Source organism: Plecotus auritus (genome assembly GCF_963455305.1).
Source record: "Plecotus auritus genome assembly, chromosome: 9".
Taxonomy (NCBI): Eukaryota; Metazoa; Chordata; class Mammalia; order Chiroptera; family Vespertilionidae; genus Plecotus; species Plecotus auritus.
The window spans coordinates 44,385,907-44,512,882 of NC_137783.1; the positions used below are offsets into that span (position 1 = coordinate 44,385,907).

General features: G+C 46.3%; 2 protein-coding genes and 1 pseudogene across 9 annotated transcripts; all 3 read right to left on the reverse strand.

The window, feature by feature from the left end:
• Window positions 1–1,580: 1,580 nt before the first annotated feature.
• On the reverse strand, window positions 1,581–35,114 carry PPA1 (inorganic pyrophosphatase 1). 2 transcript variants are annotated; one of them, XM_080642518.1, is made up of 11 exons: window positions 34,781–35,070; window positions 32,485–32,543; window positions 16,932–16,985; window positions 15,962–16,081; window positions 13,611–13,697; window positions 12,003–12,129; window positions 7,874–8,001; window positions 7,517–7,602; window positions 4,182–4,251; window positions 2,934–2,976; window positions 1,581–2,349 (listed from the first exon to the last, which is right to left on the reverse strand). In XM_080642518.1, the coding sequence occupies exons 1-11, from the start codon at window positions 34,842–34,844 to the stop codon at window positions 2,318–2,320; spliced, it is 870 nt and encodes a 289-aa protein (XP_080498644.1). In that variant the 5' UTR covers window positions 34,845–35,070; the 3' UTR covers window positions 1,581–2,317. The 2 variants fall into 2 exon arrangements, with proteins under 2 accessions (XP_080498644.1, XP_080498645.1); XM_080642519.1 differs by lacking the exon at window positions 16,932–16,985 and having other exon boundaries at window positions 34,781–35,114.
• A 25,479-nt stretch (window positions 35,115–60,593) lies between these two features.
• Window positions 60,594–112,402, reverse strand: LRRC20 (leucine rich repeat containing 20). 6 transcript variants are annotated; one of them, XM_080688659.1, is made up of 7 exons: window positions 112,313–112,402; window positions 106,524–106,668; window positions 87,123–87,272; window positions 70,323–70,490; window positions 65,554–65,630; window positions 61,950–62,043; window positions 60,594–61,137 (listed from the first exon to the last, which is right to left on the reverse strand). In XM_080688659.1, exons 2-7 carry the CDS (start codon window positions 106,603–106,605, stop codon window positions 61,088–61,090), a joined length of 621 nt encoding a protein of 206 aa, XP_080544785.1. In that variant the 5' UTR covers window positions 106,606–106,668; window positions 112,313–112,402; the 3' UTR covers window positions 60,594–61,087. The 6 variants fall into 6 exon arrangements, with proteins under 6 accessions (XP_080544785.1, XP_080544786.1, XP_080544787.1 ...); XM_080688660.1 differs by lacking the exon at window positions 112,313–112,402 and adding an exon at window positions 111,241–111,294 and having other exon boundaries at window positions 60,598–61,137; XM_080688661.1 differs by lacking the exons at window positions 60,594–61,137; window positions 61,950–62,043 and adding an exon at window positions 63,257–63,423.
• Window positions 78,779–80,796, reverse strand: LOC308257717 (coiled-coil domain-containing protein 22-like; annotated as a pseudogene). Its single transcript has one exon. The product of its transcript is annotated as a coiled-coil domain-containing protein 22-like (transcript).
• Window positions 112,403–126,976: the final 14,574 nt, after the last annotated feature.

Here is a 126,976-nt window from a genome sequence, read left to right on the forward strand (position 1 = left end):
ATGATTCTCTCTCATCATTATTGTTTCTATCTCTCCTCTCTCTCTCCCTTCCTCTCTGAAATCAATCAATACATATATATATTTTTAAATTAGCCCTAGCTGGTTTGGCTCAGTGGATAGCATGTTGGCCTACGGACTGAAGGGTCCCTGGTTCAATTCAGGTCAAGAGCACATAACTTGGTTGGAGGGTCCTCCCCACCTGGGCCCTGGTCAGGGTGCGTACAGGAGGCAACCAATCAATGAGTTTCTCTCTGTCTTCCCCTCTCTCTTCCACTCTAAAAATCAATGGAAAAATATCCTTGAGTGAGGATAATAAATAAATCTACACTAATAAAAGAGTAAGATGCAAATTGACTGTACCTTTGCGATGCCCACCAGACCATGAGGACTGAGTATGCAAATTAACCCAACAAAGATGGGGGTTAATTTGCATACGCAGGTGCCGAGCGGCCGGGGGCGGGGTGGGGTGCATTCCACATCACCCCAGCCACTCCAGGCCTCTGGGCAGCGTGGGAAGGCGGAAAGGTGCTACGGGCCGGAGTGAAGGCGGTGCCGGCAGCCAGGGGAAGGAAGGCCCATTCTTGCATGAATCTTAGTGCATCGGGCCTCTAGTAAATAAATAAATAGAGAAGACAGAAAAAAATTTTAAATGAGAAGGCACATTTAAATAACTAGTTAAACAATTCTTGATAGAGACTAAAGTGGGAGGAAGTACTCTATGTGGTAGTAAGGCTTGCCATGTAGCTACAGAAGTCCAGACAGTGTGGTGCTGACAGAGGGACAAATATACAGATCAGTGGAACAGAGGACCTAAAAATAGACCCATGCATCTGATATTTACCAGAAGCACAAAACCAATTTAATGAAGAATAACCTTGCAACAAATGGTACTGAAGCAACTGAATGTCCATAGGGGGAAAAAAAAAGAACTTTGACTTAAACCTTAACACCTTATATAACAACAAACTAAAAATGGACATAGACTTAAATGTAACACTATAACACTTTTAGAGAAAAACATAGGAATGAACCAGTATCTTGTAGGATGCAAGAACTTACATAGGTGATTAACTTGCATAGAACAATATATCATTCAAATGAGGATAAAACTGGGAAATCCTAATAAGATCGATGGATTGTATAAAGGCCAATGTCCTGGCTGTGACATACTATAGTTTTACAAAATCTTACCTTTGGAGGAATCTAGGCAAGGTATAGAGAGAATCTCTCTATTAATTCTTACAGCTGCCTGTGACACAATGATCTCATTAAAAATTTCAAAGTGTTTGAATGCTTAATACATAATGTGAATAACATCTATTCACTTAAAAAATATATTTTTATTGATTTCAGAGAGGAAGGGAGAGGGAGAGATAGGTAAAAACATCAAAGAAGAGAGAATCATTGATTTGCTGCCACCTGCATGCCCCACACTGGGGATCGAGCCCACAACGTGGGCATATGCCCAAACTGGGAATTGAACCGTGACCTCCTGGTTCATAGGTCCATGCTCAACCACTGAGCCACACCAGCCAGGCTCATCTCTTCACTTTTACAAATGAAGGAACGGAAGTTGGGTGGAATTAACCTAAGATTACAGAATTAATAAGCAGTTGGGCTAGGATTAAAAATTCAGGTCTGTATAGGTCCACAGCCCACGAACTTAATCACAAAGCTATTCTGGCTGATAACTCAGAGAATAATGAAAATAACTTAAGAGTTCAATTAGTTGCCTAGAGAAGTAAAGAAGGTAACTCTATCATTTCAAAAGGTGAGCAAGGTTGTGTTTTCTGCTAATATGATATAAATTTAAAAGCTTTTGCTTTACAGTGGGATGCTAGGAATTAGGCACAGTATCAAGACTACTGTAAAAATAAGGAATTTCATTCTGATTCCTAAAAGTAAAATCAGTTTTAGTCTAAAAATTATTAAACAACAAATAGCACCCATGCCTGCTTGGTAATGTCTGGCTTCAGATTAAAATGAAAATATAAGACAAATTTCAGCAAAATAATTTTATTTCCTAACACATAGTAAACATATACATCCAATATCTCGCACATTTATTCACAAATGACTTCCAAATTCCAATAACTGCTTTGATATTTAAGCATGTATTAAAGTTATCTTAGCTGAGATGAAAAATGCTTTCATATGGATAACATACTAAATATATTGGATTGGTCACAGCAGAATTTTCTTTGTTAGTTAGATTAGTTCTATAAATTTAAAGCTTAGAAAAGCCACTACTTTTGCATCTAATACTTCCAGATGAATATGATGCAGTAATATCAGCTTGTATTCCAGAGAAATTTCCTTAGTTTTTCTGGTGATGGAACCATTTATCCACTATATTCAGAGAAAAGAAAAACAAATTAGAACCCTCATTAAGAATCAAAATATACCCAACATATAACAAAGAAGAATATACTTGCTTTAATGTATCCTATTATTGATTACCTTAAACAAACTTTCATACTTGCAAGTTTCACTATGGCAAAAACAGGTAATTTACCAGTGTTTTCTTTTAGGCTTCCTTACTCTTGATACTAATCATATAAACATGTGCTTCTCATGAGAGGAACCTGAGAGCGAATTCTAAATCTATAGGGGGAGAGAACTCAGTTCTGGGTGAAGCAGCCTATGGCCAGATGGGGACCCAGAGCCCAGCCTGCTCCAGTGCCCATGAAGCATGTACCCAGAACCCAGAGAGTGGGTCATGGTGTGGAAACGGCTGTGATTAGGACTGGCACCAAAGGTGGTGCATACAACCATCTTTCTTTCTACATACATTATGAAACTCTACAAATGTTTCTTCTCCCCTTCCTTCTCTTTCTTTGTATGGATGTGGTATGTAAGATTTATCTATAGATATAATTTTCCCACACATTCTCATAAGGTTTAATGTAATTTTACTAGAATATTGTTCTTACCATCTGCAGGTATTGAGCAGGCAGATTCACATGGTGGTGGTAACTAAAATAAAATATTAAAATATATTAGTCTAATCCTTTAAAAAAAACTAAAAAAGTATACTGACAAAAATGAAAATGAATCTGAACAGAAGACAACTATCCTAATTTTTAGGTTCAAAAAATAATAATTTATAGGAATAATGCGAGGTTTGCTCTCCTGCTAAAAAATATTAACAAACTCAAGCCCCTTTTAATGACACACATGAGAATAATAAAAATAAATGTATTTTGAAATAAAGAATAAAAACTGATTTACACACATAGCGATTTAATATATATTATATATATAAAATGTAGGTAGAGTGTTCTCATTGAAACGTTATGATTGCCAACCAATATCTTTTCCTATCCAAATTTTCTTATTCGTTTCAACTTTGTCAGGATTCATACATAAAGATAAATATACATAATTGGCTTTATTACTAAATTATTTTTCCTTTTACTCAATTAAAAAGCAGTACAAAATCAGACCTAATTTTCTTGTTTTCCTTATTTAATATTGTAAATGAGAATAAATTAAGATGATCTAGTTAAATATATTGGTTAATCTGAATCAGATAAAAAATAGTACAGAAACAAAATTACTTCTTTGATAGAGTTTACTGCCTTAGCCCGGCCGGTGTGGCTCAGTGGTTGAGCATCAACCTATGAACCAGGAGGTCACGGTTTGATTCCAGGTCAGGGCACGTGCCTGTGTTGTGGGCTCGATCCATAGTGGGGGGCATGCAGAAGGCAGCCGATCAAGATCAATGATTCTCTCTCATCATTGATGTGTCTACCTCTCTCTCTCCCTTCCTCTCTGAAATCGATAAATATATACTAAAAAAATTTTACTGCCTTGCATGAAAGTCTTTTCTAGGATTATGAACCACCCCTGCAACAGTACCTAAAATGTGATAACTTTAACTGACCTTGACAAGTAAGTTCCCATTGATGCTTTTGTGAAAAATGGCCTATAATAGGTACACAGGCACTTGGGTAGTACTACAAATACTACTTTGCTACCTGCCCAATTGAGGGTGGACTAGGACATTACTCAGCTTTTACATGCAGTCAAATGTCTGCTTACGTATGTTCATGTTTTGTAAGTTCAAGACCTCACAGAGTAATATGCATACAGGAGGTACTCAAGTACTTGGTGAAAGCAGTACTTTCCCTCCCCGTTTAGCACCATATTTGTTCTTTTGCAAGGAAGCATTTACGTACAGCATCCACAATGGCTTTGGCAGCATCGGGATCACACTTGAAGGGGCTCTCAGACACTGTGGTATTCATGCTATTAAATAAAACAAAGGTAGTCATGAGTTGCAGTAACAAAAACTTCTCTCAAGAGTTAAAAAACTAGTTGAAGATGGTAGGCCACAGGAGATTCAAGTTCAATTTACTTGAACATCAGGTTTACTCAAGTTGCAGGATACAAAATTAGTATACATAAACGGTTGCACTTCTATACATTAATAACAAACTATCACAGAGAGAAATTAGGAAAATAATCCCATTGCCCCAGCCAGGTGGCTCAGTTGGTATGTCCCACATACCGAAAAGCTACATGAAAAGATGTTCAACATCAATAATCATCAGGGAAATGCAAATCAAAACTAAAATGAGAAAATCTCACATCTGTTAAAATTACTGTCATCAAAAACACAAGCGACAATAAGTGTCAGCAATGATGTGGAGAAAAGGGAATCCTTGTGCAGTTGGTGGGAAATGTACACAGCCACTATGGAAAACAGTGTAGGGAGGGATTCCTCAAAAAAAACTGAAACTAGAACTAACATATGATCTAAAATTTTACTTCTGGGTATTTACCTGATGAAAATGAAAATACTAATTCAAAAACATATATGTACTGCCATGTTCATTGAAGCATCTATATATATTAAACCCTAATATGCAAATAGACTGAATGGCAGAACAACCAAACAATTGGTCGCTATGACATGTGCTGACCACCAGGAGGTGCACGCAGAACATGGCGGGCGTTGGCCGCAGCAGGATGGTGGAGCAGGTAAGCAGGGGCACCAGACCAAGGCGGGGCACCAGTTGCTGTCATCGGGGCGAGCTTCTGGTGGTTACTGAAAATTCTTTTGCTCCATGGTCCCACCCAGCACTTGCACCTGCTGCTGGAGCCGGCCCCGCTTCCACCGGCTGCTGACGCCTGGTGCCAGCCCCGATCACTTAGCACTGTCAGAGGGTGCGAGCGGCGGCTGCCAGCCCTGATCGCCCCTGAAGGCTTCTCCACCTCCCCCTGCTCCTGAGGGGCGATCGTGGCAGCAGCCGCTGCTCACGCTTGCTGATGGTGCTGGCCCCAATTGCTGCTCTGCGCCGTCAGTGGGTGCGAGTGGGGCTGGCGCCATCAGCGCATGGGAGCAGCGGTGACGGGGGGCCGTGGCAGGAGGGGCTGGGTGGGGGCACAGAGGATGGGATGAGACCTGCCCCTGTGCCCACTGCGGCCTCACGGCCCCACAGTTACTTTCAAGGTGCACGAATTTGTGCACTTGGCCCCTAGTTATTTATAATAGCCAAGACATGGAACAACCTAAATGTCCACTGATGAATGAATGGGTAAAGAAAACGTCATATTGTTCAGCTATAAAAATGGAATATTATTCAGCTATTTAAAAAAAGAATGAAATCTTGCTATTTACAACAACATAGATGGACCTTGAAGACATTAAGTTAAATAAGTCAGACAGAAAAAGATAAATACCGTATGATCTCACTTATACAGTTGAACCTGGAACAACACGGGGCTTAGGGGCACCAACCCCACCCCCATAAAGTAAAAAATCCACATATAAGTTTCGCTGTTGTTAATCCTCACCCAAGGATATTTTTTGATTGATTTTTAGGGAGAGTGGAAGAAAGAGGGAAAGACAGAGAGAAACATTGATGTAAGAGAAACACATTGATTGGTTGCCTCCTGCACAAGTCCCGACCAGGGCTGGGGCCAGGGAGGAGCCTGCAACAAAATCTGCAGGTCGGCCGAAACCGGTTTAGCTCAGTGGATAGAGCGTCGGCCTGCGGACTGAGGGGTCCCGGGTTCGATTCCGGTCAAGGGCATGTACCTTGGTTGCGGGCACATCCCCAGTGGGGGGTGTGCAGGAGGCAGCTGATCGATGTTTCTCTCTCATCGATGTTTCTAGCTCTCTGTCTCTCTCCCTTTCTCTCTGTAAAATATCAATAAAATATATTAAAAAAAAAAAATCTGCAGGTCGATGTTCTATCCACTGAGCCAAACTGGCTAGGGCCGTGGTCGGCAAACTGTGGCTCGCGAGCCACATGTGGCTCTTTGGCCCCTTGAGTGTGGCTCTTCCACAAAATACCACGGCCTGGGTGAGTCTATTTTGAAGAAGTGGCGTTAGAAGAAGTTTAAGTTTAAAAAATTTGGCTCTCAAAAGAAATTTCAATTGTACTGTTGATATTTGGCTCTGTTGACTAATGAGTTTGCCGACCACTGGGCTAGGGCCACATATAACTTCTGACTCCACCAAAACTTAACTAATGTTTACCGGAAGCTTTACTTATAACATAAAGTTTATTAACACATACTTTGTATGTTATATGTATTCTTACAATAAAGTAAGCTTAGAGAAAAGAAAACGTTATTAAGAAAATCATAAGGAAGAGAAAATAACATTTACAGTACTGTATGAATTTATTGAAAAAAAATCCACATGTAAGTGGACCCAAGCAATTCAAACCCATATTGTTCAAGGGTCAACTGTACATACATACTCATTCTGTAATTCTGTAATTACTGAATTCTTTATTTTTTCTAGTGTTTTCTGGGCACACAATCATATCATCTGCCACAATATGCTTCCCCTTTTCAATGTTCCTACATCAAAACACAGGATTTCTTCATTGGCTACTATTTCCAGATCATTAGTTAAGAGATGATAGTGGACATTCTCTTACAAGTCTTTAAAGACCTCAGAAGAAGTATACTGCCCTGAACATCGAGGGCCAGATAGACTTGAGTACGAGTCCTAACTCTGAAAACACTTTGGGATGATTCTGATTAAGTTTAATCTGCTTATTCTCTGTTACATGCTTTGCAAACATTTACTGCTCAATAAATATTACCTACTATTAGTGGCAGTAAAGGTTGTGTGCATGGTAGATACTGGTTATTTGTGATGCACCTTACACATTGACATCAGAGGATACTTACCCTAGCACTCAGCCTTATTTGACCCATTCCATTCTGACTCCTTAATGCCTTTCCCAATTACTTACCCTCAGAATGTTCTGATCTCACTGTCCCCCTTACAGTGTTAGTTTGTCCTTTCTCAGGTATCTTATGGGCACTTTTCAGGCGTTTATCTACCTTCCCACTCACTTGAGCACTGAATACAAAGAAGATACAAGTGCTAAAAATATCAACTAGGAAAAATATTTTTGGAAGGAGGAATACATTCAACAACAGAAGCTCTTTTCTAAGTGGAAGTGATGACACTGTGTTATGGTTGTTAAAACCTTTGGAGCAAGCTGGTCTGGTTTGTGTGATAAACATGGAAAGAGTGAGTACTTACCAACTGATTCCTTTTCCATCGATTTTCTTTGTCACTAATGCTCTCCAATAGTCATGAGTGCTTTTAATAATGTCAGTTGCAAAATCCTATAATTTGAAGAGATCTACATTACGATGTTAGAAAAGTATTCTTTTCTTAGTATCATCATTTTCCCAAAGCCTGATAACTTTGTCTCTTTTGAATCATTTCCTTGGGTCAAAAATGGAAGGAAACATTCAAATGAATAAATCAACATCAAGTCATGTCTTTAGATATTTTTTAATGGTCATATAGTCTTTAACTGGTAACAGTAGGTTAAATTATAAGCCTCAATACAAACAGACTTAAAGCCATAGTTCTGAATGACACATTCATTACCTTATCTTTAAATTCCGCATTGAAAGAAAACTGGTTCTCTGGTTTTCCATCAGGAACCTTGTACCTTCTAAACCAGTCCACAGTAGCTTCCAGGTAGCCAGGTTTCAGCCGCTTGACATCATTAATACCTTAGAAGAGAATAAGCAGATTCTTGCAAGGTGCATACGTAATAATTTATGTGATAAAATATCAAGTTCATCTTTACTTTGAAAGAACTATGGGATGGTTATGAAAAAAGTTCAAGATCATATTAGAGCTAACCACCTTGTTGAGAAGGGAACACATATACACATTAAAAGGAAATAAATTTGTCTTAGAATACCTCTGACACTAAGTGGTAAGAGAACAACCAGTACAATGGTAACTTCTGTTAGATAAGAAAAAGGAGAAATGATTGGAGCTACATAATGAAAGAACAGTTTGGCAAACGTTTGGGTAACTTCTATGAGATGGACAGACGATACTAAAAAAGACAGGTCGAGGCTCTATTCACAGAGCCTCAATTCACCACAATTACATACTAAAGACAAGAAAAATGGATGACACGGATAACCACTGATGCATTACATATTAAATGTGACTAGACTATTCTAACTATAGTGCAGTGTTGGCATTCTATATCATAATGCTTTTGTTCTGGCCAACAACAAAGTGTTTAAAAAAACTTTTAAAAGTTTCTGTACATCCATCAACTTTAAATGATCAAGCTGCCCCTCAATGCAAGCAAACAGAAGATACAAGTGCTAAAAATATCAATTAGAAAAAGTGTTTTTGGAAGGAGGAATATATTTAACAACAAAAGCTTACTGGTATTTGTATAAAATAACTTTAAGTCCAATTTATATCACACACAGTTAAACAAATATCGTGCATTTTGTTTCATAGTACTACTAAAAGTATGAAAAGTTTACAAAGTGAACTGGGAACTGTTTAAACACTGATCAATGTCAAGGAACTTATAATAATTCACATAAAATGTGTCACCTAATACAGAACTAATCTGAAAATACAAAAATCCCAAGTATGGGGTATTTCCCAAAAAATTTTCTGACCAATTCTCCTATTCTTCAGGCACCAATGAGTGTCCAACAATTCAATTTAATAATGACAGTACTGGAATTAGCGTCTGATCCTACAAATTAAAGGGCTCAGTCTCAAAAGACTTACCCCATTGTACATACATCTTTGCATATATTTATGAGGAATTCCATGGAACAGACACTCAGAAGCGGGTCAAAGTGATATTGGTCATAATGCCAATTTTCTATAAATGCTCTAAAAAACAATTTTATTTGGGATATTTAAAAGATATTTCTCATGTAGAAGGTGAAAGTTTATCCTCCTTTCAGACGGTGCTTTTTATTTCACAAACCCTGTTTACCTACAGTCTCTCATTTGATCTCTCCACAAAATGGTATTTACAGATAATTATGAACGTTACCAGGTTAATATACAGCTAATAAGTCAAAGAATCCACATCTCAGCACCTGATCCAATGCTCTTTGCAATAAGAAGAGAAGTCTTTCTTATTAATCTTAGCAAGACAAATCTTAACAAGATAAAAAACCTTTCTTGGCACTACCTGGTAATGACAGAACAATAGTGCTGTGAGATCTCCTAGCTTACACAATTGTGATTGAGAAATGTCAAATATCCACAACACGAAAATTTATAGAGACAAAAAGCATATTAGTGGTTGTTAGGGACTGGGAGAAGGAAAAAATAGGAAGTGATTGCGTAAAGGTACAAAGTTTCCTTCTGGAGTGATGAAAATGTTTTGGAACTAGATAATGGTGACGGTTGCACAACAATGTGAATATACTAAATGCCACCTAATTGTATACTTCAAAATAGTTAAAATAATAAGTTTTGTGTAATGTTAGTTATACTGCCAAAAAAGGGGGATGAAGTACTGAACATGTTACAATATAGATGAACCCTGAAAACGTTATGCTAAGTGAAAGAAGCCAGACATATCATCATATGAACTCATTTATGTGAAATGTTCAGAACAGGAAAATCCATAGAGACAAGACAATAGGTAAGTGCCTGCCAGGGACTGAGGGAAGTGAGAATAGAGTGTGACTGCTAATGGATATGGGGTTTCCTGCTGGAGTGGAGAAATGTCCTGGAATTAATAGTGTTGAAGGAAAAGAGAGAGCAAGGGATTGAGGACCTATTTGAAGAAATAATGACTGAAAACTTCCCTAACCTGGTGAAGAAAAAAGACACACAAGTCCAGGAAGCAAAAAAAGTCCTAAACAAGATGAACCCAAAGAAGCCCACACCAACACACATCACAAATAAAATGCCAAAAGTTAAAGACAAAGAGAAAAGTTAGTTACCTACAAGGGAGCTCCCATAAGACTGTCAGCTTATTACTCAACAGAAACTTTTCAGGCCAGAGGAACTGGCATGAAATATTCAAAGGGATGAAAGCAAGTACCCATAATCAAGATTACTCTACCTAGCAAAAGCTATCATTTGGAATTGAAGGACAGATAAAGAGCTTCTCAGACAAGAAAAAGCTAAAGGAGTTCATCACCTCTGAATCAGTATTACAAGAAATGCTAAAGGGCTAATAAAGAGAAGAAGAAAGAAGGAGAAGGAGGGGGGGAAAAGGAGGAAAAGGAAGAAAAATATGAATAATAAAAATGGCAATAACTACATATCTATCAACAATTACTTTAAATGCAAATGGATTAAATACTCTAATCAAAAGACACACGGTAGCTGAATGGATAGTGAAACAAGACCCTTACATATACTGTCTACAAGAGACTCATTTCAGATAGAAAGACAAAGACTGAAAGTAAAGAGATGGAAAAACATATTTTGGAAACAAACAAAAGCTGGGACAGCAATACTTATACCAGACAAACTGACTTTAAAAGAAAGGCTATATAAGAGATAAAGAAGGAACCAGTAATTCCACTTCTGGGTATGTATCCAAAGAAATACAAAAACACTAATTCAAAAAGACATATGCACCCATATGTTTATTGCAGCAATAAATGAATGGATAAAGAAGTAGTGTAGATATACAATGGACTATGACTCAGCCATAAAAAAGAATGAATTCTTGCCATCAGCAACATGAATGGACCTAGAGAGCATTGTGCTAAGGGAAGTAAATCAGAGAAAGACAAATGCCATATGATTTCACGTATATGTAGAATCCAAAAAACAAAATAAACAAACAAGCAAAATAGAAACTCATAAATACAGAAAACATTTTGATGGTTGCCAGGTGGGAAGGGGTTAAGTGAATGGATGAAAAAGGTACAGTGATTAAGAAGTACAAATTGGTAGTTACAAATAGTAATGGGGATGTAAGAAGTAGAGTACAGCCCTAGTCGCTGTGGCTCAGTGGATAGAGTGTCGGCCTGCAGACTGAAGGGTCCTGGGTTCAATTCCGTCAAGGGCACATGCCCAGGTTGCGGGCTCAATCCCCGGTAGGGGGTGTGCTGGAGGCAGCTGATCAATGATTCTCTCCTCATTGATGTTTCTCTCTCTCTCCCTCTCCCTTCCTCTCTGAAATCAATAAAAATATATTTTAAAAAATACAGTACAGTCAATAATATTTTAATAATTATGTATGGTGTCAGATGGGTACTAGTTTTACTGGGGTGATCACTCTGTAAGTTATATAAATGTCTAATCCCTGGGCTGTATACCTGAAATTATAATATTGTACGTCAACTGTAATAGAAATACAAAAAACGTTTTTTTTAAAAGAAATCCTTAGGGATTCTTCCGTGCTGTCCATAAACCTTTCTGTGATGATATAAACATTTAAAAAAATGACTTCTAATGGTATGTAAATTACATTTCAATGAAAACAAAATTTTAAAAATAAATAGACCTACTGAGGGCAAGTATGTGAGGAAGGAAAGGAGAAAATAGTAAACACAAACTAGGAGATTTTTGTCTTTCCTGGAATGAAGGAGAAAGTTTACTCAGTTAATTACAGAAGTTCCGCATTAGAAATAACAATGCTTTGTCAAATGTTTTGCTTCTCCTCCATTCTTTAAGAATTTGAAGACATGAGCTTACAATTCTGTCGTTAGAGGTTAAGTGGTGCATCAGATGTAAGCACAAATACTTCAGACTCTTTAAACTTTCTTACCATTATAATTGGCTGCATCAGGATCATCCACATTGATGGCAATCACTTTCCAGTCAGTTTCCCCTTCATCAATCATAGCCAATATGCCCAGAACTTTCACCCTGATTATTTCACCTCTTGCACAGACCTGAGAGTCAATAACCACAGTCAGGACAATACCACAGAATGAAACTTTGGAAGAAAAACTTTCCTTGGTGGATAGCAGGAAATAAGGAAGACACCAAGTTTCTGCAAACTTCCCTTAAGCTTGTTCCTTTAAGCAGTTTTTTAAAAGCTAAACAAGTAAATGCCCATCAGTCTTATAAAAGTTGAAAATGTACCCTTACTACTTATAGGTCCTAAGAAAATCAGTAACATGGTTCAGGGTAATTAATCTTTCTTTCAATTGTCACTGATTGTGCCAAAGAATAACCCCCATAATTTTGTTTCATATATATATGAAATATATTTTATTGATTTTTTTACAGAGAGGAAAGGGAGAGGGATAGAGAGTTAGAAACATCAATGAGAGAGAAACATCGATCAGCTGCCTCCTATACACTCCCCACTGGGGATATGCCCACAACCAAGGTACATGCCCTTGACCGGAATCGAACCTGGGACCCTTCAGTCCGCAGGCCGACGCTCTATCCACTGAGCCAAACCGTTTAGGGCTCAAATATATATTTTAATGTGCTTTCTCTACCTTTTATTTTATAGAAGCCACTAAGTTAGACATCATACAATATGACTGAACTTGATGACTTAAGAAACTCAATGACAACTTTTTTTCAGTTGCTTACTATTTTCCCAAGCCTGAGAAAGTTCATAAAGATATATAACTACAGTTAGAATCTTAAAGCAACCCTTCTTGATAGAGGAGTCCCTACCATAAATCTCCAACTCGTGAGGTTACTGGGCTTGGGTCAATTGCAAGGTTTGTCTTGTGTTGAGATAACATTTGCTTCTTAGTACCCTTCATCTAATGACCAGTCATCTGCCTTCTAAAGCAGAACATGTCTACTTCTTCCACATATATAGGGTGTCCCCCCAAAATGTATACACACTTTTGCCCTAGACGATTTGGCTCAGTGGATGGAGAGCTAGCCTGCGGACTGAAGGGTCCCGGGTTTGATTCCGGTCAAGGGCATACGCCCGGGTTGCAGGCTCGATCCCCAGTAGGGGGTGTGCAGGAGGCAGTCGATCAATGATTCCTTCTCCTCATTGATGTTTCTATCTCTCTCTCCTTCTCTCTTCCTCTCTGAAATCAATAAAAAAATATATTTTTAAAAAATGTATACACACTTTAACAGCTGATAACTCACTTAATTTTCACTCATTTTTAGTAATAATAAACACTGACTTTATAATCATTCAAAATGTGTATAATTTTGGGGGATACCCTGTATGTATAGCCATATATACTTATATGTACATTTTTTTCTAGGCTAGTTTTAAATATATAAATTATAATTATACAAATTATAATATACAAATGCTTTAAATGAAATGGAAGCTTCTAATTATCTCAAGTGACATCATTATTCATAATATTTTTTAAAGTACGAACTTTATATACTTAATTAATATCATCTTAGCACTAAAGAAAAACATTTCAGATTACATTACCTTGCTTCCAATTTCACAGACATCAATTGGGTCATTGTCGCCACAACAACCAGTGTGTTTGTCATTGTGTCCAGGGTCTTCCCAAGTCTAGGGGGGAAAAATGCTTAGAGCATATCATTCCTATACATGCTACTGACAGAATGGATCATGTTGACATTAAAACATCACATGAGTTTCTGCAAAAATATTAATCTTCAGCTATTTTTTCTCATTTAGAAAAACTTTTATTCACATTTAAGAATCTTTACACATCATAATTTTAATTAAATGCCAGGGTTCCTATTATGCATAGAATGCTAAACTACATTTAAGCTTTAAAACAGGCAATGATCACCCAGCCAGTGTGGCTGAGTGGCTGAGTGTCAACCCAGGAACCAAGAGGTCACCAGTCAATTTCAGTTAGGGTACATGCCCAGGTTATGGGCTCGATCCCCAGTGGGGACATGCAAGAAGCAGTTGATTGATATTGATGTTTCTCTCTCATCGATATTTGTATCTCTCTATCTCTCTCACTTCCTCTCTCTCTAAATATCAATTAAAAATATTTAAAAAATAATAAAACAGGCAGTGATCCTATTTAAAACAAACGAAAATCAACCACCTGCCCTGGTTGGGTGGCTCAGTTGGTTAGAGCATTGTCCTGCACACCAAAAGGTTATGGGTTCAATTCCCGGACAGGGTCAGGGCACATATCTAGGTTTCGGATTCAATCCCCAGTCAGGGCACAAACAGGAGGCAATCAATCAATGTTTCTCTGTCTCTCTCTTTCCCTTCCTCTCTCTAAAATAATCAATTAAAAACAAACATATCCTCAGGTGAGGGTTAGAGAGAAAAAACACACACCTAATAACTGAGACAAATGCAAACACAGATACAGGCCCAAATATTTACTTTAAAAATATCTGAAAAGAAAACTGCTTTGAGGAACTCTTGGTACTTAGTATCTTCTACTAACTAGATTTTCTTTTAAAATAAATTTCCAAAGCAGAAGTAGGTAGGCAGTAATACTAAAACAGAAACTGTGTTCTGATGGTAAAAGTGCCATCACTGACAGGAGCTAAGATTAAAAAGTTTAATCAGAATTTTCTGAAGCTTTAAATTACTGGCTTTCTTTCCTGCTAAATTGCAAGAGAGAGTCCTTACAAAGAATCCCATAAAAAGAACAGATGACCTATGTTTACCAAAAAATCAAGTTTAAAACGTAGCTGCTGTTTTGGTTTTCTCTCCTGATCCAGAACACTTTCTTGGATTTGTTTGTCTACTCAGCTGGAGTAAAGTCAAAACGGTAAAAATGAAGGGTGATAGAGAACACCGGACCCAGCAAAGCCAAATCCAGCCTACAGAAGAATAAGAATTTCAGCAATGTTTTCCCAGAGGGAAGGTATTTCAAGGCTAAATATTAAATAAGTTGAAGTACAAGGCAAAATGATATAATTAAGGCAAGCTAGATATGTTTGATCTATGTTTGGTTAAGTTATAGATTGTTTCACAATAGGTTCCACTTAATAGACTTAATGGTTAATAAAAACAAACTATTTATCAAAAGGGAAAAAATAAATTGAATATTCTGTGTAAAAATACTAAGTGCCACAGCATTAGCCTAACCAAACTAGAATTTAATCTGTTGATTACTCATAATAGACATGATTTTAGTGATTCTTCACTCAAATGTTACATAAGGATCTACTACATAACACTGACATTGCACTGGGGATAAATTTGTAAACAATGCAGATATCTCTTGTCTTCAAAGGGTTGACTGTTCAGGAAAATACTATTCTTGCTTTACCACAGAGAGCTTGACTTAAAGAGGGAATCAGGACTCTAAACATAAAGGTCAGCAGCTATGTGAACTAAGTGCTTTATTCCTCACAATAGCCATATGAGCTAAGTGCTATTAATATCTCAGGGGGAGATATTCATGTCTCAGGGAGGAAGAAATAGAGACAAATTAGGTAACTTAGGGAGGGGCAGCCTTGGGATTTGAATCTAGTCTTTTTGGTGCAAAAAATCAGTGCTTTTATCACCATTAGCCTACACTGTCTCTCTTAATATAGATTTGCCACTCATTCTGTAAAGAAAGAATTTATATAATTTATAACTAGTCCATATAGAAAGATAAATATTTCAAAAAAAAACAAACTTTCAAATGTGAAATTAAACATTGTAAATATTTACCTTTTAGTTTATCTTGAAAAGTTATTCAAGGAAGTATTAAAATTAATTACCCCTTATGTTTTTAAAATCTATTATAGCAAAAACTTTCTGAAGATGTTTAAATATTTTTTTTACTAACAGCAGTAAGTTAATTTTTGTTGTAAGCTAAAAAGTACATTTGCACAGAGACATACCTGAGGGATGGCACCATAGTTCCAGATATATCCTTTATAAGGGAACACATTTGCAACATAACGAAGTTTCCCTTTTTTCACATCTTGTTTAATTGGGTTTAAAGGGTCCTTTGTAGCAATCTGAAATAAAAATTTTCAAATCATTGCATATTTGGATGTGAAATACTATTCAAACAAGGATTTGAGGAAATTATGGAATGCACACCCACTAGTTCCACTGTAATGACATATTTTATCTGTAACATTTTTATAATTTGAAATAAAAGTTTCTCCATAGTCAGCCTTTAAGTGGAAAACATTTGAGGTATACAGGAACTATCAAGAAGGGGAAAAGAACATTTAGTAATTCCAGAAAAGAAAATTAAACTTACCTGGAATAAATCCTAACATTTGAGAAATAAAAGATTTTTATTAAAAGGGCAAAATAAATATTACCAAATTCAGCTTTCCTTCAGAGCATTTAAAATTATTGAAGCATTTAAGTATCTATTACATGCTAAGTGTGGTTACATTTAAAAAGCTTAATTAAGTGACATATAACACATGATAAATATCCTTAACAAAAAGCCAAATATCTTATGTGTCATCAGAAGGAAATTAACGAAATGCAACAGAAATTCCAATAAGATCATTTGTGGCTGGGGGGACCAAGGAAAGCCTGTTGACTCTGTGAAGTCAATAATGGACTTAAAAAGAACAAGACAGAGGAGAAAAAGATAATTCCAGGCTTTGGGAACTCCAGAAGCAAAGATGTAAGGGAAGGAAAGTCTGTAGCATATTTGTAAATTGTAAATAGATGAGTTTAGTTAGAACACAGAGGAATGACTGGCAGACAATGGGAAATACAACTGGAAAATAGATTGGGACTAGAAAGAGGTAATCTTGGGCTTTAGCTGTTTAACCCTTGAGCAAATCAGTAGGGCTAGATCAAAACTAATATCCTACATCTGACTATCAAAGGCAAACATACCTCCATTTTTGCATTAGACCAGCGTGGTACTTCAACTACCATATTGAACACATCCTGAAAAACAGAAGGTCAGATGGTCACAGGAGCTAATTTATTCTCTTCAATAAGTAGGCCCTGGTTCCTCCAAAGGGAAACTGTTCATTGTATCTGATCTTCGAAGTCAATGGACTGTCAATAAAATGCATCAAAAAATAAGACAGACTGATGAAGAGACAAAGCAAAATATTATTGTTGCAAGATATTATTCTTGCAAAATACTATTCTGCTAAACTATTACTAAATCAAGGTGGTGGGTATATGGTTGTCCACTGTATAATTTTTCAAACTTTATTGGATGTTGTATATTTTTCATAATAAAATAGTTGGGGTGTGTGTGGAAAGAATGTTTCTATAAAGAAGGGAAGTAGTTTCTAAACATAACAGAACTTGTATCACTGAGGAAGTACATCTTCAAAGCAATCATCTCCAATGCCTAGTCATTTCCATTGTGACTCTGAAATTACTCAAAATGTTTTGGATCACCTATTCCAGAGGTAGTTTGTAAGACAAATCCCAGATCACTTTAATTACTTTGTCATCATTTAGTTTTAGCCTCAAACAAAATTAATCAGCTCAATTACCCACATTATTCTCCCAACTTGGCTGTTTTTAAAAATCAGCACTCCTCAAAAGGACACTGAAATAAAATAATATGTTCCAAAAATATTTTTACCAAAAGCATTTCTAAGTGTAATTAGTTTTCAGCCTTAATATTGATTACTTTAAAATGAATGATACATTTAAAAAATTCCCAAGTGCTTATTATTTAGAAACACAATAAAAGAAAATCAGTCATCTCATTTTGCACACCTAAGTCACATACCAACTTGACATAGGATCTCTAATTAAAAATGAGCTTTGAGGAGTCAGAAAATTACTTTTACTAAGGAACAAAACTTTAAATTCAGTTTTTAGTTGATAGTCTCAATAAAAAGCACACATGAAGCCAAGTAGTCAATTACTCTATTATAAAATGTATTTTTAAAGTTGATTTAAAATAAAAATAATTTAGTCACACAATTTCTTAGAATTACATCTTTGCTACTTTGCATAAAAAAAGGGACTTATAGAATTATACACCTGAAGCCCATATAATTTTATTAACCAATGTCACCCCCATAAATTAAATTAAAAACATACAAACAAACAAAAAACAGGGACTGATGAGCTACAAGAGAATAAATCAAAGGTTTCAAGCCAATAATTACCTTGCTGCTACTTTTTTTTTTTTTAATATATTTTATTGATTTTTACAGAGAGGAAGAGAGAGGGACACAGAGCCAGAAACATCGATGAGAGAGAGACATCGATCAGCTGCCTCCTGCACGCCCCCAACTGGGGATGTGCCCGCAACCCATGTACATGCCCTTGACCGGAATCGAACCTGGGACCCCTCAGTCCGCAGGCCGACGCTCTATCCACTGAGCCAAACCGGTCAGGCACCTTGCTGCTACTTTTAACGAAGCAGAAAAGCTACACAGATTTATATTCAAGAGTGTAAATCTTGGTCAAACCAGGGGCGATAAAAACATTCCTTGGGTTTTGTTCTAGACATCCTGATGCCTACTTGCTAACAACATAAAAACTACAGAGAATGGAGATAGGTAGTTTTCAAGATCTATCTAGTACCACTACTCTGGTATCTTAAAATGTAGGATCTGTAAATCTATGATACTAAAACAAAGGGCTTTTAAAGTTTTCACTGCAATAGCCTAAATGCTCACAAGATGGAGCTGTTACTCTGAGATGAGAAAACCTAGGAGATCAGTTAATTTTTTTTTTTTTTTTTTAAGAAAATATACAGAATGAATATATTGCCTCGAGAAAACAAACTAGCAATAGAGCTGAAATCACTAATTCAAAGTTTGGAAACTACATCAAACACTTTGATGGAATTAAATGACAAATACATATAGATTTCAAAACCACATTACCTACTATTACAAACCTGCGTAACTAATAGAAACAAAAACAAACAAAACCACATTAGCTGGGCTAAAAATAGCGAGGAGTATCCTGCAAGGAACCACATACCCAATTGATTCATTTTTTAACAAACATTTACTGAGCACCACCATTAAGTGACATTTTTCTAGGCGCTGAAAACTACCAGTGAACAGAGTAAGTTTTTAACTCCCTAAGAGTTGGATCTCCAAACCAGGTCCTTCTGGCTCGGAGGCTTCAAGCTAGAGCTTGGGGTCCACAAACCGAGATGAGAGACTATCCTGTTAGATGAATGTTTAGCACATGTTCAAGCGTATGTAGATGCTGCAATGATTGCCGTATTTTTTTTTAAAAAAAGCAAAGCAATGAATGTGTAGTTTTTATTATCATTAAGGAAAAGTGTTCAACCGGTTATTCCATTGCTAGAAAAAGTTTATTGTTAAAACATGCATTCTCATTGGAACTCTTGTGCACTGTTGGTAGGAAAGTAAAATGGCACAGCCTCTGGTGGAAAACAGTGGCGGTACCTCAAAAAATTAAAAATAGAATGCTATATTGTGCACTGTGAACAGAGCTGACTCTGTCTTGAAGCTAATCTGACATATCGACTTCTGTCCCCCAACCCCATTTGGGAATGTACACAAAAACTCTGTAGTGAGACACCCATGACCTTATCTGTCTCTTAACCAGCTCTGACACCAAGACATCTGGGCACCTGGAGGTCCCCCTTCCCTTACATTAAACACACATTTCTTTCTCTCTTTCTTTCTTTCTTTCTTTCTTTCTTTCTTTCTTTCTTTCTTTCTTTCTTTCTTTCTTTCTTTCTCTTTCTTTCTTTCTTTCTTTTCTTTCTTTCTTTCTTTCTTGGCACATGTAGTGATATTTCTTTTTTTTTTAAGTCTTTTTTTTATTGTTTAAAGTATTACACATATCTCCTTTTTACCCCCCATTTACTTTCCCCCAGTCTCCCCTACCCCCCCCCCCCGTCACATGCCCTCATCCCACCCCCACAGTGTCTTGTGTCCATTGGTTGTGCTTATATGCATACATACAAGTCCTTCAGTTGATCTCTTTCCCCCACCTCCCCAGCCTTCCCGCTGTAATTCGACCGTCTCTTCGATGCTTTACTGCCTCTCTTTTGGTTCATCTGGTTATAGTGTTCTTTATTTTCCATAAATGAGTGAGATCATGTGGTATTTTTCTTTCATTGCCTGGCTTATTTCACTTAGCATAATGCTCTCCAGTTCCATCCATGCTGCTGCAAATGGTAAGAATTGCTTCTTTTTTATAGCAGTGTAGTATTCCATTGTGTAGATGTACCATAGTTTTCTAATCCACTCATCTGCTGATGGGCATTTAGGCTGTTTCCAAATCTTGGCTATGGTGAATTGAAACACACATTTCTTTCCCAGCACCTAGACTCAGTGCTTCTACACTAATAAAAGAGAAATATGCAAATTGACCATCACTTCATGACACCCACACCAATCAGGAGTATGCAAATTAGCCCTACAAAGATGGTGGCAGCCCCGCCCCCCCCAGCCGCTCAGGGCCTCTGGGCAACACGCATGCAGGCGTGGAGCGGCCAGGCAAGGCGGGACGCCTGCTACGAGGGGGAGGGTGGGGGGGGGGGAAGGGAACTACAGGAGTGCTGCTCCGGCTGGAGGGAAGACTGAAGGCTCCAGCCGGAGCGAAGACAGAAGGTGGCAGCCAGAGCGAAGGCCTGGTTCCTGGGTGCCAGAGGAAAACTGGTGCCGGCAGCCAGGGGAAGGAAGGCCTATTGCTTGAATCTTCGTGCAACGGGCCTCTAGTTTAACTATAAAACACAGACTCTGGGGGATGGAAGGTGCAGTGGATATCCAAGTCACCTCACCACCTCCCAAGATGCACCTTGTATCTTAGGTGCCTTAATAAATGTAATGACAGGGTTGTCAGCCTCATGCTCTAGTCTCTCAGCCCTGGGAAATTTTAAGTAACAAGTGGTGAGCCAGACAGGAGACCTAAGAAATGGACCTTTAGGAAAAAAGCATCCATGGGGAAACCCTGGTTGACCAACTACTTCCATGTGGAGAAGGGTGGCCCATATACTAGATTCCTGTGGACTGCCATGTGAGTACAAGGACACCCCCAAAACACTGGCTATTCTTATGCCTTTGTTTGAAGAAGTACACATTACACACTGTGGCCAGGAAGGAAAGTACATGGCCACAGCTTTGGGCTGGCCCCTCTTAGGGGTGGTTCAGATAGCCACAGACACCCAGCTAGAGGCAGGAGCCAGGATTAGAAAATTAGAACTGAAACTAGAAAAAGATATCTACAACTTTGCTAGCATGAGTACTGGCTGATAGAGGCGGTGGGGAGTAAAGATCCTTTGAATAGATCCTACTTCTTTTATGCTAGTCATGAAGTCTGTTTGCATGTTTGTATGTTCATGTGTCTATATGTTTGTAGATGTGTAGCATTTTCTACCTCCAGATGGTATTATTTGCTTAAAAAACAACAACTATGTGATTGGTTTAAAAAACAAGCACTTATAAGGGTGGGGTATTCTAAAATTCTCAAAAATACAAGAATAGAAATGTTTTTCAAGTTCAGGTGATCTAAGATTAATCTTTAGTAGAACTAAAAAATAAATTTGGATCTGTTAATAAATACTTCTTACGCTTTGTTGAGGAAGCCTATGTTTCAAAAAATTATGAAATACATTTGCCAGTAAAAACCCATGTTTCTATGTCTGGCCTGCATGGCTCAGTGGTTGGGCATCGACCTATGAACCAGGAGGTGATGGTTCGATTCCCAGTCAGGGCACATGCCCATGTTGTAGGCTCAATCCCCAGTGGAGGGCATGCAGGAGGCAGCAGATCAATGATTTTCTCTCATCATTGATGTTTCTCTCTTTCCCTGTCCTTTCTTCTCTGAAATATATATATATAATAAAAACCTATGTTTCTAGGTTATGAAAGAAAAATAATGTTTTCAGTAATAAAAAGTATAAGGTATAAATATGTATTTTTAAGAGGGGGAAAAAAGTAATTTTGTCCTAAAGTGAGGCTGGTTGTTTCAAAATCGGAAAGAAAAACAACAAAATCTATTGTAAAAAAAAAAAGTTGTTGAAGGTTTATGAAAATGTTATCTTGAGAATGGAAATTTTGTGTGGTCAAGCTGAATAAGACTGGAATAAATTTAATTAAGTACATAAATTTAAATATAAAAAATAAGCTGATGCAAAATTTAAGTCTTTTTCTTGATTTGGAAATGGCTTTGGGGATGTTCCTAAGGACCCCTGGAGTACCTTAAAAGATTTGCTTTTTCTCTTTTAACAGAGAAATATTAAACTAATTGCGCTTATTTGATTTGTTAAAATTACATGGGAAACATTGTCAAATAAATAACATTGAGCCTTCTTTATGTTGTATTTGTATATATCATAGATGTTCCTGAAATTCCTGGAAATCTGAGATGTCCTGGCATAAGATGTCTGTCATCGAAACTGTGTACCAGTACAATGGACAAAAATCAATACCAAAGGGCACTAAGATAAGCCACTTATCATGCTCTTTTGCTACCGTGCTCACATTACAAACACACACTCCTTTTCCAGCACCTAGACTCAGTGCTTTTAGCTATAATAGAGTATGGGGGGCAGGAGGGAAAGGGGTAAAGGATACCCATATCATCTTGCCACCACCCAAGATGCACCTCGTATGTGAGTTCTCTTAAACTCTTAATGTAATGATGGAGTTGTCAGCTTCTTTTCCAGTTGCTTGGTTCTGGGAAATTTTATGTAACATATATGATCTAGCAATTACACTTTTGGGTCTACGCCCAAAAGAACTGAAAATAGGGTCTTGAAGCGATATTTGTACACCTATGTTCACAGCAGCACTATTCACAATAGCTAAAACATGAAAGCAACCCAAGTGTCCCTGGAAAAGCAAAATGTGGTATATTATTCAGCCTTAAAGGGAAGGAAATGCTGACACATGCTACAACATGAATGAACCTTGAAGACATTATGCAAAATGAAGTAAGACAGACAGAATGAAATAAGATTCCACTTACATGAAATAATTCAAGAGATAGGGGCTGGACAGGGAGAATGGGAAGTTATTGTTTAATGGGTATAGTGTTTCAGTTTTACCAGAGCTCTGGAGATGAAGGGTGGTGGTGGTTGCACAACAATATATATTTTTTTATTGCTTTCAGAAAATAAGAGAGAGAGATAAACATCGATGATGAGAGTGAGAATCATTGATTGGCTGCCTCCTGCAAGCCCCTCACTGGGGATGAAGCCCGCAACCCGGGCATGTACTCTGACCAAGAATTGAATCGTGACCTCCTGGTTCATAGATGGACACTCAACCACTGAGCAACACTGACCAGGTTGCACAACAATATGAATGAACTTAATACCACTGAGCTGGATACTTTAAGTGGTTAAAATGACAAATTTTATGTTTTATGTACTTTATAAGTTAAAAATTGGGGGGAAATTATGGATTTTAATATTTCCAATGTTTATGTACTTAAAAATACCAAGACAAGTTTTTAGAAAATTTAATACCACCCAGAAATTCATGCTTTTTTTCTTTAATTCTAACTGGTTTCAACTATTACTTAGCTCATCATGAATTTATGGTTTTCTTATGCCCATTGTCAGGACTTCTCAGAACTCTGTTCTCCACTTCTGTGCTTTGAATTTTAAATCCCTGCTCTGGCATCTAAGCTCTCAGATCCTTTATAGTTACAGGGAAAGGGAGACAGAGGTTAATAATAATATCCTTAGTGGGGGGATTTTGACCAGCCTATAGGAGGTCAGGAAAAGGCAAACTATAGCATTAGCTCTGATTTCCCAAAGTTAGAAATATAGCAATCATTTCATCAATAAGACAATAATGTTAACGTTAAAAAAAATGTCCAGATTCTAAGGAGATCAGAAACTTAACAAGTCTAGATTATACCATTCCAATAATAAAAGTGATTTAAAAAAATTTTTTAATGGATAGAAGAAATGTGACCTTTATCTTTTTTTCCAGCTTTATGGAGGTATAACTGATAAAGTTATAAGATATTTAAAGTATACATGGTGATGATCTGACATACCTATATACATCCATCACCTCACATATTTATCTTTTATTTTTTATTTTTTGGAGGGAGAGATTATTTAAGTTCTATTCTCTCAGCAAATTTCAATTATACAATACAGTATTATCAACTATAGTCACCATGTTTTCCATTAATCTTATAGCTCAAAGTATGTACCCTTTACCAACCTTTCCTTATTTCCCCCATCCTCCATCCACTGATAACCATCATTCTTTCTATGACTTTGACTTCTTTTTCATATATAAGTGATGCCATGGCAGTATGTGTCTTTCTGATTTATTCCACTTAGCATAATGCCTCCAAGGTTCAGCCATGTTGTCATACTTTATATATATACTAGAGGCCCAGTGCACGAATTCGTGCACGGGTGAGGTCCGGGCGGCCCACCCCAATGGGGGCCCATTGGGCCCAGCCAGCGAGGAGGAGGGGCCATGGGAGGGTGGCCGGCTGGCCCCACCCCCAATCGGGGTGTTGGGGGCTGATCAGGGGTGGGGACAGTCAGGGGGAGAGGATGCAAGCAGTTGGCTGGCTGGCCCAGCCCTCGATCGGGGTGTTAGGGGCTGATAAGGGGTAGGGCTGGCCAGAGAAAGGGGCCGTGGGCAGTTGGCTGGCCGGCCCCGCCCCTGATCAGGGTGTTGGGGGCTGATCGGGGGCCAGGCTGGCAAGGAGGGGCCGCTGATCGGGGCCCAGACCAGACAGGTTGGCTGCCACAGTGCGCATCATAGCCACCAGTCAATCTGGTTGTTCCAGTCATTCCGGTCACTGGGCTTTTATATATATATAGATACACACACACACACACACACACCCTATCTAATAAAAGAGTAATATGCAAATTGACCTTACATCCGCTACACCCACAAGCCACGCCCATCATCCAATCAGGAGCGAGTATGCAAATTAACCCTAACCAAGATGGCTGCGGCCATGGAGAGAGCAGGAGGGAGGCTTGGGTTTCCCCGGTGATGGAGAAAGCCAAGCTTTCCGCACACCCTGACCGGCCCAGGCCTCCACTCAATGCTACAAAGTTTCAATTATAGAAGATAAGTAAATCCCAATAAAAATGGCGGCAGCCATGGAGCTGGAGAGAGCAGAAGGCTAGGGTTGCCCCTGGCGATGGAGGAAGCCAAGTTTCTGCAGCCCTGGCCTGCCTTAGCCTCTGCTTAAGGCTACAAAGTTTCAATAATAGAAGATAAATAAATCCCAACAGAAATGACTGCCGCCACTGAGCGAGCAGAAGGCTTGGCTCCGTTCCAGGCTACAAAGTTTCAATTATAGAAGAGAAATAAATCCCAGATACCAGGGCCTCCGCTTGGGTCGCTGGGGGGCGTGGCCAGCCTGCAAACCACCACAGGCCCCTCGCTCAGGCTGCCCCACGCCCCCACCCTGATCCGGGGAACCCCCACCCTGATCCGGGACACCCTTCAGGGCAAACCAGCTGGCCCCCACCCATGCACCAGGCCTCTATCCTATCCTAGAAAATTAGCATTTTCTATTTGATCCATCATGGGTTTCTCTAGATAACTTCAGCAATTAAGTAAATATAAGATTTAGGAAGAAATAAAAAAATCACGATTCTACCACCCTTTCTTTTATTTTTGTTTTGCAATAAAATTTGGGAAACAGTGGTGGTAGAATTTTCTTCTAAATTTATCTTATTAATTTTATTATAAATTTATAAATTTATTATATCTTATAAATTTATTAGATATACAGCAAGAGGCTAATAAAAAACAAAGTCATCTTGCCTTTTTAAAAAACTCCTAGAGTACTTTTGGGCATAAAATCCCTACCAGAAGAGCTTGTGTAGTTGATAAGAAAATGCTCTACTCCCATAAAGGTGCTAAAAGGTTCAGCACATTTCATCATTTCCAATAATACTTAATCTTATTAAAAATGCTCACCCAGTGAAAATGGCTCTTAACCCTTAGTTTTAAATTTTGGCTTGGAAGTCGGTTTTGTGATTATAGGATATACTCTAAGTTGCTAAAAGTAAATGGGTTCCGCCTTATGTACTGTCAGTGGGATTGTAAATTGGAAAAGTTTGGAAGACAGTATGGAGGCTTCTTAAAAACGCTAAAATAGAACTACCATACAACCCAGCAATCCCACTGATGGGTAAATATAAAGGAAATAAAATCAGGATCTCCAAGAGATATTTGAACTCCCGTTAATTGTAACATTATTCACAATAGCCAAGACATAGAAACAACCTAAGTGTCTGTAAATACTTGAATGGATATATACACAATGGACTATTATTCAGCCTAAAAAGAGGAATTCCTACAATTTATAACAATATGAATGAACCTGGAGGTCATTATGCTCAGTGAAATAAGCCAGATACAGAAAGACAAATAAGGTATAAGCTCATTTATATGTGGAATCTAAAAAAGTTGTACTTGCCCTGGCCAGTGTTTTTCAATGGTTAGAGCATCAGACTGCACACCAAAGGGTCTTGAGTTCGATTCCTCCCCACTCCCAGTCGGGGTGCATGCAGGAGGCAACCAATCAATGTGTATCTCTCACATCAATGTTTCTCTCTCTCCCCCTCCCTTCCATTCTCTGAAAATAAATGGAAAATATCCTTTCGTAAGGATTAACCAAAAAAAAAAAAATAAATAAGACAAGTCAGGGAAAACTACTCACACTACTTGTATGTAAAAAAAAAATGTTAACCTTAAGTTCTAGCTGGTTTGGATAGAGTGTCAGCCTGTGGATTGAAGGGTCCCAGGTTCAATTCCGGTCAAGGACACATGCCTGGGTTGCGGACTTGATCCCAAGTAGGGGACAGGCAGGAGGCAGCTAATCAATGATTCTCTCTCATCATTGATGTTTCTATCTCTCTTTCCCTCTCCCTTCCTCTCTGAAATCTATAAAGACATATTTTTTAAAAGAATGTTAACCTTTAACATTAAAATATTTGGCAAAACCTAAAGCAATTAAATTGAATTAAAAAAATACAATGACCAACATTCACACTGTGTGCCCCATATTTATTAGAATTATAACTCTGCAAAGGGAAACATGATTTATTCCAACCAAACATTTATTCAACCAATTAGAGGCCCGGTGCATGAATTTGTTCGTGCACCAGTGGGGTCCCTCGGCCTGGCCTGCGGGATCAGGCCAAAACTTGCTCCTGACATCCCCCGAGGGGTCCCAGATTGCGAGAGGGCGCAGGCTAGGCCGAGGGACCCCACCAGTGCATGATCGGAGCCAGGGAGAGACTCGGGAGGTTGGCCAGCTGGGGAGGGACCAAGGGAAGGCTCCAGGGCGTGTGTGGCCTGACTCGCTCAGTCCCGATCAGCCAGACCTCAGCAGCAAGCTAACCTACTAGTCGGAGCATCTGCCCCCTGGTAGTCAGTGCACGTCATAACGAGCAGTTGAGCGGCCTTAGCATATCATTAGCATATTACGCTTTGATTGGTTGAACAGACAACCAGATGACCGGACACTTAGCATGTTAGGTTTTATTATATAGGATTGTGTTGAGAGTCCAGGGAAGATAGTTACTCCATTAAAATTTAAAAACCAATACCTTTCAGTAATACTCATTTGTTTTCCAATTACACAGATTTTCTACTTATAGCAGTTCCAATAAACTCTTATATTTGGTTATAACTACTGCCATGTGTACCTATAGAAAGTAAACAAACTTAATTGATGTCATAACTAAGAATAAGCTCTTGTTTTGTCCCCTCAGATGAACTTTAAAATGACTAAATTTTAAAAACAGATATTTTAACCATAATTACTTTACTTTCTTTTCTTTATAAAAATCAAGCAGAGTCTGCATTTTCAGTTGTCAAACTTTTCTATGATTTTCAACAACTGAGAATTCTGACCCTAGAAAATTACAATTTACTATAAATATGCATTTTCTGAGAAAAAAAAATGCACATTTATAGCAAAATGCAATTTCAGAGAATTCATAGAACCTCAGAAAGCCACCAATGGGCATTCCAGGGCCTCAGGGCCACCAAGGACCCTGGACTACAAAACTTTATAGCCTTGCCGAAACCGGTTTGGCTCAGTGGATAGAGCGTCGGCCTGCGGACTGAAGGGTCCCGGGTTCGATTCCGGTCGGGGGCATGTACCTTGGTTGTGGGCACATCCCCAGTGGGGGGTGTGCAGGAGGTAGCTGATCGATGTTTCTCTCTCATCGATGTTTCTGGCTCTCTATCCCTCTCCCTTCCTCTCTGTAACATATCAATAAAATATAAAAAAAAAAAAACTTTATAGCCTTCCCAAAGGAAGAAAGCTCTTACTTATTTCCTTTGCATTCTAAGCTAAAACAAAAAAAAATTTAGTTAAGCAAGTCTTTCTTTCCTGCATTATCTAGAGATGTTTACTATAGAAAATTCGGAAAATACAAAAAGGCACTAAGTAAAATCCACCCACATAACATGCCTCATGGGAAGTAGTATAGATCAGTGGTTAAGACCACAGGTTCTGAGCCTGAATGCCCGACTATTGCTTATGAGTTCTAGCTGGTGATCCCAGATAATCCTATCTAATAAAGAGGAAATATGCTAATTGACCATCACTCCATCACAAAGATGGCTGCACCCACAGGTGAAGCCAAGTTCCCATAATGAGCCTTAATGAGCAATCAGCAGGGACCTGAGGCTACTCCCCCAACCAGCAGGGCTTGACAGGGGACCTCAGGCCACACACCCCCACCCTGGCATCAGGCTGGGGGACCTCAGGCCATGTCCCCTGCCCAGCGGGGCTTGACAGGGGACCTCAGGCCACACACCCCCACCCTGGCATCAGGCTGGGGGACCTCAGGCCATGTCCCCTGCCCAGCGGGGCTTGACAGGTGCACTTCCCGTCCTGGTGCTGGGCTAGGGGACCTCAGACTGTTCCCCCCGCCCCAGTGCCAGGCCTGGGGACCTCAGGCCACGCCCCCCACCAGGTGGGGCTTGACTGGGGACCTCAGGCCGCACCCCCCGCCCCAGCACCGGGCCAGGGGACCTGAGGCTGCACCCACTGCCGGTGGGGCTTGACGGGGGACCTGAGGCTGTGTCCTCCTCCCAGTGCCAGGCCAGGGGACCTGAGGCTGCGTCACCCCGCCTGGCGAGGCTTGACAGGGGACTTCAGGCCATGCCCCCCACCCAGCGGGGCTTCACAGGGGATCTCAGGCCATGTCCCACACCTGTCGGGGCTTGACGGGGGACCTCAAGGCACGCCTCCCCACCTCAGTCTGGGCTGGGGGACCTCAGGCCATGCCCCCTGTCCTGGCGCCGGGCCAGGGGACCTAAGGCTACGGTCCCTGCCCGGCAGGGCTTGACAAGGGTGGGACTAGCCAGGTCTGGATCTATACCAATGATGGGGGGACCCTGGCCGGGTCTGGGTCTCACACGATTTTGAGGCGCATGTGGGTGGGCGGGGACTTGACTCTGGGTCCCGTTGTGCGCCCCAGACTCTGACAGGAGGAAGGTTTTCGTATACATTTCACTAATTTTCTTTCATCTCTGACACTTCTATTACAGAGAAAGGGCAAATAGCAATATTAAATTATTTCCTCTAATTAATCCCCCTTTAATGTGTACGAATTTCATGCACTGGGCCACTAGTAATTTAATATTGTTATATAAATGCACATTTATAGCAAAATGCAATTTCAGAGAATTATACTTGGAGTAGTATAATCCTTTGGGCATTTTCCTTAGTAGAAATGACTGCATTATGTTAAAGGTACCTTCTCTCATTGTCATCTGCCTAATGGATGATCATGTTAGGGATAAGGCCTATGGCCACCCACATACAAAAATGTAAATTTAATTACATTGGAATTTTTGTTATTGTTGTTAATCCTCATCCAAGAATATTTTTCCCATTGATTTTTAGAGAGAGTGGGAGGGAGGGGGAGACAGAGAAACATCAATGTGAGAGAGACACATCAACTGGTTGCCTCTGGCAAGCACCCAGAGGGCCAGAATCCAGCCTGCAACCGAGTTACATGCCCTTGACCAGAATCAAACCTGTGACCCTTCAGTCCGCAGGCCAATTAGGGCTGAAATATTTTTAAAATCACACTCTTCTGTAACCAATTGAGTCAATCTGTTATTTTACTTAGGCTATAATCTAAAATAATTTATGTGTACCACACCCTTACTTGTTTTGTACACAGTGAATTTCCTTAAAAACTAAACAAAAGAACGCTTTCCTGTTTCTCAGGCAGGAATCTGAAGTACTGAAGTTCACTGAGAAATGGACCACTAGCGAAATAGAGTTGTTGCAAGAGCTTGTGCTTTTGAGCCACCTTTGGGTGGTACAAGAGCAAAGTATTTTTAAAAAATATGTTCTTATTGATTTAGAGAGAAAGGAAAAGAGAGGGAGAAACATGGATCAGCTGGCACCCTGATCTCAGACTTGCAGCCCCCAGAACTGTGAGCAATACATGTCTGCTGTTTATAAGCTACCCATTCTGTGGTACTTTGTTATAGCAGCCCAAATGGACTAAGACAGGAACATTGTTTTAAAAAACCACAACACAGCCTGGCTAGTGTGGCTCAGTAGTTGAGCGTCGATCTATGAACCAGGAGGTCATGGTTTTATTCCCAGTAGGGGCGTGCAGGAGACAGCCAATAAGTGATTCCCATCATTGATGTTTCTATCTCTTTCTCCCTCTCCCTTCCTCTCTCAAATCAATAAAAATAAAATAAAAATAAAAAACACAACACAGCTATATGTCAAGAAAATGTTTTCCTTCCTTAGTACATCTGTATGCCAAGGTACCATCAATAAACTTAGGGTAATCATTTTTTACCTCTTCATTACTCAAAATGGTATAAGATGTTACTGTAAAGTACTTTGCTATACATACTAATTATACAAAAAACATTCAAATGATGCCCATTGAAGAGGAAGGAAGGATCCTGCAGTCCACATCAACTCCCAGGAAATCAGATGTAACAAAGTAGAGTCTCTGAGTAAATACACTCTGAGAATCCCTCAGGAGAACACATGCCAATTAGAGGTCCCTCCTGTAACATCACTGGCCTGGGCTGTTTGTTCCATGGCCTCCCGTTGGAACCCCAGCTCAGGTAGGCTCCTTGGAAGCAACACACAGGTTGGATTTTCTGCCAACGTCCAAGTGTCAATACCAACCTGCAGCTAACTTCCTGGTAGTAGTAAAATGAATCTGTCTGTTTCTCTCTGATAAACAAGCACAGACAAATAGTGAGACAGCACACCCAAGGATAAAATTTCATCTTTACTAATATTCTAGATGTGCACTGGAATATGAAGTTCACATGTTTATGTTCAGACATCTAGCCAAAGAAGATCAATAACCTATGTAGCGTTTACAACTCCAAAAGATTTGCACTCACTGTGCATCAAGCTTCTTGATTAAATGAAAATAAAAAATGTTTTAAAGGTAGAGAAAAGAATCAAACATTTGTTTTTGTGTCAGTTCCTAAATTCAGTACAAATTTCTACTAGGAAAAAGGCTAAAAAAGCTGTGTTTTCTTCTTTTTAAATGACTATTTAAATTTGTACAAATAATGCATGATCTTTATAGAAAGGTTAGGAAATATAAAAAGGCAAAATGAAAGTAAAAATGAAAAGAATCACTAGCAATTAAGTTTACCTCCCAAGGATCATGAATATTTTGGAATATGTAGTTGTAGACTTTTTTTTCCTAGGGAAGTAAAGATTCTTACCATTTTGTGGTAAGCCTACCAATCTGTGCTACAGTTAGATCTCTTTGGCTCACTGTATATACAGGAACAGGCACCTCTTTTCAGAAGTCTGTGGACTTAACCTTTATTAACACTATTTGCAGATCTTAACTCTACCAATCCATTAAAAGTACTGAATTTTTCTGTATTCACTGAATAATCTAGTTTGTTTTTTATTATTTAGTAAATATTCCACAGCCCAAATTTTGGGCTGGCTACTTAATTTTAAAACCACTAATGGAGCACTAAGATTTTAGTTCCAAATACACATACAAAAAAGACCAATGTGATTTTTTTGTTAATCAAGGCAGCTTTAAAACATTGGCTTCTATTCCTCTACTCCTTCCCCAAGTTATAGTTGCTTTTTTAACTGAATAAACTGTATTTAAGACTGACTTCTTATTTAGTCAATGCTCCTTAACTCACAGCACAATGAGGCATTTTAAGAACTTATCCTATATAATAAAAGCCTAATATGCAAATTGTCCCCTCAACCAGGAGTTCCACTGGGAGTTCGACCAGGGGGTGGAACCGGCCAGCCAACCACCCTCAGCCCCTCCCCCTGGCCAGCCCTGCCCTGGCCGCCTGTGGCAGCAGTGGTGGTGGTGGCAGCCACAGCAGCGGGCAGCGGGGGAGTGTGGGGGTGAGGAGGTCCCAGCCTGCAGCTGGCAGCCACTAAGGACCCTAGTTAAGATATAAGAAAATCCATATGTGGAACTATCTAACCTCAGTAAAAAGACTAGGTTCAAAAGATAAGAACATCTTACCTTATCTGCATAAATTGGAATATCATGAAATGGAGATATATATTGTCCCTTTTCATTTTCTGCAAAATAAATTAGAAAATGTTATTACTTTTTTGGTTAATTATATTTCCAGATATATGAAGTACACTTTTAACGAAACTTAATTTTTAAGAGCAGTTTTAGATTTACAATAAAATTGAGAAGGTACAGAGATTTCCCATATACCCCCTGCTCCCACACATGCATAGCCTCCCCTACTGTCAGCACCACTCACCAGAATGGTACAGTACACATTTTTACACCAAGATTTTATTCCCACAAAAAAAACTGGTTGTATACTCCACCTTGCTGACTCTCCTCCAAGATTGGGTTTTCATCCTCTGCATTCCTTAGGCATCTAAGAGGTACTAACTAACCTCTATAATAAGGACAGGGACTGCCTTATACTTGGGCTCAAAGAGAAGGGAGGGGATCAGTTTGCTGAATTATAAACCATGATGCCTTAAATAATGTTCCAGGAAGACAGAGCCAGCTGAGATTATGATTTTTCTTTAGGATAATCAAGTTGCAACAACACTTTCACAGGTAATTTCTATATTCTGGAGATCAAACTACCATATCCAAAAAGTAATTTAAAAACTTCCCTATTTTTCTCCAGGAAACTTAAGAGTCAGTCCACATGGCATCCCTTCAGGTTTAGAAACCAACAGTGACCACTCCCAATCCCATCAAGTCATCTGTGACTGCTGTCGACACTTTCAGTTTTAAAGAGATTGGCAAATGTAACATTACAGAGGATAAAAAAAAAAAATCCTATTAAGGAAGAAGTCTAAGAAATCTATGATTAAAAAAAACACTTAAAATTATATAATGATATAATTGGATCTAATTATTGGTATTCTTAAGTTCCAGAGAGTTCCATGTGGTAAAAAGTTACTTTAGCCAGTGCCAAAGTCAAGGAGTGGCTTTGGTCTTCCAGAATGGCTATCAAATATTTGCTACTAATACGCAATCTAAAAACTGTGTTTGTTCTGCAAATATAGCTTGAATATCACCCAAACCAGCACCAGTCCTTCAAACCAGTCACCCCTCTAAAACCCTCCTATTGAGGAATTCCTGCGCCAACAGTAACTCCGGAAAAATAGTTCAGTGACTTGCCGAAAGTTCCTGCACTGCCCTTGCAGCTTTTTCCAACATTTAAAAAAGTGGAGAGTCGCAGCCGTCCTGAATTTTACACGGTAGTCTAATATTCAACTAGATGTGTACACTTGAGAGTTCACCTACCTTTTCCTCCCACCCTGGCCTACGTTTTGATAGGAGCTTTGTTCTTTCTTTCCGTATTCCCATTTGTTCCCTTTAAACCCACTCTTTCCTGCCCTTCACACACTGGAAAACTCACAGAAATTAGTGCACCTGCCCATTTCCTTCCAAATAAAACTGTAAAGAAGTTAAAACAGAAATGCCTCTGGTGACACATTTTTGAACGCCTCCAATCACCTACTCCTAATAGCTTGGGGCGGGGGGGGGGGGTGGTAGAGAGTAACTATAAAGCCGAGGTGGCTTTCCTCCACCTACAAGGCAAAAGGTGGTGCGCCCCGGAGAGCGGTGCTCCGCCAGCCTGCAGCCTGCTCCGCTCGGTGCGGGCTCCGGGGGGCCCTCAGACGCCCAGTCCCTGCACAAGGGTCAAAACTCGGCACTTTCTAACTCCGCTTGCCAGATTGACGTCACCTGGAAGGGAATGGCTTTCTGTTTCACAGGCCGGTTCCCAGCATCAGTGCTATGGGAAAACACGCGGCAGAGAGGCAGGAGCGCTGCCAGCAAACCCCCCCTCTCGAGGGATGGGTCTGGGCCTCAGTCTCCCCGTTTGTAGAACAAGGGGCGGCACTTAACCCGCTTAGTGCCCAAAGTCAGAGCTATAGTGAAGGAATGAAGGTCCTAGGGAATCTCCCCCGCACCCCCTCCTTCTTTTCTTCCAAATTGAACAATCCTCTTAAAGAAAGGGATTAGTTTACCTCCAGGCACCTTTCTAGGGTGACTCAGAGGTTTCCTTTTCCCATCACACACTGCCGAACACCTGCAAAACTAGCCTGGCCCAGGTTCGGGTCCAACCGAGCACATGCCATCCCGCCCGCGGGCCGGACCTGTGAAATGGGACGACCGGGTCGGCCCAGGCCCCAGGGACCGGCCGGAGGAGCCCATCCCGCGCCCGGGACGAGGGGCTGAGCGCGGGCCGCAGGCGCCCAGGCGGAACGCGAGGCGAGGCCCGGGAATGAATGGACAGGCGGGCGGGGAGGGATCGCGGGGCCGCCACACTCACTGAAGAAGACTCGGTACTCGAGGGAGAAGGGCGCGGCGCGCTCCTCGCTACTGAAGCCGCTCATGATGCCGAAGACCAGCCGCCGCCGCCGCCACCGCCGCCGCCGCCGTCGCTGTCGCTGCCGCAGCCACAGAGCAAGCAACCCGCACGCGGCGCCGACTGACAAGGGGAGCCCTCCGCGCCTGCGCACTGCTGGGACTGGACTGGGGAGCGGCGCCCGGAGCCGCCTTTAACGCGGCTCGCGCTCGCGGGTCTCCTGCACCCCCGCCCTGCCTACCTCGCGCGCAGGCGCACTCCGCCCGGCCTGCGCGTCCTTGAGTCCCAGCCCCGCCCCTCGGGCTCCACCTCCACACACCCGCCCCCTGGCTCCTGGGCTGGGCCACGTGGCTGGCGGCCGGTTGTGGCTCAAGTCTTTGGCCTGCGGACTTTGGGGCACTGACAGAGGAAAGTAAAAGCCCAAGTTCTCGGTTTGGAACAGCTAGGAACTGTCCATGGACCTCTTCCCAACCACATACACTGGGAATTCACCTTTGATTCTCACACACCCTTCCTTACAGAGTAATTCCTTATCTCAGAAGTCATTTATAAGTCACCCACCCATTTTACCCGACTGGCCCTGCCCGTGGCCGGTCGTAATGGTGTTCGTTTGCATTTTTCTAATCCATAAGCAAAGCTGAGGCATATTACGGCTGGCACCAGCTAAGCATCAGTTCCACCACTTTGTAAGTGTATGACAGCAGGCAAATTGCTGTTAACCTCTGACTCGGTTTCTCATTAGAGATAGACATAACTATTTGATGGGTTGTTGGGATGATTAACTGAGTTGACACACGGCAGGAGTTGGAGAAAGAGCCTGGCTCCTTGCAAGCACTCAACAAGTATAACTTGTTATTCCCACCCTCCCCAGTGGAGGAGGATTTACTCCCCCCACTCCCCTCCTTGTTAGACTCACCCCAGTTCCTCAGGGACTTGAGATGGAAGCATTGGAAAAGTTCAGGCTTGAGCTCAGGGTCCCTTGAGGACATTTCTGTCAAGCGAAAGCTCTATGGAGCTTATTTTTCTACTCTTGTTCCAATTCATCAGGCCAGACCCCAAAAGCTAAAGTCTAATTGAGGTTGTGGGCAGAGATTTGCATCATTTACATACCCAATCTATATGTTAAAAAAAAAAAGTTTATTTCAAAATCCTAATTATAAATTAAGAAATGATTATTCACATTTCACAGAATGCTTAGTTTTATTTTAAAATTTTGATGGCCTGAGTTTCTCACAATGGTGCCTTAAAAACATTTTGATTTAAACTGTATTTTTGCAAAACATGTCTATTATGTAAAATGAGATGCTCTCTTTATTAAATGATTAAATGAAAACATAGTAAGAAAATTCTAATTAGTTAGAAAGTGTCCCTCCCTTGTCTCCATCCAGACTCCCATTAATTTTCAGGAGGCCATGACTCACTGACCCTTTGAACACTACACCACACTTTTACCAGGAGTTAGAACACAGGGTAGAGGGGAAAAAAAGACAAAAAAACAGTAGAGCAGTAGTTTAGTCAGTAACACAACGTATTGTGGAAAGCTAACAGAATCTCTGCAGAGTGAATATTAAATAGGATCAACTTCGGAGAGTTTTTGAGGAGATGTTCTTTTAATTGAACTGCTCTCTCTTTTCTGCCTTTGGGCAGATGAAACTAGTTTTCTTGGAAAAACCCAGATTCTCCTCTGTGACTGACTTATGAACAGGCAGAAATGATGCAATAGTGTGCCACACATACTTTCCCTTTTGCCTCCTGCCAGCTCAGAGCAAGATAGTAAAGTTTTCCTGACCTCTGGACTTACGCACTAACTTTTATATCATTGAATGTGTTCGGTAGAGCCAATCAGTACCAACTTCAATGAAGTGTCAAGCCCTGGCTTTACTGGGGCACGAGTCAGTGCTTTGTAACTTTCTCTTGAAGGCAAGGGTGGTGAGCCCCACAGGTCCAAGTGGACCTTGTTCTCCTTCTCATGACTCCCTGAGGCTTAGCACAGTACCTGGCCTAGAGGAGATGTTCAATGAATCTCTGCTGGACCAATAGATAGAGAAATTAGTGAAGAGGAGCAAGGGGGGAATACCTTTTTTTTTTTTTTTAAGCTAGACAAAGAGAGGACACAAAAATCATTAACCTTACATGAAAAAAAAGATAAATTGGACTTGATCAAAACTTAAAACTGCTCAGCAAAAGACACAGTTAAGAAAATGAAAAGGCAAACCACAGACAGTGTGCCAGTTATCAATTTATGGCCTACAAGCTTCAAATTCAGCCTTCTCCACCTTCTCTGGGGCACATGAATATTTTTCCTTTGCCCACTTTGTCAGTAAAGGACTCCGGTGTGCTGGTTCACAGGCCCCTACGAGAGCTTCTGGCTCCTGCGGTGCGTGCAGCTTCTCCAGGCCTGTCTCCTGCATGGTGGCGAGCAGCTTCACTGTCATCTTCCTCAAGCAGTTTTGTCTCAGAGTGCTCCGGGGAGGCATTTCCCTAAGAACAGCCTTCATCTGCACTGAGGGCATTTTTCTAGCAAGTTCTACTGATTGGCATCCCAGTGACTTCTCTGTAGCCATTTAGGAGGCCATGGTTGGTACCTTCAACAAGATTTGCTTCTCAGCTCTGGTGGGGCTTCTTCCTTGGGTATTTTGTGTCTCAGTCCTAGGGATAATAGCTGCTCCTTCTACTACGTTTATTTTTAGAGCTCTCTTTATTTCTTACTAGCCAATCTTTTGCTACTTCAGTCCCCTGTTATAAGTAAGCATTCTTTTTTTTTTTTTTTTTTTTAATTTACTGGGGTGGCATTGGTCAACATGAACATATAGGTTTCAGGTAAGGGTTTCCATGTTATATTGCACCATGTGCCCACCACCTGGAAATACCTTCTTAATTATATGAGTTTAACAAATGATGCACTCAACTGTTTTTAAACATTAGCTTTCTTGCTCTGTAACTAAGTCCAATGGCACTTTTCAGTCTACATCCTTTCCACTTGCTGTGGCTGACTCTATTGGATACTTTCGATTTTCTGATGCTCTCTCCACTTAGACTTGTTATTGCATTCTCTTCTGATATTCCTCCTACGTCTCTGGCCACTCATTAATCATTCTTTCTCTTAGCTTTCCCTTCATCTCTTTTTTAAAAAATATATTTTTATTGATTTCAGAGAGGACAGAAGAGGGAGAGAGAGAAACATCAATGATGAGAGAGAATCATTGATTGGCTGCCTCCTGCATGCCCTACACTGGGGATCAAGCCTGCAACCTGGGCATATGCCCTAACTGGGGACCACTGGATCCCAACTGCTCGCCTGCCTGCCTTCCTGATTACTCCTAACTGCTTCTGCCTGCCAGCCTGATCACCCCCTAACCACTCCCCTGCCAGCCTGATTGATGCCTAACTGCTCCCCTGCCAGCCTCATTGCCCCTAACTGCCCTCCCCTGTAGGCCTGGTCACCCCTAACTACCCTCCCCTGCAGGCCTGGTCCCCCCCCCCCAACTGTTCTCCCCTGCAGGCCTGGGTCCCCCACAACTGCCCTTCCCTGCAGGCTCGGTCACCCCCAACTTCCCTCCTCTGCCAGCCTGGTCACCCCTAACTGCCCTCTCCTGCAGGTTTGATCGCCCCAACTGCCCTCCCTTGCAGGCCTGGTCCCTCCCAACTGCCCTCCCTTGCTGGCCATCTTGTGGTGGCCATCTTGTGTCTACATGGAGGCAGCCATCTTTGACCACATAGGGGCAGCCATCTTGTGTGTTGGAGTGATGGTCAATTTGCATATTACTCTTTCATTAGATAGGATAGAGGCCTGGTGCACGTGTGGGGGCCAGCTGGTTTGCCCTGAAGGGTGTCCTGGATCAGGGTGGGGGTTCCCTTGGGGCGTGGGGCGGCCTTGGCAAGGGGCCTGTGGTGGTTTGCAGGCTGGTCACGCCCCCCAGTGACCCAAGTGGAGGCCCTGGTATCTGGGATTTATTTATCTTCTATAATTGAAACTTTGTAGCCTTGAGCGGAGCCAAGCCCCCTGCTTGCTCTGTGGCCGCAGCCATTTCTGTTGGCATTTATTTATCTTCTATAATTGAAACTTTGTAGCTTTGAGTGGAGGCCTAGGCAGGCCAGGTTGTGCGGAAAGCTTGGCTTCCTCCATCACCGGAGGCAACTCAAGCCTCCTGCTCTCTCCAGCTCCGTGGCTGCCGCCATTTTTGTTGGGATTTATTTATCTTGTATAATTGAAACTTTGTAGCCTGGAGTGCAGGCCTAGGCCAGCCAGGGTGTGTGGAAAGCTTGGCTTCCTCCATTATCGGGGAAACCCAAGCCTCCTGCTCACTCCATGGCTGCAGCCATCTTGGTTGGGTTAATTTGCATACTCGCTCCTGATTGGCTGGTGGGTGTGGCTTGTGGGTATAGCAGAGGTACGGTCAATCTGCATATTACTCGTTTATTAGATAGGATTATTTTTTAATCCTCACCTGAGGACATGCTTGGGGGGTGTGGGGCAGAGAAACATAGATGTGAGAGAGAAATAGCTATCCATTGCTTTCCCCAACCGGGGATCCCAACCTGAAACCCAGGTATGTGCCCTGACCGGGAATTGAACCCACAACCTTTCGGTGTATGGGACAATGCTCAACCAACTGAGCCCTCTGGCCAGGCCATCATTGTCTTTCCTACGTCTCATGTTCTCTTTTTCTAGAGATACTATGTCCCTAAGTTATCTCATGTATATATTTGGTGTCAACTACCACCTATAGGTCCTACATCAAGAAAACTTTCAAAAACTAAGTACTATTTAACATTTATTGTGGCCATGCTCTGTGCTAGGTAATAGGGATCTAGAACGTAGAAAGACATAGTCCTGGCCTTCACAGCACTTCAACAAATGAAGAGAAGACAGACTTTAACAAATAATTACAATCAATTTGGGTAAGTAGAGTAATAGAGGAAGTACAAGACATTGAATTATGGGAGCAGAGAACCTTTTCAAGGCAGTGACCTTAACCTGTGACCTAAAGGATGAGAAGGCAAAGGGGGATAAGACAGAAGCCAGAAACGGATTATTAAGAGATGAAACCAAAGATGTGGTCAGGGTTAAAGTGAAGGGCCTTGGAAGGCAATGGGAACTCTCATATGGGGTTTGAACTTTTTCCTAAGAGCAATGGGAAACCTAAGAAGGGTTTTAGCAGGAATATGACATGATCAGAATTGCTTTAAAAAGTAACTCTGTTAGCAGCTTGGAGCCTGGGTTGGGGTTTAGCAACACTAGAGGCAGGAAGGATAATGAGAAGACTGCCGAAGTGGCCCGGGGGGAAGAGGATGGTGGTGCCCTGGATTTAAGTGGCAAAAGAGAAGATTGAGTACAGAGCAACATTCCAGATAGAATTAATGGAACTGATTATTGGTGCACAAAGTAAAAGATGAGGGAGATGGATTTGAGGATGATTTCTAGGTTTCTGGCTACAACAACTGGTTGATGGTTTGTCATTTGCTGAGGTAGTTTAGTTGGGATGGAGAGTGAAACAAATTATGACTCTTTTACCAGTGTACTTCTTAAGTATTCATTTATCCTTTCTTTTTTTTTTTTTTTTGCATGAAAAATATAATCACTCTCCCCACAAAAAGTGATACCCAAAAGTCTCAACCAATCATGACATCAGAGTCAAAGTTTAATTTTTCATGATGGCATCTGCATTATGTCAAGATATGGCTTCTCTTGATCCAGAGACTTATGAACTTAAAAAAACACACCAATGTTGCCCTAGTCAGTGTATCACGTGTACCGGTTAATAATGCGGATTTTGTAATAAAAGAAAACACAATAATTTCAAGAGAAACATCAAAAGTGCTTCATTCAAAGTAATGTCCATTGCTAGCTACACATTTCCCCATCTTTCAGGTAATTTGTGGATAGTGTCCCAATAGAACTTTTCTTGTTTTTAGGCAAACCATTCAGAGACCCAATTTTCCACTTCTTCGTACATTTTGAAGTGCTGCTCAGAAAGTGCGTGTGCCATCGATTGGAACAAGTGGTAATCTGAAAGAGCAAGGTCTGGTGAAAGTAGCTGGGTTAATACTTCCCAGGCAAGATCTTTTAACGTGTCTTCAACTGGTTTTGAAGTGTGTGATGGTGCGTTATCATGAAGCAAAATTACTTTGCTGTGTCTTCTGGCACATTCTGGTCATTTTACGATCAAAGCATGGTTCAAATAGATTATTTGTTGTCGGTAGCGATCATGGTTTCACCTGGTTTTAGAAGCTCATAATACACCACACCTTCCTGATCCCACCAAACGCAGAGCTTTGTCTTCTTTCCGAAGCGATTTGGCCTTACAGTCGATGTTGATGGTTGACCTGGATCAACCCATGAGTTTGTGCATTTGGGATTCTCAAAATAAATCCACTTTTCATTGCCAGTCACAATTCGATGCAAAAAAGACTTTCTTTCATGCCGTTGAAGCAACATTTTACTGATGACTTTTCGGTTTTCCATTTGTCTTTTGTTCAGTTGATGTGGCACCCATTTTCCTTCCTTTAAAATAATTCCCATTGCTTGTAAATGATAGGAAATTGTTTGCTGAGCAATGTTTAATCTTTCTGCAAGTTGTTTTTGAGTTTGACATGCATCTTCATCCAATAATGCTTGTAATTGTTGGTCTTCAAACTTTTTTAGTTGACCTGGATGTTCTTTGTCTTTCACATCAAAATCATCACTTTTAAAGTGTTTAAACCAGTGTTCACAAGTATCTTGAGATAGAGCATGTTCACCATAAGCTTCCTGGAGTATACAATAACTTTCAGCAGCACTTTTCTTCAAAATAAAGTAATGAATTAAAACTTCCCGCAGCCCTAGCCAGTTTGGCTCAGTGGGATAGACTGTTGGCCTACAGACTGAAGGGTCCCGGGTTCGATTCTGGTCAAGGGCGTGTGCCTTGGTTGCAGGCACATCCCCATTGGGGGGTGTGCAGAAGGCAGCTGATCCATGTTTCTCTCTCATTGATGTTTCAAACTCTCTATCCCTCTCCCTCTCTGTAAAAAAAAATCAATAAAATATATTTTTAAAAAAAGAAAAAATAAAACTTCCTGCAAATGCTCTTTTTTGGGGGGCACGAAATTTGACATTTTTAAGCGTAAAAATATCTATGATGTTAACACCTTCAGAAAATTTGACATATGAAGTTTTGAAGCTTGCTGTCAATACAACAAAATAGCATATATATCAAATCGCATATAGATCAACATATGTGTAACTCCATCGATTGAAAAAAAATCTGCATTATTAACCGGTACACCTGGTAGTTAGAGTGTCAGCCTGCTCACCAAAGGGTCGCAGGTTCAATTCCTGATCAAGGGCTTGTACCTGGGTTGCAGGTCCGATCCCCTGCCCTGGGTGTGTGCAGGAGGCAACCATTTGATGTGTCACTCACATCAATGTTTCTCTCTCTCAGTCTTCTCTCTTTCTTCCCTTCCCCCTCCCTTCCACTCTCTCTAAAAATCAATGGAAAGAATATCTTCAGATGAGGATTAACAAAAAATGATAAAAGTAAACAATTTTTGGACAATTTAAGTAATAGGAGAAGAAATATATTAATAACGTTAAAAAGCAGAGGACCTAGAACAGAACCCTGAGGACTTCCAATATCCCAGGGAAGAATGACAGGAGCAGCATCCATAAAGGGGTCTGAGAAGGAATGCCATAGAGCAAGCATGTCAAACTCAAAGGCTAACACGGGCCAAATAAACAAGGTTAAGTTTATGTGGGCCACAAAAGAAAAGCTTCAATTTTCATAGAAACGTAGGTTTATTTCGATAGAGACATGTGAATACAAAGGGCTGAAATAAATGAGTCATCGTTAACATAAAATAATAGAACATTTTAATAAAAATTAATATTTTTTCTTGAACATTAACTTACCAGACACTGAATAACTGCACAAATTCATAAACATAATGCAAATAAACCTACTTTTCTTGTTCTCTGAATGTGAAATATTTCCTGTTGTGCACACCAAACAAGTCAATCCAAGACTAATGACGTGGCAATTGGCTGCTAAAATATTCGCTGCTAGTATTAGTGTAGAGAAATAGTGTGCCTGTGCATAAGGCGCATAAGGGAAATGAATACAACATGATTATAGAAATCAGTCATTAGTGAATGTTGTAGTTCCTTATTAATAATTATGTATAACAGGATATTGTAAAAATTAAGTTATGAAATTTTTATTAAAACGTTTCTTACATACCATTATATTGGCTGGGCCGCAAAAATATTGTTGTAAGCCGCATGCGGCCCCGTTGGCTGTGAGTTTGACATGCTTGCCGTAGAGGTGGGAGAAAAAACAGGACACTGTGGTGTCTTAGAAACCAGAAGAAAGAGGGGATTTTAAGAAGAAAGAGTAGTCAACTCTTATATGCAGCTACCTTCTGGACTTCTCTACTTGGCTGGCATCTCACATTCACCAGGTCAAAAAATGAGCTCACCTTTCCCCCCTGAGTCCTCTATCTCAGTTAATGGTGCCACAACTGCCCAATCAGCCAACCTGGACATTCCTCTAAGCTCCTCCTGGTTAAACTCTGCAGCAGCCACTGGTGGTTGCCTCCCCATCACCTGTTTACTCTCCCTTTCTCCTTCCCAACAGGACTCTGCTGTTGTTCAGATGCATCTACCCACCACTGTATGGTCACGTGCTTTAGGGAATTTGGTACTATCTCAGCCCCAGGGGAGGGTCAGATTTAACTTGATTAAATCTAAGTTAATCACGGTGGTCCACTCCCTTGCCAGTACTGGTTTGGTTGTGGGTATGTGACACAATTCTGGCCAAGGTTATGTAAGGGGAAGTGTGATAGATACACTGGAAGAGGCCATGTTCTTCCTTTTTTTGGACATTGTCTTGGCATTTGCCAACTCCGGCTGCCTTACAACCTGGAGGAGAGGTACCCTGTAGGTAATAGTGGTAAGCCTACAATTAAGAGGCCAAACGGAAAATTATGTAAAATTGTTATCTCACGTGACTTTGTTGTTGTATTTAAACCAGTCTGATTCAGAGTATTCTGTTTCTTGCAGCTGAAAAACATTCTAATGGACACAACTTCCCAGCAGTCTTTACCCCCTCCCCTAGGTTAATTTGATTGCAGATGGACTCTAGTTCCATGTGTGGGTCTTGATTAGTCTAAATCAATCATTGAAATCTCAGCCCATTAACTGTTCCAGAACCCCATTGAAAAACATGGGATTTCCCTAGCCACAAGGTTTGGTTCAAAAATAGATACCTGAGCCCTAACTGGTTTGGCTCAGTAGATAGAGCGTCGGCCTGCGGACTCTAGGGTCCCAGGTTCGATTCTGGTCAAGGGCATGTACCTTGGTTGCGGGCACATACCCGGTGGGGAGTGTGCAGGAGGCAGCTGATCGATGTTTCTCTCTCATCGATGTTTCTAACTCTCTATCCCTCTCCCTTCCTCTCTGTAAAAAATCAATAAAATATATTTTAAAAAATAAAAAATAGATACCTGACCCAATTTGAGCCAATGAGTTTGCTGATTCCTTCTGAGGAGTTACTTTGTTCTCTTAGGAGAAACTCATGGAGAGAGCTATTCTCTCTCTCTCTCTCTCCCCTAAATAAACAAGAAAGCTTGTAGCTCTGATTGCTGATAGCTGTATTCTGTACCATGAAGAAAGCCAACCTGAGGATGAAGTTTGCATTGTAGATGGCAGAGCAGAAGAATAGAGACAACCTGGATACTTGATGACATTGTTGAGCCACTGGATCAACCAATCTTTCCCACTTATTGTTCTATGAACCAACCTATCCCTTTACTTTAAGCTATTCTTTTTTTTTTAATGTATTTTATTGATTTTTTACAGAGTGGAAGGGAGAGGTATAGAGAGTTAGAAACATCAGTCAGCTGCCTCCTGCACACCCCACACTGGGGATGTGCCTGCAACCAAGGTACATGCCCTTGACCGGAATCGAACCTGGGACCCTTGAGTCCGCAGGCCGACGCTCTATCCACTGAGCCAAACTGGCCAGGGCTACTTTAAGCTATTCTGAGTCAGATTTTGTTAATGGCAGCTAAAAGCATCCTAGATAATGACCAATCCTCTCACAAGCTACCTTTTACCATATAATAATGCACGGATCTTTCAAACACTTCTTGAACTTATTGCCTTTTCTTCATCTCTACAGCTTTAGCCAATCCTGGGATTTCTCACCTGGATTCCCACAAAGAACTCCTAACTCACTGGTCTCCAGTCCCATTTCCCTCCAACTCACTCCCTACCTGTTGCCAGTGTGAGCTTTAACAGATGAAGATCTGAGTGTATCATTTCCCTGTTTCAAACCCTCCTCTTTACCTGGTTGCCTCTGGCTCAATCTTTAAGACATTTCAAGTTTTTATGGGAACACTTTTCTGACACCCCTCAGGCTGTTCCGTTGGTTATTTGGTCAATCATGATACCTCGTCAAGAAAGTACTATTCCACATGATGATTTTTGTCTTTTCTATCTCTGCTCACTTGTCTGTGAGGAGCTGCCCCATGTTCTTAGGCTCAACAGACACTAAGTTTGTTGAGCGTACACATCCAGAAGTAAGTTTTGTCTGCCCTGTCACATTTAAAAGGGGGAAGCTAACCAAGTAGGTAATTTGGTTTAGTGTCAAGAACACTGGACTGCAAACCACAAAGCCTGAAATTTTGTGTTGATTTCACTCCTTATGAGCTTTGGGACGTCAAGGAAATGCTGTGACTTCTCTGCAACTCATTTCCCCAGCTGTAAAACAGAAATACTGCAGTTATGTCGGTGGTAACACAGCCTACTATCTACCTTTTTGGGGGAGGATGGCTGTTTTGCCAGGAAACTGTTCATTCAGAGTAAAGATGCAAAAGGGGGAGAATTACTAATGTGACAGAAAGTGAAAAGTAAACACTAAGTTCTTTTACAATTAGTTTATTTTCCATTTTCCATAATTTATAGCCTAGATAACAGAATCATTTTCCAAAGATGTGGACTAGAGGATAATAAAGGGGGGTGATTATGATCATTAGAGGTGGCTTCAAAAAACCGCCAGATAGCAAACACTGTGAATGAACAAAATACACTATGCAAAATGCTCTTCCTTGGGGGCGGTCAAATAGAAACAGAGGCATGGATACATGGAACAGACTGACAGACTCAGAGGGGAAGGGTGGGTGGAGGGGCCGGATAAAAGAAGGTGAAGAGATTAGCCAAAGAACGTATAGGCATTGCCCATGGCCACAGATAACAGTGTGGTGAAGGCCAGGGAAGGGGGTGGCAGGTGCTGGGTGGAGATGGGAAAAGGGAGGAAATAGGGAACATCTGTAATAGTGTCAACAATTGAAAAAACAACAACATAAATATAGGCTGCTCAGTCACTGAAAGAGCTTGGCTTTGGCTGTTCTAACCTCCCGGCAGAGAGGTAGACAGACCAGGGTGGGGAATGGCTACTCCTCAAACAGAGAGTGATTTAACACCACCACTGGCCATGTGACAGCCAAATTAATTTGCCCAAATCACTAAGCTTGGGTTTTTCCACCCACATTAATTTGTTTGCTTGCACATGACAACAGAAGCATTTGTTGGTGACAGGACTCAAAGGCCTGGGCATTGCAAGTGGCAAGAGAACACAACTCAAGGCAGGACACCACAGCCAGTTCGCAGCTTTCGCCCATCAGTGACCACATGCAGAGGGACCCAAAGGATCTCTTTCAGCCTGGGACCTGCCTTGAAGGCTTGGTGCAGTGTTGGACCAAACTAAATTTACACCTTTTACTTTGAGATGGTATTCTTTCCATCTCAAATCTTTGGAAACCACTAAATGCGATGGAAATGTGGTCTTGTGGCCAAAACAGCAGTCTGGAGCCTGTGGTCGTCTGGTTTTATTTTTAGGATTAAAGGGGACCTCCATCAAACCTCTTTCTTTATTCTGAACCTCAGTTTCCCAAAAGAGGAAGGAGAATCCATAGCAGCTTCAGGGAGAGGCAAAAACCTGGCTTCCTAGTTAGATGAACTGAGATTTGAATCTCAGCTTCAGCATCTCCTAGTTATATGACCTTCAATAAGTTACCTAACTCCTTTGAGCTTTGGTTTTCCATCTATAATATGGGAATAATAATAAATACCTGCTTATTTCATTACTAGAGGCCCGGTACATGAAATTCGTGCATGGGGGGGGAGGGGTCCCCTCAGCCCAGCCTGCGCCCTCTCCAATCCGGGACTCCTTGGGGGATGTCTGACTGCCGGCAGTCGGACATCCCTCTCACAATCTGGGACCACTGGCTCCTAACTGCTCACCTGCCTGCCTGCCTGATTGCCCCTAACTGCCCCCCCTGCTGGCCTGGTCACCTCCTACTGCCCCTCCCACTGGCCTGGTCACCCCACGCAGCCTGTTCAGTTGCAATGGTCGCTTAGGCTTTTATATATATAGATTTCATTTATTCGACAGACATTTATTGAGTGCCTCCTATGTACCAGGCAGTGTCCTAGATCCCAGTGCACAAAGGTGAGTGAAAGAGACGTAGCCCCCGTCCTCATGGAGCTTATGATCTGTTGTAAGAAATAAACAACAAAGCTCTTAGAATTATGCCTGGCTTTTAACAGGAACTCAGTAAATGTTTTGAGGTGGTATTGAAATTCAGTAACATATTGATATGCGTTAATTCCTTTTTCATCGATCTCCTTCCTATGTTATGGCCTTTGCACATGATGTTTTCTCTGGGTTGTTCTTTTTTTTTTTAAATATATTTTATTGATTTTTTTACAGAGAGGAAGGGAGAGGGATAGAGAGCCAGAAACATCGATGAGAGAGAAACAACGATCAGCTGCCTCCTGCACACCTCCTACTGGGGATGTGCCCGCAACCAAGGTACATGCCTTTGACTGGAATCGAACCCGGGACCCTTCAGTCCGCAGGCCAATGCTCTATCCACTGAGCCAAACCAGTTAGGGCTCTGGGTTGTTCTTTTCTCAGCAATTCACATGGCTCCCTCTTCCACTTCATTCATACCTGTATGCAAATGCCACCTCCTCAGAGGGGCCATTCCTAACCACCTATCAAAATATCCTCTCACATCTATCACATTCTATCTGCTAATCTTACCTTAAACCCATTCTTTTTTAAAAATATATTTTATTGATTTTTTTTACAGAGAGGAAGGGAGAGGGATAGAGAGTCAGAAATATCGATGAGAGAGAAACATCAATCAGCTGCCTCCTGCACACCTCCTACTGGGGATGTGCCCAAAACCAAGGTACATGCCCTTGACCGGAATCGAACCTTGGACCCTTCAGTCCGCAGGCCGACGCTCTATCCACTGAGCCAAACCGGTTAGGGCAAACCCATTCTTTTTTGTTTGTTTGTTTGTTTGTTTGTTTGTTAATCCTCCCTCAGTCAAGGATATTTTTTTCCCATTGATTTTTTTTAGAGAGAGTGGAAGGGAGGGAAGAAGGAGAGAGAGAGCGAGAGAAACATCGATGTGAGAGAGACACATTGATTGGTTGCCTCCAGCTCAAAACCTGACTGGGGCCCGGGGTCAAACCTGCTACCCAGGTACATGCCCTTGACCAGGAATCAAACCAGCAACCCTTTGGTGTGCAGGTGGATGCTTTAACCACTGAAACACACCGGCCAGGGTGCTTAAACCCATTCTTGGTGGGTTTAAAATCATTTATCTATTAGTAATAAGTTCCTCTTAGATTTAGGGCAATTTTTTATACAAAAGTGTCTACAATATAATCATAATTTTAAAAGACAGATTTGATAACACTTTACAACAAAAAATATAGAATAACCAATAAGCATATGAAAATATGCACAACATCACTAGTGATCAGGAAAAATTTTTAAAGACTGATACTACTAAGTTGGCAAGAACAACAGGAACTTTCATACACTGCTGATGGGAATGAAAAATGGTGCAACAACTTTGGAAAACACTTTAGCAGTTTCTTACAGTTAAACTATACACTACCATACAGCCAGTAAACCCACACCTAGGTATTTGTCCAAAAAAATTGAACACACATATATATATGTGTGTGTGTATGTGTGCTTTTATATGCTCATAGCAGCATTATTTGTAATTCATAAATTTATAAAACTAGTAACAACCCAAATGGCTATCAAATAATGAATGAACAAAAAAAATACAATATATCCACACAATGGAATGCTACTCAGCAATAAAAAGGAACAAACCAACACATGCTGTAACATGGATGAATCTCACAAACATTGAGCTCAGTGAAAGAAGACAGACTCACAGCACGGTTCTATGTACATGACATTCCGAAATCAGATGGGAAGTTATCAGGCACCAGGAGTGGGGGAACAGGGCTGACTACAAATTGTCACAGGGAATTTGGGGGTGGGGGGTAAGGGCTAGAAATATCTTGAGTGTGATAGTGGTTTCACAATTGTATCCAATAGCTAAGACTTATCAAAACATACACTAAGATGGGTGAATTTTATTATACACAAATTATGCCTCAATAAAGCTGTTACAAACATTTTAGATATATAGGTAGACATGCATAAAGAATGACTCTATACTTACCTCTTGTGGTAGGATTTGGGTGCTTTTTATTTTTGTTTCTTTGCTTATGTAAATTTTGTAAAAATTTCCACAGTGATTCTAGTGCTTTTGTAGAGAGAGAGAAAACAACAACAATAAAACTCCATGAGCATAAATAATTGGGTTATTCAACAAGGAATCTATTGTCGAGTCAATATTGTTTGCTTGTAATGAACCTATTTGGTTCACCCTCTCATCTATCTTTCCTCAGTGGCATTTCTGAGGGGTGAGCTGAGGAAATGGATGCAAAAAGGTACAGAGCTTAATAGCTATGCTTTGTCCGTCCAGTTCTCGGTTTGGCTCTCACCTTGATTTTTGGATGAATACACAGTAGACTAATGATTGGGGGGCTCTCACCTGACTTTGCCAACTCCACCCTCTATTCCAACCCAAATCAACTCATGCGTCCTCCAAGCCCCAAGAGAAAGTCCTTAGCATAGGGCTGGGCAGTTGTGGTTTGTGGGGTCCAGGCCTGGCCACCCGCCTCCAGCTCGCGTTGGTCTGTTGAGTGTTGCGTGGTCTTGATGAAGTCAGGAGGCCATTCATCAGTGGAGACCCACGATTAGCAGGACCTCTCAAACTGCACATGGCAGGAGTCCCTCCAGGAGCCCCTCTGGGGTGGGGGTACTCCGTGTCAACAGGTCTCGTCCTTTTCCTGCATCATACATCCAATCCATCTCCTCACTTTCCACCCCTGCGAGGGCAGTCACCTTAGGAGACCTGACCAGCCCGTAGGCAGAGGATGGCATGGATGGAGAAATCCGCTTTGCTTGCCCTTGCATACCTTGGGGAGCGGGACAAAGCCCCTAACAAGGCCCAGGTATTCGGACACAGGAGTCTGCTGAGGGTAATAAAGCAATACTTACAAAAAGAGCTTCATAAAATATCATCTCGTGGAGAGAACATAATTTTCCAGTCACTTTAGTTAAGAAGCAAAGCCCAGTGTAGGAATCAGAGCAGCTGGGCTGGGCGTGGGGAGGGAGACAATCCTAGCTGCCCTAAAAGACTCTGCGTTGTCACCCATAAGTGCTAAGTTGGGAGAAATCCCAGTTCAGTTCCCAACCTGGGGTCTCTGTCCTCAGGGTTCATACAGGCACTATTTTTAGGGACTTAGAACTCCAGCATCTTAAAACTCTACACATTATTCATAATAGTCAAAAGGTGGAAACCGTCCAAGACCCCATTGACAGATGACTGTGTTAGCAGTGGAGAAGATGGCGCCAGGCGCTAGCCTCGCTTCAGCAAACCTCAGTCAGCGCTTGAGTTCTGGCTAAGAGAAGGATTCCGAGCCAAAGCTCAAATCATAAGAGAACGTTTATTTATAAAGTCACAGAGGGAGAAGTGAGTGGTAGAAGAAATGGGCTCAGGAAAGAAGTTACAGCAAAAGAAGGCCTCCACGGATTGCTTGGTGCCAGGGGAGGGGGTCATTAGCCATTGCAGCTGGTCCTGCTGTCAGCCATGGCGCTCCCGCTCTGCCTGGTTTAGCTGCTTTCCTGGGCCTGGAGCTGAAACACACTTGAGGCCTAGCTGTCATCTCCAGGGATTAATGCTTAAGGGAATGGCTGTGCGAGGGTTTGTAGTTTTGCCTGTTGCTAGGCACCTGAGGCTCTACCCGCTGGTGACCCTCTGCACCTGGCCCATTGTTCCTGCTCTGCTCATGCCTATCAAACCACCTCCTCCAAGTGGATACACAAAATGTGGTCTATGTGAGAAAGGGCTCACCTGTCTGAATTTCAAAGGACCAACTGGGAAATAGAAGCATGGCGAAAATGAGATTCTTAATAACGAGAGGGAGAGAGAGAGAGAGAGAGAGAGAGAGAGAGAGAGAGAGAGAGAGAGCGTCCATTGCACAGGTACACCCGTGGGGCAGGGACCATAGCCCATCAAGTTAGTCCCTCCTCCGGTTCCTCATTGGCTGAGTACTATCAGGCCACCTGTTTCCTCATACGTGGCCCAGGTCTTGCTGTCTCCCATTGGGCCACTAAAAAAATTGGCTGAGGCCTTTCTAGCTGACTCCACCTCCCCTGTCTAGCTGAGGCAGACGCCTGGGGGTTTCCACCTTGTTGGCCTGGTGTGCAGTTCTTTGTTCCTCTTCCCTGCTCCCTACATTCCATTTGCCCTGGGGACATTCAGTAAATCCCATCAGAAGACGACCATGCTGGAGACGGATCACAGAGGTCCATTTCTTAGAGTATAACAGATACAACGGAATATAGTCAGCCTTAAAAAGGAGCCAAGTACTGATCCATGCTACAACATGGGCAAACCTTGAAGATGTTATGCTCAGTGACAGAGGTCGGACGCCACATGACTCCTTTTGTATGAAGTGCCTAGAATAGTCAAATTCATAGAGACGGAAGTAGAGTGGTGGTGCCAGGGGCTGGGAGGAATGGGGAGCTGTTGAAATGGGTACAGAGTTGCAGTCAGGGATGCTTTAAAACGTTCTGGAAACAGTGGTGATGGTTACACAACAATGTGAAGGCACTTAATGTCCCTGAACTGTACTCTTCAAAATCATTGCAATGGTAAAATTTATGTTGTGTATATTTTAGAACATGCACAAAAAGCCGAACACTCCACAGGTCTCATCCCCTTATAAAAGCATTAAATCACTCCTGTGACCATTCAGATCAAATCACTAAATGGGCAGGCATGGCCTCTGATTGATTTTTTTAAAAAATAAATAAAAGTAACAGCAAAAATATATCAGTTATGACCTAGTGCAGTTTTCTTGGCAGGCACTATCTTTCAAAGCATGGCATCTTTGGGGGGAAATAAAACAAAGGGGCCTTGATGGAAAGGTTGGCTTGAGTGAGCGTCCTGGTCTCCCCCTGCTGTAGAGGCTGTGCGTTTGTGGTTGGGGAGGCCATGCTAAAGGGGAAACACACTCCACAAGAGTGACCAGACAGTGTTTCTGGACAGACTCCACCCACGGGACAAGCGCTTGGGTTTGAGATGGCCGTTTCTCTGGCCTATTTTTAGAGCCTGGAGTCAGAGTTATTCACAGTAAATAGCCAGGAGCTCTCTGGCCTATGACACATAACATTGATACAGCGCCAAACATGCACTAGCTAATGAGGGGCAGGATGGCACACCCCCTCCTGGACCCTCACCCATCATCCCCAGACACCTGGACCAGGTGGGGTCCTGAAGGGCCTCACTATCTTGGCACCCTGCTCAACACGTGGGTTTAGAGATGTACACAGAGCAGATCAGGCCGGACATTGAAAGAGTCGACACAATAGATTCATTTCCCAGGCCAAGAGCTTGAGGGTGGGGATTCTGGTTCCACAAGCATTCTGGTTCACCTCGGCAGAAAACGTTGTGGGAATTTCCAGCTTTCCTCCCCGCTATCCCCTTGAGTAATCCACCTCCTTGAGAGGCAGGATGCAGCGTAGAAAGAAACCACCAGAAGACAAATTCTAATCCAAACCCAGCCGCTCTGTGGGCTGTGCCCTTGGCCCCTTTGAGCGTCAGTTACTTTGTTTATGAAATGGCAACAACAATATCTCCTTCTGCCTCATTTGTGTGAATCAAACGAGACAGTGTCTGGGGACTTGCTTGAGAAGATTACATAATTGTTTAGGAATTTCTTCTGCCCCTACATCTGGAATAAACAAGGTTAAGTCTGGGTGATGGTGATGGGTCCCCTATGAGGAGAAGAGAAAAGACAGAGCCCCCCAATCCTTACCCGCCTCCCCCCGCCCACACACACACACAGGGCTCAGACCCAGAGGGCGAAACCCAGAGTACCTGCAGGCTCTTCAGGGCATATTCCGCAGCTGCTCGGGCATGAAGTCCTGTTGTAGGACTTTGGGGAGAAGTGACCGACCCTGGACACCAGCTAAAACACCTGCACAGAGCTGGCAGGAGGGGCATCCATGTTCTCCTCAGAAGGGGTCAAGGGGAATGGCTTCAGCAACACATGAGGGACTCCAGGACATGGGCACGAAGCATCACGAGCACGGGCCAGCCTTGCTTTTTGCTTCTCTCCAGCACACCCACACAATGGAATTCTAAGCAGCTGTAAAAAGAACAAAAAAACGCTTTAATTTGTTAACATAGAATAACTTCACGTAAATTAATTTTAATGAATCCTATTTACAGTATACATGCTATGTTTTTAAGTAGAGAACAGGTAACGGCGAAGAAGTGACTGCCAAGTTAGCATTTCCTGAATTTGCTTGCACTTGTATAAAATACTTTTGGAAAGAGACACAAGAAACGGACAACGCTGTCTTCCAAGAGAGGACAGAGTGGAAAGGAGGTTTTTCACCAGATACCTGTGGGGGATTTTGACTATTGAACCATGTAGATGTGTTATCTATTCAAACAATTTTAAAATGTTAGGCATGTGAAAAGGACTGGCAAAACCACCTTAACCAACCAGTGATCTCTCCATATCATTGTTGACTGGTGTGTGTGTGCCTGTATGTGTGTGTGTGCCTGTATGCGTGTGTGTGCGTGCATGTGAGTGTGTGCCTGTGTGTGTGTGCGTGCATGCACATGTGTGTGTCTTAGTGGGTTGGGAAGAAAGATGAAGCACAGTTTATGTCCAGCAGCCCTGAAAGAACCTGGGATTCAGCAGTGAGTCAAGATCCTGTTAGGCAGAGCCAGCACACCTGAGGGGAAGCTGACTGCCTGGCTCCACTTTGCTGGGTTCTAGAACCTATAGAAACTAGGACTGTGACTCCCCTGCCCCAAGCCAGGTAAGTCACTGGGAGTGGGGCTCTGAGCTCAGCATCTGCCGGCTGGGACCTCCAGGGGTCTCCACAGCCCTGGAAGTCCAGAGTCCCAGGGTCTGTGGAACCTTATTCTGACACAGGGGAGAGGGTGGGTGATGGTGGGATCTTTCTGACACTTGCAGATGAACAGGCAGGAATTTAGTGGTCAGGAGGTCTAGTTCTGCTAAATGGTCAGCCAGTGCCTACTTAGACACTCCCAGTGACAGAGGCGTCTTTTATTGGAGAACAGCTCAAATAAGTGGGTTTTTAGGTCTTTATTCAGAAAAAATCTGCCTCCTTACCACTTCTTCTCAGTGGTTCTGGTTCTGCCCATGGGAGCCACCTGGGAGAGAAAGACTGAATGATGTAGTTGTTAGAAATGTGGGTGTGGGAATGGGACACTTGGCACTTAGCTGTGCAACTACAGACCCGTCTCTTAATCACTCTGAATATCAGCTTCCTCGCTGAGAAAATGGAGATTATATTAATACAACTGGATTGTTGTGAGGATTAATTAAGATAATGCAGGGAGAGTAAGCAGCACGATTCCCGGAAAAAGAAAAGATTAATTCATTGTATCTACCGTATTATTGTAGTTTAATGCCTTAGCCACGTGACTGTCTTGAGAATTGAGAAAACCGCATCCTGGCCTAAGAGCAGGCGAGCAATGATTTCAGTGAGGCTACGCCCTCTGCCTCCATTGCCTACACTCACCAGTGATGAGGCTGTCCACACGGTGGTAGGCATGCAGCCAGGTCACTGACGGCCAGGTGGAGGATGAGCATGTTGGTCACGATGCTCATGTGCGGGTTCTTGAGCACGATGAAGCAGACCAGGGCATTGCCCACCGTGCCGAGGCCGCCCCTGGTGAGGAGTGTCGGTAGTAGGAAGAGAAGGTGAGGTTTGCAGCCGGGGTGGCCTCAGCATGACTCCCATTCTGGCAGGGGGCAGCTGCTTTGGGAGGCTGAGAGGGTTCCACTAGGAGCAAAGGAGCCCATGGGTCAGGCTCCTCGGCAAAGAAGAGATGACTGGCTTCTCACCACGGGTGAGAACCTTCTGTGCTCCAAACCTTGACCATGCCCTGGGGACCCCAATCATGTGCTCAACCCCACTTCTAACTGGATCCAAGACTTTCAACCCACAGCCTCTCAAACCCTGACTCATGCATCCCACCTGGATTTTCCTCTACTTGTTTCCCGATGTCCCTCGGCAGTTCTCCATTTGCAAACAATTCCCCTCTGCCCCATCTACCTCCACCTTTCTCAGCCCTGCTCTCTACCCAGAGACTAACTGTAAGGACTACATCACCCAGGTTCCTTGTCCTCTGATTGCTGATCAGCCTATGAGAGGCTCCAGGAGACTGAGGGAGAAGAGAGAAGACGAGTATTGATCTCCCAACTCCCTCCATGCCTGGCCCACTACTGTCTGTGAGGCTGTCTTTAAAGCACATCTGTTAGGTGATTCATCCTCCACGACTCTAGCTCTTGCGGGGCCACAGTGGCACTGTTCTCTTCTGCACCGACAGCTTCCTGTGATTGCCAGTCCAGGCTACTTCGCCATCCCTTGCTGGTTCTCCTGCTCCACTTCCCCCTATAAAGTCTCCCTGTTAAACTTCTTCAGTTAAACCCTTTCTGAGTGCAACACCTGTTTTCTTCTGGGACCCTGACTGTTACACCCTCAAAATCTTTGATGTCCTTCCTCACTACCTCCTCCATGGAACTTTAGTTGGGAAAAGCAAGAAGGCAGTAGAGGAAGGGAGAAATTAAATTAAATTAAACTCACCAGAAAGCCATCCAAAACCAAGGCCACCACCCACCCTTCCCCTTCTCCCGGTGTGGTGATCAGCTGCTTCGTTTGCACAGCATTTAACAAAGCCCTTCCATAACTTTTATTTAATCTCACCCTCCCACTACCACATGAGGTAAACAGCTTAGGTATTAGCCCCATTTCAAATGGGGGAACTGGGATCAGAGGGGTTCCATGACTTGCTCAGGTGGCACAGGACTACGCAGCAGAGTTGGCCCTGCCCTGTGTGTCTCTGAATCAGTCCCAGGCTTCACTGCGTGTTTCTCAGCCACATTCAGAAGGGAATGGCTCAGTGTCCAGCCACAGCTCTGCTGGAAAGTCATTAGATGTAGTGATTCATGATGTCTCAGAAGCTCTCCTCCTGCCTTCCTCTGGGCCTGAATGTGGCCTGACCCGGGGGATGAAGAGCCTTCGGGGACTCTTCTGTCGCATTCAGAGCTCAGCCACTAGAGGCCCACTGGAGGCTTGGGACCTAGAGAATAGAGAGGCCCTGAGGGGGGAGTGGGCCCAATGAGCTGGCACAATCAGGGCTGCAGGGACCAGCAGGTGCCTCAGGGGCACTCTGGTGGGGGACAGCGGGCCTGCTGGTAGATGTGAAGAAGGTGGAAGTTTCCATGCACAGTGAGGAGAGGAGATAACACTCCCTTGCGTAGGCCCTTCCAGGGGCGTCTGACTGCTCCCAAACATCTTTATTTTCATATGGAAAATGTCAAACACGTACAAAAGAGAATGTTATAGTGAACATATACAAGAGTCTGTAGTTTAATGAACATTACAAGAAAGAAGAGTACAAAGAAACCCCATGCATAAATCATCCACTTTCAACCATTATCAACTCAAGGTCAATCTTGTTCCACCATGCTCCCACCTCTCTTTGCATTATTTTGAAGTGAATCATCACATGGCTTATTTTTATCCATAAATATTTCAGCTTGTATCTCTAAAAAATAGGACCAACACACCCATAACCACAGTATCTTTATCACACCTAACAAAATTAACAATTACAGTATGTCATAATATTATCAACTAGGGGCCCAGTGCACGAAAATCATCCACTCGGAGGGGGTGGTCCCTCAGCCCGGCCTGCACCCTCTGTCAGACATCCTTAGTGCTGCTGTGGAGCACCTGCCTCCTGGGTCAGTGTGTGTCATAGCAACCGGTCATTCCACTGTTTGGTCGATTTGCATATTAGCCTTTTATTATATAGGATGTGCTCATTCTAAAACAGTCCCCGTGGCCAATGCATTTGTGATGCTTCCCAGCCCAAAGGTTCTAGTGGGGTGGACAGTTCCTGTGCATGCAGCCAGCCTGCTGTCACGCCTGCCGTCACGCCTGCACCCAGGGCGCTCTCTGCTTTGCTTTCCTTGAAGCCATGAACAGGCATCACCTAACAGCGCAGGAGAGGAGCAACCTTCAACCAATGGCGAGGGGCAAACAGCAGTCAGCTCCCCACCTCCTGGGGCAAATCTCGGCTGCATTTTTCTCAGAGGGTCCCCAGAGGGGTAGAATCCCTAGTTGCCTACAGCTAACCCAGCTCAATAATGCCCCGGTTTCTTTCCTTTCTCCCTTGCCCATCTCACTCTCCTGACTTCTGCTTCCACGCATTTCCTCCCCAATCAACTCCTTGTACCCAAGTCCTGGTCTTAGGGTATGCTTTCAGAAGCAGAAGAATCCAAACACAGATGTCAGTGACTATCTCTGCATGTATTTTACCTACATAAACAATAATAAGCCCATGTAATTTTGCCTAAACGGGATCATATGACATGTGTTCTAAAACCTGCTCTTTTTGATTACTCACAGTAGGCAGTGAACATATTTTCATACAAGTAAATAAAATCCTAGACACAGTTCTTAATGTCTGCATAGTATGCAGTTAGAGGTGTGTGTGATCTTTGATTTACTTGATTTGTGGACATCTAGATGGTTTCCAGTTTCGCACTGTGCTGAAATGCTCTAGTTCATACCTTTGCAAGTCACAGGATGTCCTCTGAGGAAATGTTGAGATGCGTGATTGCTTTATTGTCTCCTATGTGTTTGATCATTTATCCTGGAACTTTAATAGAGGTCAATATTCATCTTAGGAGCTCAGAGTTGTTTTAAAAAGCTATCTTCCCATCCTTTTTGGAAACCAGGACATTTTCCCATCTTCAGTTTTCTGGCACTTCATTCTCTGTCATTTCCTTTCAGGCCATGATTACATCTGCACACGCCTCCAGGTCCCTGAGATGCATTTATCTGGGCTGCAGTTTGTGGCTTGGTGCCTTCTTATCACTTATTTTGGGTTTCCATTTCCGCCTTAAGCCCTTTATTCCAGCATTGGAAGTAATATGGCCTGTGCTCTGCCCTGCCTGCCTGCCTTTGTGAGTGAAGGTTACACCACACACCCCAATCCCTGAGCAGATTCCTTCTTGGTCTCCTTTACGGAGACTCTGTCTTTGCCCGTTTCCCCAGCTTCCAGCCACTGGGGCTTGGTGCTTTGCTAACACTTTTTTTACACATCCTACCAATCTTCCAGATTCTTCTGCACATTTGTTTGTGAGGCCAGTCTCCAGTGGAGGGAGGTGGAAGGGTGGGGGGCTCCCAGCTGACAGGTATCCCATAGCTGGCTCCCTGGGTCTGCTCCCCTGCCACTGAGTGGGGTCCTGGAGACGGAGGTGGGCAAGGAGCGTGTGCTCACAGCCCCAGCCCTTTGCCAGGTGTCACTCCACTCACGGACGGACTCAGCCTGCCAGGGGCCAGGGCTGAGGGAGTGCTTCTGCTCCCAGGGCTCTGCCATCTGCCATCGCTGGGGAGGGAGGGGGCCCGCTGGGCATCCTTGCCATGACACCCTGCACACCTGTGCCCACTGTAGTACCCCCCTGCCCACCTCACCCAGCCAAGTGATGGGGCTTCTTCAGCAGAGATGATCACAGCATTAAAGTGGGGACACACACCCCTGTCCACAGAAGTCCGGGCAGCGTCTTCCAATAACTGTACACCCCTCTCATGCCCCACATCCCAGCTCCAGATCCCACTCTTTATCATCATACCCCAGCCTGACACCTCCCACCCCACCTCACCCCTTACCCCTCCTCCTCCCCCTCCCCCCCTCACCATCACCCAGCCTGGTGTCCAGGCCTCCAGGCCCTCCTGAGAAGGGGATGAGAGGCGATGTGAACACACAGGAGGGCTAAGGGAGGGAGCTGAGGCACCCCATCAGCTCTGAGCTCTGAGGAGAGTGGGGACAACGTTGGGTAGCTGACCTCTGACTCTGGAATTGATCCGCCCAGGCGCTCACCAGATGCTTATCCTGGAGCAAGTGTCTTACTTGCAGCTTGTGTTAGTTAAGTGGTTTTGAGAGGTGTAGAGGAGATGATGTCAGTGTCTGTTCAGCACATAGGTGTTCAACAAATGGTGCCTTAAGCTAGATGGGGACCAACTTCCTCCGACCATTCCGCCGTCAGGCACCCAACAGCCACCACCACAGACTTTTGTCACATGGATTGAGGTCTCAGGTTCCAGGCAGATGAAAGAGTGAATGGACCATTCTTTCCTTCACTGGGGGTCAGGGGGCTATTTCAGGGGGGCCCTGGGGAAACAGGGACATCAGGCCCCTTCCTAGTCTCCTTCTCCCTCCAGCTCCTCCTCTGCCCTGAGTGCCTGGCAGAGTCACAGAGCTAGAAGGGCCTTAGAGGTCACCGAGTCTAACCCTGGCCTGGGTTAGGGTCACCAAGTCTAACCCTAACCCTAACCCTAACCCTAACCCTAACCCTAACCCTAATGCCCAGCAGTGGGTACTCCTGCCCTCAAACTACTCTCTCTTACGCCAGGACAGTCCTTCAGAGAGCTGGAGGGAAGGTGCCCTCTCAAACCTGCCCTTCTGAAGGTCAGACCCCGAGTTTCTTTGGGCTTTTTTCTTCCTGTGACTTGCCTCCATTTCATCTGTAAAATGGGGATAACAATAGTACCTATCTCCCAGAATTGTTTGTGAAGATTAAAAGAGTTACTCTATGTCCAGCACTTGGAATAGTGTCTGGCACATAGTAAATGCCCAGTAAATGTTATTTACTCATATTATTACTGTACTGAGTCCACCTTCTTGTGGAAGTACTCACGGTTCTTCTAAAGTCCTTCTGATAGTCAGGACCCAGAACGGTGACAGGTCATATCAAGCCCTCTGGACCAGTGCAGAGTTCAGGGCACTGCTGTAAAGTCTGTACAGCCCAGCACTGCCATTTACTGCATGTGTGACGATGAGCAAGTTATATAAATAACCTCTTTGCGCCTCAGTTTCCTCTGTTCTACAACATAGGGATAATAACAGCACCTACCATGTAGTAACACACTTACAAAAGTACCTGGCACATAGTAGGTGCACAACAAATCTGAGCTGTATTTATTTGGATACTAGGCTTTGAATAAGATAGTCTCACTTTCTCTTTCCTTTCCCCTCTCTTTTTTCTTTAGCAGCCACATTATTCTAGGGCATTAACTTAAGCTTGTGGCAAATTCCCCCACGTCCCATCTTTTTAATTTGAATAGTTCTGGATCACAGAGCCACTCTTTCTTCTGCCTCCTCTACTACAGACAAATTTCTTCTACCATCGGAACCAGCTACATGTGGCACCATACAAAACAAACTCAGTGGGTCCAAGCTTTGAGGGGCAGGCAGGGCAGTGCCATGGAGAGAGAGACCTGGGAATGAATCCTTCCTCCACCATTTATTATCTGTGTGATGCAGGGTGAGTCACTTAAGCCTTCTGTGTTTCCCATCTGCACAGTGGGATTTACAATCATACCCTCAAGGCTGCAGTGAGGATTAAAAGTTAAGTGCCAATGATATCCCAAAGTTATGGATAAAGGCCAAACATATAGAATGGGTAAAGATCTTCCCATGCAGGTTTTTTAAAGTGCCTCCTCTCACTCCCCTCCTTCCCCCAACAGGGTTCCCAGAAGTCCTGAGGCACCCTAATGCTGTTTCAGATCATACCTTCTTCCAAGTTCACCTGAACTGAAGGAACTGGAGGCTGGGCCCTTCCCAGTCCTGAATCTCAGATCCAGAGCCTTTCAGACAAATAGGAAACCACTACTCCTATTCGGTAGTGAAGCCACTGAGGCTAATGCCTCACCCAACATTGCACAGCTGGACAGTGGGGAAGAGAGGACACTCCTCTGGACTCCTTGTAGATAGGCCCTGCTAGCCTCCACCTGACTCTGTTCTCGAGGTTCTTGGTCTTCTGGGAGCATCTGAGAAACAATGGGTGCTGTCACCCAGGGCACAGAGCAATCCCTGTCCTTGCTGAAGAGCCCCACCCTTTCCATGCCCTCCAGGGTTTCCTGCTCTGCCCATTCCGGCAAGCCCTTGGCCTGGCCTCTTACCTTTAGGGGAACTGCTCTCCATCCCACCCCCCACCCCACTCCCCACAGCTGTGGCTTAGGGATGCATGATGCCTTTCACATGAACTCCTCTAAGCAGAGTTGGAACTGTGTTCTGAGATGTCTGAGAGAGTGGCAGGTGCCCGAGAGGACTGGCATGAAGCTGGTGGTGGGAAAGCCAAGCATCTTGGAGGGGAGACCCAGCCTCTCTCTCCCTGGCTGAAAATGCATGCGAGGCGAGGAAGGCCACTGGCATAGCCACCATTTAGAAAAGGCTCAGAAGCCACAGGGAAATGTAAGGGGCCCTCAGCCTGGTGGCAATATGGTCTCTGGAAAGCAGATGCCCAGCAGAATTCTCAGCATTTCTTTGGTGATGGAGGGGTAGGAGAGGCGGGGCTGTCCCCTTGAAGAGCGAGGCCAAGGGGGCTGCAGAGAGGCTAATGTCTAGACCAGGGTAGAGTCCTTGCGAGGCGGTTCCCCTCCCTTCTTCAGCCAGCCTCTGCTGAACACTGCCTGCAAAGTGCTTTGAAATGGTCATTAGAGCTCTCCCCAAGGAAGGCGATCAGTGCTGTTATCTGCAGGGGAGGGTTCTAATGGCTGACACACCCAGGGAACAAGTAGGGCAGCAGGTCAAGGAGAGGCCAGGAGCGTTAAGCAGATAAGCTCCAATCACCGAGACTCACCGAGGGCCCTGGAGCAGGAGCCAGGAAGCCTGGGCATTTGTGTGGGCTCTGCCAGGAGCTCCCTGCATGTCTTCAGGCAGGTCACTCCAACCATCTGTAAAATGGGAGAGGTTTGGACCAGAACGTTCTCACTCTGACAGTTTACCTTTTCCTCTAGAGCAGGGGTGGGGAACGTCTGGCCCTCCAAATCATTTGGTCTGGCCCTGCCAAGGCATTAGGGGTGAGTTAATTAAATGTTTGACCAATTATAGCAGGCTAAGTTTTAGGTTGATCATTTTGTATGGCCTGAGAACAATGTCATAAATATTCAAATGGCCCTTGGCCGAAAGAAGGTTCCCCACCCCTGCTTTAGAGAACCCAAGGCATTTCTTTCTCTGGGGCTGGGGCACCCTGAGGAGCTGCAGCTCTGGCCAGGGGAGGGGTGGGGGCATGCGATGAGGAGGGCTTCTAGCTCAGGGTGGAGTTCAGATCGGCCTCCACAGTGTTAGGAAGAACATGTCTTTGGGAAGGTGTTGAAGCCGCTTGAGGAAAGTGGGCAGCTCTCTGGGGCAGCCAGCTAATGGCGGACCTTGGCCAGGTTGTCCCTGTGCATCCCCTTCACTTCACAGGCAGAAAACGGGGCCAGAGAAGGGGAGGGGTGTTTCCACTCACAGAGCTGGAAGGGTTGTTACAGGGATTAAATGAGTGATTCTAACGTGCTCAGACACTCTAGGTACCCCTGCGCTATGGGTCTGTTAAATGAAAATAATGGAGTGTCTGGCCTAAAACTCCAGGCAAACTCTGAAAGGTTGGCTTTTCAGATTTAGAAAAAAAACTGATTGACCTTGAACCCATGAGCGCTTTCTAACTTGCACCAGGACACCTGGAGCGCTGGGTCCGCCTGTCTGCTCTGGGGATCTGGGCTGGGACTTCGCATGTCTTACCAGCTACCTGGTGTCAGTGCTGCTGGTTCAGACTCCTGAGAACATGGACCCTGAGGGATGAATTGCTAAGGGTGTAATTTCTGGCATCAGTAAGGGAAAAATTGGGGGACAACGGGTTCCTTTATCCGCCCCCAGGTATATGGGTCTCCCCAGGTATGTGAGTCTCCCCAGGGCTGATGATTAGCTGCTCTGCAGCAGCACAGCTTTAGGGCATGCGTCAATTCCTGCTGGCTGCACCTGGGCCCCTCTGTGACTCTATTAGGTATCACCTCAGCCTAGCTTTCAACCAGAAGGGCAGCCCCTCCTCTTCTCAGGTGGGCAGGTTTGACACCCAGGCTATGGGGCCTGTGTGGTGAGAATGAATCAAACACCAACCAGGCAGGTGAAACCAATGCATTCTTTATTGCAGACTGAAGCTAAGGGCTCACACTGTGCTCTGATCTGGGGCTTCTCTGCTGCCCAGCTTTCCCAGAGAGGTCAGGGCACGCTCTCCAAGCAGGGTAGGATGCAGCTTCCAGAAACAACCCCTCTGAAAGGCCTGAGATGAGGACCTGGGGAAGGAGCAGCTTGGCTTCAGGGTGAACCAGAAAGGGAGGCCAGAAGGCCGGGCAAATCCAACCCTTATCTCCTGGGGACTCCAGGTCACTCCCTTCACACAGACTCTGAAAAGATCTGAGGCCCCGGGTGGGAGTGAAGGGCTGCTTTAGGGAGGGGGATGGGCACAGACTTGGTGTTGGGGAAAGCTGAGAAATTCCACCTTTCACTCCCAGGCCATCCCCAGGCCATGCTTCTTAAACAGTAAAGTGCTTGTAGGAATCCCTGGGCATCTGGAGTGCCGGCTCTGATCCCAGAGGTCCGGGATTAGGCCTGGGGTCCTTGTCTCTAACAAGCTCCCATAGGTACTGATGCAGACCACACTGAGTTGCAGGCTCTGGCCATACACTGCCTTTTTGCATATCAGGAAAATGCACTCCTTCTTCAACAAGGAGAAACCCCACTCCAGAACATGGTGAGTGGGGCCCGGCCAGGCTGGGCTAGACTGCAGCCCTCACTTGTCCCCGGCTGAACGGCTGAACGCTGAACTCGTAGCCCTGGAGATCTTATCTGGCCTCCTCACCCTGAAAACCCTTTTCCCAGAGCTTGACCCACCAGGCCTGGGAGATGAGCAGAGTGAACAGGCATCTCCTGGGACGCTGAGTCCTTGAGTGCTTGGTGACAGGCCTACAATCTCCCAACCTGTCAGCTTCTTGCCAAGAGACAGGAGGCCTGGGGAGGGCAGCCTCCAGGCTGGGGAAGAGGAAGGAGATGAGGAAGGGAATGGGAACATTCTGAGAAAGGGTCAGTGCTCTGAGTGTGGCAGGGTGGCCACTGGCCCACGGAAGTAGGATTTGGGTGGCCTGGTTTGCCCCAAGTCCTGGGGACTCAGGCATCTCCCACAGACTCCGATAAAAGTCCAGACCAGGTGGGCTCTGATCTGCTTGCTCCACAGATGAGGTGGGAGGTAGATACCTGCAGGATCAAGAGGTCAGGGGTTCTCCACACCACAGGTATTGTCACAGGAAGCCAGAGCCCAGGCCCTCACATGGTGGAGCCACTGGTTGTCCCTGTGTGCCGGTCCTGTCCCCGTGTGAGCACTCAAAGCCCCAAGAAACATGGATGGCAGGTCACCCTATTGCCTGGCCAGGCTCCAGGTGCAGGGTCTAGAAATGATGAGGTTATCAGGGCTCTGAGTGGTGACCGGGGGCTGGCCAGCTGCAATCCAATGGTCCATAGTGCCGCCTGCCTCCAGGTGAACCAATGACAAGGCAGCCAATGGCTTTCTTTCTCTCTGGGACATTCTCCTATAGCTCAAGGGGTGGTGCCAGGCACAGCTGGTCACTCCAGCAATGTCTTAATCATGAGGAAGGATGGAGCCAACTTGATCTGCTCCCCAGTTTCCCTGCCTGATGGCCCTGGGGCTTCTATGTAAACATCATCAGCCCTGCTGCAGCGTCCGCACTCTCTCCGCAGCTTTCCCACAACTTCCGGTTCAGGCTCCTGCCAATCCAGGGATCCACAGGGCTCAGGATGGGGCACGGAGAAGGGTTGGTTCTCAGGAAGCAATAAATAGATGCAGGTTGTCTTCTGTTCATCTCAGGGCAGCGACTGGCTCTCAGCACTAGAAGCAAGGCCTCAACCCACAGGGGCCCAGGAAATGCTCAGCGATGCTCAGCTGCGAGCTCAGAAGATACCGAGGATTCGAAGACATGGAGGCTTGTGTTCCCTAAAAGGCCTCCACGGAGGCAGAGATCCACTGCCACTAGCCCTTTCCCGAAATTATAAGTCTGGGAGAGGGTGGGGGCCTCCCCAAGTTTGCACAGAGGCTATGAATGCCTAGAGTCCTGGCTCTAGCCCCCACCTCGCCTCCTCTTCTGGGCATTCCAGGACCCTCTACAGTTCTAAGCTATCTATCCTGGACCGCTGCACCCCCTCCCACGCGCTGTTGGGCCCACCCATCCCCAGCCCTCCAAGCTTGGCCGTCCACAGGCCCTTGGGGATCCCTCCCCTCAGGGTGCCAGGCCAACTGGCTTCTGTCCCTTCTGGGTGGGCATAAGGAGGGAGGCCTAAGGTGGGGGGGCCCGCGTGCCCTCTGGAGACATGAGCATGTCAAACTTGATGAGTGGCGGGGCGATGACGCGCACCTCGGCGTTCAGCGGGTTGAAGCGGAGATTGATGCTGCGCAAGGCAGGCATGGCAGCAAGCTTCTCCACGGGCACATCTGTTGGGGAGAGAGGGATAGATTAGGGGGCTGGAGCCAAGAAAGATGATGGAACAGGAAGACGCTGACACTCGGTGGGAGCGGCTCTCCATCACCCACCGCACATGGGCTCCTGGCGCCCAGCCCTGCATGAGGGGCCATCAGGGCCTCCCAGGGCACCACAACGACATGCAGAAAAGCATCCTAAAAATAAAGTTGAACATCGGACTTCCATTTATCCCAGCAATTCCACTCATGGGTAGAACTGAGAGAACTGCAAACAGGTCCTCAAATACTCAGTCACAAATGTACACAGCAGGACTATTCACAGTAGCCAAGTGTCCCCAACAGATGAATGAAGAAACAAAATGTGGAGACAGTCTTTAAGAGCACGCAGATATCTTGCTCCTCACCCACATTTAGCATCCATTGCCCCTAGATTCAACATCCATGGCGGATTCCTGCCTGCTCAGCTCTGCATGTTGGTTACAAAATTAGGATTTTCCAACTCCAGCATTACTCTAAGCAAGGGCCTTCCCTTCTCTCCCATCTACCCATTTATTACCAATATGGACACCTGTTTCTTACAATTCATTATTGTATTTAATTATCTTGGTGCTCCAATTGTTCCAGATTTACTGGTAGCCAGTAGGAGCCGATCCCAACTTTACCACTCTTTCTGCTCATTTAAGATCATTGTCTGAGAAAGAAGACCTCCCTTACAAGTGGGAAAGTAAGAAGAAAAGCTCCTAGCCCTAGTTGGTTTGGCTCAGTGGATAGAGCATCGGCCTGCAGACTGAAGGGTCCTGGGTTCGATTCTGTTCAAGGGCACATGGCCAGGTTGTGGGCTCGATCCCTAGTAGGGGGCATGCAGGAGGCAGCTGATCAATAATTCTCTCTCATTATTGATTCTATTTCTCTCTCCCTTTTTCTCTGAAATCAATAAAAATAAAATCAATAAAAATATTTTTTTTAAAAAAATTCTCTCTCTCTAAAAAAAAAAAAAAAAAGAATAGCTCCCAAATAACCACCAGGTGGGAATGAGTTAGAGAGGGCCTTGCCAGAGAAACCGGATTTGGGGAAACAAAATGAGTTGAAGGCGAGGTCACTGAACCTGAGCAAGTGCCTCCAGCTCCCCACTGGTGAGCCAAGCTGCCGCCCACCAGGCAGGACTGCAGACTCCCGAGTACACGGTCCTGGAGCGCAGGCCAGCTCCTCTCCACTCACACCAAGGTTCTTGGGCATAAATGTGCCTTTGGGAACTAGCCCACTTACTATGGCTCTGCTTCCACTGCCTGTGACTTACTGATAAAGCTCCTTCTGAAGATGCCAGGTGAGCAGGCTGTGCTACAGGAGAACCAGGAGAGGGGATTTGTGGTCACTGGGCCCAGGGGCCAGTGGAAAGAGGAACCCTGAGGGAGGGAGGTAAATCCACATGTGGCAGGACAGTAAGAATCTAGGAAAATCCCTGGACAAGTGAATGGGGAAACTGAAACAAGAAAATTAGACAAGGCCAAACCGTCTGGGCAGCTTGCAGCCAGTTTGTGAATACCAAGACCTTATCTTCCCCAACCAAGAACACTTGAGAGCAAATGGTTCATGCCCTCCTCCCTGACCAGGGAACGCAGAGCTTAAATCACCCTGGCCTGCGAAAACGGAGAACAAAGACCCAGTTAACGCCACGTGTGCCAGCTAAACCCAAGGACAGATGAAGTTGGGGAACAAATAACAAAAACCACATTAAAGCCAGACAGACCTACGATAACAGTAAAACAGCAAAACGGACCAAAGAGCAATCCAAAACTCCCTGATGCGCTCATTTTGATGCATCAGCCATATTAAAAAACTCATCTTGAAAGCTGATGAATATTCTGCTGTAAACCTCCCCTAAGATTCTCGCCAGCAGAAAAATAAAAGATGAAAATCCCTTAAGACAAAGACTCGGTGCAGGTCACTCTAGGGCATGCCCATGCTCCTTCCTGGGCAAGAACATTTTATTTCTTCCTAAACTCTAAGGCTCCCCAAGAGACTTGCGACCCAGGGAGCAGTGGGCAGCGGCAGCTCGACCCAGGCTCATGCCCTGATCCTATCTCCAAGGCCGCCTTTTTCTCTGACTTTCCAGGGAGCTAACGCAGCCCCGCTGTGGCTCACTTCTGTCCTATACTGTCTCCAGAGAGCCAGAGCAGAGCACCACGTAGGCTCTCCCCTATTGTTTGTTTGTTTGTTTCTTTTTTGTTGTTGTTAATCCTCACCTGAGGATATTTTTTCCATTGATTTTTAGAGAGAGTGGGAGGGAGGGGACGACAGAGAGACACACTGATGTGAGAGAGACATCAATTGGTTGCCTCCTGCACGCACCCCAACAGGGGCTGGGGATTGAGCCTGCAACCGAGGTAGATGCCCTTGACCAGAATCGAACTGGCGACCCTTCAGTCTGAGGGCTGAAGCTCTATCCACTGAGCCAGACCAGCTAGGGCTCCTCTGTTGTTTCTCCTATCCCAGTGGTCGGCAAACTGCGGCTCACGAGCCGCGGTTTGCTGCTCTGTTGACTAATGAGTTTGCCGACCACTGGGATAGGGGCTTAATCACAAGGAACAACAACAGCCTGTAATTATTGGAATCAACAGTCTAGGTCAGTGGTCAGCAAACTCATTAGTCAACAGAGCAGCAAACCACGGCTCGCGAGCCGCATGTGGCTTGCAAGCCGCAGTTTGCTGACCACTGTTCTATCCTAAGTCCTTCCTCCGTTTCACTGTCTGTCCCCAGCTTTCATAACATACTCTCAAACTCACCTGGACTCACGTTGTGAAATCTTTCCTACACAAAGTCGAGAACCCACACACTACAGGCTGGCCTGAGGCAGACCTACTCCGGGACAGCTGTGAGCTCTCCTGATGTAGACACACACACACACACACACACACACACACACACACACACACCAGACACACACACCAGACAGACACACACACACACACACACACACACACACACACACACACACACACACACACACACCAGACAGTCATTGGGAAGAGGAGGAAAAAGGAGGTTACAGCTTCTTCAGGGATAGAATGGGATTGTTGGTGGGAGGTTCTGACCCAACTTGGTGGTTCCATCTCATCTGCACACTGGAATCATCTAGGGCAGTGGTCGGCAAACTCATTAGTCAACAGAGCCAAATATCAACAGTACAACGATTGAAATTTCTTTTGAGAGCCAAATTTTTTAAACTTAAACTTCTTCTAACGCCACTTCTTCAAAATAGACTCGCCCAGGCCGTGGTATTTTGTGGAAGGGCCACACTCAAGGGGCCAAAGAGCCGCATGTGGCTCGCGAGCCGCAGTTTGCCGACCACGGATCTAGGGAGTTTCAAAAACCATCCAGCCCCAAACCCACCATCAGAGATTCTGATTTAATTGGCAGGGGCTGTGGTCTTGGCACAGGGTTTTTATAAAGCTCCCTGAATGACGTGAATGTACATCCAGTTCGAGCACCTCCGATCTTCCAGTACTTCCATCCGGGGCGCTGTCCCCCTGCTCCGGTGCACAAGGTGAGCTGTCAGGAGCGGGGCTGATTGCCTACCTGGCCTAGGAGGTCCTGCCTCACTACCATACGCTGTCCCCTCCACCCCGAGAAAGTTTCCTTCCAACCAGTTATGTGGCTTGTGGCTTTCTAGCTCCCTACGGCTATGTTCAAACAGATTCTCTCCTTATGCAAAGCACTGTCCTGAGTAGCTGGGGTTCTGAAGCAAGACTGCTTGGGTTGGCATGACCTTGTGCCATGCCCAGGTGCTGTGACCTTGGCCAAGTTACTAAACTTCCCCATGCCTCAGTTTCCTCACCTGGGGAGAGTAACAGTATCTGCTTCATAAACTTATGGGGAGGTTTAAACAAGAACACAGTTAAATGCTCACTGAATATCAGCGGGTATGACTGACCATGCCACAAGCCCCATGAGAACAGGACAGTTTGTCCATCTCTGTCTCCAGCACAGTGCCTGGCACAGAGCAAGCTGCTCAATTTCAAAATGCCAGCTGGTGAACAAAGGAACATTTCCCCAAAGCCTAAATCCATGTCCAGACCCGTGTCTGTGTTTCTCAGTGCCTTATACCCTGAATAGGTCCTTGCAAGGCTGAGCTCTGAGATTCAGAGCATGGGGGCTGTTCTCCAGCACTCTGGACAGAGACAGGGACAGGCAGCATTGGTGACTGGGGGAAGGCATAGAGGGTGTTCCAAACCTGTTTCCTAGTGGCCCCTGGGTACTAATGGTGAAGAGAGCACTGTGGGGATCAGGAAGGGTGAGCCAGGCACTCAGGGAGGAGTAAATGTATAGAAGTCCCGAGCTGACGGGTCTCGAGGCAGCCTCGGATGGCAGAGAGCTGTCAGGGGGACAGCTTGTGGCCCAAGGGTGGCCCAGCTAGTGCAGGCCTCTCCCTGGGGAATGCTGAGGCCTTCTACCTGTCAGGTGACAGCAAGTGCCCCACCCAGCCCCGGCAGGTGGCAAGGCCTCCTGATGGTTCCCTTCTCGGGTTCAGAGCCCTGTGCTCAGCCACCTCAGGCCAGAAAGCCCAGCACTGCCCTCCGGTCTCTGAAAATGTGACTCCACAGCCCCATGCCTGGTGCCCCTTGAGCCCGTGAGCTTCACTCAGGAAAGGTAGTTGGAGGAAGGCGGTGCTGACGGGGGTGGCGGGGAGGGGCGGTGTCCACTCACCCACAATCTCGTTCTCCTCCAGATTGATGGTCTCCAGCGCCGGCAGGGTGGTGAGCTGCTCAGGGAAGTCGTGGAACTGGTTCCGAGACAGGTCGATGGCCTTGAGGTGCTGCAGGGCACTGACCTCGTTGGGGAGGCGGTGCAGGAAGTTCCCTTCCAGGTGGAGCTCTGCCATGTGGGGGAGGAAGAGAACGGAAGGTGAGAAGGAAAGCAGCCTAGAACTGCTGCCAGCTGCCCAGGCCTGGAAGGCAGCAAGGACGCCCCAGGCCAAAAGGGTACTAATGGTGTCCATTCCATGTTTGTTTATGCAAGAGGAGGGGTAACTCCCACCGCTGGCTGGGGGTCATTTCCAGCTGGGCTCCCTGCTTTTGGTTTTGGAATGGAGGGCTCTCCCGACATTCCAAAGCCTAGATCAGGGGTCCTCAAACTACAGCCCGCGGGCCACATGCGGCCCGCCGAGGACATTTATCCGGCCCGCTGGGTGCCGCTGCCTTAGCAGCCGACTCGTCCCGGGCCCGCAGTGCGCATAGGAATTTGTTCATAGTTTTTTTTAAAAACTATAGTCCGGCCCTCCAACGATCTGAGGGACAGTGAACTGGCCCCCTGTTTTAAAAGTTTGAGGACCCCTGGCCTAGATGGTAGTCAGGACGTGCTGGCTCCTCCCTCAGACTAGGCCTCCACTCCAGGCCTTGATGGGATAGGACAGGATGGGCACCTGCTCCTAGAGTAGCTACTCCAAAAGCTGACCAGCAAGCCTCAGGGACCAGGGTGAGGAGATGAGCGGGACTGGTGGGAGTCCCTCTGCTGGGAACCTGCCCAAGGCTGGCTGGGGTGGTGGAGGCTGAAGCTGAAGTGCTGTGTTCTACAGAGAAGCTGGGTGTCCACAGGGTCTGGGGCAAGGAGAAGGGATGAGGGGCAGAAACCCAGAGCCACGGTGGGAGGTAAGGGAGGTGGCATAATGCAGGGCCTAAATGTGCTGCACCTGGGGCCCCCACTGCCTGAGTTCACACCCAACTGTGCCACCTACAACTTGTTCACTCCGTTATCTAACCGCATTAGGTCTGTTTCCTCACCTGTAGAAAGGGACTAGCAGTACCTGTCTCATAGGGTTGTTGGAGGGTTACATCTGTTAACACGGGAAAAGCATTTGGCTCGGTGCCCAGTAAAGTACGCATTCATACGTGCTATTGTTATCATCACAGCATAGGGCTGCTGTGAAGACTGCGTGTATGAAAAGTGCTTTGCACAATGTCTGGCACACAGTAGGTGCTCAGTAAATATCAGGGAGGAACCTAAGGAAGCAGAGGAAGCCAGTGGACAGCAGGAGAATGGAGGAGACAGAGCAGCAGAACCACCATGTGAGCACCCACAAGGGCCTGGAGTTCTGCTGGTTTCCCAGGCTCTGTCCCCAAACAACCTTATAGAGTCTCTCCTTTGTTAACTGATAGGTCTGGCAAAAAGAAACTGAGGCTCAGAAATGCCAAGTGACCTGAAGAATGACCTCAGCTCTTCTCCCCAAGGCTGGCTTCATGGGCCTGTGACCAGCACAGTCACACAGGGCCCCAGGTTCACAAGGGCCCGGCACTTGTGGCGGAAAGTTCTGTGCTGCCGCCGTGAAAGTCTGTGGCGAGAGGCTGTCCCAAGACGTGACCACTCCCTGCAAGCCGGACCCGGGCTAGAACAGCAGTTGGTTTCTGCAAACCGCCCTGGGGGCTGTTTCATCATAACCGGTGTTCATTTTGACGTAAATCAGCATCTGTCCCTTGCCTCCTGTTATGTGCTGGTTCCTGGAACAGGTTGTTGTCCTGACCTGGTCAAGCCCGTGCAGGCAATTCCCCGTACCCGGCAGCATTCATCAACTAGTACCTGTGACTGTTCCCCTGCTTGACACTCCAGAATTCTTTGGGATCCATTCAGTCTTGCAGCCACCAAAGACATGCCTGGTATATAAGTTTCCCTTAATAAACTGTTAATTACCAGACTGGAGTGGCCAGCCTCCTTCTTTGGTCTTTCCCGGCCTTCCGCTTACTAAGGTAGATTTCCAGTCTCGGGGCTTTTCCCTGGGTCTGCGTGGACTAACGGTCTTAATAATTTTATCCTTGAATCTGTGTTTTATAAGTAGAGCGAGGTCATGGAGTATCAGCTCATACACCAGGTCCTGACTCCCACCAGCTTTCCGGGATGGGTTCTCGGCAGCCAGCTCTCTTGCCCCCAGGCCCCAAGGACATGCTGGGCTCCCCTTCTTCACCCCTATCCTGCAACTGTTGCAGCCCTCTATCCCTGGAAGGGGCCTGGGCACAGGGAGGGTCAGTCGGCACACGTGCCCATGGTGTCTTGCCCACGGTGGCAGCTGTCCCCTGGTACTCCTTGCCCGGGGGCGGGCAGCACCAAAGTGTCTGCTAGGCGGCAGCTGGAGGCCGAATCTTGGCAGGAGGAAACCTCTCGCTCACCCTGGCCTCGGGTACTGAGCATATCCTGAGGCAGGGGTTTAAAGATCCTTGGGATACCTGGCTGGACCTCACCAGGTCCTACTCCTGGCCAGGGTGAAGTGGGGTTGTCTCACATGTGTGGGAACTGTTAGGCCCGAGGGCACGTGCACGTGTGCCCTTCATTGTGGGGAATCGGGGGTACCCTAGGCACTTGTGAGCGTCCGTACTTCCTGTCTTCTTCCTTCCAACCTTCCTGAATCTGGCTGGAGTTTCCTTCTGGACACTTGAGGACGCTCTGGAAACAAGCCACGAAATCCAAACGGCATAATTTTATGATCCCGTATGAGTCAAATGCTCTGACATTTGCATTTAAAACTGGCATTGTACAATATAAAGAATGGTAAAATTCATACTAATAATCTAAAGTTCCAATATTTTCCTGATTTGGAAGGGCATTAAATAGCAAATGAAAATCACCATGACACACTAAGAGAGCGGCCACAGAGGCCAAAAAAAAAAAAAAAAAAAAAAAAAGGCTTTTCATGTTCCTTTAACAGTACTTTCTCCTGCTTATGAACAGGGTCCTACATTTTCATTTTGCTCTGGGCCAACCAGTTATGTAGTCGGCCCACTTGTCCCTCTGCATCCTCCACGATGCAGCCAGGGTTGTGGGAGATAAAGGGCTCTGAGGTCCCAACAGCCAGTTCCAGGGTTCCCCAGTTCGAACAGAGCCCTGCCTGAGGGCCCTCTGGACCACCCACCTGTCAGCCCCACTGCAGGCACCCTGCTCCGCCATGCTGTATTTCATCTGATGGGGGCTGTATCTGATTCATCTTTGTTCCCTATACTCAGCAAATATTTGATAAGTGATGACAAGAGGAAAACAGACAATGCAGGGGACCTGCCTGCCTCTCATTCCCATTTCAAGGACATCCTGAACACAAGGCTCATCAGCAGAGCCACACAAACCCAGAACCCCTCCAGCAGCCAGGTCCTTAGACAGCCACGCCTTAAACCAGAAAACATCCCTGTCCAGGTCACCGTCCCAAGGACACCGAGTCCCGTGCTTCCCAAACTTGCCTTTGCCAGACGGCATTTCCTCGAACACTCCGAGCATGCTGCTGCCTTGGGGTCTTGGCACCTGTAGTTCCCTCTTTCTAGAATGCTCTGCTACGTCACTTCATATGGGTCTTTGCTTAAATGTCACCCTATCTAACGTAGAATCTTCTCCCATCTTTTCTGTCCCCTTCCCCTGCAGTGTTTACTTTCACAGAGTCCATCATTAACTCATACAGAGGGGAGAGAGAGAGGGAAAGGGGTAGCAATGAGGCTGGAACCAAGTTATGCAGGGCCTCAGAGACCTTGGGAAGATCATGTATCTATCTCAGGGAGAAAAGCCATTTCGAGGATGAGCGTGCATGATCTTGTCTAAGAATTTATGTTGGTCTTATATCCTAGGAACTTGCTGAGCTGGGAGGGTTGCTTTGTAGATTCCTTGGGGTTTTCTATGGAGACAATTTTATCACAAATAGAGTTTTATTTCTTCATTTCCCATCTACATGCCTTAATTGTTTTTCTTACCTTATTGCAGTGGTTAGAACTTTCAAAATGAGGACAGACATCTTTGCCTGTCCCCAATTTTACAGGTAAAGCATTTCATCATCAAGTCTGATGTTAGCTGTGGGATTTTTATAGATGTTCTTTACCAAATTGAGGTATTTCTCCTGTGTTCCTAGTTTGTCAAGAGTTGTTTTTGTTTTTTTAATCATAAATGGGTGTTGGAGTTTGTCAAATGCTTTTTCTCTGTCAATATATATGACAGATAACTGGCTGATTTTCAAATGTTGAGCCAGCCTTGCACATCTGAAAAAATGGATAATTACCACTTGGTCATGGCATATAATTTGTTTCATACACTGCTGGGCTTGATTGTTAATATTTTGCTGAGAATTTTTTGTCTTAATTAATGTGAGATAGTGGTCTGCAGTTTTCTTTTTATTTTATTTTTGTCTTGTTCATATCTGGATTTGAAATAAAAGCAATACTGGTTGTGTAGCATGGGTTGGAAAGTGTGCCCTCTATTTTATGGAAGAGACTATGTTAAAACTGATGTTAATTCTTGCTTAAGAGTTTGCTTGACTTCTCCAGTAAAATCATCTGCGTGTAGAGATTTCTCTTTTTAGGGTCATTGTATAGTTATGAATTCAATTTATTTGATGGTTATAGGGCTATTCAGATTGGATATTTCATCTTGCATGAGTTTTGGTAGTTTGTGGTTTTTAATGAGCTGGTCCGTTTCTTTTAAGTTGTCAAAAACTTATGAGTGCAGACTTGTTCATGATAAACCTGGTAGGTTTTGAGGGGAAAGCATACCATGGAACTGCTTGTAGGCCCCCTCACCAGGGAAAGGCAAAAAAAGTAGGTTCCCTGGGAGAGATGCCCCCATCCCTGTCAAAGTCCCAGTCTTAACTAACTTCTGGGACTTTATGTCACCTCAACCTAGGTACCTGAAGTTTTCTCTGTTGTTCCCATTTCAGAGAAAGAACAAAAATGTGGCCAATAGCCCAGCCAGCTGATGGGCTGATGTGCTGAGCTGCCAACTAAACATGGTTGCAGCCACATCTAGCTTTGCTTCTCCCCCCTGGGGGCACAACACATTCTTTTTCATTGTTGGGTCACAATAATGCCCAGGGTCTTGCTACCTTCTCTCTTGGAGAGAGGGCTGAGGTGCTCTGGTCCTAGGGGGTGGCATGAGGGGCCTCCAGATGTTTCTTCCTGCTCTCTTACACCAAGGTTCAGAGCCAAACAGCCTGGGCTTCCAGATCGACAGGGTCTCTGGGAGAAGACCCTACTCCATCCTCTCCCAACACCGTCCCCAACCTGAGAGCAGCCCCTCACGATATTCCCTTATTTACTATCTCTTTAAACTGTGGTTTCGGGTGTCTGTTAAATGGACCTCCCCTTCCCAAAGTTCTTCATATTACTTCCACATCCTCCTTATCTTGAACAACTGCCAAGGCTGACTCGGAAGCCTTAGACTGACCGCAGAGGAGAAAGGAGGCCTACTGATTCCATTAAGGAGCTGATGAGGCTGGCTGGCCGTAACTATGGAACCAGGCAGCAAGGGCATGTGCCAACTCCAAAAATACCTATCCACCGAGGATCAGTCAGTGCCTTGGGTGCCACACCCACATCAATAAGCAATCATGTTGCTGCCTGCAAGGGCCCCAGTGCAGGGCAGGGTCAGCCAGTGTGCTGTGGCAAAAAGTGTCCTTCAAACGGCTCATGCTCTGCACAAAGTCAGCTGCTGCCCACGGGGGACACAGGAGCAAGGAGACAGGAGGGGAGTTTCCAAAAGCCCCACCCTCTCCTCAGGTGGACAGAGGGAAGGGGTGAGAAAACTGTTCTGACTGGGTCTGCAACAAACTAAAATGCCATGCTGACCATTCTGCCCCCATGAAAAGAATAAGGCAGTTGTCACTGTCCCAACATGGACCAATTTCTAAAATGTACTGCTACGTAAAAAAGGCAAGTAATGACCTAGCTGGTTTGGCTCAGTGGCTAGAGCATTGGCCCTCGGACTGAAGGGTCCTGGGTTTGATTCTGCTCAAGGGCACATACCTTGGTTGCAGGCTCGATCCCCTGTCCAGGTTGGGGCGCGTGCGGAAGGCAACCAATTGGTATGTCTCACTCACACTGATGTTTTTCTCTCTCTCTCTGTCTCTCCCCCTCCCTTCCACTCTCTCTAAAAATCAATGGAAAAATATCCTCAGGTGAGGATTAACAAACAAAAAAAAAGGCAAGTTGCAAAGCAGTGAATATTCTCTAATCCTATTAGTAGTTATAAAGGAGCTCTGTGGATCTGGACCCGCAGTCTCAACCCCTTCTTTTTCACTGTGTGACCTCAGGCAAGTTACTTACACGCTCTCTGCCTCAGTTTCCTCATCTATAAAAGGAGACAGTGTCAGCAGAGCTGTGTGCCTTTTGGAGGGTCTAGCGAAGAATCTGTTCCTTGACTTCTCCAGCCTCTGGAGGTTTGGAACCACATCATCCAATCTCTGTTGCAGCTGTGACATCAACTTCTCTGACTCTGGCCCTCCTGCCTCCTTCTAAGGACCCTGTGATGACAATGGACCCACTTACTCAACCCAGGATATCACCTGGTCTCAAGGTCCTTAACTTAATCACATCTGCAAAGTCTGTCTTACCATGAAAGATAACAGTCACAGGTTCCAAGAACTAGGATGTGGTCATTATTCTGCTGACCACGTGGTAGGAAGTCATTCATTCACCTGCTCAGTGGGTAACGCCCACGACTCTGGGCCAGGTACTGCGCTGGACAGTGCTGGGGATGCAGCTACTCTCAGGGCTGTGCATGAGTTAACGTATTCAATCTTCACAAGGGCTCTATGGGGTAAAGACTATTACCAGTATTATTCCATTGTCCCAAGGGGGAAACTGAGGCACAGAGAAGTTAAATACCCTGCCTGTGATTTCTGAGCTAATCAGTTGCAGAGAGCATCAGTCAGGGCCCCCACTAGAAAGAGCTAGCACACTCAAATTAACTCAAGGAGAGTTTATTTGCAACAAAAAGTATTTCCAAAGCTGTGAGAGGCTATAGTGGAATTTTAAGGGATCATGCAGTAACCCAGGGTTACGAGCAGGGAGCTGTCACCACCCGGAAAGAGAGTCATGTTGAAGCTGCCCTGAGAAAGTGACCTCCGGACAAGGGGCACAGCTAGCCCAAGGTGGACCTCACAGGGAGGTGGCCAGGAGAATAAATTCACTGACCTTTCTATCCACTCTCCCTTTGCTCTCCTGCTGGGGCTCCCCAAAGGCTGCGCCTAACTGCAGCCGAGGGTCAGAGAGCCAAGAGCAGCATGGAGCATGGATCTAAGGGGAAGTGGAAGACGTCACACTCCAGAACTGGACTCAAACTCGGTGTCTGTGCTTTACACACCCAGCGACCCAGCCTCTCATCTTGTGGGTCCTGGTTCAGCCTGACCACAGACAAGGTTGCTCTTCACCTGGTGGGCCCCGGGCTCAGGGTCAGGTCGTGCTCGATGACTTCATGGTGTACACCATGCTCTCTTAAAATGCTCTCACCCGCTGGCCTTGGTAGTCCTATCTCTGGGATTCTATCCAAAGTATGCTGAAGGCCATGGCACTTGGGTTCTTTTAATTCTCTGCGAGGGAGGGCTGAACCGCTGTCTGTAAGCACACATGCAGGGGTCACGAACAGCTTGGCCTTTTCCCCACTGAGGTCAGCCAGGTAACCCCAGATGCCCTTGTGGGCTGACAGCAAAAACCGATGCAGAAGGTTACAGCCTTATCACTGCCTCAGCATCAGGTAAGGACTCTTGTTTGTCGGCAACTGGCAGCTGCCCTGTGGATAACTCAGTGAGATGGACTCTCCTAGACCTGCTATTTCAGTGGCAGGCTGTGCTGAGGGAACCCATCAGAGCAGATCTGCCTGATCCCAGACTAAAATCAAGACGTCAGAGCCCAACTGCCTGCAGCAAAGCTTCACTGTCTGCCCCGCTTTCCCAGGCCTGTACCCCTTCTTTCCCCTTCCATCTTCTAAGTGCCAGCAGCTAGAGAAAAGTAACAGAGTGGACAGAAGCAAAGCAGGAAGTGGGAGAAGAACATGGGGCTGAGCAACCGTCTGCTGCGTCACCCCTCACACAATAAGCTGGCTGTCTGCTTACACACCCAACGCCTCTGAGAGACCAGGAGCTCCTCAAGGACCAGGTCGAGGTTTCAGTTTTCTTTCTTTTTGACAGAATCCTTCATTTATTTGGGATCCAAGGCCCCAACCCCCACTACTGTTCCCAGTCTCTTCCTAAGCTCCCAGTCTCTGGCCATTCACCCCAGATAAGGATTGGGGTCAGGTAGACAGGACTCACCCCAGCAGGAGGGACTGGACAGCAAGCACAGGGAACAGCTAGGGCAAGTGCTTGGCCATCGCCTCCAACACTTCAAATCCCTGCTAAGGCCGGGGGTGAGGGAGACCTCTGCGGGGGCCCCTCAGGTCTCATGAACCTGCCCCTGGAGGCCTGCATTCTCCTGGCGAAGGGCCCGGTAATCCTCTTGGATCTTCTGCAGGTTGCTGAGGGTCTTCTTGCCCATCTGTTTCAATCAGCTCCTCCAGGTCTCGGACCTCCCGCAGGAGGGTACCCACATCTTTGATGGTCTGGAGGAGCTGGCTGCAGTTCTCATGCAAGGCAGCTAGTACTTGTAGGCCTTCCGCACAGCATCATCCTTCTTGGCATCTTTGAACACAAGCTCATCAGTCACCACAAATGTCCGGTCCAGCTTCCCAGACAGGGAGTTGATTTCCTTCTGAAGCTGCTTTGTGTCAGACAAGATCTTAGTGATTTCTTCCTTCTGCTTCTGGATGTTACCCACAGTCTCCAGGATGTGCTGGGTATAGGCCAGCCGGGGCACATCTCTGGGTAGGGTCTCCAGCTCGGACACTAGCTGCTTATAGATCTCCTCCTTCTTGTGGGCCTCCTCAGCAGCGGCCCAAACACTCCGGTGCAGCTCCTGGATCTCTACCAGCCGTCGAGAAGATTCCAGCTCTCTGCAAACCTGGAGCTTTCGGAGGTGGCGGTACTCAGCAAGGAGCGAGGCCCGGTGCTTTTTCCACTGGCCCGCCAAATGGACGACCCGCTGGGCACTACTCTCTACCACGAGCTGTAGCTTGGCAAGGTTGGCAGCCCCGTCTGGCAGCAGCTGCACTGCCCGGCGCTTCAGGTGCAGGGCCTGCTCCCTTTCGGCTGTGCTGAGCTCTGTCTGCTGGCACCAGGTCTCCATCTGCACAAGGCCGATTCCCAGCGTCTTCATGTTGGCTTCAACCTCTTCAATGTTATGGTTCACTCCATTTAGTAGCTCCTGAAGAGCCTCCAGCTCCTGCTATTGAGCTGCCCACGTGTCTGGTTCGGGCCACCAGGAGGTGGCTGGCACATCTGACTGGGCTACCTGGGCCTCGGGCTCCAGATGGAAGGTGAACTTCTCTGAATGTGTGAAGCGGGAGCCCTTGGATGCACCAGTCATGGTCCCAGCACCCCAGGCCTGCAGCAGCTCTCCCAAGTCTTGGGTTTGTGTGTGTGTGTGTGGGGGGGGGGGGGGGGCGGGGGCAGCTGGCTCCAGGTCTGACGCAGATGCTCAGCCAGGTGCTTCTGCAGCCGCTGCAGCTGAGCCCACCTATCCTCCTGTGTGGGGAGGCAGGATGCCCGGTGGACACAGTCCTTGTCCCCAGGGTGGTCCCGGGCAGTGTGCTGGCAGAGCTGGATGGCATGGCATTTGAGGAGCAAGGCCACCCTCCCAGCAGGCCGAGGCACCTGCGTGGGGGCTGGTAGTAGCAGGGAACTTGCCTGGAACTCCCAGGGCTCTCCTGTGGAACTCAATTCAGGCACGACCAGCTTACTGGCATGGAAAGGATTCTGGGGGGCTGAACCCTGGAGGTGCTGCAGCTTAGGAGTGCGAAGAAGGGGTGGAACCCAGGGCAGGGCCAGCTGGTCCCGAATTGGGCTCCCGATGGCCCGGAGAAGGATCGCTGAGTCACCTGCAGGCTGGTCTGCATCCTCGGAGGCATCGGCAGGTAGACGCTCAGCCAAGAAGAGAAGCAGGTCCCGGAGGTCAGGCTCACTGGGGTACAGGAAGTTCTGATAGCCAAGCTCCAAAGGATAGCCCAGGTCCACGCAGGCCTGAGCCAGGCTCATGGCCAGGTGGAAACGGGCAGACATGGCGAGAGGCAGCAGGGGGATGAGGCCGGAGCCCACAGCAGGATTGATCACACGCAGGCAGCAGACAATGGCTTCTACAACCAGCTCAGTGGTGAAGGCTCACAGGGTCTGCACTTCCGGAGGAACTGCCGCGCCGGCCTGGCGCAGGGAATGGATGAGGATTCGGTCTGTCTCCTCCCATGGTGAAGCTGCGTCCCAGTCTCGGGCTGGGTCCAGGGCTGTGTCCGAGCAAGCGAACCTAGATCTCAGTTTTCTTAGCCTTCTCAAATATCGGGTGCTATGAGGGCTAGATGACATAACATATGCACCCAGTGAATTTGGGCTCTCCTGCTATTCCTCAGCATGCACCCAGTGAATTTGGGCTCTCCTGCTATTCCTCATCTGTTCATGCCCACAGCCGGGCATAGAACAGGCGCTCGTGAGGAACTGCTGAAGTACACTGAAAGACAGGCTGTGAGAAACGGAATATACACACAGGCAATGGCCAGACCAACTATAAGAATAGAACTCTGACCCACAACCTGCCCAGGAAACCAACCCATCCCAACAGTGACAGCTCAGGAAGCTGTCTGCCGTAATGCTATCCCTATCAACAATGCTAAAAACCAAACAATACCCTCTGTAACGACTGGACCCAATGGCCAGGACTTGATTGCTGTGATTGCTGACCGTTTCCTTAACTTTTGTCCCCACTTCCAACTTAGCACCAAGCAGAGAAAGCCAAATACACACCCTAACCAATCACACAGGATGCCCCACGGCTAGCAGACCTGCCTCCAGGTTCCCCAGGCCAATGGCCTCCAATCAGGGCACACCCGAAGCCTTCCCTTCCTCCACTGTAAAGCTTTCCCACCCCTCTGCCTGCCTTTGAGTCTCTGCCCAAGGCAAGTACAGAGGCTGACTCCCTTGCTAGAGCAGCTCTGAATGAGCAGCCCTTGCAGTTCTCATTTGGGTGGTCTTCGTTCACTTCTGCAGGTGTGTCTCACACACCTGTGGCCTGGCAGGCCCAGGACACACTCAGTAAGAAGAGCTGAATGAGCCCTGGCTGGCTTGGCTCAGTTGGTTGGAGCATCATCCTGTGCACCAAAAGGTGGCAGCTTCGATTCCTGGTCAGAGCACATTCCCGGGTTGTGGGTTGGATTCCCGGTCGGGCCGTGTGCAGGGGGCAACCAGTGGATGTTTCTCTCTCACATCAATGTCTCTCCCTCTCTCCCCTCCTTCACTCTCTCTAAAACCCAACTTTTCCATTTCTGCCACTGTCCTTCCCAGGTCTTTCTTGCGTTTTCTTGTCATAAAATGGGTGAAGGACATAAAGGGGATGGAATCATTTAAAGATGACCTTGCTCTGCCCTGGCTGGTGTTGCTCAGAGGATAGAACATTGGCCTGTGCACCGAAGAGTCACCAATTTGATTCCTGGTCAAGGGCACATACCTGGGTCACAGATTCAATCTCCAAACCCCAGTCAGGGCACATGCGGTAGGCAACCAATCAATGTGCCTCTTTCACATTGATGTTTCTTTCTCTCTCTCTCTCCCTCCCTCACTCCCTTCCACTCTCTCTCTAAAAAAAAATCAATGAGAGAGGATAAATAAATAAACAAACAAGCAGATACACAGATAAACAAATAAACAAGCAGGCTAATAAATGCAAATAAGCAAATAAATAAATAATAAGACTTTGCTCTAAGGGGCCATGAGCCTAGCAGAAGACAGTCCCCAGGGTGCCCACAGGAGACAACCTGGCAGGCAGGGAGTTCACAGATGGCTCTCTCTCCTCAACACCCAAGCAGCCCCCTCCTTTGTCAGGACACTGGCAGGCTGTGAGGAGCCCAGAAAATCTTATTCAAGCCTCCTCTTCACACATAAGATGTGAGGGTTTTCGTATTAGAAAGAGAAGCTATGACAAAGGCTGGGACTCAGACCTATCTCTGTGGGAACCAGGTTGGTGGTCCTCAGCTCCAGCCCCTTCCTGCTGGGCACAAAGCCATCCTTGGTAATCCAAGGTGTGTGGGAGCATCAGGAGCCACAGCCAGCATAGGAGGGAGTTCAAACTGTACCCTTCAACGGACTTCCGACCCAAAGGGTATTGTAATGACTATATTTCCGGGGCTGAGGCATGACTGCACAGGGCTCTAAGCACTTTTCTCTGACACCCGTCGTGGTCCCCCCGAGAGGGCCTGGTACTCATCCTGCAAGGCGCTACCGAATGTCAAATCCTTTGAGAGCCTTGCTTCCACACCCAGCCCACTGCCCATGCTGCTCTTGGGAAGATTTTATTCCTCGGCCCAGCAGCCCCCGTGTTTTGTCCACACTAGTGTCACAGCACTTGGTGTTGTTGGCGAGTCTGTTCCGCGACCCTGGGCTCCTTCAGTAGGAGACCTGCTCTAGTGGCCTTTGTTCTGAGCCTCCCACAGGTCTGGAACGCAGCAGGAACGCAGGGCAGGGTGAATGAAGGAAAAAGTACAAATGAACTCTCACCCAAAGGAAGCCCCCCTGCCTGACTGCCCTTCCAGGGGCTCCACCCACCCCCACCATCCATAGTCCATCATTCCATCTCCCTCTGGAAAGCAAACATCCCATTCCAATGGGCTGGATACAGCTCTGGAGGACCTGTGAGCTCATGCAGATGTCCTGGAGAGGCACCTGGCCTGCGAGGTGGGCAACCAGGGTGTACTGCTCTGAGACCCCAGGCACATCCCTTCTCTCCCTGACCTTCCTTCGCCATCCCTGAAATGAGGGGACAGAAACAGCTCTAATATTTATGGGGGATTCTCCCAACCAGTGGCCCTCAGGCTAAATCTAGTGTTTGATCGCTTTTATTTTATGTAAAAGCTAGAGGCCCAGTGCACTAAAATCCATGCACTCGGGAGAGAAACCAAGAGGGCGGCATAGGTAAGCACCTAAACTGCTGCCTCGCACAACAATTTCAAAACTACAACTGAAAGACTGAACGGACACCATCCAGAACCACAGGAAAGCTGGCTGAGTGAAAATTCTACAACTAGAAGGAAAGAGGAAAGCACACAGAGAATTGGAGGTACGGCAAAGGGTCTTTGTGTGCGCAGAGAGGAAGGGCGGCTGAGAGCCTGGCTGACTTTCTCTGGCGGAAGGGGGAAGGAAGCCCCCGACCGCCCTGAACCCCAGTTCTGACTGCACTGAACCCCAGTCCTGGGCGAAACCCCGTGGACCCAGGCTCATACAGGGGGAGTCTGGACTGTCAGGTAGAGAGAAAGGCACCCGGAGACTCGGAGACCCAGGGGAGACCCGGGGAAGCCCCGGCGGGCAGGGGTCTGGAGGCGCGCGCGCCAGTGTGCACAAAGGCTGTGGAGGTTGCCACAGGCTTTCCCTAGCAGAAGGGAGTTGGAAGCTCCTGACTGCACTGAACCCCAGTTCTGACTGCACTGAACCCCAGTTCCAGGCGAGCCCCTGGGGACCCACGCTCTTACGGGGGGGAGTCTAGAGTCTCGGGCGGAGACTCGGGAACCGGGGAAGGCAGAGGTCTGGTGGCGCGCGCATGCCAGTGCGCACAAAGGCTGTGGAGGTTGCCACAGGCTTTCCATAGAGGAAGGGAGTCAGAAGCTCCTGACTGCACTGAGCCCCAGTTCTGACTGCACTGAACCCCAGTTCCAGGCGAGCCCCTGGGGACCCATGCTCTTGTGGGGGGAATCTGGACTCTTGGGCAGAGACTCGGGAGCCGGGGAAGGCAGAGGTCTGCAGGCGCGCATGCGCGCAAGGGCAAGGCTGACTGGAAGCCAAGACTGTCTGCTCCGCCCTGAGACTCCACCCCATCCAAGCTGAGCACAGAGGCTATTGCAATTTGGCAAGTCTAATCCTCTAAGGCTGTCTCCAGCACCAAACTTCTCCCAGCATAGACACAGCTGATCCTTACAGCCAACTGGCCTGGAGGTCAATTCCTCCCAGTGATACCAACAACAATCAAGACTTAACTACAACAAGGCTGTAGACACAGTCCACAAAGGGGTGCACCAAGAGTATCCACCTCAGGTTAACTGGGGAGGCCGACCCACTGGGCCATATAGGAAACCTAGCACACAAATCTACCCTACCAACTCAGGGAAGCAGTGAAAATGCGGCATCAAAAAAACAGATCACAAACGAAAGAAATGGAGGAAAACAAATGACTGGATATAGAATTCAAAACCACGGTTTTAAGGCTTTTCAAGAATATCCTAGAAAAGGCCGATAAATATAATGAGACCCTCAAAGATATGAAAAAGGACTAACTAGAAATTAAACATACACTGACTGAAATAAAAAATATTATACAGAGACCCAACAACAGACTAGAGGAATGCAAGAATCAAGTCAAAGAATTGAAATACAAAGAAGCAAAAAACACTCAACCGAAAAAGCAAAAAGCAAAAAAAATCTAAAAAGTTGAAGATAGTGTAAGAAGCCTCTGGGACAACTTCAAGCGTACCAACATCAGAATTATGGGGGTGCCAGAAGAAGAGAGAGAGCAAGATACTGAAAACCTATTTGAAGAAATAATGACTGAAAACTTCCCCCACCTGGTGAAAGAAATAGACTTACAAGTCCAGGAAGCGCACAGAACCCCAAACAAAAGGAATCCAAAGAGGACCACACCAAGACACATCATAATTAAAATGCCAAGAGCAAAAGACAAAGAGAGAATATTAAAAGCAGCAAGAGAAAAACAGTTAATTACCTACAAGGGAGCACCCATACGACTGTCAGCTGATTTCTCAACAGAAACTATGCAGGCCAGATGGGAGTGGCAAGAAATTTTCAAAGTGATGAATAGCAAGAACCTACAACCAAGACTACTCTACCCAGCAAAGCTATCATTCAGAATTGAAGGGCAGATAAAGAGCTTCACAGATAAGAAAAAGCTAAAGGAGTTCATCACCACCAAACCAGTATTATATGAAATGCTGAAAGGTATTCTTAAAGAAGAGTAAGAAGAAAAAAGTAAAGATAAAAATTATGAACAACAAATACATATCTATCAACAAGTGAACCTAAAAATCAAGTGAATTAAAAACCTGAGGAACAGAATAATCTGGTGAATATAATAGAATCAGGGGCATAGAAAGGGAGTGGACTGATAATTCTCAGGGGGAAAGAGGAATGGGGGGGTTCAGGAAGAGACTGGACAAAAATCATACACCTATGGATGAGGACAGTGGGGGGGAGGTAAGGGCAGAAGGGGGGGTGGGAACCGGGTGCAGGGGAGCTATGAGGGGAAAAAGGAGAAACAATTGTAATAATCTGAATAAAGATTTATTAAAAAAAAAAGTAATTAAAACAAACAAAAAAAATTCATGCACTCGGGGGATGGGGGGAAGAGGGGTGTCTCTCAGCCCAGCCTGCACGCTCTCACAATCCGGGACCCCTTGGGTGGGGTCCAGTCCCATCGCAGCATGCCTCTGGTTCCCCGGATCCTGCAGGTGCGGGAAGGGACCCAGAGGCCAGTCTGATCACAGCATGGCTCTGTTCCCACAGCCAGGGCCCACAGCTCCCTCCCGCAGTTGCACCATGGGCGGCCGGGACCCAGGACCGACTTTCTCCACACTGCCAGGACCCAGGACCGACTTCCGCTATGCCGGCCGGGACCCTAGCCTGGTGTTCGGTCATCTGTCCGGACGTTTAGGTCGTGACGGACCCTGGCTCTTTATACATTAGGATATGAGCCCTGTGAGCTTCACTCAGAAACGACTGCACAGACCAATCCCACTTTCTTGCCCTTGTGTCTGCACCTCGCCGGTGGTCTTTCCAGGTCCTGCCTGTGGCTCCCTCCTGTGGTTTCCCTAGGAAGTCTAAAATCAGCTGTATGAGATACGCTTGCTCGAGTCCCTCTGTTTCCCCGCTTCCATTTTACATACTTGTTTCTCTACACAGGCTCTTAGACCCTTTCCATGCTTCTAGCAGAGAGAGAATTCTAGAAGGTAGGAGGGTCATGCCTCTTGTGCTCTCCCCTACTCTCCCGCTCCACCACTTTGAAAGCACATGCCACGTGCCCAGGTTGCAGCTCCATCCCAGGCTGGCTGAGTGGCCCTGGACTCTTGCAGAAGGATGGAGGGACGGCTCTGTGGAGAGGGGGACAAGCACTGCAGTGGCACCTGCACCCTGCTGTCCCTCCAGATAAGCCATTTCAAAAGAATTAGTAACACCCACCTGCTGGCCTCCTGCCCATCTCCCTGCCAAGCCCCCGTCCACTTGCTCTGTGTGTGCCCAGCAGAAGAAACACCAACATTCTGGAATCTGTCACTCCTGAACTGAGAGAGCAGCACAGGAGAACAATGCCAAATTGGGGGACCAGAAGGGGGATTGCTCAAGTCTACCAAGAAATACGTCTGGGCCTCAAGACCCCAAATACCCCGCTGGTCTGTTCAGAATAAGAGAATCACTCCAGGACCCACACCTAGACCATTAGCCAATCTGAGTCACAGCCAGCTAGGCAGATGTGACAGAGGTTTCTAAGCTTCAGGAAGGACACAGGTCCATCCGCAAAGCCTCCCCCTGGCAATGACTTCCCAGGTCCAGCTGACGGGGCTGGCCCTTGTTACCCTCCCAAGAGTGTCAGAGTTTGAGGACGAGAGCTGGCCATGCCCCCCTGAGCTGAGCTGACCAGGGCCTACCTTGAAGCTGACAGAATGTGGTCATGAACTTGCTGGTGAGGGACTTGAGCTCGTTGTTGGCCAGCGTGATGAGGTGGATCTGGTCGGTGACATTCCGCAAGACCTTGTAGATGCCGATGGGGAAAGAAACCAGCTTGCACTCGGCCAGATCTGCAGCAAAAGAACAAAGACAGACCAGAGTCAGCAGCCACAGCTGCCCGAGGACTTGCCCCAAACCATGTGGACCCGACCCGGTCTCCCCTCCCAGCCTCCTTGCTCTCCCACCTGTTCCCGCTATGCCAGGCTTGAAACCCTACTCTCTCTCTTCTAGGAGCCTTCATCACCCTTAATCCCACTTGTCCCTACCTCACACCCTCTCCATTACCATAGCCTACTAGCCAGGATGTGGAAGGGAGGGTTCTGCCAGCGCAGCGACGACCAGCATTCGTGGCAATGCCCTTGAGGCCCTGCCAAGTCCACAAGTCCCTAAAGAATCGTCAAAGACTCAACAGTGAAGCTGCAGTCTTATGAGTACTTGGTAGCAGTCTACTTCTTTGAAAACAGGCAATTCACATAGACGTTGACCTTCCCAGTCCTGTCACTCTGACGGTAAGAAAGCCTGTATAAGAGGCAGCAAGGAAGCTGTGTGCAGGCTCGCCAGCAGTTCCTCAAGTATTACCTATGGCCAGCAATTCCACTTGTAGTGTACACCCGAGCGAAATGGAACCAGGTGTCCACACAAAAGCACATTACACATGGATGCTCATAGCAGCATTATTCATAACAGCCAAAACATGGAAATAACCCAGATGTCCATCAACTGCTGAATGGATAAGCAAAATGTGGTATCTCCATAAAAAGGAATAAGTTTAGCAATAAAAAGAAATGAAGTACCAGTATATGCTACAATATCAAAGGACCTTGAAACCATTATGCTAAGTGAAATAAGCCAGTCACAACGGAACATATACTGTATGAGACTATTTATATGAAATGTCCAGAATAGCCAAGCATATAGAGGCAGAAAGTAGAATAATGGTTACATAGGCTGGGGGCATCGAAGCATTGTGAGATGGAGATGAGTGGTGAAGGTTTCTTGATGAGGGTAAGCAAATGTTCTAAAATTTGACTGTGGTGATAGATGTGCAAATCTATGAATATACTAAAACCACTAAACTGCATACTTTAAATGGCTGAATTGTTGGGTATATGAATTATCCTATATAATAAAAGGGTAATATGCAAATTGACCCTAATGGTGGAACAACCAGGAACAACTGGTCGCTATGATGTGCACTAACCACCAGAGAGCTGACACTCAATGCAGGAGCTGCCCCCGGTGGACAGTGCACTCCCACAGGGGGAGCGCCACTCAGCCAGAAGCCGGCGCATGGCTGGCCAGTACAGCGGCAGTGCAGGAGCCTCTCCTGCCTCCGCAGTAGCGCTAAGAATGTCCGACTGACAGCTTAGGCCCACTCCTCGCAGGGAGCAGGCCCAAGCCATTAGTCACACATCCCCTGAGGGCTCCCAGGCTGCCAGAGGGATGTCTTACTGCCAGCTTAGGCCCAATCCCCTGGGGAGCGGGCCTAAGCTGACAGGTGGACATCCCCCAAAGGGTTCTGGACTATGAGAGGGTACAGTCTGAGCTGAGGGACACCCCCGAGTGCACGAATTTTCGTGCACTGGGCCTCTAGTATGTCAATAAAACTTATATATATATGGCAGCAGGGAGACACTAAAAGTATGAAGGCTAAGAGATGAGGTTCATCTAAGTCATGTAAGTGCCCTGGGCCTCAGTTTCTTCACCTGTACAATGGGTATCATTGTCTACTTAGCAAGGCTGTCAGGAAAAGTAAATGTAATACAAAGTACTAAATGTACTAACAAAGTGCTGGGCAGGAATGCAGAGGTAATGCTACAGATGTTGTTTCTCCTTCCCTAAGTGTCCCCATTACTGGTGATCCCCTCCTAACCCCTGAACCCCAGGAGCACTCACTTACCAACTCAGAAAACACTGCCCCATCTCCCTCTCAGCAAACTCTTGTCTTTTTCCCAAAGAGGCCAGGCTTCCCCCAGGCCTCTAAGCCTTTGAAGATTGTTCCAAATTAAATACACAGAAATCAATAACATTCCTATATACCAGCAAGAAGAGAAGTTTATTTATTTATTTATTTTTATTTATTTATTATTTATTTTTTTATTATTTTTTTAATTGTTTGAAGTATTACAAATAGTAGTACATATGTCTCCTTATATTTTTTTTCCTTCCCCATTGACCTTCCCCCGGCCTCCCCTTCCCCCCAGTACATGCCTTTACCTGCCCCCTCCCCCCAGTGTTTTTTATCCATTGGTTATGCTTATATGCATGCGTACAAGTCCTTCGGTTGATCTCTTACAGCCCCCCCCACCCCCGCAACCTCCTCTGCCTTCCCACTATAGTTTGACAGTCTGTTCAATGCTTCTTTGCCTCTGTATCTATTTTTTCCCCCATTTCATTCCTTTAAAAAATCTTGCCTCTGCAGACTAAAAATAAACATATAATAACAAAAAATGTTTGAGTACCAATTCAAGAAGAGAAGTTTATAAAGATCCGCTTGTGAACAGCAATAGTGCAAAGCCTATAGAAACAGTCAGAATAGAAGCCCTTCCCCCTCATCTGCCTCATAGAATTTCTACTCTTGCTCCAAGACCAGCTCAAGTGTCACCTCCTTCAAGAACCCCTCTCTCACTGCAGTTAGATGCTCCAGCCTCTTGGTCTCATAGTGTGTGAATGAAACCTCGTCAGCCTGTATTGTACTGACCCCTTTTTCTTTCTGCTTTCCCACTGGATTGGAAAGACCACAGAGCACGGTGCCAGCAGAGGTCTAGCAGGCTCGGAGCAGGGCAGGGTATTGGTGACCTCCCTGAGTTGGTGAGAAAAGAAAGGGGGCACGTAGGGTAAAGACAAAAGTCCAGATGACTGAGGGCCCACAGGGGTCCTCTGTAGGGCATCCTGTGAAGAAGTGTCTTCCTGTCTCCTCTGGTCCAGGTTGTGCTAAGTGAGCGCAGCCCTGCTGCCATAACCACCAGCTCCTGTATCAGGAGGTGAGGATGGCAGAAGAGGATGCGAAGTCTGCAGCAGGGACCCAATCCCAGGAAGCCAGGCTTTCAGTAGAGATCAGGGCTGGACCTGGACCAGCTCTGCGGGCTCAAAGTTTGGGGTAGGCTGGGGATTCTAGAAAGAACAAACCATTCCAAACAATGAGTCCCTAGTGCTTGGTGCCAGAGCACAAATGGCTCAAAGGGATGGCTGTGGTGGTTGTAAATCATATCAGTCCTTTGGGTGGAAGCGACAGATCTACAAGCTAGGAGCAACACCACGGGAAACATCAGAAGCTGTCCCTTTAAAACAAAGAGCCAGAAAGGATGCCTTCCACCACCAACCTCCCTTAACATGATCTTAGGAGTTCTGTGCAAAGAAATAAACATTGGAAACAGACAAGATTATTATGATGTGTATTTGCAATGACTGTGCAACCTCAAACACCCAAAGTCATCTGACAACGCAAATGAAACAGACTTCAGCAAAGTGGCTGATCCAAATAAACATGCAAAACCCAATGATATTCTATATGCCAGCAATAAAAATATAGTTTTTAAGGATCCTATTCTGAACAGCAACAATAATATAAAATATACAGTGATGGTAATAATGAAAAAAAATGGATCTGAATAATATTAAGAAAAGAAGAACAGCTCACAAAAAATGTTTTTAAAAATTGATTTGTATGTGAAGCTATAACATGTTCATTGATAACAAGTCAAAATATTGAAATAATGTTGATTTTTAAAGAAACTGATTTATAGATTGTTTAATGTAATTCCTACTCAAATCCCAAAATGGTTTTTGGTTTTTTAACTTATGAAATGGTTTTAAATTTCAACTGGGGGAATGAGCAAGCATGACTCTATAAGAAAAAAAGATGGATGGTAACCAATATTGCAAGGCTACAATTATTTCAAAAGAGGGCCATAGGGAAAATAGATCATAGAAATAAAATGTATATAGCCCATTTGGTCCATAAATAATATGTCATAGTTTAATAAGTGCTAAAGGAGGCCTCACAAAGAAATCAGGAAAGGATTAATAACTGATGTTAGAATAGCCAACCAATTAACAATTTTGGGAAAACAAAAAAAGAGAGACTCTCAATAACCTAAAAATCAAAACATACTCTACATCAAATTACACTCTAAATATTTTTAAATCAAAGCAAAAAATACAAAACAAAACAGAATTTAACATTTATACAACCTCTTATGTGAGGATGACTTTCTATATCTAGGAGCTATAAAAGAATCACAAAGGAACAGATCAACAAACCTAACTGTATAAAATATATAATTTTATACAGTTAGGATAACTGAATGCAAAAACCAAACAAACAACAATAATACTTGGATGCTTTAAAAATAATAATAAGGCAAGCAGCAGACTGTGAAAGAGGAACCAAGACCCTACTGTGTGCCAGGCACTGTTCCACATTGTGTCCTGTGACTTCTCTATGATTTTCTTTTGTTATTGGGGACTCCATCTGTTCCCTCCATCCTTTAACCTCAGAACTGCCTACCAGAGGCCAGTGTACATGTGGGGGGAGGGGTGTACCACAAAGTTCCTACTCAGAACAGTCTGGCTTCCACTGATGGCAAAGGCCCCCAAGGATTCCTGCAAACATACCCCACGCCTTACAGGCCATAGCACCAGCCACTAACACAGCACGTGGACTCCAATCCCTGCTGAGAGGCTCTTGGGAATGGTTCTCCATGATCCCTGGGACAAGAATATGGACAGCCAAGTCTCCAGACATGCTGGAACAAATCTCAGCCTTGCCCAGTCATCTTCCCATCTGTGCACAAGAAGAAAACTGCTTCATGTCCAGTCCCTGGTGGGGGGTTGGAACAGTAATAACCATAAAGAGTAACAGTTACTATTTCATATGTGCTAGGCTGTGAAAATTATCCCCTCTGAACACTAGAGGAAAGCGCAACTAAGTGACTTGGTCAAGGTCATACAGCTAAAAAGAAGGGAGCAAGACTTGAATGCAGATTAGGCTGATCAGGAAGCGAGGGGTCCTAATCATTCTGCATCCGACCCCTTGAGTGAAGAACACTCCCAGGTGCCTGTAACTAGGCTGGGCCAGAGAAAGGGGAGTTTATGCTGAGCCCTTCAATGGGGTACCAAAGCCTTGGCTTCAGACTTCTACAAGCCTTTCCAGTCCAGAGCCTGTGATTTTGGGGAAAGAGGCCCCTCAGCTTCCTTTATGAGCCAGTCAACTTTTGTTCTCAGGAAATTTCTCTCCAGGTCTAATTCAGAGGATGGGTACCATCTCTAGCCACAATACCTATTTACAGTGCAGAAAAGCCCCTTAAGCTGAGCCAAGTTCAATGCTGAGCCCTCGGGCCTACAGGGGCAGATAGCACTGCTTCCAGAGGATACAGTCAGGATGTGGCTGGGGACCAGGTCCCACTGAGGGGGCACCCTGCCCAGGGAAGAGAAGACCCAGCCTGGAGACAGGTGAGTCACCCTCAAGGAGCTGTGAGATGTCTTCAAGAAGAGGGTCCCGTCCTCTATGGGTCCTCAGAGCTGACGGACAGGGACTAGGTCACCAGTCACAAAGAAAAGGCTCCTGTGTGAGGACATGAGTGCTGTACCATGGGGTGTAACCAAGCAGGGTCACCACAGAGCAGATTCCTGAACCAGATGGAGGCCAGGTCATCTCAAAGGTCTCACTCAACCCAATAAAACAACTATAGCCAACATCACTGAGTATTCACTATGTGCCAGGCACAGTACTAGACACTTTTCATATATAAACTCATTATATTCCCATAAGAACCATGAGTTACCTCCACAGGCGGAGAATGAGGACCGTGTTGATAGGTCAATTGTCCAAGGTCATTTTGGTAAGATGGTGGAGTACTAAGGATCTGAATGCAAAGATTCCAGGAGGGTAACCAATTTGTCCCAGTTTATCCAGGATGTTCCCAATTTTAGCACTGAAAGTCCTGCATCCTGGGGGACACCTCCTCAGTCCCAGAAAACTCAGGACACTTGGTCACCCTGGATTCAGGCTGGCTGATGAATAAGAGATTACTAGGGTTAGAGAGGAGAGAGGGAAGACAACCCAGGTGTGGGAAGGTCATGAGCCAAGGCCCAGAGGACTTTCATCCCTCCTGGACTTGACCTTTGAGCCCTGCTTTCTCCACTAATTTCCTGGAGCCTCCACCTTGATCAGAGAGTCCTCAGACAAGATAACTCTGGTGCTGGAATAATTTCATGCTACGTGGGGTAGCATGAGCGGTCTGGGGCAACACCAACATCTGTACAGCAGCTGGACTCAAGCACACCTTCTTCCCCCAGTGCTCCCAGATGTTGATACCTGAGCTGCAGTAGATAATAGAGATGCTTGGGGAAGGTTCTGTAATAAACACAAGGCATAATTATCCTCGTAATTATAATTATTATTGAAAGATGGCCATTCTGCATCTCCCCAAACCTCTAATTAAGAGAGTACACTGTACTAATAAAAAAGCTTTTGATTCAACACATAGGTCCTTCATTAAAGGTTATCGTGTTAATTCTAATGAACGCCTGATGAAAAGTAACTGGTGGGTAGAACCAGGGCAAGTAAAGAAAAATTCGCAAATAGAGCATTCTGCCGGAAGTCACGAGGGCTGGGCCAAGCGGGAGTTGTTTCTTAGAAATGCAGAACTCTGACCCCTGCTCAGTCCCTGCCGAGAGGTGGGCCTGGTGACAGGGCCCAGAAGGGGGAAGCGGAGAGGGTCATGGAGCTCCTGTCAACCAAGTCATAGAAAGAAAGTGCCAGGGACTCGGGCTGGCAGGCACTTTGGGCTCCATGGCCTGGCCAAGAAGCAAGGCTCCCAGGGCTGTGGGAGGAATCTGTGGCCGGAATCTGTGGCCAAGTGACCTCGTCCCACCCAGAATGTCTTTTTTCACAAATGTCTTTCTTCATGAAATCTCGGGGTTAGAGAGACTGGAGGTCATTTAGCCCATATTTCCCAAATTTCCCATTAACAATCACCTTGGGATCCTTCTAGGTGAGGACTGTGATGCCGCAGGTCTGCGATGGGGCCTGAGATCCTGTATCTCTCCCAGGCAGCCTCAAGGACCACGCTCAGTAGCAAGGGCTAGTCCAACTCAGTGGTTCTCAAAGTGGGGTCCCTAGACCCACAGCATCAGCGTCACTCCAGAATTTATTAGAAACGCACACTCGCAGGCCCCACCCGCACCTACAGAATCAGAAGCTCTGGGTGGGGCCCAGGCGGCTGTGTGTGAACAAGGCCTCCAGCGCTGACACCAGCTTGTTTGAGAACCACTGGCATAGAAGCACTAGGCCTCCCACCAACTGTGGTTACTTGGCCCTGGTGGATAAGGGTGACAGCAATGACGGTAACTCCATCTACTGAGTGCTGGCTGGTCCATGCCTATGTAGGGGCTTTAGGTTTATTCACTCACGAGAAGTTATTTTGCCCTGTGTGCTTCCCACCGAGGATGAGAAGGTGACAGAAGGAGAGAACTAATTATTGAGCTCTGGCAGGTGTCCCAGTATTTGCTGGTACTTTTGCCTGGGCTGTCCTTTGCCCAGATGGTTCCATGCCCTGCTCCTTCTCTTTATTCTTGTCTCAGTTAAATGCCGTTTCCCTGAGAAGCTCTCCCTGACCACCTTTTCTGAGAGTTGCCCCGGTCCCTGCCTCAAGTACCAGTGACACGTAGGGCAGCCAGGCAGCTGGGAGTCTGTGCTGGAGGGAGGGGTGAAAGATGCATTGGGGCTGTCAGGGACCCCAGATTTAGGGTGGGGGCTGAGTCAGATAGGGCCTCTCTGGGGCCAGCAGCACTTCTGCAGAAATCTCCACTTAAGAGTTTGGCTATGCCTATACTTCCAGCCCCCTTATTCTGTGTTTCTTCAGGGGTGTCCCTCAGGTACTCATCAGAATCACCATATGCACCCAAAAAGGCCCAGATTTCCTTATTTCTGTTACATCATGACCAGGTTTCAAACAGTATGCCCCCGAGAAATCAGCTGCCCACCCCACTCACAGCCCTGCCTTCCTGGCATGTCTCCCCCTACTGGTCCCACTCAGAACAAAGCCACACCAACATAGGCCTGGCACATGGCAGGTACCTCTTGCCTGGTTTCCCCTCTGGTCTCACATCCATGCTGTGTCCAATGGGGATCCTCCTAAGCCCACCTGACTCATGTCATTTCCTGCTCAGAAACTGCCAGGGGCTCCCCACTGCAGCCCAGATCAAGTTCAGCAGAGGCCGCTCAGCCCCCATCTAACTTCCTGAAATGCTGCTTCAGACGCTGAGGGTGACGCTAGTGTTTGAGAGTACACACTACCTGCATGGCTCTGCGTCGTCCCATGCTGTCAGTGACACTGAGAGCCTGGTTCAAATCCCTCCCTTGGGGAAGTCGCTCAGCCTTTCTGTGCCTCAGTTTCCTCCTCTGGAAAGTGAGGATAATGCAGCAGCCACCTCACAGTCTGAGTGGTGATTAGATCACAGGGCTGGGATGAGGTCTGGATGAGACCTAGGTAAAGCAATTGGGACAGCTTACCACAGGTGGGCATTAAAGAGGCGTGAGCTCATTATTATTCATGGGTCATTTGGACTCTAGATGATTTTCCTTTCTTGGGGGCTCTCTTTAGGACCTAGCCCCTGTGCAAGATAGGGCTTCACCGTAAAAACGACTTAAGGTAACACTCAAGGCCCTTTGAGATCTGAAGCCAGCCTCTGCCTCCCTCCCGCCTCGGCTGCCTTTACTCTTCCGTGTCACAGCCTTCTAGGGCTGTCACAAGCACTTTTGTATCATCAAGCCTTTGCTCAGACACCCTCACCTAAAATGCCTTCCCCTCACTCCTGTCCTACACCTGCACCCCTAAACCTGCTCTATCCCTTAAGGCTCAGCTGAAAGGCCACCTCTTCCATGTAACCCCCTTAGCACTGAGCTAAACCAACGTGCATTGTGTATACCACTGAAGACATTAGAAGAGGAACTCATCCTTATTTAGTGCATTCTATGTTCTGCAAGTACTCTGCATCCCATGTCATCAGCTCGCTCCCAAGGGGCCTGTCCCAGGGCTGTGTCACCGCCACGAGTCACTGTGTCATCTAGGGCTCAGTCTCCCTACTGTACAGGGAACTCCACCACCCGCTGGCTTCCTTGGAGACCCCTCAGGGTTGGAGCAGTTCTCACAGCTGGGGAGATTTCCAGACAGAAGAATGACAAGCAGGGAGAACAAAAGAGAGAAGGCTGAGTGACTGCCCCACAGACTGAGGGAATTTGTCCACTCATCCAGCATTCTGAGTGCCGGCGCTTGTAGGGCAGCGCTGCAGTGAGCAGGAACCCAAGGAGCAGCTTGGCTGTGCTTGAGGTTGCCCACCACTGACCCCCACTCTTATCCTCCCCTGCTCCGTCCAAGGTCTGAGGTCCACAGTGGGGCTGCAATGGGGGCAGGTGGGGCTCATGGCTGTTGGAGCTTCCAAAGTTCTAGAAGGGGATTCCAGGACCCCTAACAGAGAGACCCGGAGCTTTGAGGTCTTCTCCCACCAGTTATAAACAGTCCTGAAAAAGCCTCAAGACACCAGCTATCCATCCACAATGTGCCAATCCACATCACTGCCTGTGGACATCCAGGGCTGTCACAGCAGCGCTCCATGGACACTCCCAAATGCATCCCCGGTACCTGTGTGCACCTGCTTCTCTAAGGCTACGCCCACTGTGTGCATGCTCCTGGAAAGGCTGCCCGTGTGCTGGCAGCTTGGGGTTCTGGGGGCAAGGAAAGCTGGCAAGTGGCAGACGCCCAGGGTGCCCATGGATCCACTGTCAGGAAGGACGATGGGGTGGCGGGAGGAGCCCTGACCTGGAGTCAGGAGGGCTGGACTTGAGTCTCAGCTCTGTGGAGCATTTACTGGGTGACCTTGGCAGTCACCTCGCATTTCTGTGGCTCAGCCTTCTCATCTGTCAAACCGGGGTACCGAGTGGGCAGCCCATTTGCCCAGGTGCCTCTAGATATGGACGCTTTCAGGCCCTTAGGGTTTAGAGAGAGCAGTTATGGGCACTGGCCGTGGTGGCAGAGGTGATTGGTAATACTGAGGGTGGATCAGGAGGTCTTGCATCTGCAGGATGTGCCAGAGCAAAGATAGGGGTGGTGATGAGACCTGGTCAGGGGTAAGGGGTAAGGGTATATTGAGGCCAATAACCAGTGTGGAAAAGAATTTTTCAGAGCCAGGGGCTTCACTGGAGCCAGGTTGGCACAGCACTGGCAGCCCGTGGCACAGAAATGCAGGGCTTGGGCCTGGGGTGCCATTCTCAATTCAGAGGTGAGTGACTGGTGCCAACCCTATCCAGGGCGTCTGTGGAGACCAGCTGCTTCTGAACTGGCCCCAGGGGAGTGGACACAAAGGGCTATGTGCAGGTGGTGGGACTGAGCCCCCCATTCAGGCAGATGAGGACAGGGCTGGGTGGGGGTTCCTGCAAACCTCTCACACCATGCTGTGGTCTGGCATTGCCTCTGTGCCCAAGTCAGCATGGGGCTCTGTGGGCATCTGTCTGGACCCCAAGCCTCAGGTACAGAGGGGGCCGTGGAGGGAACGAGAATAGCTTAGTACTGAAGGCAGCTCTTGGGATAGAGAGAGAGAAAATTTGTTTTATGGTTCCAGCCCACGCATTTGCACTTTTACTTAAAAAAACAATAGGTGTTAAATAAATATAAGTAGCGCACAAAGATGGGGCCCAAAGGGTAAACAGTGGGAGGCCAGGCTTCCTTCCCCTGGCACTAAAGCTATAGTTATGGGGCTCTGCTGGGGGTAGACTGGGTTACTCTAGAATTGCTAGAGATGAGGACACCCCCAATCCAGAGAGACCACATCTAGAGATGGAGTTTTAGGCAGTGGCTTCTAGTCACCCGCCTCACCCATCACCTTGTGCAGGAAGCAGAGTTGGGAGAGCAGCAGGGCTCTGCAGTGGGCACAGCGGTTCGCTCCCCTGCTGGCCAACTCACAGCCTGCTTCCCCAGTTGAGAGGTGAACAGACAGGCAGCCCTGGCCTGGCTAAGGGCTGCTCTGGGAGAGCCTATTTCATCCTCTGTGCCTGCAGAGCTGGACTGTGCCTGGCTGACCCTCCGAACTCCCCAGGCCAGGAGACACTACAGCAAAACGTATGTCCCTCGCCCCTACCAGCACCAGGCTCTTGGCTGCCCACCTCCCTCGGGCGGGTGTGGGGGTGGGGTGTGGGGGGAGTATGAGTGTGTGTATGTGTGTGTGTGTCCTGTGCATGTGCCTACCCTTCCAGACTGGGCCCTCCTGGGCCCTGGGGTCCTCCACTGGGACACACACAGCAGGTGCCCAATGTGTGTGTTGAAAAACAGTGTCTGACCCAAGGAAAGGTATCATTTCACTTTGATGAGTATATATTAAGGGCCTCCTTGTTTAAGAAAGGGGCTGCAAAATCAGGTCCCTGTGGGGCCAGCCAGGAATGTAAGTACAGGATGTGAGCTGGGCAGCACCTGGAAGCCCTTATCAGCACCAGGCACTCACCCAGCAGCATGGTCAAGTCCCAGTCTCAATTTCTGTCACCCGGTTGGCTGGTGACAGGGCACCCTCTGCTGGCACACACAAAAGGAGACAAGTACTTGGCTAAAGTGAGGGGGGGGGGGCAGGAAAGGAGGCAACATGCCCCTTCTCTCACTAGCCTTGGTATCCCACTTGATTTTTCTCACAGCTCCAGCCTGCTGCTCAGTTCCCTGGGGATAGATCATATCCATGTTCATATTCATTTCTCTCTTTTTCAGACATGCGTGCACACACACACACACACACACACACACACACACCTGCCCAGACAATACCCCTCCTTGAACCGTGCCCCAACCAAGAGAAGGAAGTTCCAATTTATAAATAGTAGTAAGCCAGTGCTTCTCAAAATTCAAGGCAGGGAAGAATCATATAGGTTTTGTGTCAACATGGAGATCACCAGGCTCAACCTCTGAGATTCCACGTTTAAAGTGGGGTCTGTGGATCTGCACGATTAGCCGACACCCAGATGATTCTGTTAGAAGGAAATCTCATGACCTCGGTTTAGATTTCTACATACTACACCAAAAGCACCACGCATAAAAGAGAAGTCAAATACTCTCACGCTACAAAACAAAAACTTTCTAGTAGAAACACTTACTAGTAGAGAAAAAAAAAAACACGTTTCATGCTTTTAGCTTCTCTATCTGTAAAATGGGGATGTTATTACCTGAGCCACAGGGCTGTTGTGAAGACTGAGTCCAAACTGATAAAGTACTGCCAATGATCTGGGGAAATTCACACCAAAAGCATAAAAGAGAGAGAGAGAGAGAGAGAGAGAGAGAGGAGAGGGAGAGGGGGGGGAGAGAGAGAGAGAGAGAGAGAGAGAGAGAGAGAGAGAGAGAGAGAGAGAATATGAATACATAGTGATGGAGGCACTGAATGGGAAAGCCCAAGAGGAATTCTAGGCAAAAGAGGCTCAAGGGATGGGAGAGCAACATGTCAAGAGCTAATGGCTCAGCATTTTCTAGAAAGAAACACAGACATGAATCCTCAGAGTCAGAAAGTACAAAAGATTATAATTTATTTTTATTTTTTATTTTTTTTCCTTTTTTTTTTAAATAAATCTTTATTCAGATTATTACAATTATTTCTCCTTTTTTCCCCCATAGCTCCCCTCCACCCATTTCCCACCCCACCTTCTGCCCTTACCTACCCCCCACTGTCCTCATCCATAGGTGTATGATTTTTGTCCAGTCTCTTTATGAACCCCCCCATACCCCTTTCCCCCTGAGAATTATCAGTCCACTCCCTTTCTATGCCCCTGATTCTATTATATTCACCAGATTATTCTGTTCCTCAGGTTTTTAATTCACTTGATCTTCAGGTTCACTTGTTGATAGATATGTATTTGTTGTTCATAATTTTTATCTTTCCTTTTTTCTTCTTCCTCTTCTTTAAGAATACCTTTCAGCATTTCATATAATACTGGTTTGGTGGTGATGAACTCCTTTAGCTTTTTCTTGTCTGTGAAACTCTTTATCTGCCCTTCAATTCTGAATGATAGCTTTGCTGGGTAGAGTAATCTTGGTTGTAGGTTCTTGCTATTCATCACATTGAAAATTTCTTGCCACTCCCGTCTGGCCTGCATAGTTTCTATTGAAAAGTCAGCTGACAGTCGTATGGGTGCTCCCTTGTAGGTAACTAACTGTTTTTCTCTTGCTGCTTTTAATATTCTCTCTTTTGTCTTTTGCTCTTGGCATTTTAATTATGATGTGTCTTGGTGTAGTCCTCTTTGGATTCCTTTTGTTTGGGGTTCTGTGGGCTTCCTGGACTTGTAAGTCTATTTCTTTCACCAGGTGGGGGAAGTTTTCGGTCATTATTTCTTCAAATAGGTTTTCAGTATCTTGCTCTCTCTCTTCTTCTGGCACCCCCATATTTCTGATGTTGGTACGCTTGAAGTTGTCCCAGAGTCTTCTTACATTATCTTCAACTTTTTGGATTTTTTTTTTTGCTTTTTGCTTTTTCGGTTGAGTGTTTTTTGCTTCTTTGTATTTCAATTCTTTGACTTGATTTTTGTGTTCCTCTTGTCTGTTTTTGGGTCTCTGTATAATATTTTTTATTTCAGTCAGTGTATGTTTAATTTCTAGTTGGTCCTTTTTCATCTCTTCGAGGGTCTCGTTATATTTATCGGCCTTTTCTAGGATATTCTTAAAAAGCCTTATAACCGTGGTTTTGAATTCTATATCCAGTCGTTTGTTTTCCTCCATTTCTTTTGTTTGTGATCTGATTCTTAGACGCCGCATTTTCACTGCTTCCCTGAGTTGGTAGATTTGTGTGCTAGGTTTCCAATTTGGCCCAGTGGGTCTGCCTCCCCAGTTAACCTGAGGTGGACACTCTTGGTGCACACCTTTGTGGACTGTGTGTACAGCCTTGTTGTAATTAAGTCTTTATTGTTGTTGGTATCACTGGGAAGAATTGACCTCCAGGCCAGTTGGCTGTAAGGATCAGCTGTGTCTATGCTGGGTGCTGGAGACAGCCTAATAGGATTAGACTTGCCAAATTGCAATAGCCTCTGTGCTCAGCTTGGATGGGGTGGGGTCTCAGTCTTGGCTTCCCGTCAGCGTTGCCCTTGCGCGCACGTGTGTGCCTTCAGTCCTCTGCCTTCCCGGCTCCCGATTCTCCGCCCGAGAGTCCAGACTCCCCCCACAAGAGTGTGGGTCCCCAGGGGCTCGCCTGGAACTGGGGTTCACTGCAGTCAGAACTGGGGCTCACTTCAGTCAGAACTGAGGTTCAGTGCCGTCAGGAGCCTCTCACTCCCTTCCGCTAGGGAAAGCCTGTGGCAGCCTCTGCAGCCTTTGTGCGCACTGGCGCGAGCGGACTTTCAGTCCTCCGCCTTCCCCGGCTCCTGAGTCTCCGCCCGAGAGTCCAGACTCCCCCCACAAGAGTGTGGGTCCTCAGGGGCTCGCCTGGAACTGGGGTTCACTGCAGTCAGAACTGGGGCTCACTTCAGTCAGAACTGAGGTTCAGTGCCGTCAGGAGCCTCTCACTCCCTTCCGCTAGGGAAAGCCTGTGGCAGCCTCCGCAGCCTTTGTGCGCACTGGCGCGAGAGGACTTTCAGTCCTCCGCCTTCCCTGGCTCCCGAGTGTCCGCCTGAGAGTCCAGACTCCCCCCACAAGAGCGTGGGTCCCCAGGGGCTCGCCGGAACAGGGGTTCAGTGCAGTCAGAACTGGGGTTCAGTGCGGTCAGGGGCTCCCTTCCCCCTTCCGCCAGAGAAAGTCAGCCAGGCTCTCAGCCGCCCTTCCTCTCCGCGCGCACAAAGACCCTTTGCCGTACCTCCAATTCTCTGTGAGCTTTTCTCTATCCTTCTAGTTGTAGAATTTTCACTCAGTCAGCTTTCCTGTGGTTCTGGATGGTGTCCGTTCTGTCTTTTAGTTGTAGTTTTGAAATTGTTGTGCGAGGCAGCAGTTTAGGTGTTTACCTATGCCGCCATCTTGGTTTTTTTTTCCTATAATTTATTTTTAATTTATTGATTTTAGAGATAGAGGAAGGGAGAGACTGATTGGTTTGTTGTTCCACTTATTTATGCATTCATTGGTTGCTTCCTGTATGTACCCTGAGGGGGGACCCCCCCCAACCTTGGTGTACTGGGACAACACGCTAACCAACTGAGCTACCCGGCCAGGGCCTGCAAAAGACTGTAGAAAAGATGGACTGACAAATCAAACATCTGAGCTCATCACAACACCTGACATGCAGCAGGCCCCAGAGAAGTGCTGGCTCCTTTCCACCCCAGCCCACAGTGGTCCTTCCGTCCTCCCATCTCTGCAGCTGTCTCTATCCCAACCAGCTGTGCCCGCCCTGCCTGCACCTCCCAGGCTTTTCCAAATCGCACTCTGCAGTAATGATCATTTTTTAAGTCATCCCCAAAGCACACAGCAGACCTGGCAGCCTCTCCCCTGCACATGAGTCAGGTGCAGAGCAGCCTGGCCTGCCAGTCCACTGGCCAGGGAGGGAAGGGTAAGGTCAGTCAGACCCCTCGGGGGTATGAGGACCCAGGGAAGCCCAGACAGGCATGAGACCTTTACTAAGAGAAAGGTATCTCTGTGACTCAAGGGGTGGCTAGAGAGGAGAGCCAGGCTCAGGAAAGGTGCAGAGTCCTCAACTCTTTGCCAGCTGGTTGGAAGAGTCTACTGAGGCTTGTGGGGAGGAGAGGAGGGGCTGGACGAAAGCAGTTCAATTCGAGCTGAGGGGCAGACCAGGGGCCAGGTGGAAAGAAGCCCACTTCTCAGGGGATCAAAAGAGGCCTGAAGCAGCAACAAGGGCTGGGATCCAAAGCTCAGGTTACAGGAGGAGCAGGCCTGGCTGGGAAGGCACACCCACTAGTGCTGCGAACCATGGTGAGTAAGGTGAGAGCCGGCCTGTAACTGAGCTCTTCCCAGCCCATTCTCTACAGTGAGACACCTGTGGCTGCTCCATCCCACCAGGCCTGCACAGGGAGGGGCGGAGGGGGGCCCATTCCACTCCTGGGGTCACTCTCCTCTGTTAGGAAGGAAGTGTTTTACTTCCTTCCACATTCTGTAGTGGCAGGTGGTCCTTTCCTTAAAACGTATTCTTCCCTACTTATAAGGGTAATATGCTCATCACAGAACATTCACAAAATGCAGAGCTTTTTCTAATATACATTTGCAGCTTGTTTTATACCCTTCCACTTTTTTTCTATGTACATACACACATTTAACACAGTTGGCATCTTACTATATAGGGTTGGAGATCCTTGTTTTTTTCTTTTTCCAATTCACGTTATACATGAGAATTTGCCAGTCTTCATTCAAGCATATGATGAAATGTTACGCACCACTGTTAATGGCAACATAAATTGCATTGTACAACTGTAACTAAATTTATTTAAGCAATGTTGTGGTGCTGGTTGTTTAGGCTGTTTCAGACTGTTTGCTATTTTACATGAGAACTATATCCTGCACGACTTCAACACCCAGCATCTTCCACCCCGAATTAGGGCCACCTGTGGTCTGTCCAACATAGCTAGGCATGAAGCCATGTGTCACCTGCTGCTCTCTGACCGTCACCGACGCAGTCTAGTCTCAGACCCAGGACTCTATTGCAAATATCCCTGCAGAGCCCCAGCACCCTGCACACAGCAAGTACTCAGTAGGTGCTGACTACTATTTAAGCCCCAGAGCCCTCAGATTGTATGGGCTGATGAGTTTCATTTGCCAAAGGGTCAGGACTGCAGGTGCCCACAGCGGCCTCGTCTGATATTTTGCTTCTTCTCTTGGCACCAAAGAGGTAAAAAGGCCCCTATTGTCCAGCCCTAACTTTAAAGACCCCATCACCTCTACCACACATGAAAGTCTCGAGCTCCGGCTACAACCTCCAGCCAACCGCTATGGCTTAGGGTTTAATTCCTTCCCCAAGTTGCCTAGAGCTTCACTGTGCTCATGACCCAGGTAATCTCCAACCATCTGCCCCAACTGCAGAACAGCATGGTAGGGACAGGGCGCTGCTCTGGTGACAGACAGGCAGGGTTCCAATCCCAGATACTGCAGTGGTCTGGCAGGGCAGCCAGAGGCCTCGCTTTGGTTCCTCAGTGGGCATGGCCCTGGGCAGTGCAGAAGAGCTGGTCACAGCCCTCCCTACCCTGGTCACCCTGCACACTTCACCACAGGCTGACGCCCAACCTTCAGTTCACAGAAATCCCCGCTTGGCCTGCAGAAGCACCGGAGTTTGCAATCTCTGCTCCAGAGACACTGAAATCTAGACTCCTACACTCAACATGGCCTTCCAGGCTCTCCACCTGCGGGGTGCCATCCCTCATGCCACAGAGACAGCTCTGCAGTGGCCTCTACCCAGCTATGGTGCAGCCCTGCCTCTGCCTAGGGCACCTGCCTCCTTACTGCTGACTAAGAAAATCCTCTCTCAAACAGCACCTCCCCAGGAGGTCAGAATTCCACTCTCCCCCCTCTACTCCTCCTCCATCTTACCCCCTTCACACATCTGGAGGAGACTGAGCTGCATGTGTGTCCCTCCTCCGCATGACATTTTAAAGTAGGGGCAGGTCATTCACTGCAGAGATTTGTCAATTTGCACTGAGCTCTCATTCAGAGGCAATCAGTGCAGACACCCAGACAAGACCTGGCTGGCGGACACCTCGAGGAGGTGTGTTGGGGGGGGGGGGGGAGGGTGACTTAGGCCTCTATTTCCAGCCCTTGGGGATGAAAAATAATAGCTGCCATTTATTGAGCTACCTACATGCCAAGCACCTTACAGACATTACAATAACTCCTAATCACCTTGATGAGGAAGACACAATTACACCCCCATTTTACAGATGAAGACACCAAGGCTCAGAGAGGTTAAGTAACTGCTAAGGTAGCAGGCTGCTGGGTGGCAGAGTGGGGATTCAAATCCAGGCCTGAGTGACCCAAAGCCTGGCTCTCAACCACCACATTAGTGATGAAGGGCCTTGAGCACTGGGGTGAATACAACCATATTAGTGACCAGCACCGGGTTCCAGAATTCCTTTACTCACCAGCTGAAGGCTCCCCCACAAAAGCAGCGACAGTCTTTAAGTTTGTTTGCTGCTAGAGGAGATGCTCCTCTTACCTTACCTCAATTCAGCAAATACCTCCACGTACTCACCAAGTGCCTGACACTGTGTTGGCTCTTAGAGGGGAGACCACAGGATCACTACCCTCTAGGGACACTGAATGGGTGTTACAGAGGAGGAAGGGAGCGAGGGGTGGACAGGGTAGGATTGAGGGCTTCCTGGAAGAGGTGGCGACCAACCTCATCTTGAAGGCTGAGTATCCCTCCACTTCTTGGGCTACCACCCCTGCCCCAGAAGCTTACATTCCAGATACACTCTGACCAACAGCTACTTTAATAAATGCTCTACCTTTCCAGTCTTTGGTTCTTTGCTCAGTCTATAGCCTCCATGGAAATGCTCCTTTGTGAGACAGACACACACATACACAGACTTACATCCCTACCTGCCTGTGAAATTCCTGTGTACCAAAGACCCAACTTAAATCCCAACCTGTCCACCTGCATGGTCACCCACAAGGCAGGATGGTGCTCCTCTCCTCTGGGTTCCCACAGCACACCCATGGCTCTAAGGTGACACTTACATTCCAGTGAATGAGACAGACAGACACACACACACACACACACACACACACACACACAATTGTACTATATCTATCTCCCCTGCCAATCCTTGCACATGGCAAGATAGTCAATTCAGCCAATATTTATTTATGCTGTGACCAGTTCAAAGCAAAAAATATATGACACAATTCAAGTAAAACAGTGAACAGGGGACCTCCCAGCTGGGTGACTTAAGAAAGCCCCCTATGCCTTTGACTCTTCGTCTCCTCCTCACCCAAAGACCACAGCTAGTCATGCCTGGCAGGGATCATCCGTCACAGGGAGGTTGTAAAAATTCAGTAAGGCAACACTCATGCACCAGCACAGGCCTGGGGCATGGGGCGACTCGGCAGTGCCAGCTACTGTCACCTGGTCCAAGGGCACACACACAGTCATCGGCAGTCCCAGAGCAGGCAGACAGGCTCCTGGAGGGTGGAACCCCTCACTCAGTGTTTTTCAAATCTCTCTGACTATGACCCATAGCAAGTCGTACGCTGGGACCCAGTATATGCACAAACTAAACACAATGGCTATTAATGTTCCAAGAAACTGCTCCTTGTGACGAGGGGCACACACGATATTGCCTCTTTCATCTTCTCTTTCTGTTTCATTTCCAAACTGACTTCACAAACCACTTCCAGGGTGCCCTGTGGTTGGAAAGCCATACCCTCACTCACCCAGGGTGTCAGAGTCACTCTCCACCGTCTCGTTGACCTTCCTCGCAACTCTGGCCACCGCCTCACCCATCTTCCTCAGCATGCAGACTCGGGTGTCCTGCTGCCAGCCACCAGGCCGGTCTGCTGCTCACAAGGGGGCCTGCACCTGGAGAAGACACAGGGACATGAGTCCCCTGCCCGCTGGCCAGGGACCTGGGCTGCTGGAAGACTACAGGGAGAGCTCCAGGCCACTCACCTCCTCCTGAGGGGCCCAGAGCCCAGGCCACATCCAGCTTGGCCTTCAAAGCAGCTGATCTGCCCATCAGAGGGTGGGGGCAGCCTGGTCCTACCAGTTTCCTGGGAGGATCGACACGTGTGACCACACCAGACACAGGGCCAGAGCCTGAACCAGTGGCCAGGCGGGAGTGAGGACTCAGGTGTGCGCTGGCCTGTGACTCACTTTAACAGGCGGGGCAGTAAGGAGGAGGCGGGGCACAGCCAACTTCAAGGAAGAGACACTTGTCCCTCCACCTCACAGCCTGTGAGCTGGTGCCCTGTCCAAGACCCTCCAGAGCAACTCCTCCAGCTCCGTTTGCCCCGCCGACCCCTCCTGTATGCTGGGGAGTGGGGACAAGAAGGCAAATAAAACAGCCTGGCTTAGTCAGAACTCAGAATCTGGCAGGTGGGCGGGTCTCTAAGAATTCCCTCTCCAAGTACCAGTATGGAGTACCTATTTGGCCTGCAGACCTGGTTATCAGCCTGATGTTGAATTTATCTGCAAGACCTCAAGGGAAAAGGGGGATGGGTTAGGGAAATGAGAGAAAGGAAATTGGATCACTAGAGAGAAGAGGCTTAAAGAAGGGTGAAGATAAAAATTATAATAAAAATTACAAGGTGTTAAAGACATAAGGAAACTAAAAACATTGCTAACTCCCTGTTTATTACAGAGAAGGAAACAGAGGCATAAAGAGGGGCTAAATGTCCTGACCAAGGCTGAAGTGACTAAATGGCAATAATCAGCTCAGCCCAGCTCCACCTTCAGTGCTCACTTCTTTACAAGTCACCCACATCACCAGTGGCAGCACCCCACCTAGAATGAACCTGAGGCCAAGGTCAATGCCCTCCTTTGTCCCCAGATCCCAATCCCAGCTTTGCACATAGCTCAAGGAGCTCTAATATACTCAATCTGAGGGTCAAAGGCAGAAGAATGTAAAGGGCAGAGAAAAGGGGGGTGAGGGTAGAGCTCAGACCTGCTAACAACAGGCAGGGCAGCCAAGGCCAAGCTGGGGGTTGGTCAAGCCCACCCATGTGCTTAGGGGAGAGTTAGTGGTGAGTTCAGTATGTACGTGCATCTCACCAAGGAGGCCGACACTGAAGGGATGAAACATATGGTGCAGTGGGAAAAGACTGTTTTTTTGAAGACAGGCCCAATGCCTAACTGTTATTTATTAGTTGAGAAGTCTTGGGGAAGTGTCTTAAACTACTCCGAGTCTAGTTTCTTCATCTGAAGAGATCTAGTAATAACTTCACTAGGTTCATACAAAGATTAAACAACAATAATCTTTATATATATATATATATATATATACATACATACACACACACACACACACACACACACACACACACACACACACCTTTCTAGCCCAGAGCCCAGGACACGTAGTTACCCAATAAATGCTAATGGAGAGGGTAAGACAATAAACACGCAGACATGATGTCAGCATCTAATCCCAGTTGCATACCCATGTGACTTTGAACAAACAACTCAGTGGAACTCATCTTTAAGGAATGAGTAGAATTTTCATCTCTCCGCCTCCAGGAAGTGTTCCCTGATTGCCCCAGCCCTCAGTGTTCTCTCCTGAGTTTCAGAAGCACTTAATGCCCTAGCACAGCCAGCTGAGTTGTTTACTAGGCAGCTTAGGGCAGGAAGCAAATCTACACTGTGCTTTTGCCTGCACTTTACACCACATACTGAAAACAGACGCCCATTTAGTATCCCCCAATGGTGATGATGATGATCAACAAATATCATTTGAATTTTAAATACAAATCAACGGACTCTTATAATAAATCTAAGACAGTATCTAATTGAGAAGCGTCATACATTCAAATGCCTAACAGTGCCAGATGGGGACCTTGCACCAGGTGAGCCTGGTAGGACAGGAGGGAATAGTGATGACTATTGCAAACTAGACCCGACACCTTTACCAGGCTACCTTTAAGGTCATCCCCCTAACCCGGAGTCACACCAGAGGACCCAAAAGGGTTGGTGAATCAGATAGATGAAAACAAAAAACCTGGGTCTTCTAACTCCTAAGCCAGGTCTTCCTCCAATACCATGCTCCCTCCTCTCCCCACCTCTAATATTTATCATCAATAATCACAAACATGTATGGAGCATCTACTAGGTAGTGGGTGTAAAATGAAGAGGAAATACAGGAAATAGCTCTGAATTGTGATTCTGATGAGGAAGAGTTTTCTAAGAAACATCACAGAGGCAATCCTGGCCTCTCAGCAGAGGGGAAAGAGAAGGTAAAACTCCAATCCGCGCAGGGTCTGTGCTAACCCTACTGGGATCCTCCAGGCCAGCGTTCGCCAATCTTTCGGACCTCATGGCCCACCAGGGACCACTGGTTGGCGACCGCTGCTCTAGGCTGATTACTTTGACACTATGCTTGCAATTCTAGCTGGCACCAGGTAGGAGAGGGCGGTGGTGCCTTAGGCCATAGAACCCCTTGATGAAAACTAGTCATTAAAAACCTCACCCCTGCTGGCAGGCTCAGACACCCTTTAGTATGGGTCAGAGAATGGACCTCGAAGCAGGAACAGGAGCAAGTCAGTGAGTCAGAGCAAGTCACTAGGAGGAGGGACCCCTTACATTCCGGAGGATGCTCTGGGTACAGCAGATGTGCCCTTGCCCCCAAGAGGTTCCTGTTGCCTAAAATCATCAACCTGGCTAACTGGGTAGGAAATCACCTTCCCTTCACCTAAAACTACCCCTCCCTCCAAGGGAGAATTCCTTCATAAAATTCAGCTGACAATCTCTCTCCCAGGTCAGATGACAAAGGTCTGTCCCTCTTTGGCACAGGCAGGACTGTGAGATGGGAGGGTGGCAGGGCCACTTGAGTATAAGACCCAAGATGGAGTAAGAGGGTTCCAAAATGAGGGTAGAATTAACTTAGGATGACAGGAATCTGGAGTGTGTCCCCTAAAGGGCTCTTACAAGGTTATCCAACTTCGTTGACTACTCTTTTCAGCCCCAACCTAACACAGGGCCTCTTTGACAAAAATAATAATAATTATTATTATTTATTTAGCATGTAACAGGAGCCCAGAGAGAAAGGAGGTTTGGGGAGGAATAAAGCTGCTCCTCTTCTTTTGTTTTAAACTGTTTTTGAGGAAAATGAAAAACTGTCGGAGTCACATGTAAGTGATGGAGTGTAAATCCCCCTAGACAGGGCCACCTCTAGGAATATGGGGACCCTGTCTATATAAACTATTTGAGTGAATCAAAACCAGCATGTCAGCACTATTCTGGCTGCCCAATCTCATGTAGTCCCAGACAAAAAAAATATCACACTGGCCAGTGGGAACAATTAGTATGCACGGCAGTCCTTCTGGACCCAGAACCCAACTCCTTAGGCCCAAGTTGTGGACTCCTTGAGGCATCTGGTTAACTCCACAAGCAGGGGCCCTGGTAGCAGAAAGTGTCCCAAAGGGGAGAAACAGGAACCACTAGCCCACATGGGTCTGGTCTGGACTTGGGTACCCAAATCTGATGACGCTGCTGGCCCCAGCTGCTCCCAGGCAGTAAAGAGCAGTCTTAGAAAATTTCAAGGAAAGCACTCCAAATCCTGGAGACCCTTAAGACACTGGGGACAAACTCATACTCACACTGCTGCTGTCCCAGCAACACAACCCTCTCCACACAGCCCCAACTCCCCTTTCCTCAGAGCGTGCATCATAGTCCCAGGAAATGGTTAAATCCAACGGACATCTCCTGAGCATCTCCTCCAAGGACTACAGCTACACTTGGGGAGTAAAGGTACAGAGACAGGGCATGGGCCAGAATGAGCTTCCCAGACAGTAACAGAGACTCAGTGACAAGACGCAGAATGAGCCAGACGCTAGTAGCACAATGACCCCAGGCCCAAGGAGTGTGTGTGCCCTCTGCCATGAATGTACATGGCATGGATAGGAGGGAACAGATCAGGGGCTGAGAAGAGGTACTCAACATGATGAGAAAGAGGGGGACAGGCAGCCAGTCTGTCCCCAGACACTGTTGGAGGGGGTTGGAGGCCCTTCTGAAGATCCTGTTTCTCTGCAGGGAGCTGTGGAGAGTTTTTTTGAGGAGAGCAGCTAAACCAACCAAAGTTCTGGAAAATTCTGTGTTGTGAGCAGTCCTCTTTGTAAAATGGATGTATCATCTCCCTCACTGGGTTGTTTTGAGCAATAAATGACAATAATAACTTTTGAGAAAAGTTTTTGCAAACTGTTAAGCACTTCTCACACAAGGCATTACCAATAGGTATTAAACAGGTACAGTAAGTTAGGATATAATAACTGAATGCCAGAAAAAAATAGGTGCCCTGCTTTAAGAGAACTGGCAACACAGCCCTCCTGTACCTATAACCTCATTTCATCTGGATAGAAGGCTGGGAGAGGGCTGATTTTTGCTCAAACCCTGACAGTAGCCCCCTGCCACAGCTCCCGCCCTCACCAGTGAGAACTCTACCTTATCTGGAGCCCCAAGATCTGAGCAAAGGAGCTGCGGCGACACCCCGTCCACACCAGCTGCTCCTATATTTAGTTACTGGTGTGGTCACCAGGGAACTTTAGAGCCTGGCGCCGCACAGAAGGGCAACCCGAGCCTCCGGAACCATGTGTGCAAGCTCCCCCACCGTTGGCTCTAGCGGGTCTCCTGGACCACGCCAATGGGGGAGCCGATGCGGAGGGGAGAGCCGGCGGGCTGGACGGACCCAAGGAGCCTAGAAGGCCCACTCGAGGCCAGGACAGAGTTGACCCAGTTTTTCACCCAAGGGAAAGGAGCCCGCTGGGGGGTGAGCAGGACCGGCTGGCACCTGGTTTTTGAGCCACGGGGTTCGCCGGGTCCGCGCGTACTTCCCTATAGGCATCTAAGCATCCTCGGGCTGTGCCTCCCAGGACTGAGCGAGATGGCCAGGCCAGGATCCCCGTGTCTGGCGAAAGGAGCCCGCCTCGCCCGACTACCCCACCCCCCGGCGCCCGCAGCCAATGGCTCCTCGTTGCCGGCCCTCAGCTCTCCCGGCAGGCGGGGACTAGGGAGAATAAAGCAGGCAGAGGAAAAAACGTGGCGACCATAGAGGGCTGGGGACTCCCGCGCCTTTTGGAGGCCAAGAGGCACTCTCTGCGCTACCCGTCTGCAGCTCCTCAGAGCGGAAGCAAACCCCGAAAGTGTCACTTCAGGGACGAAGTACACGACAGCTTCTCCCAGCAGGGCCGCCTCCCGCGGGGAATGGAGGCCCGACCGGGACCGCTTCCCCGAGCTCCCTATTCCCGGGCACCGCTGCGCCCTCTCTCCCAAGCCAGCCCCAGTTTGCAATCATGGGCCGGCGTGGCGCCGGGCCCCCGACACTGCATAAGCCGCAGCTGGCGCACCGCTGCTCTTTGCATCGGGTGACCTGGGGGAGGGGAGGGTACGCTGCAGAAACGGGGACACTTCTCTCCCTCTCTCCCCCAGCCCCTCCAGAGCTTAGCCTCAGACTACATTTACTTCGCGGGGCACGAAGCGTGGGGCCCCTGTCCAGGCCGCTTTCTGCTCCACTTACGGCGACAATGCCTCCTAGCGCCCTGCGCAGCGCAGTCACGCTCCCTCGGCCGCCGGCGGCGCCCCACACAACAGCGGCCGGCGGGAGCCGGCAGGGCGGGGCATGGGGACCTGGGCTCTGAGCGCTCGGCCGCCCGGCCAATCGCTGCGCCGGGTCAGGCTGCGGGGCGGGAGCACGCAGCGGTCCGGGCCGCGCGCAACCCGGCAGCGCGCGGTCCTCACGCCGCGCCCAGGAGCAGCGCACGCGGAAGGGTAGCCCGCGCGCTCTCGTGGCTGGTCCGCTTTGTGTGCGGCTTCTGGAGGGAAAACGCTTGGGAGGGCGGGGTGTAGAAAGAAACATAGGACTGAGGCTCCAGATTTGTTTCTCCAGGGAATGGAGCGGAAATAACCAGATCCAGGTACTTTGAGAAACGTGAAGATGGGAAATAGGAAACTTTTCACGTGAGACCTTCCGGCGCCCGTTCAGGTTTTTAGAGACAATAATTCTAGCTACGCTAAGGTACTTCGCCTCTCTCGTTCTCTTCTATAAAATGGGAATTAAAATATGCAAATACTTCACAGGGTCACTGTGAGGATTAATACACGAAATGTTGAGATTGCGGTGTCCAGCATGACAGCTCAGGGCAGGGCAGCTGCTTCACAGGTCTTCATTTATGGAGGACTCACCCTCCACCAGGCTCTCTGGGGAAGATGAAAGAAATGCAGCCCCTTACTCAGCTAGTGAGGATGATCAATGAGTCAAATGCTCTAATAAACAGAAACATGTATTAAATGTGTGGGAATCCTGAAGAAAGAACATTTAATTCTGTCTCTGGGGACTGCGGCAATCAAATAAGGAACACACGTACCCCTGGGTATTGATGAATGTTATGGGTTAAATTGTCTCCCCCAAAAAGATAGGTTGAAATCTTAACTCCCAGTACATCAGAATGTGACCTTATTTGGACATAGGGTCATCCTACATAATAAAACCCTAATATGCAAATCGACCGAACAGCTGAACGACCGGTTGCTATCACATGCACTGACCACCAGGGGGCAGACGCTCAATGCAGGAGCTGCACCCTGGTGGTCAGTGCGCTTCCACAGGGAGAGTGCTGCTCAGCCAGAAGCCGGGCTCACACCTGGCAAGCACAGCGGCGGTAGTGGGAGTCTCTCCCGCCTCCACTGCAGGTGGGCGGTAAGGAGCAAGGGGTCCCGGACTGCAAGAGCCCCTGACTGCAAGAGGGATGTCCGCCGGCCGGCTTAGGCCCAAGAGTAAACTAATGTCGTGTACGGGGCCTCTAGTTGCAGATATAATAAGATAAGGTCACACTGGTGTAGGCTGTGACTGGTGCTCTTATGAGAAAAGAGACACACAGACAGACATAGATACGTCATATGACAATGGAGGCAGAGATTGGAGTGATGCTTCTCTACAAACCAAGGAACCCCAAGGATTGTGGGCAAAGACCACCTACTAGGAAGAGGCAAGGAACAGATTCTACCTCAGAGCGTCTAAAAAGGAATCAACTCTGCTAACACCTTGATCTTGCCTGCTAGCCTCCAGAACTGTGAGGGAATACATTTTTCTTGTGTTAAGCCAGCCAGCTTGTGGCAATTTATTACAACAACCCTAGAAAACTAATACAATTGGGTGAGTAGGAATACAGGGAAGGGAATTAGAAAACTCACCAAAGAAAGCCTTTCAAAACTCTCTCCAAAGAAAGCCTTTCAAAACTGAATGCCTAGTGCAGTCAAGGCCCTGTGTCTTGGGGCATCTCAAGATGAATCAGACACAGACCCTGCCCTCAAGGGTTACCACTCACGAAGATGCCTGGGTAGCCAAGTTTGCTGACTCCTTCCCAGGAAGACTATGGAAGCTTTTCCCCAACCTCATCATCACTGTATCTCTTGGCCCCTCCAACTCCACGTGGACAAGACTCCTCTCCAGTTCAAATGCCACTTCTTCTATTGCTAGTGTGTTTGCTTCTACAGAGAACTTACTGCATCATGCCAGTTATTATGCCATCTCTGAACTGGCTCTGCCTGATTTCAAATAGACAAGAGTCTGGCACATGGTAAGTGCTTGTATCAGTCAGCACTTTTTTTCCTGCATAATAAAACACTCCAAAACTTAGAAGTGGCTTAAAACAATAACTACTTAGTTCATGATTTTATGGGCCAGCATTTTAGTTTGGGTTCAGCTGGGCAATTGTTCTGGCCTCAGCTGGACTCCCACATGCACCTAGGGCAGTGGTCAGCAAACTCATTAGTCAACAGAGCCAAGTATCAACAGTACAACGATTGAAATTTCTTTTGAGAGCCAAATTTTTTAAACTTAAACTTCTTCTAATGCCACTTCTTCAAAATAGACTCGCCCAGGCCGTGGTATTTTGTGGAAGAGCCATACTCAAGGGGCCAAAGAGCCTCATGTGGCTCGCGAGCCGCAGTTTACCGACCACAGACCTAGGGTCAGTGTCTAGGCAGCCAGAGAGAGGTCTGTGCTTCTGGGAGTGGCTAGCTGTTGACTGAGGTAACTGGGCCACATGTCTCTCATCCACCAGCAGGCTAACCCAGACTGGCTCACATGAAGCTTTGGGGTTCTAAGAGCAAGAGTGTAATCAGGCCAGGTCTCTTAAGGTTTAGGCTAAAAACTGGTACTACATCACTGCCATAATTGTACTGGCTAAACCAGCGGTTCCCAACCTTTTTTTGGCCATGCCCCATCTAAGCATCTCTAAAATCCTGATGCCCGCCCCCCATGTGACATATAATTCTTATTATTCAAAAAGTGAACTATTCACGTGGAAGAAGCCTAAAAGGCCATTAACTTGGTCTAAACAAGCTTCCAAAGAAGATGGCATCCATGAAAGAGAAAAATAAAAGAACAAAAGGATAGCTGAAGTACTGAAGAAGAAATCACTAAGAAATTATTATTTTATTTTTTTTAAATATATTTTATTGGTATTTTACAGAGAGGAAGGGAGAGGGATAGAGAGCCAGAAACATCGATGAGAGAGAAACATCGATCAGCTGCCTCCTGCACACCTCCCACTGGGGATGTGCCCGCAACCAAGGTACATGCCCTTGACCGGAATCGAACCCGGGACCCTTCAGTCCGCAGGCCGACGCTCTATCCACTGAGCCAAACCGGTTTCGGCAAGAAATTATTTTTAAAATAATAATATGAAGTGATATGAAATAACAGCAAATAGTTTCAAAACATATAATAGAGAACTGAAATGCATAAATATGTCACAATATATACTTATATACTGTATATGAAGCCCCTAGAACCATAAGAAATGCAAAAAATTCCCTGTTAACTCATTCTCGAATTGCCCCCCTTAAAAATTAAATTGCCCCCCTGTGGGGCATGTGCCCCATGTTGAGAACCACTCGGCTAACCCAAGTCACAAGTTCAACCAGGTAAAATGGTGGGGAAATAGACTGCATGTTCTGATGGCAAGAGCAGCAAAGTCACATTGCAAGGAACATGAATACAGGGATGCGTAGAGAATTGCAGCTGGCTTTGCAATCTGTCTCAGTGCTCAATAAATATTCCCACAATACCTAGTGGGTGCTTAGTAAATATTTGTCGATAGTTCTAAGGTTTTCAATCATGCTGTTCACAGATGTCATTGAACACAATCAATTGGCAAAATTTTATCTCTTACAAAATACCCATTGCCACCTTCAGTTTCAGAATAACAAAGGAAGGGCTCAGAAAGATAGCTGTGCAAGGGGAAGCCACCCTAAGGTTTCTCAGCTGGTCCAAACGGGTTCGTAGGAAGAAATCCAGAGCATCCTTGGAGGTCTGGGCCCTTTAAGGCCATGGTCCAAACCTGGTCACCTGAGCTGGAAGCCACATACCCTTCATCTATGAACAGAAAGAGGCTCAGATGTTTGCCAGGGCTTACACACAGCCCACTGAGGCCTGAAAGCCTTGCAAACCAGGAAACCGCTTGTGCAATGACAAACTTGTTTGGCTGTTTCCTGGAGGATCTACCCCTTGCTGAGAAAAATACCCAGGGCACTTGTGGAAAGGACACTATCCTGTGGGCAGAAAGAACAGCTCAACTTAGATGACTGAGGGCCCTGATGGGACCACTTCCCATCTAACAATTACTAGGATCAATATCAAGGGCTGTTGTGGGAGGTGAGAAGGGGAAGAAAGGAGGGGAATATTGGGTTTAGGGATTTAAAAGTTGTTTGTGAACATGGCTGGGGCCTGGACCAGGGGACAATAACAACACATAGTCACTTGGTATGCATTAGGCACTATTGTGAGCATTTTACACATATTTACTCATTTAATCCTCATAACAGCCCTTGTCATCCCACACACTCCCCCCCCACCCCACCCCCACCCTGCCCACGGTCTACTGAGTAATTCTCAGGCTCTAACCACAGTGGAAATAAAATACAATTGTGGCCACTTTGATTTTTCCCCTTAGCAGAGTTCTTCATGGGCTCATCCTCTTTCTTCCAAGCCTTTGTGGATGTGGAAATCCCTTTGGGTCCTCCTGTGAAGCCTGTTTTCCCCTTAAGGACTCCCCAATCAACATATCTCAGTGCTCACCACATTGTGTATCTCAGCCTGAGGGAACCTCTCATTTCCTTCTACTGTCTTTGAACAAGTGGAACACCCTGTCCTAGAAATACATGCAGCCTATTAAATTTTTAGATCCTCAAAAGACACTAAAAGCTCTTTGAAGACAATGAGCAGGTCTTATTCATCCTTGAATCTCCCTTTGATGCCCAGCACAATACTTGCATCTAAAACTAGATCAGTGTTATTCAATTTACAAGTCATTACCTGTTAGCAGGTTGAGAAATCAATTTAGTGACTATATTAGTTATCTATGGCTGCATAAGAAATTACCCAAAACTTACTGGCTAAAAACATTTACTGTACCATGGTTTATATGGGTCAGGGATCTGGGTGTGGCTTAGCGGGGTCCTCTGGCTCTGACTCTCTCACAGTCTCTCAAGGCTTAGAATCCTCTTCCTAGTTCACTTCTTAGTTCAGGAGGGAGTTCTCCTGAGCTGTTGGACAAATACCTCAAGTCCTCATAAGCTGTCAGCAGGAGGCCTCCCTCAGGTCTTTGCCATGTGGTCTTTCCACAGAGCTTCCTTCAGCATGGCAGCTTGCTTTATCTGAGCGAGCAAGCGAGAGGGCAGGAAGGGACGAAGAAACACAAGAGATTAATGAGAAGGATTAGAAAGGGTAGAGAAAAAGAGAACAGTCAGATGAGGACCAAAAAGTGTGCACTGGATGGGACATCAAAGCAGCTTCTGTGCTATGGAGACCAAACTGAAGTGACTGAAGAGTAAATGAATGGTAATGAGTGATCAGCAAGTATAGACAACTCCTTCAGGAAGTGTGGCTGGAACAAAGCAGGTAAACATGGCCAGACCTCAGAAGGGCCTTAGGACCTAGGGAGGGATGGTTAAAGATGTAGAGTAAGCATGTCAAACTCACAGCTGGAGGGCCACATGCCTCGTTTGTTATACGGCCCATCAGCCACGAGTTTGACATGCTTGATGTAGAGACGTGAGTATGTTTAAACTCCGAAGCCAAAAAGTTAGGGGAGCCCTAACCTGTATGGCTCAGTGGATAGAGTGTCAGCCTGCGGACTGAAAGGTACCAGGTTCGATTCCGGTCAAGGGCATGTACCTTGGTTGCGGGCACAGCCCCAATAGGAGGTGTGCAGGAGGCAGCTGATTGATGTTTCTCTCTCATCAATGTTTCTAATTCTCTATGCTTCTCCCTTCCTTTCTGTAAAAAATCAATAAAATATATTTTTAAAAAAACCCAAAAACAAAAAGTTAGGGGACACAGTTGGATACAGGAGAATACAAGCCTAAACTCTGAAGCCCCTCAACCTTGTTATAACATACAATGGAGCTTTCTGGATCACCCCATATCTTAATCTGCTTTGTGGCCATAACAAAATACCATAGACTGGAGGCTTCAACAACCGAAATTTATTTCTCACAGTTCTGGAGGCTGGGAAGTTCAAGATGAAGGTGCTAGGTAATTGGGTTTCTGGTGAGGTCTCTCTTCCTGGCTTGCAGATGGCCATCTTCTCACTGTGTCCTCACATGCTGAAGAGAGCGCTCTGGTATCTATCTCTTCCTCTTTTTATAAAGGCAACAGCCCTATTGGATTAGGGCCCCACCCTTATAACTTCTTTTAACCTTAATTACATATTTAAAAGCCCTGTCTTCACATACAATTGCATTGAGGGTTAGGGTTTCAACATATGAATTGGGGGGGGGGGGCGGGATATGATTCAGTACATAGCACCCATGCACTCACCTTTCTGTCTTTTACTGGGGCAGTTATTTGGCATTTTGTGGGCCTTATTGAAACTGCCAAGCTGGAGCTCCCTCCACCCAACCACAACCTTCCCTACTCCCCCTGCACTTCCCTCCTCAGACTAGGAAGGTGGAAACTCATAGGAAGAATATTGTAAAGAGAGTTGCCTGGTGGTCAGAATACAAAAAGTTCTGGAAGGAGGAAGGAGCCTGGAGTTTCCAAAAGAAACATACTCATGCCAAGTCCTGGGGTGGCCCAGTGTGACAACTGTATGGACACATATAATTCCCATCAAGGATCCCCCCAAATACACTTTTAGCTTCAGTTGTTCAGATATGTCACAATAAAAGTGAGTTTTTAGGAATATAATATGCACTTTCCCCCAAGTCACTGTAATCTCTAACCACTGAGCAATCTAGCCCGATTCTTCCTGCATCCTCCTGACACTGAATGTCCTGCCAATCATTTATTTATCCAACAGGTACTGTGCCAGCCCCTAAAGAGAAGCAGAGGACACAATAGCTGCTTTCATGGCACTTATGGTCTAGTGGAGAGGTGATATTAATTAAATAATCATAACTATAATGGTTCAGGTCGTGTGGAAGTGAGGTACACAATGGTATGAGCACCTCCAACAAGGAAATGGAGCCTTGGCAGAGAGGGTAGGGAAGGGTGCCCTGAGAAAGTCTGTCTGAGTTGGATGGGAATGACGGGGGATGAGTAAGAGTCGATTAGGTAGATATTAGGAAATACAGTAGTTTCCTATGCTGCATACAGAAAATAGTAACAAATTGACAGCTTTGTTTTTTTAACCACAAACTTAGTGCCTAAAAACAATACATTTATCATCTACAGTTTCTGTGGGTCATGAGTCCAGGCACAGCTAAGCTGGGTGCTCTGCAAGGCTGTGATCAAGGCTGCATTTTCCCATGGAGGCCTGACTGCAGAACTGCGGGAGGAGCCACTTCCAGGCTCACCCAGGTTGCTGACAGAATTCATTTCCTTGTAACTGTAGGACTCATGGCAGCTTTTTTTTTTTTTTAAATAAATCTTTATTGTTCAGTTTATTACAATTGTTCCTCTTTTTTCCCCCCATAGCTCCCCTCCACCTGGTTCCCACCCCACCCTCTGCCCTTACTGCCCCCCCACTGTCCTCATCCATAGGTGTACGATTTTTGTCCAGTCTCTTCCCACAACCCCCACACCCCTTTACCCTCGAGAATTGTCAGTCCACTCCCTTTCTATGCCCCTGATTCTATTATATTCACCAGATTATTCTGTTCAATTTTTTATTCACTTGATATTTATTTTCACTTGTTCATAAATATGTGTTTGTTGTTCATAATTTTTATCTTTACCTTTTTCTTCTTCCTCTTCTTAACGAATACCTTTCAGCATTTCATATAATACTGGTTTGGTGGTGATGAACTCCTTTAGCTTTTTCTTATCTGTGAAGCTCTTTATCTGCCCTTCAATTCTGAATGATAGCTTTGCTGGGTAGAGTAATCTTGGTTGTAGGTTCTTGCTATTCATCACTTTGAAAATTTCTTGCCACTCCCGTCTGGCCTGCATAGTTTCTGTTGAGAAATCAGCTGACAGTCGTATGGGTGCTCCCTTGTAGGTAACTAACTGTTTTTCTCTTGCTGCTTTTAATATTCTCTCTTTGTCTTTTGCTCTTGGCATTTTAATTACGATGTGTCTTCGTGTGGTCCTCTTTGGATTCCTTTTGTTTGGGGTTCTGTGCACTTCCTGGACTTGTAAGTCTATTTCTTTCACCAGGTGGGGGAAGTTTTCTGTCATTATTTCTTCAAATAGGTTTTCAGTATCTTGCTCTCTCTCTCTTCTTCTGGCACCCCCATAATTCTGATGTTGGTACACGTGAAGTTGTCACAGAGGCTCCTTATACTATCTTCATATTTTTGCTTTTCCGGTTGGGTGTTTTTTGCTTGTTTTTCAAATCTTTGACTTGATTCTTGCACTCCTCTAGTCTGCTGTTGGATCTCTGTATATTATTTTTTATTTCAGTCAGTGTATGTTTAATTTCTAGTTGGTCCTTTTTCATATCCTCGAGGGTCTCGCTAAATTTATCGGCCTTTTCTAGAAAATTCTTGAAAAACCTTATAACACTGGTTTTGAACTCTATATCCAGTCGTTTGCTTTCCTCCATTTCTTTCATTTGTGATCTGTTTCTTTGTCTCCTCATTTTGGCTGCTTCCCTGAGTTGATAGAGTGGCTTTGTGTGCTAGGTGTCCTATAGGGCCCAGTGGCTCAGCCTCCCCAGTTACCTGAGGTGGACACTCTTGGTGCACCCCTTTGTGGGCTGTGTGCACAGTCTTGTTGTAGTTAAGCCTTGATTGTTGTTGCTATCACTGGGAGGAATTGACGTCCAGGCCAACTGGCTGTGACGATCAGCTGTATCTATGCTAGGAGAACTTCTGTGCTGGAGACACCCTTATGAGATAAGACTTGCTTCAGTGGGGCTTTGGTGCTCATTGAGTCTGCCCCCTGAGTGTGTCCCTTATGGATCTGAGGAGTTGTAATCTGGATGGTCCCACTCTGACCCCTGGGTACACTGGCTCTTGGATCTCCAAGGAGGTGCTAATTTAGCCTCTGCCTAAGGCCACCCAGCAGGAGCTATGGAGAGATCTGCAGATTCCTCTTCTTTGTTTGGGTTTTGGAGGTGCCCAGATGAGGCCCAGCTGTGAAGCAATGCAAGCTGCTGTGGGGCCTTGGGCCTTCTTTTGGATATTCTGGGTCTCTCTGACTCAGCTGCAGTTTGATAGGTAAGTTTAGATTTCAAAGGACCAGGCCATTCATATGCAAAAGCCTCTGCATACAGCTTGGATGGGGCGGAGGCTCAGAGCAGAGCAAACAGCAATGGCTTCCCGTCAGCCCTGCCCTAAGAGGCCCCCGGGTCTCAGTGTCCCTTGGTAATCGCTGCAAGCACCTCTGAGAGAAAGCCGCCCTCGAGTTCCACCCACTGCCAGACAGTCCAGTTTCTTCTCGTATGAGTCTGGGTCACCAGAGTCTCGCCCGGAACTGGAGTTCAGAGCAGTCGGGAGCTTGTGTCTCCCTCCAGGTTGAAAAAGCCAGCCACATACTCAGTTGCCAGCCCTCTCTGCGCACACGCCTCCGTACCTCTGCACTTTACTTCTGCAGCTCCTGAGTCTCAGTGTGCTTTTCTCTTCCCTTCTAGTTGTAGAATTTCCACTCAGCCAGCCTTCCTGTGGTTCTGGATGATGTCCATTTTGTCTTTTAGTTGTAGTTTTGAAGTGGTTGTGCGAGGCAGCAAGTTCAGGTGTTTACCTATGCCGCCATCTTGGTTTCTCCAGCTTGCTTTTTCAAAGCCAACAATGGAGGGGAGACTAGAGTGAGTCTGTTAGCAAGATGGAGTCTTACATAACTTAATGTAATCACAGGAGTGACATTCTGTCACCTCTGCCATATTCTATTAGAAGCAAGTCACAGGTCCCACCTCCACTCAAGGATGTGAACACTAGGAAGTGAAGATCATGGGGTCACCTTAATGTCTGGTTACCACAGAGAACCAAGCAAAGGGACTAGCAAGTGCAAAGGCCCTGGGATGGGAGGGCACATGGTCCATTTGAGAAATAAGAACACTAAAAGTGAGAGGAAGAAAGGTAAGAAATGAGGCCAGACTAGGGAGGGACTTATTCAAGATTCCAAGAGTAATGGGAAGCCATGGTAGAGAGGGTGGTGATACAATCCAATACACACAGCCAGCCATTGCTACCCCAGGGCTTCTGGGCCTATGCAATGTGGATGAACGAATAACCCCATCCAAATCCAGCCAAAGAACTGGGTGCAAGGGGCTTTCACCAAGGCAGGTGAGTCCCATGGCCAGGTGGGAGCTTCACAAGGTCTGCCGTTGTTCACACCTTAATCTAGAGCCAGGGTCATACCAGGAGCTGAGTACATATTTCTGAATGAATTAGTTGATGGAGAGATGAAAGCCAGGTAGCAAGTCCAGAGCCTAAATGGGGAATCAAATCAAAGGCAATCAGAGTTTTCTACTCTGAAACTCATGGGCCCACCCAGTCATCATACAGAATTTCCACTGAAAACTCCACCCAAGAGAGAGCAGAAGCTCCTGGGGACAGAGCAACTCAACTTGGTGAGTTCCCACTCTTGGCTCCCAAGCTCTGTATACCTGTACCTTGCCTCTGGGCTGTTGCTGGCACCATTCATTGTTTGGATGGCAGTGCTCTTTCTGATTGGAGCTCAAACTATAAAAACAGGCACATGCTACCTACCGGATTTGGTATGGCCTTAAGCATACTGCCCACTTTCACCTTGTAGGCCACGGGTAATAGAGGGAGGGTTGTACCCATGAAGAATCTTCTACTAAATGTTGGGATGGAGAGAGGGAGAGAGAGAGAGAGAGAGAGAGGAACTAAGTGTTGAATTGTAGTAAACCGGCAAATAATAAACTGGCTTTAATGGAGGACTTTATTATGCCTAAGTAACTTTGAAGAAATAATACCTCATTTTCTGAAATCTACAGCTATGGGCTTTTGATGGCATCACCTGACAAGACTTCCAAATGAGGACATACTGAGACTGAAGCATGGTCCCCTCTGCCATTCATGCTGCTTTCCTACCTGCCCCTCTTCGCCCAGCCTCTTGGCTCCTGGCACCTTCTTGGATCTCATTGGTACCTAACCACCATTCCCATCAGCCAGACCTTGGCTGGGCCTCACATTTAGTCCTCAGGAGAGCACTCTGTGAATGAGAGGTTCCTCCTCTTTATTTTTCAGATGCGAGAACATGGTCATACAGCAGGCAGGTGGAAGCGCTAGCATATGAACCAAGGCATGTCTGCTGTCAAAGCCTGGGCACAGCAGACATTTCCAACCACAATGAGAGGCTAGAGAATTTCTAGAGATACAGCATGTGACCTTTTGCAAGCTAGCTCCTCTGAAGCTATTTCCTCATCTGTAAGTAGGCATAATAACATCTACCCTTTTATGGCGGTTAGGAGTACTAGAGATAAGATCTCTAGAAGGCCTAGTACAGCACCTGACTCAGCCTAGATGTTATCTACAATTATCATCACCTTTTGAACCTATTCTGTCTCTTATGTTCCAGAAGCTCAGGAAATGGATGCTGCTCACCTCCCAATGAGTTCAGCACAGGTGATGATAAAGAGTTAGTGCCCATGAGCATCTTCCCCTCTTTATCATGCAGGAGGCCAGCAGGTACAGGAGAAAGTGCATAGGATGGCCAGCCAGAAGCTTGAGCACTAGTCCCAGCTCCATGGGTCCTGGCTGTATGACCTCAGAGAAGTCATAACCTCTTTGAGTCTCAGTTTCTTAATCTGTAGAATGTAGATAAGAATAATAAGCAGCCTCCATTATAATAAGCTTGCCTCCATTATAGGCTGTGGCTCAGTTTAAGTGAGATAATGGTCTGAAAATGCTTTGTAAAGTGGGAAAGTGTTATCCAAAAGTAAGGGGCTATTATCTTTATGATGATAGAGATCTAAGGGCTATTATCCTTATGATGATAGAGATCTAGTGTGGGTGGCCTCATTATAGAGGGTGGGGAGCAAACAATCTTCTTCTGCCCCTGGGAAAGACAGAACCGTGAGGTGACTGCAGTGGAGTTAGAAGGAATGAGTTTGGGAAGCCAGGTGGCTAACTAGTGGAATAACAGACTACAGGAAGAGCACACCTGGTTTAAAGACACTCAGGCACTTCCATTTAAAAAAAAAATCAAGTTATACTAATAAATATTGAAAGTTCCAAGAAAGGGCTGACCAACTGTGGTATAATTTACAGGTTCAATCCTAGCAGCACATCAGTTATGGATCTAGGGGTACTGTGTCTGTGAGGTTACAATTACATCGGCAGCTTCCTAGGACCCCAAGACATTCAGAGATAAGAATCTTCTCCCAATTTCAAAATGTGGGTTTTTTCCTCACCACTAAGCAAGTCTCCAACACCAGCTGGGTGTCCTACAATTCAACACAATTCTGACACTAACTACCTGGAGATAGTGTCAGATCCCACTAGACTCAGTCCTACAAGACAGCCACCCTCTACCCCACGCCCTGCCCCCACTTCAGATGCCAATCACAAGCCCAAGTTGTCACCTGTGCTATAGATCAAAGATTCCAACTACTCCCTCCTTAGGTTTGATGAATTTGCTAGAGCAACTCACAGAACTTAGAAAACATTCTATTTACTAGATTACCAGTTTATTATAAAAAGATACAACTCAGGAACCGCCAGATGGAAGAGATGCATGGGGGAAGATACTGGGTAAGGGTGCAGAGCTCTCACGCACTCTCTGGCACTCTCTCCAAATCTCCAGGTGTTCTTCAACCAGGAAGCTCTCCAAACTCTTCCTGCCACAGTTGCCGGAAACCGATCATTGTCCCACTAATAGAGAGTTGTGGAAAGGGAATCCAGAAGGCTGGTCAACCTTAATTGCTCTGAAAGGTCGGAGCTAATCACTCATTGTTTAGTTGAGATATTGGTAGTTGAAGCAGCCTCCATCTGTTACTCTTATGTAAATTCTTGCTGATTGGCTATTATTGGAATTTCCTGCCTAAAAAATATGGGTGTATCCCATAGTCTCAATAAAAGGGATAGCAAAGCCAGAGTGGGTGGTAGTCCTCCCACTACAGGTGGGCTCCCACCTGGCCCCCAATATTCCCAAATTAATACTTTTCTAGTCTTTTTTCATTTGTGTGCGGCCTTCTCCAGAACCCGAACCCTGAACCACGCGGGACGTGAAAGGGGTTCCCACACACAGTCCTTTTTGGTTTTAGTGCAGGCTTCGTAACAAAGGCAAGATTGATTAAATCATTGGCCATTGGCGACTGATCTCAATCATCAGCCCCTTGTCCTCCGGTGATCAGGGGTGTGGGACTGAAAGTTCCAACAGTCCAATCACATGGTTGGCTTGGCTCTCTCAGTAGTGAAGTAGTAGCAGTTTTACTTGGGCTAAATAAACACTTATATCTCAGCCTCACTTTCCTCATTCACAAAATGGGAAAATAACTATGTTGAAGGTGCCCATGATTATCATTTTAATTCCATCTTGGGCACATTGCGGGCAGAGGCAATGCTGCCTAGAGCAGTGGTTTTCAAAGTGTGTTCTGGGGTGCAGGGGTTGAGACCCAGTCTAGGAACCTGAGAGGGTACCTTTTTTCAATTGCATACCTGTATGAATCTGGGTGTTCTTCATATACTTGAATCAAAACATCACAACAAATTGAATGCAGAAACAAATGTGAGACTCCAGCTGTCTTCTACTAAGCAGACATTAAAATGTTTGCAAAAATGTAAAACAATGCCACTTTTTTCACTAATTTTGGGGGGAAATATAAATTTTAAAATACCTTAATATGTAATGACATTTTATGAAATAAAGAACACTTTTAAATTCTCAGTTTTAATTTTAATATAGGAATTATCAATAGATATAATCTATTCAAACAAAAGGTCTTTGGGATCCTTAATAATATTTAAAAATGCAAATTTTGAGACCAAACAGTATTTTTCCTTGGAGGAAAGAATAGGGTTCCAGATCTAGATTTTTCAGGCACCTTGTGCTTCAGTGTTTTGTGTGTGTGTGTGTGTGTGTGTGTGTGTATATATATATATATATATATATATAATATATATATTGATTTCAGAGAGGAGGTAAGAGGGAGAGAGAGATAGAAACATCAACAATGAGAGACAATCATAGATCGGCTATCTCCTGCATGCCCCACACTAGGGATCGAGCCCACAACCTGGTCATATGCCCTGACCAGGAATCCAATCTGTGACCTCCTGGTTCATAGGTTGATGCTTAACCACTGAGCCGTCCTGTTTTTTTAATCGATTTTACAGAGAGAGGAAGGGAGAGAGAGAAACATCGATTTGTTGTTCCATTTACTTATGCATTCACTGGTTGGTTCTTGAATGGGCCCTCATGGGGGATAAAACCCACAACCTTGGGGTATGGGGAAAACGCTCTAACCAACTGAGCTACACGGCCAGAGCCTCTGTGCTTCAGTTTCTTTTTTTTTTTTTAATATATTTTATTGATTTTAGAGAGGAAAGGAGAGGGAGAGAGATAGAAACATCAATGATGAGAGAGAATAATTGATTGGCTGCCTCCTGCACGCCCCCTACTGGGGATCGAGCCCACAACCGGGGCATGTGCCGTTGGCCGGAATCGAACCCGGGACCCCTCAGTCCGCAGGCTGACGCTCCATCCATTGAGCCAAACCAGCTAGGGCTGTGCTTCAGTTTCTTAACCTCTAACTCAGTAGTCATCCTTGTAACATGGGTAGTTATTAATCTATTTTTCCATGTTTATTTTTTGCATTATGTGTGT

Bases quoted from the DNA above. Each gene is read 5' to 3' on its own strand.
- LRRC20 (XM_080688659.1), bottom strand. From the start codon at position 106,605: ATGCTGAGGAAGATGGGTGAGGCGGTGGCCAGAGTTGCGAGGAAGGTC. The intron at 65,631-70,322 runs GTGAGTGGACAC...TCTCCCCAACAG, and splicing joins GGAGGAGAACGAGATTGTGG to ATGTGCCCGTGGAGAAGCTT. The intron at 61,138-61,949 runs GTGAGTCTCGGT...ATTGTTTCTCAG, and splicing joins CTCCTGCTCCAGGGCCCTCG to ATGCTCCCAGAAGACCAAGA.
- PPA1 (XM_080642518.1), bottom strand. From the start codon at position 34,844: ATGAGCGGCTTCAGTAGCGAGGAGCGCGCCGCGCCCTTCTCCCTCGAG. The intron at 16,986-32,484 runs GTAAGATGTTCT...TCTGTTTTTCAG, and splicing joins TTCCAATTTATGCAGATAAG to GATGTGTTCAATATGGTAGT. The intron at 12,130-13,610 runs GTAATGTAATCT...ATTGACTCTCAG, and splicing joins TCTGTGAAATTGGAAGCAAG to GTCTGTGCAAGAGGTGAAAT.